The sequence below is a fragment of the Aplidium turbinatum genome, chromosome 16, assembly GCF_918807975.1.
Source record: "Aplidium turbinatum chromosome 16, kaAplTurb1.1, whole genome shotgun sequence".
Classification (NCBI taxonomy): domain Eukaryota; kingdom Metazoa; phylum Chordata; class Ascidiacea; order Aplousobranchia; family Polyclinidae; genus Aplidium; species Aplidium turbinatum.
Window position 1 is genome coordinate 22,061,838 of NC_137487.1, and position 116,622 is coordinate 22,178,459.

General features: G+C 39.7%; 5 protein-coding genes across 9 annotated transcripts; 2 read left to right on the forward strand and 3 right to left on the reverse strand.

Annotated features, from left to right (window-relative positions):
• The first annotated feature begins 11,661 nt into the window (after window positions 1-11,661).
• LOC145785444 (zinc finger SWIM domain-containing protein 3-like) lies at window positions 11,662-16,329 on the forward strand. 3 transcript variants are annotated; one of them, XR_014291170.1, is made up of 5 exons: window positions 11,662-13,025; window positions 13,292-13,462; window positions 13,617-13,769; window positions 13,928-15,981; window positions 16,107-16,329. XR_014291170.1 is itself a non-coding variant. In XM_082597100.1 (4 exons), the coding sequence occupies exons 1-4, from the start codon at window positions 11,726-11,728 to the stop codon at window positions 14,302-14,304; spliced, it is 2,001 nt and encodes a 666-aa protein (XP_082453226.1). In that variant the 5' UTR covers window positions 11,662-11,725; the 3' UTR covers window positions 14,305-16,329. The 3 variants fall into 3 exon arrangements, 1 of the variants encoding a protein (XP_082453226.1); XR_014291171.1 differs by having other exon boundaries at window positions 13,928-14,578; window positions 15,039-16,329; XM_082597100.1 differs by having other exon boundaries at window positions 13,928-16,329.
• A 3,072-nt stretch (window positions 16,330-19,401) lies between these two features.
• LOC145785329 (poly(A) RNA polymerase GLD2-like) lies at window positions 19,402-43,800 on the forward strand. Its single transcript, XM_082596988.1, has 12 exons — window positions 19,402-19,633; window positions 24,629-24,896; window positions 26,410-26,467; window positions 27,022-27,113; window positions 27,765-27,845; window positions 28,701-28,841; window positions 31,183-31,272; window positions 31,370-31,488; window positions 32,510-32,627; window positions 38,181-38,396; window positions 42,354-42,478; window positions 43,609-43,800. The coding sequence occupies exons 1-12, from the start codon at window positions 19,503-19,505 to the stop codon at window positions 43,664-43,666; spliced, it is 1,497 nt and encodes a 498-aa protein (XP_082453114.1). The 5' UTR covers window positions 19,402-19,502; the 3' UTR covers window positions 43,667-43,800.
• On the reverse strand, window positions 43,757-46,538 carry LOC145785331 (YY1-associated factor 2-like). Its single transcript, XM_082596992.1, has 3 exons — window positions 45,696-46,538; window positions 44,506-44,711; window positions 43,757-44,324 (listed from the first exon to the last, which is right to left on the reverse strand). Exons 2-3 carry the CDS (start codon window positions 44,703-44,705, stop codon window positions 44,102-44,104), a joined length of 423 nt encoding a protein of 140 aa, XP_082453118.1. The 5' UTR covers window positions 44,706-44,711; window positions 45,696-46,538; the 3' UTR covers window positions 43,757-44,101.
• On the reverse strand, window positions 45,904-76,716 carry LOC145785330 (protein aveugle-like). 3 transcript variants are annotated; one of them, XM_082596990.1, is made up of 6 exons: window positions 62,248-63,889; window positions 58,081-58,187; window positions 57,681-57,744; window positions 50,989-51,120; window positions 46,728-46,868; window positions 45,904-46,588 (listed from the first exon to the last, which is right to left on the reverse strand). In XM_082596990.1, the coding sequence occupies exons 1-6, from the start codon at window positions 62,321-62,323 to the stop codon at window positions 46,566-46,568; spliced, it is 543 nt and encodes a 180-aa protein (XP_082453116.1). In that variant the 5' UTR covers window positions 62,324-63,889; the 3' UTR covers window positions 45,904-46,565. The 3 variants fall into 3 exon arrangements, with proteins under 3 accessions (XP_082453116.1, XP_082453117.1, XP_082453115.1); XM_082596991.1 differs by lacking the exon at window positions 62,248-63,889 and adding an exon at window positions 76,634-76,716 and having other exon boundaries at window positions 45,904-46,868; XM_082596989.1 differs by having other exon boundaries at window positions 45,904-46,868; window positions 62,248-63,896.
• Window positions 76,717-99,384: 22,668 nt separating this feature from the next.
• On the reverse strand, window positions 99,385-100,278 carry LOC145785326 (uncharacterized). Its single transcript, XM_082596986.1, has one exon. The coding sequence runs from the start codon at window positions 100,276-100,278 to the stop codon at window positions 99,385-99,387; it is 894 nt and encodes a 297-aa protein (XP_082453112.1).
• Between the last annotated feature and the right edge of the window lie 16,344 nt (window positions 100,279-116,622).

Sequence of the window (116,622 nt, forward strand, 5' to 3'; positions counted from 1 at the left end):
TGTGCATTTCGTTTTTCAATATTCATTGTGTAGATCAGTTATTTTCAATGTAAATGTTATTGTAAAATCATCAGAGCAGTTGTGAACTTCAACTTCGGATTGTCTCAGAAGGGTAGAAACAAACTTGATGAATTCAGCCTTGGTTTCGATGCAGCTGAGGTAGCGATCTTGAGTAAAAGGAAGTGAATTGCTCGGATCAATTTTTACAAACGTGCTCTGTGGAACGGAATTTCGGCGCAAGTGCTCGTGACTTTTAGTACTTTCGTCATGATAGACATCAAACACAACAACAGCACGGTTTTGGATATATTTCACATACGAATTTCAAACTTCCGAAAACTTCATTCCTTTTTTCCAGCAAACTTTATGTAGTAGGCCTAATGCACCACCGTCGATAATAGATGTTGCTTGTTGATTTCCTCTAAGGCATGCGACAAGGAACCGGGCAAAAGAATTTTTCGAAGAGAGGGTTTGTCAGGCTTTCTCATCATGCCTTCCTTGAACATCGACATTGGCTCTGAAGTCAACTCGAATTCGAAAAATTGCTTAAGGCTTTCCTCGCTTTCAGCAACAGCAAACATCCTATTGAACATGACTTTCGAACCAATACCACTTGCACTACTTTTTGTTTTGTTTACTTCCATTAAGGATTCTAATGGTTTGATCAATTGATTGATGCAATAGTAATTGCTACCCCATCTAAACCTTTTTAGATATTTTGACCAATTTGCTCCGCCTGTTCACAATTGACGTCATCTTTTCCAGCGATGGACACTAGACCGTTTGAAAGAGAAGATAGGTTTACATCTGGTACCAAGAATGGGTTTTTTGTTGTTAACCAGGCCAGAAACTTTTACAATCTTCGTAATCCCTGTTTTTTTTGTAGCACCCATCTCTTCATGCTGGTTAGTCTACTTCATGGAAACTGAGCCTTGTTTAGTTGCGTCATTGCTTCATGAATACTTGCCGAGTGACTCAAACTAAAAACCCAAAGATGTCGAACACTTTCTGCATACTTTTCCTTCCGTCAATCCTCCACACGACTTAATTGAGCGCATAAGAGCTTGCTCGATCGCAAGATCTTTCCAAATTCCGGTGAAGCTTTTTGCTGTCCTGTTTACTGTGTGCTGCTCGGTTAGGAGTTGATTGTAGGCCTACAACCATAGATGAAAAGAGAATTCTGTAATTATCAGCAATATCTAGAGTCATGGTGTTGAATGTAATAGTATAGTAGCCTATTCGGTATGCTTCAAATACAAAGATAGTTTCACATCTTTTTCGTATCTAAGTATAATTAGTATGAACGACATACTCCAGAGACTAGACGGAAAACTTAAGAATGAAAGGTTTTTTTCACTTTTGCATAACGTCGATGTTGGTACCGAAGAGGAGTGCTCTTACAATGAAGATGAAACGGGACAAGACGAGGAGGAAAGCAACATCTTTGACGTTTTTAATGATGATGATAACTTCAATTTTTGTATCGCTTACTTTGTTTAATTTTTGTGAAGAAAGGGGCATTCTTCCCGGCTATCAGCACAAGGCTGAGCACTCACTAGTACAGCGAGCAGTTGCGATTCGCTAACCATAACGGTATAGCTTCCACGTTAGCCATTCAGACCATCCAATCAACAATATGTTTCTCGGAAGCCGATTTGTAGCAAGAATTGACAGCGATAGACACGTGTTTCGCCCATGAGGCTGGGCTCATCAGTATCGCACCGTATTCTAGCCACAAATTTATTCGACCACCGCTTTACCAGTCAGTTTCACTCTTATCTTTGTGGAAAGAAACGAGCCAACAAAACCAGCAGGCGCCAGGGCAGAGGACATTGTGAAGAAAGGGGCGTTCTTCCCGGCTATCAGCACAAGGCTGAGCACTCACTAGTACAGCGAGCAGTTGCGATTCGCTAACCATAACGGTATAGCTTCCACGCTTAACACGTTTCTATCGCTGTCAATTTTTGCTACAAATCGGCTGCCGAGAAACATATTGTTTAATTCTTGTTAACGAATGTAGAAGAATAATTCCAACAGTGACAAATAATTTCAAATTTGCCAGGAATTCATAAATTTATCCTTTTGCTTAATCGGTAATAACTCTTTTTCTGTACATTTTCAGGATTCTTGTTAATAGAAAAAGTTATTCTCCTTGAAAAAAGCTAAAAAATGATGTATAATATGTCCTATTTTGAAAAACTTGGAATTTTCATAAAGGGATTGTGACGTCATTTGTAAAAAGGACCCAAAAGGGGGTTTCCCATCATCCGATTGATGGAGATTTTTTCTGAGCCATTTGCATAGTATGAGGAAGGTCTGAGAAAAGTATCAGCTTGATAAAAAAATTTTCCCACAAAAAATCTCCCACTACTGCACTACTAAGGTGAAACGCAGGGCGCTACAGACACCCCCGCAAGACGGTAAACGGGGGACCGTTTGACTTCTGATGAGGATGTGAGGCGGAAGAAACGTACAAGTACAAGACACAGTATACGGTATATATATATAACTCGGTATACACTGAAAACAAGAACGGGGTCGGATCCCCTCCGCACGGCGCAAGAGCTAACAGTTCCTCTGATTCCAGGGAGCGGCTGGTCGGCTCTTGATTGGTAGAAGCAGAGGTCTCGTGCGGCGGACATCCGGCTACGATGATGAGACTATTCTGTGCAGCAAAAAACGCGGTTAGTGAGGGTGATAACAATCATACACAAGATATGTGGAAGGTTACAATTACAACGCTTACAATTACAATTAAATGTATATACAGTGCTACAACTACAGGGACTGAATGATAGATAAACTGAAAGCATGATAGCTATGCGAAGCGTCTGCACAGGGAACCGGCCCGACAGGGCAGGAAGCGGTGGACAGATGAATGCGAGTAGCTGTGACAAAACAAGGCCAGTAGGGCAGAAAGCGACGGGCAAGCTAGTCGCAAGCAACATGTCGGCTTATATCTATGACAGCTGGGCAACGAAAGCAGGACAATGCCTATAGGGCAGAAAGCGACGGGCAAGCTAGTCGCAAGCAGCACGTCGGCTTATGTCTATGCAGTGGCGTAACTACCCATTGGATCTTGTGGATAAATCCAGGGGCGGCACGTTGCTGGAGGGCGGCAAAATGTGATAACGTTTTAAACGAACAAAGACAGTCACATTAGTTTATTCTCAAACAACTGACAAAGAAATTCAAATTCTTATGAATAAGGAAAAAAATAGATCGAGAGAAATCTTGCAGAGCGTAATCGCAGTCATCAAGTTTCTCAGTAAACAAAATCTTCCATTTCGTGGTCATCGGAAGTATTTTAATTCAAGGAACCAGGAAAATTTTCTTGAAATTTTAAAACTCCTTGCAAATTACAGTAGGCTACAGTCATTTACGAGCACATTTTAGTACCAAACTCGCCAAAAAGAGCATGACAACATACCTTTCAGCAGCTATCCAAAACGAATTAATTGAACCTTTTGGTAAAAAAGTAAAAGATCTCATGCTGGAGGAGATAGACAGCACAGTATTTCTCAATTTTACTTGACAATAGGCCTACTCCTGACAACTCTCGTATCGATGAAGTGGCTTTTATTGTTAGATAGTCTACCTCAAAATCGACAGCAACAACGAGGTAGGCTACAAATAAAGGAATCCTTTATGAATTTTTTTCCACTGCACGGAAAAAATGCAGACGAAATTACTAAGTCTATTTTCAATGAGCTTCAGCAAATGGCTTAGACATAGGCCTAATGATGTGTAGAGGCCAAGCATACGACAATGCTTCCACCATGGCAGGAGTCCGTACTGGAGTACAATGCAGAATAAAAAAAAAATAGTTCTGAGGCCTTGTTTATCCCAGGTGGAAACCATTCACTTAACCTTGCAGGAGTTCACGCAGTGGGATCGTCGGAAGTTTCTGAACCATTTTTTGCTGTTGTGATAAGAATTTATGTCTTCTTTTCTGTTTCTACTCACAAGTGGGAGGTGTTACTTAAGTACTGTATGTGCCAAATGTGGTGAAACGAGTGACGGACACACGATGGAGTGAGCACTATGAAGCTGCGAAAGCGCTTGTGATATTTCATTGATGTGGTGAGTGCGTTAAACAAGCGGGTGGAATCTTTGATGCGATCTTTTACAATTTTGGTTGGAAGTCCCAAGAGGATCTTATGACACTCAAAAATAATTACAGCGAAAAGGTCTGTCTTTGGGAAAATGTACCCACAGGATGAAAGCATTTATAGTTTTTTTTGAACAATGAGCACAGTGCCCTGGTAAAGCAATGCATTGAAAGAGCCATCAAGATCTGCAGAAAGCAAGAAATACCGATCGAAGATAGTCGGATCAGAAGGAAGAAAAGGATGCCTGGGAAATATGCAGACGTAATCTCTCGGCTGTTGAAGAAATCAAGAGATGCATGCATGTTAGAAGCTATGGACCGGTTTCGGAGTGAAGCGGAAAAGCGTTTCAGTGATATGTGTTTGCTAAATGAAGTAGGCTATTCGGCTTTTTAAATCTCCACTCCTTGTTGCGAAGTGACAGTATCGAAATAGATATGGACAAATTTGAGAAAATGTATGCTGATGACGTAACTTTTACCGAGTTAAGACTAGAAATCTCTAAATTTAATCGACAGGTAGGCTAGCCTACAATCTACCGGTTTTACATTTAAAAATGACGCAGTGGTTTAGCAAACATCGTTTATGTGAATCAACATCTTATTTATTTATGAGTCTTGTGCTTTACCTCACCGTTGCCGTTTTTATCGCAAGCTGTGAAAGAAGTTTTTTTCAAAACTTTAAGTTGATAAAATCTTACTTGAGATCGACTATGGGAGAAAGCAGGCTGTCTGCGCTAGCAATAGCCTACTGTTCATTGAAAGTGATTTAGTCGAGACATTATCTTTTGATGATTTAATTGCTGAATTTGCTTCAATGAAAGCTGGACGTATTGCATTTTGAACTTTTAATAAAAACTAAACAAACACTGCTTTAATTCTTCTGTTATGTGGAATTTTAATCAGCTTTTACGACGGTGTTAATTGGGGGCGGCATTTCGTGGAAATCCAAGGGCGGCATATTGCGTTGCTACGCCACTGTGTCTATGATAACTAGATAACGATAGCAGTGGCAGGACAAGGCCAAAAAGGCAGAAGTGAGGGGCAAGCTAGTCGCAAGCAGCATGTCGGCTTATAGGCCTATCTATGATACCACCTTAACAAGCAAGATCCTAGCAACAGTGGCTACAAAGATAAACAACAAGGCGCTACGTGAACATCAGACAAGGATTCTAACAAGTACTATATACAGGAAGTGTGCTGCGTCGCACGCCTATGTGAGGGAAGCGCAGCTCCTAAAGACAACTACAGAGCAGGGAACTGATAAACAAGGGAGTGATTAACTGAGGAAATGCATGCAGTTTCAAGTCTTACGCAAGACTAAGGAATGATTGCAGTTTTCCGTCATGCCCAGGACGGAGAGCTACTGTAGGCTACATAGTCGCTGAAGAATGAAGCATCTGTAAGCTAAAACGTTGAAAAGACGAAAAATTACGCATATGTGATTGAAAGGTGCAGGTTGCAAGAACGAATATGCAAAAGAACGACAATTTCATGACGATAACAAACCTAAGGAAAGTTGAAGACCTAAGGTGAAAATCCCGAAACACAATTGTAAATTTCACGACGGTAACAAATCTAAGGAAAGTTGAAAAGACCTAAGGTGAAACGCAGAGCGCTACAAGAGGTGTCAATTATGCAAAAATCGTATTATTTTCTTGCATATTGTAAAAGTATACTCCATCTTTGAACCGTTCTGCTGGAAGTTTCTCCCAAATTCCCACCTATTGATGCACATTTTTGGAAAGGTAATTTAATACTGAATCCGATGCATGCAAAATATAAGTGGCACGTATTGCAGATTATAGTTGTAGCCTTTTCGAAGATGTTTGGAGAGTTGTTTTTTATGCAAAAATTGTATAATTTTCTTGAAAACATCCTGAAAATATCCTCCAGCATCTTTGAACCGTTCTTCTGGGAGTTCCTCTCAAATGCCCACCTATTGGTGCACATGCCTGGAAATGTAATTTAATACTCGATCTGATGCATGTAAAATTTAAGTGGCACGTGTTGCGGATTATAGTTCTAGTCGAAGATGTTTGGAGAGGTGTCAATTATGCAAAAATCGTATTATCTTCTTGAATCTCGTAAAAATATCCTCCAGCATCTTCGAACTGTTCTGCTGGAAGTTCCTCCCAAATGCCCACCTATTGTTGCACATCCTTAATTTTTCAAACTGATGCAAGGTCGCATTTTATGCCTCGCACTTATTCACGGACAACTTTTTTATGCGGAAAGAGGAAAAATTATTCAGCCAGAATGTCCAATGATGGTGGTAGATTTTAAGCCTAGGCTGGAACTGGAAGACACTGCTTCCACTTTGAAGGATTTTATCCCGAAATCGGGATTTTTCAACGCTTTGAAGGATAAAAAAAGGAAATGAAGATGGGAAGGATTTTTTAAGGATTTTTAACAATTTTACAAGGAAATTTTATCTTAAAAAGGGAATTGTTGTTTTGAGCAATTTTAAAGAAAACTTTATTAATATTTCCTTTCAAAAGTTCTAAAAACGGCTGGAATAACGATGATCAGCTGGTTTCCGTCGTCACTCGCCATCCGGAACCCCCTCTCACTCTCTTTCCCATTCTCGCCTTTCTGTCTCTTGATTTCTATTCTCGCCATTTTCTTACAGTTGAACTTGAGTAGCAATGACAAAGTTTACTGAGCTTCGACCTACAGTTAGGTATGATAAGCTTTAGGTTAGTGGTATCCTTCTGGTTTAGAAGAGTTAGTTATAGCCTAGGCCCTGTGCTAACCTATTATGGTGTCATAATAATAGAGCTAGCTAGGCTGTGCATACTCATCTGGGAGCTGGTATACAAGTCCCCCCCCCTTGGCAACTCATGACAAAGAGGAATTGACCAAAACATGTGGATTGAAGCATGTGAACAGTAAAGCAAAGGTAAAGTAGTTTCACCCTATATGTTTGGTTGAGTCCTGTCTTTGTCATGAGTTACCAAGGGGGGGGGGGGGGGACTTGTATACCAGCTCCCTCATCTGTACTGTACGTGTACATCATCATACAACATAGTGTACACAGTCAGACTGAGTCAGTATCATGAATTTAATAGGCCTATCCTGAAGTTTTTCATCAGTCTCAGATGATTGTGAAGACGTTACTGACAAAGAGAAAAAGAGATAGCCTAGCCTATAGTGTTAAGTTAGCGCATCAAGGAAAACTGAACTAAACACAAAAATAAATTTGTTAATGGATGGATAATTCTTTACTGGACATTTACCACCTGTACATTTTCGGTGTTAGGGATAGGTTAGGAGTCCAGGTGGGAAAGATGAGAGTGGTACGGTACCGTAATTGGTAAAATGATGTCCAGGACTCCAGGTGGTAAATGTCCCAGAACCAAGTAACTGATAAGCAGTTTTTTGGCTGGACAGTGAACAAAGGAAGTAAACCATGTTATTGTACCGTAAAATATGTGCTGCTTTTGTGCAGCATTCTGTTCTAATCAAACAACGTTGCTTCGACATATCGGTGCTACTGAAAAAAATCGAGATTAAAATAGCTTTAACTGAGATTATAATAGCTTTAAAGTTGTATTAGCACCTTTTTTAACTTAAATAATCTCAAAAATAACTTCGCCTATGAAGGAAATTTTGAAAGATTTCCGACTGAGAAAAAAGGGATTTTTCAGGACAAAAAAGGAAACTGAAGAGGATTTATCAATTGTCAGAAGTGGAAGCACTGCTGGAAGAGTCCAAACGATAGACATCTTACTATATGTCTATGGTCCAAACTGCATAGCTGTTTTGTCGAATAATAACAACCCACTTCTTTGTTCAATAGCATGTATATTATGTGAGAGGAAATTTGAGAGAAATTTAATTTCCACAATGAGAAAATTAGAGAAGATAACTATGGTACTGTACTTGGTGATGAGGAAAGAGAATAAACTTGTGAAAGCCCTGAACTGGTTTTGGTGACCTTTTGGTCGTTTGCTGCCATCCTTGTGGGAATTATATGTGTTTTGTATATTCGCCAACAGAACAAATAGGCTGTGGCTATTCTTACAACATATTGTAAAAATAGCCTCAGAGGCTATTCTTACAAGGCTATTCTTAAATTGACAGAACTAATGGGTAATTCAATGCAACTTAGGAATAATTCTGGGCATGACATGCACTTATGCAAAACTCAATCTATTAGCAAAACTTATTACAATAGACAGCATGCGGGAATGGTTCAGTAGAATATATGCATTTTGCTAAGTTCTTAGCATTCATAAGGAATGTAGGCAATTTGCACTTATGCAAAACTCAATCTATTAGCAAAACTTATGCATATAGGCTACATGAGTAGCTCAACCTATGGGCACCAAGGACAAAACCATCATTACTTACCTTTGATTTGGTCTTTTTCCTTGACTACATGATTTGGGTGTTCTTCCTCCATGCACACAAGCATACTGTATTGTTTAATAGCCGAAGAAAGTGTCTCAAAACTGTAATATAATGCTCCCTTCGTAATCATGATGACAATGGATTCATTGACGTGTAGTTTCGATCAGCAAAATCAGCAACTACCGCGGTTCACTCTACGATCAAGTGTGCAGCACAAGCCAATACGCATGCGCGCGAAATTACGTATGAGCGTCGTCGGATGAAACGCCTGAGCGCATTAAGGTCTTGCTCGAGTAAACAACGTCTTGCTTGAGTGGTGCTTGTAAGAATAGCTTCAGAGGCTAGTTTTACAATATGTTGTAAGAATAGCCACTTCGCCAAATCAAAGGTAAGTAATGATGGTTTTGTCCTTGGTGCCCATAGGTTGAGCTACTCATGTAGCCTATATGCATAAGTTTTGCTAATAGATTGAGTTTTGCATAAGTGCAAATTGCCTACATTCCTTATGAATGCTAAGAACTTAGCAAAATGCATATATTCTACTGAACCATTCCCGCATGCTGTCTATTGTAATAAGTTTTGCTAATAGATTGAGTTTTGCATAAGTGCATGTCATGCCCAGAATTATTCCTAAGTTGCATTGAATTACCCATTAGTTTTGTCAATTTACCCATATGTTACGTCGAATTGCTCATCAGCACAATTCGTCGAATTACCCGTAAGTCTCATGAAATTATCCATAAAGACATGCCTTATGGGTACTTCAACGCAGCTTTTTGGCAATTTGACGTCACTTATGGGTAAATCGACTAGATTTATGAGAATGCTCGGCTGAACTTGTGGTAATTCAACGTGACTTTATGGGTAATTCAGGTGGGCTTATCGGTAATTGGATGCAACTTATGGGCAATTTGACATGACTTGCTGTATGGCTACTTTAACGTGAGTTATGGCTAATTCAGGTGTACTTATGGGTGATTCAACACGGCCTATGTCACCTCATCTTTGTTGTTTTTCAGTACTTTTATCAAAGGTTGTCCATTTGGAATCAAAGTAAATGCAACGTCAGATGGAAAAGCGCTATGCATCACTGAGATTAGTAATGTCAATGATCATAATCATGATTTCAATGAAGTAAGTGGAAATAACCCTTTGTAGTAGTCATAGCCTTTGAGCTATGGTCACACTAGCCCTGTATATGATAAGGAGGCTTTCATCAGAAATTATGTGAAGGATAAAAAAGAGCAATAACATTAGGGGGGGGGGGGGGGGGTTAATCGGCTTTTTTTTCAAATTCAATTTTAACCCAGGTTTTAGGATACAACAGTACATTCTAAGACCACTAGTAAAAAAAATTGAAATTTCCGTCCAAAACCCCCTCTATCCAAAAAATTACTTTTCGTGTATAATTGCATTTTGATTATGACACTTGAAGTTCAAATATTGTTTGCTACTGTACTAAAACACGTTAAGAATGTTGCAAGACAGTTTTTCTGATCTTGACTTCATCGTAAGACACGGTAAAGTGGTCATTTCACTTTGCGCGCATGACTACGCACATGCTGAATATGACCAGTTTGTGCGAAACTGGTCATATTCAAGCCGCCGATTCACCAAACCTGGTGATCTTGCCCATCTCTGTGGGTTGGACACCTGTCAAAAGATATGTCGTTTTCTTGATTATGTGCATATAAATTATTTTTCAGAATGCATTTAATTTGATGCCTAAACAACGAAGATTAAATGAAACAGAAAGCAGTGTGATCGGAGAAATGCTTGCCACCAAAGCAAATAAAAAGTTGGTACAAAAGCACATTCCAGCTTCTACAGGAAAAACAGTTATTCTTAAAGATCTGCATAATATTGCCGCAAAACAGAGACCTTTGTATGAAAACACCTATGATGAACTTATTAATGAAATGAACAAAGAAAAAGGTTAGTCGACAGACAAAACTTTTTTGTCTGTTATACAGTACAAGATATGTTCATGCTAAATAGTAGAGATGACTTTCTAATTTCTATGTGCAGTATGATAAGTAGTGATAGAATGAGCTCCGGTTCCGGTCAAATTCTGGCTCCGTACTGGAGGTGATGTGACTCCGGCCTAGAGCCGGATGTGTGTGTGCAAGCTGTGGTCAGGGTCATGACCTTGGAAAAATCTAATTTTTTGCATCATTGTAGTACTGCAGCAATGCAAGAATAGGCTACCAGGTTGCCTGTAACATTGGTCAACACCGTAGGCGTATTTGCAATCTACAGGTCGCTGCTGCAGATTGAGTGTCACATGATATTGTGAGCATTCTTCTTGAACCATTTCAGATATAATGTCAATTAAGCAATTCGCGATTGACCTCTTGCCGTAATGGTTTAGACTGCAGATGAATTATTTCGATGACGTGGGTTCAATCTCACCATTGCCAGTTCAATTTAAAGTGTTGACCGCCTGGTTTACCGGTCAATAGACTCCGTCTACTGCAGCAAACTGCGGATTACCAGTACGCACATCATAGTAGGCTACACAAGAAAAATATCTAATTTTCAGACGTTTTTCTATTCAGAAAACGTTTGTCTAGTATAACCAACACAGAACATTAGCAGTACCCTACAACGTGTGGAAAATTTGCAACATTGAGCTATAAAGGGTCAATTGAGAGTATTTTTTGCTTCATTTTCTTCACAAGAATTCATTCTACTTTCCCAAACTCATGCTCCAAAGATTTTTGTTGCAACATAAGGCGCTATGGGGATTGTAAGATTGAAAGCGGGATCAAGGAATTCAATCAAAGGTCTTCAATATCTTGAAACAATTCTACTTTGAGTGGATAGAAATAGAAAACATTGCTAAATTTGAAATCTACGTAAAAGTTTACTCCTAATGGATCCTTTTAACGGACCCTAAGCATTGCAATGTGGCATCTTTTAGAGAATGGGGTGAGAGTGGTATACAACCGCTCAGTTGGAACATTGATTATATGATGTAAATATTACCAAAGGCCTAAACATCCTTCCTCTGGCCAATAATTAAAATAACATAGAATAGAAAACAAATTTCACTAAAAGTTGATGTTTTTGCTTTTAAATCTGATGGAGTGCCTAATAGGCCTAATTGTTTTGCGCTATTTTAGTCTGGCCCAGGATTGTCAAGATTCTTGCTTTGTAGGGTATACTAATCCTCAGTTTATTTTCATTTTAGGTGCTGCAGTAGATGTGTTTGCAGATGATGACAAACAATTGCAGGCGATATACTTTCAAACGAAAGACATGCGGGAAACCTTTGCGGCATATCCCGAAATGCTGCTGATTGATGCAACCTACAAACTTAATGACTTGAGAATGCCATTATATGTGATGCTGAATGTTGATGGCTTAGGTCAGAGTGAAATTGTGTGTCTGTGGCTTGTAGCCACTGAAGACAAACTGACCATCAGCAAGCTGTTAACTCAGTTTAAACTCCACAATCCAGCTTGGGATAAAGTGGAGGTTGTAATGGCTGACAAAGACATGGCAGAGCGGGATGCCATGATGAAAATGCTGCCTACTGCAGAAATTTTAATTTGCTATTTTCATACCCTTCGCACTTTTCGTAGAGAAGTTTCCATGGAAAAATTAGGCATTTCTTCAGCCCAAAGGCAGGTATCACTGGAAATTTTAGGAAAACTGGCAAATGCCAAAAATGAGTCAGCTTATAATTTACTGTATAACCAATTCGTTGACACAGTCCCAATTGCTGTCACAACATATTATAACGATAACTGGCATGCTATTCGACATCAATGGGTGGATGGACTGAGCAACTTGAAAGCTAATTTTTTGAACAGAACTAATAATCGACTGGAATCCATCAATGGAAAGTTGAAAAGTGTCATAACAAGATACTCAGGAATGACCATGTTTTTTAAAGATCTGATGGCATGTATCCAATCTCTTTCCACCGAACGTGACCACAAAGCGTCAAATGCTTTCCTTAAGGTTCCAATTGATGCGATTTCAAGTGTGGCGGAGAGACAATACCAACAGCTACTGACACCATTTGCATATATTCATGTGCAACAACAATTCAAGTTAGCGGAAAAGGTTGCCATGTCAGAGATTTTGAATGATTCTGCCATAGTAAAATCTCGTGTCCATGGGGAATTGGCAGTCACAACAACAGCATGTCCTTGTGGATTCACATCATCAATGCTGCTACCTTGTAGGCATGTCTTGGCAGTTAGAAGGCAGCTCCATATGTCAGAGTACAATCCCAATCTTTGTTCAGAACGGTGGACAATGCAATATTTTCTTAAATCCCATCGCCTGACAAGAAACTCACTGGACAACGGTCCTGCATCCACATTACCAGCTGTTGAGATTCTTAACAAGCCTCAAAGAAGATGTGTTTTATCAGAACAGCAAAAGTATCGCCGTGTTCAAGATATTTCCCAGAAGATTGCGTTAATGATATCTGAACAAGGAATGGATGAATTCCAATACAACCTGGATAATTTACGACAAATTGCAGAGTTCTTGCAGGAAGGAAAGAAATTCCAAGTTGTGAACTTTTTGGGTCAAACTCAGAAAGGTAGGCCTATATGCTAGCACTATTTACTAAATCAGAAAAACTAGCCTACTTTTTCAAATATCTGAAGAGATATGGGTTAGTTACTGCAACTTGCGTCGTGATTTTGCAGTCAATTTTTTTTTGAGCAATGATTTTTATGGCGTTGAGCTATCCAATATGTGGGCTAATATGTACTGCATGCGCAGTTGCGCACTAATTTACGATTATACAAGGTTGCAGATGCTCAGTAATTCTGCTTTTGTGAACAACTGCATGATCCTTTTCAGGCACTGATACTGGAAGTGCTGCTGCAACATCTTCCAGCAATGATCCTGGAATTGTATTTCCTACGGTCTCAAACAGTACTTTACAGCACACACCCGGTGACGTCTTGTCGACCGTTGATACCAGTGCGATTATGATGCAGACACCGTCCAGTTCTATTCAGTCTTTTACAAGTATGTGCTGTTTCTGAAACATTCATTTCTGATTAGTTGTTTTTTCTTGCATTGCATAATGCATTATGTTTATTAATTTTTTAATAAAAACGTTGAAATAGTGATGTTTTCTACGTTGTAGCCTATATTCGATTCTCGTTGTGTTTATTAACAGATGATGCAGGATCAATTAAATTTCCACCGAAGATGATGAAACGTGGCAGGCCAAAAGGAGCTGGATTGACAGTCATTGGGTTACCACGCAAGAGACAAAAAAAGAGCGGACCAATTTCATTCAGACTGAAGTCGTCTTTTCAGAAAGAAGCAGGTTTGTTGCATTTATGTTTGTGTGACTTCATTTTTGTTATAGCCTACGTTAGTTTAAAAAACTACACTTTGACTTCTGTGGGTCTGCCTAGCCGATAGGCTACGTCAAAGCGTACGTAGGCTACATCAAACAAAGTCACCCATGGTCATATTTTTCAGCAATACTCAGTTGGTTTGTCGATTCTGAGGTAGTAGAAGAGGTCTTGCGTCCATTCAGCGATCGACTGATCGAAGAAAATGAAATTGAAACGTTGCCCGAAAGAATTCCAATGAAGTGTTTAGATGAAAACATTGCCATTGCTTCTGTGCGAAGACATTTTTCTTTTGACGGTTGGACGTTGATGGAGAACCTACTGACCACTTTGCGAAATAAAGGCCGCTGGTTGTGCATCTCCTGTTATTTAGATCTTGATGCAGGCGACAGCATCATGTGCGACTCGTGTCTGGATTGGCACCATCTGAGATGTCTTGGTAGAACAATGCCGCCAAAAACGAAGTCTTGGTTCTGCAGGAAATGCAACCTTATGGAGAAGTGACATTGAATGTTCAGGTGATACTGCAATCTCGCTTTGTCAATTAAACCAAGGTTATGTAAACCGTGAACTACGAAAAGACTTATTGGCCTTGACGCGTTATGCTTGAAACTTGTAACATTTGATAAAAATCGTTTCTTCAATGGTCCTCACATAAAACGCTAACGATGTGTTCTTGAATGACTAATGAGTCCAATCCTGGCATTAAAAGTTCTGATGCATTTAGGACATTTAACATTCTTTGGGAGAGTTGGCTGAAAGTCATGGACTAGTACAGGTTTGTAATGTAGTTGCTGCAATATACTACGGTCCAACAAGACCTTCAACAGTTCATCAATATTCAACTATTTTACTGTTTCCAACTTAACACAATTAGTATACGTATGTTGAACTCTTTCATAGCAAATGGTGGTACAGAACTTGAAAATAGCAAGTAAAAGGTAGCTCGAAGCTGCAGTTTTTTTTTTGACTGACTCATCAGGAGCTGTCATCAGAATAAAACAAACCTAAATGTGGTGAAGTACTTATAGTAGAAGGAAAGAAGAAAAACTGGAGCTTCAAACTATCAGCTACCTTATACTCGCTAAATCCAGATTTGTTGCATGTGTGTAGTATTTACATTTCTTCACTGTAATCTTAGGCTATGGCATAAATGCTTTGATTTCTTATGGCAAAAAATGGGTGATGAAGATCCATAAGTTTATAACAGTAAAAAATCAATTGTTTATTGTTGAAAGTGGTTGGCTTCAGTTGAAGATGCCATGAGATCCATTGAAGAGTACGAAGCAAAAGCAGGAACGAAGCTTGTTGTTGTTCAGAAACGAGCATACGGTGCCATGTTAATGTTGATTTTTAACATCCTGTCATTGTAATTCACTAGTGTACTAAGTGTTGATATTCATACTACAATAATAAGCCTTTTCTTTGTTGACAAAGATTCTGAAAAGGTTTCTGCAAAGCACAGTGTTTTCACCAAAGTGGAGGTTAGGCATCATAAAAGAGGAAACGGTTTACTAACTGCAAAAAATGCTATAAACATATGTAAATGTGTTCTGTTTCATCAACTTTGCATCTCGTTTCTTAAAGACACTCAGTTTTCAGGTGTAAAAGCTTTGTTGATTCAGAGTAGCCTAGCCTACTTCACTGACCTCTTTTGTATTTTTTCCATCTAGTGTGCCAAATCCATACGCCTATGTGGTGTTATTGATTGGACCAAGTGACATGTCCAGCGGTAACCAAAGGCAGGGTTTGGGTCACAACCAATCTTTTTGAGACAATTTATTTTTTACCATATTCACGTAGTAGGCTTGGTGGTTTTCAATGTTACGTACAGTACCGTATATTATTTCTGTAGGCTACTATCATAAGATGAAAATTTAGTTGATTGTAACTCATCTTAGATGAAGATAATACGATTGTTGCATCGTTGCGGCCAAGGCATTTGCCTCTTGGATGCAACTTACAAGACGTCCAAGTATTCCCTTCCTCTATTTTTTCTTTGCGTCAGAACGAATGTTGGTTACCAGGTTGTTGCTACGTTTATTATCCAAAATGAACAAGCTTCGGACATAGCAGAAGCACTTTCTGTTGTAAAAGGGTGGTCAGAAAACTGGAACCCTTCGTTTTTCATGACCGATAAATGTGAGGCGGAAATCAAGGCCATCGAAAGCGTTTTTTCAAGTTAGTGAATTGCATTAACATTTTCGTTGCTTGTGTGCTGTCTCCATTGCTCATGCATTTGTGTCGTCACTGTTAAGTTGCTACTGTACTTTACCACTCAGTGCCCACGACTTCTTGTTCCGCAGATTGCTACGTGTTACTCTGTGCCTTTCATCGCGAACAAGCCTGGGAAAGGTGGATGAGGAAAAGTGACAATGGCGTTCGCGATGATAAAGCAATTGTGCTGACATACTGGACGCAATGAGGAAAGCAACTACATAGAACAGACTTGTTTGCAATCAAACCAGGCGACAATGAGCGAATGGCAAACGCGATACCCCCCTATTCAGGGATAATATGCGTGTCTGTGACCGCAGGGGACCTGGAGCCGAGTTGTTTTGCACGTTGATAGCACCATGCAGTTGCAAGCACAGTAATAGGCTACTGAGCTCACATTTTGAACAATTCTGTGATCTTCACACCAAGGCTTTTTTTCAGTTGCTAACACGGCCACAAATCGCAGCGCATATGCGTGCTTAGTGTTAAGTAACAGCCTAGTGGAAAGTGTTGTGGATTGAATTTGCTAGTTCAAATAAGTATATTAATTCCGGTACCCAAAGCCTCAAATGAATTCACGAATATCGCAATTGTTAACAATGGCATATAAATTAGGATGTTAGTGCACACAAAGTAGGGAAAGTATTGCTTGAAGAGTTGATTCCTGGGACAAAAATTGAACACTGTAGGCTATGTCGAGCAGAAACTGGTTTAGTGTTTTAAGGTGGTCAAAAATGTAAGCATGCGTCTATTTGCATCCAACAAATAACGAAACTCTAAACTTCTCAGTTTGGTCGGGAAACAAAAAGGGTTGCGAGGACAAATAGCAGGTCTCATCTAGGCAAGGAGAGGAGGGACACATGGGTGATGATCTGGCCTAACAGTTACTGTGCTGTGCTCAAAATATGTACAGTTTTTGTTTAACATGTGCGGTATTCACTTTTTGTAAATAGCCTAGCTTTTCGGAAATGCAACGAGTCATCTGGCGCTATTTGCTTGTGTTTGAAGCCCGGTTGCTCGCTTTGTGAAAAAGCTATCAACCTCAACTTTTGCTTGTCAATAGACAGAGATATGTTGTTTAGATTAGCGTTTATTAAATGCTGTTATCTTTAAAAATATTTGTGGGATAAATGGTTAAAGTCGGTCAAGTTCAACTCTTTACCTAAGAAATATTTTTAACTTTTAGAGTCTGGCTGACCTTAATTTGGATAGATGATAGCTTGTGCTTTCCAGCAATGGTTCAATTGTTAAAATCGAAGCAGAAACAAGCAACTTACAACTAATTTAATAAAGACATATAATGATCGCAGACCGGGGAGACTTGTATACTTGCTTCGATTCGGAAATGCAACGAGTCATCGGGCGCTATTTGCTTGTGTTTGAAGCCCGGTTGCTCGCTTTGTGAAAAAGCTATCAACCTCAACTTTTGCTTGTCAATAGACAGAGATATGTTCTTTAGATTAGCGTTTATTAAATGCTGGTATCTTTACAAGTATTTTTGGGATAAATGGTTAAAGTCGGTCAAGTTCAACTCTTTACCTAAGAAATATTTTTAACTTTTAGAGTCTGGCTGACCTTCATTTGGATAAACGATAGCTTGCGCTTTCCAGCAATGGTTTAATTGTAAAAATCGAAGCAGAAACGACAAAGATATATTATTGATTAAATGCTGGTATCTTTAGAAGTATTCTTCGGATAAATAGTTAAACTTGGTCAAGTTTAACTCTTTTCTAAGGAGATATGTGGTGTTTTTCGGGCCTGTGTTACATAGCTATTAGGTAAAAGCGGACACTTGCATGCTTTTTTTTGTCATGGTTGACTATTTTCACCCCACTTTTCCACCATTTTATGGTGGATTCCTCCTGTGTGACGTCATCGCCTTTTTAACCAGGGTGGCGACTTGTATACCAGTTCCAGATCACGCATGAGCGCATATTGATGTCAAACGTAATGCTTGAGTGGTGCTTGTAAGAATAGCCTCTGAGGCTATTTTTACAATATGTTGTAAGAATAGCCACAGCCTTGATTTGGTCTTTTTCCTTGACTACATGATTTGGGTGTTCTTCCTCCATGCACACAAGCATACTGTATTGTTTAATAGCCGAAGAAAGTGTCTCAAAACTGTAATATAATGCTCCCTTCGTAATCATGATGACAATGGATTCATTGACGTGTAGTTTCGATCAGCAAAATCAGCAACTACCGCGGTTCACTCTACGATCAAGTGTGCAGCACAAGCCAATACGCATGCGCGCGAAATTACGTATGAGCGTCGTCGGATGAAACGCCTGAGCGCATTAAGGTCTTGCTCGAGTAAACAACGTCTTGCTTGAGTGGTGCTTGTAAGAATAGCTTCAGAGGCTAGTTTTACAATATGTTGTAAGAATAGCCACTTCGGAACAAATAAACTGAAAGTTGAAGTGATAAATTGTTTCTGTGATAAAATTTGAAAAGAACAATATAATAGGGCAGTGGCTATTTGACCGGCTCCGGTCTTTGAATCTGAAACACTATTTGACCGGTCATGACGTCACTACATAAGCACTTTTTTCTTTCAAAGCAAAAGACGATAAGCGCGTTAAGTTTTAAATTCAACACGTTTTCTTCAACTGAGTCCGCGGCGCACACGTAACGTCTCGGGCTGCCATTTTAGAGGGAATGAGTTCGATACTATCCGGAAGCGTTCTTTTTTTTTCTTTTTTTTTAACTACAAAAGGATACAAACTGATATGAATGAATCAACAAGTGAATAAAAAAGCTTCAAAACGAATTAAAAAAGTTTTTTCTAGTTTTTATTTTTAACAAATTCCTTTCATTTCTTAGCACAAATTCTCTGAAAAAATCACACCTTCTAATAGGATGTAAGATTACGTTTCGCTGAAGTCCGAAGTTAAAAATTAAATCCAGTCTCGTTGTCGCACAACAATCAGTCAAGTTTCAAATCATCATCTCAACCAACCCTTCAAGACAACTTTCCACTTTTAAAAATTTAGTTAAAAAAAAAAACGCTTCCGAATAGAATCGAACTCATTCCCTCTAGAATGGCACCCCGAGACGTTACGTATGCGCCACGGATTCAGTTGAAAAAAACGTGTTGAATTTAAAACTTAAGGCGCTTATCGTCTTTTGCTTTGAAAGAGAAAAAGAAAAAAGTGCTTATGAAGTGACGTCATGACCGGTCAAATAGTGTTTCAGATTCAAAGACCGGAGCCGGTCAAATAGCCACTGCCATATAATAGCCTGCTTTTTGAGTTTTTTTTCAAAAAAGTTAATATATACGAAAGTGGTTTGTGAAAAAGGCAGCGTTCTTCTGGCTATCAGCACAAAGCTGAGCAATGAACCTGGTGTTTATCACTGTTAATTGTTGCTACAATTGGTTGCCCAGAAGCACTAAAGTGTTTTGGTCACTCATAACGTAAATAATTTTTTGTATATACATTTTCATTATGTAGATATTATATAGCAACTTAGCCTGTGTAGCAGGAATGGACGAAGAAAACCCTCAATCACATCGGTACTTTGATTTGAAAGAAATTCATGCAGGTAGATTTAAACTGGATTCTCCTGTAACCCCATCACCTTCTGCCAGTTCAAAAGTTGCTGGAGAAGCAAAAAGGTTGGTGATAAATAATTTGCACGAATAAATTAATGAAACTGACTAATATTTTAGTGATATTTTTGTAGAAAATAATACTGTACATTTCTATCCAGAGGTTGTAGTTGCCATGTACGTTAATCATATAAAGCCTCCAGAGCTAAGGCCACCTTCCACTTTACCGATTCTTTACAGTTTGCAACTTTACAGCAACTTCAGGAAAATTGATATTGCTAAACTGTTTGACTTTACAGAAAACTATAAAATTTTAGTTGGAAATATTGGTTGGTGAACTAAATTTTAGTTGGTTTAAACTGGGTTTGCTTCTAAAAATGGTAAATCAGAACTTTCAGGAGAATCGCAAGTAAAACAAGTAATATTAGCCAACATATGCCGAGAATTTGGCCTACTGGAAGAAGCTCTGGTAGGCCATGCTTGGTCGCCGGAAAAATAAAGGAGCTTAGAGGCCTGCTGTATTGTATCAATGGAAGACAATAAACTATTGTCAGTGGATGTCATGCCGTTGATCGCAGGGGTATTGGAACAGCGACTGTAATCTGTGAGTCTCCACATTATTAGTTTCCACTGCAGAACTAACCACCATCAAATTGAGACGTCAGAAAAGTGCTTGGAAGGCTAATAACACTGCACAGCTATTATTTTACGTTGTAATCGACATAATTTATGCCCCAAACAAAACCTTGACTAAGTGGCATTTGATTCATTTCCTCAAGAACTTAAATTCTCACATTATTTAAAAAACATAGGAAAAATAATCTTGATCCAGAAACATTCTGTTGAAACTGGTGATTTTAGTTGATGTCCATCATGCAAACATAAATTACCAGTACAATTAAAACTGTGATGCTGCTATCAGCAATAAAAAATACAGTCATTAAGAGCTGCTTCCATTTTGAATTATCAACTGATTTGCCAAGAAACACTTTTGGGCAATGAGGTTTGTAGCGGACGCTACAAGGTTCTATGATGAAACTTCACATTGTTCTATTGAAAAAAGGATGAAGTAATTTACAATGCTGTAAACTCAGCTTTTATTCGTTATCGGCCAACCGGCAATTCACTTACCTAAAGAAGAAAGCAATTAGACAAGATTAATGCATGAGTGTACACTGTACTGTACATTCTGTATAGAAGTAAAAATACTTGCACTTTTCTAATATGTTTTAGGCTACGTTTACATGAGGTTTCATTGTGCCCGAAATGAAAGATTTCTATTTCGGTTCGTTTGGGGGACGCGTAATCTGTTTACACGCGGCGACCGAAGTGAGATTCATGGCGGTCTGGATTTCACATCGGTAGTTTTGACAGAAATGAAACCGATGTCAAGTTGTTGCGGCTATGTAAACACGCCGCAATGAAATCCTAGCAATGAGATTAGCCCTAGTAGTTTGATTATAGTCAGTTATCTAGTAGGCTACTGGTAGCCTACTGTATTTGTAGTGTAGCACGTAAAAAGAACTTGAACATAACATAAATAAAATAGTTTTGTTTTTGAAGTCATAATAATAGAACTTTTCCACTGGTCTAGAATGTGCTTTAGCCAGTAATTAGCAATTATGAACCAGCCATCTGCAATCCTCCCAATTTCTGGAAGATATGCTGCAAAGTGTATTAGGAAAGGAGAACTTGAGCAATGAGCATTACGTTAGTGCAATAGCTTTATATTTGTTAAGTCATGATGATTTACATTTTCAACTGGGACTAGTCTAGAATGTTGGCTGTTTTTTAGACTGAGCACAATGACTAATTGTCAATGTCATCTGTACGGTAGCCTAATCATTTGAGACATGCATTGGACTGGTGCACTAGTAAAGAGCAAATAATTAGTCAATAAATTATGCTAGTCCATTCTTGAAGAACACAAGTAAATTGGCTCTGAGCTTGTGGTGTCAGTCTATTGACCCAAAAAAATTTTGAAAATACTTCTGCTATTTCAGTACTGGTTACTGTACTCTTTGGAATTGCATGTTTTATTGTAGAATTTATGTTTTTTGGGTGAAAAACTACAGTGCCGTGTTACCAGAGATACAATTTCAAGAGATTATTAACTTTCAATTAAATACCATCATTTGTGTGTGCAATTAATTAATTTATCATGCAACACTCTACACCAGAGAGAAATGAAGGTATACAATAGGTTAGTGGGTGTTGTTGGGCTGTAGGCTATATATATTTTTTCGACTTACAGTAACCTAGTAACAGGCGTGAAAATCACTCATGCGTAGAGACAGAATTCCTTTCGCCCGAAACCAACAGCTGTCGCAACGAGATTCCATGTGAACAAAAAGTTTTTCACGCCGCTTTGAGATTTCATTCATAGGCGCCGGGTTTTGAAAATTGCCGGGGGCAAACTTTCTAGCCGACCGATTGCTTACATTCAAAATGCTGATGTTTGTTTGTCAGCATTGATGTTTGTTTGCGTCTATCTGCCATTGTATGTCGGTATCGCCAAGCTTTATAATGTAGGCTCAGGCCTAGAAATTCACGGCGGACATGTCCGCCGTCACAGCATGTGATGACCGCGGGAAGTACCATCTAGATCAGTCATATTTGTCCGCCGAGAAATAACACAGGAACTAGCGATACCATGGCGAGTTGGCGACCTTTATACACAGGCCATGGCAACGTGCAGCTTAAAATTTGACTGAAGGCCGATCTGTTAGTAGCCAAAATCGCGAGTATAAGTTGATAGTTTGAGTATTAGTTGATAAATAGAGTCTGTGTATATTTTGTTAAAGTTTGAGTTACTTTTATGCTGTTTTTACCATTCAAATAACGGAATAGATTTTGGCACTTGTACTGGAAAACCAAAAAGCGTCTGGCAACACCGGTATTTCGGAAAATATTGTCGTTTAGTCAACATAATTTTAGGAGTTTTGCAGTGATTTGGGATTCAGTGATCACACTTTTGCAATTTAAATTGTTTAAATTATCATTTAAAAGGAATATAAAGTGAATTTAGCTTAAACTTCGAAATTGAAAATACATCGGCCTTCAGTCAGGTCTCCAGTTCGTACGTTGTCAAGGCCTGTGTATACAGATCGCCATGAGCGATACAAATCATCATGGTATAGCACGAACAATTGTTGCGATAATATATTTTCCAGCGCATTCTAGCACGCATCTAGAAAATGTGAATACTGTATCGGTGTATCCCTTAGCTGCCATTCAAGGAGGAAAACTTTCGATTTTTGCTTCAACGATTGATGACATTGAATCAGCGTAACAAAGGTGAATTCTTCGCTAAGAATCGATAGGAGTACAGGTACTTCTACACTAATCACGCGCAATTTAGTTCAAGTTTTACGTCACTATGTCTGGCTTTGATCTCCGAGTAATAATGATACGGCAAGGTTGGTTACAAGATTAGATTATACGAGTAGGCTATTACAGCAAGATGCAACAAAATTTGATAAGTTTGGTATTACAGTTAAGAAAGAAAAAACCCAAGGAAAATTCACTTTCGCTCACATGACACGCAAAAATAAACTTAAAGAAAAAAGCCTGTGAAACTTTGCACAGCAGAAAATAGTAGCGTTGGTGTAGAAATTTTCCGACTCCTGCCCAGAGCACTGTGACGTAATAAGCCACACGACCTCGTTCGGTGGAAGTTAATCAGATATGTGACGTATTGACCAGCCACACGGCGCTTTGACTCTTCAAGCGCAAGTCGTTGGTCTGATGAAAGCCTTTCAGAGTGACTTTACTGATTTTTTAAAAAGCCTTCCAAAACCGTGCGAGGAATTATTATCAAGATAAAGTGATTAAGCATGACGATCGACGGCTAAAACTGGTGTGTCCGCCGAGGTAGCTGCTCAGACTGGACAAGTTTGTCCGCCGTCAACAAAAACGAATTTCGAGGCCTGTAGGCTACTTCGAATTATATGCTGGTCACTTTGAACTTTAGCTCTTAATACGCGTAGATACTAAACTGAGCAAACAGCACTTCGTTATTGACACTCCCAAGAAAAACGTTTTTCAATCATTGTTACTATGCTTCAACGCGGAATAGCTCGTTTCGGCGAGTCCGATTCGGCGAGTTCAATTCGGCTAGTCCGATTTGGCAACTGCCCTATTCGGCGAGTGCCCTATTCGGCCAGAGCCCTTTTCGGCGAGTTTCCTATTCGGCGATTTTTGAATTTTTTTTTTAAATATTGGGTACCGTAGCCTAATTATCATTGCCGTTTTAGGAGTTGGGGTTAGAGGTTAGGGGTTAGGGTTAGAGGTTAGGGTTGGGGTTAGGGTCTTATTTCAACGTTTAGTGACGTTAAAACGATGTAAAAGCGGCAATGATAATTAGGCTACGGTACCCGATAATATAAAAAAAAATTCAAAAAATCACCGAATAGGAAACTCGCCGAAAAGGGCTCTCGCCGAATAGGGCACTTGCCGAATCAGACTAGCCGAATTGGACTCGCCGAATAGGACTCGCCGAATAGTAGCAGACCCGCTTCAACGGCACCATGCTGGCGTATCAGCTACCGTACTTCTGTTTCTTTTGTTATCTTAGGAGCAGCGCTCTTGTTGCAACAAGTAGATCTTTTAATTGAGATCGATCCGCAATGAAAGTCAAACTAACGCAAATCTGAACTTGGAAACATTTGATTTAGGATTTTTTTTAAATAATTTGAGGGGGGGCAACCACCCCGAGCTAAATTCACGGGGGGCACCGCCCCCCCCCGGAGTCGGCTCCTATGATTTCATTTCGGTCATTTTCATTTCACCTCTCATGTAAACGTAGCCTTAGCCATGTTTGCTTACTAAGAACAAAAGACCTTCTCTACAGACTTTTAATAGACTTTATTTGGATAAGAACCTTAGCATTCCAGCAAGGGTAACACAGGCTGAAGGTTTTTAGGAGAGTAGCAACTGTTTGTTTAATTTAGTCGGCTTGGCTTTTTTCTTGGCACTGAGTATTCTTTTTATAGTTTTGATCATGTTTATTTCTTTCTTTAAAGCTATAAAGTAGCCATTTAATGTATTTGCTTATCTCAGGGAAAGACCATGCGTCTTAAATAAAAGGTCTCATCAGACAAGAAATATCAATCCAGCTTTGAAATGGAATAAACTTTCCTCCCATCAACCATTGACCAAGAAAATCAAGCCGCTTGATATTATCACAGTCAGCAGCGATGACGAAGATAAAACAACTAACCATTTTCTGTCCTCAAAAGATGACCCAACAATTGTGATAAGCAGTGAAGATGATTCCTTCTCTCAAATAATCTCACCCAGTGCCCATAAACAACCGCGCAATACAAAGGTATCATCATTATTAGGGTGGAGTGATTACGAGTGCAAAAAAACTTTTTATAAAATTTTTATTAGCTTGGGGTTAGAAAACTTGCCAATTACTACTAAAACTAGTTGTGCAAAATTAGAATGTAATCTGACGAGAGCTTGACCTGCCACCAGACACTTGAAAATTTACCATTGGGCCAGTCCGTGTCAATTCACACAGTCAAGAAATTCAACCTCTTCAATTTTTCTTAAATTTTACACACCTTTTCACTATCTTATATGATGAACACCTGCAAAATTTGAGTGAAATTTATTGAGAAACACGAGATTTATAAAGCATTTAGTTTGGGGGTCTGCAGAGGGGGCACAATTTTTTTATTTTTGGCCATGTTTGAAGTCCTATTACTGCTTAAGTAAATTAGGTAAGAACCTAATTTTCTTACAGGTGATAGTACTGCTGACAAGTATTGAAAACACAACACCGTTCACATTGTCACTCTAAAAGGTCAAAGACATCCAAATGTGGCCGTTTCCAGCTCTCGGTTAAAATTTTCCAAAATTTTAAAACCTTGCTAAGACCCTATTTTTGATTGGTTTTGGCTGACATTTAGTAAAAATGTTGTTTACAGGATTCTCTATGAACTGAGAAAATTTCAGCACAAAATATTAAAGGGGTTGGGAGGTATTTAACGTGAAACATGGGTCGAAATGACGAAAAGCAAAAAAGAGGTCCTTTTAATATCCCGGTTACTCATGACCCCAGTGAAAATTTTCACTGAAATTTCATAGAGAATCCTGTAAACAACATTTCTACTAAATTTCAGCCAAAACCAATCAAATAGGGTCTTAGCAAGGTTTTAAAATTTTGGAAAATTTTAACCGAGAGCTGGAAACGGCCACATTTGTATGTCTATGACCTTTGACCTTTTAAAGTGACAAAATGAACGATGTTGTTTTTTCAATATTTGGCAGAAGTACTATCATCTGTAAAAAAATTAGGTTCTTACCTAATTTACTTAAGCAGTAATAGGACCTCAAACATGGCCAAAAATAAAAAAATTGTGCCCCCTCTGCAGACCCCCAAACTAAATGCTTTATAACTTTCGTGTTTCTCAATAAATTTCGCTCAAATTTTGCAGGTGTTCATCATATAAGATAGTGAAAAGGTGTGTAAAATTTAAGAAAAATTGAAGAGGTTGAATTTCTTGACTGTGTGAATTGACACGGACTGGCCCAATGGTAAATTTTCAAGTGGCTGGTGGCAGATCAAGCTCTCGTCAGATTACATTCTAATTTTGCACAATTAGTTTTAGTAGTAATTGGCAAGTTTTCCAACCCCAAGCTAATAAAAATTTTATAAACAGTTTTTTTCACTCCACCCTGATCATCATGTGCTAGCTGAAGATGCTATTACTGTAGCGAAATCGATTCTTAATAAATTACACTAAGAGGTTAGATTGTTGTGCAAATGCCAGCATTTGATGAATGCAAAATAGCAGCACCATGTGAAATTGCAGAACTATTTTTATCTTCAGATTTTAAAGAGGAAGATCGACTTGCCACCAGATGAAACTTGCCATGATGATGTCGGTGGTGAGTTGGAGCTAGTCTTGCCAACTTATGGTTTTTTATTCATTTGCCTTTTTGTAAACATTCAATTTGTTTTGTGTACACTGGATGAATATAATAGATGTTGGATGAATATGATAGATGTTGGATGAATATAATAGATGTTGGATGAATATAATGGATGTTGGATGAATATAATAGATGTTGGATGAATATGATAGATGTTGGATGAATATGATAGATGTTGGATGAATATAATAGATGTTGGATGAATATGATAGATGTTGGATGAATATAATAGATGTTGGATGAATATAATAGATGTTGGATGATTGAATAATGGATATGATAGATGTTGGATGAATATGATAGATGTTGGATGAATATAATAGATGTTGGATGAATATAATAGATGTTGGATGAATATAATAGATGTTGGATGAATATAATAGATGTTGGATGAATATAATAGATGTTGGATGAATATAATATATGTTGGATGAATATATAGATGTTGGATGAATATAATAGATGTTGATGTGCATCTGACAAGGTCGTTAACACTTTAAACGTTTTAGGATCAACAAAGCGTCAACGCAACGATGTCAGTGTTGTTAGGCACAGAAGAATGACGACACCAGAAGTTCGTTCCTTGTTTGAAGCAGATAAGGTGAGGATTCCATGATCCATATTTGAGGTGGATGAAGTGAAGTGGAAACATGTTCTCTTGTTGAAGCCGGTGAGCGGTGACCAAACATGGCCCACCTACGCGGTAGTTTCGGAACCCATGGCCCACTTACGCGTTAGTTTCGGAACCCATGGCCTACCAGTACCTACGCTGTAGTTTCGGAGGCCATTTAACGACTTCTCGGCGACCATGGCCGCCAGGAGCTCAGAGGCCTGATGAACCTTGTTTGAGGTAGATAAGGTTGTTAGTATTATGGAGTAATTTTATCCTCTTCTACTATGAAGCGTGTTATTACTGCCAAGAAAACAACTTATAGTTAATAATTATGTTGGGTGGCTAACCCCTGGGCCAACTGCAATGTTTTTTGTTTGAAAAATAGCAGTTGCATTGCAGTTCAATGTGACGTATACTATTGTGGGCAGCGGGCAGGAAATTGCCGCGATACGACTGTCCACTGCTATGAACGTCATAAGTTCAATTGCCGCTGATCTCACAAAACCGAGTCATTAACTGGCATATGCTGTATATAATGGAATTGTTCAGTGTTTGAAACGTTTGCTTCATAATAAGCCCAGCCACCGATGCTCATTGCTCTCTAACTACATTTGTTTCTGAATGGATTTGTTTTCGCAGCTTTCACAACAAATACGAAGGTTTTTGGTGGAGAACGAACAACGCAGTTCATTTCTCCAAAAGAAGATTGAGCTCGCTCAGGTTGGTTCAGTAGCGACCAGAGTTGTAAAAAACGTTTTTCACCCAGCCCGCACACGTGTTTGTGGGCAAAACGGGATTTTTGGTAAAAAAAGGGTTTTATGCGCAACAATACGTTTTATCTCGTAAAAATAGCCAAAAAACACGCATTTAATAATTATTTTTTGGCAATGGTTGCAACAAAAAACTAATTAAGTTAACATTCTCATTGAACACCCATATTTTGCAGTATTTATTCGATTAGTTGTTTAAAATAATAACTTTTGAAAGTTTTGAAAAAATAGCTCTCTTCAGTCACAGGTGTAGTAGCCATAAGTTTTTTTCTTTAACAGCTTTGAAGTTTTCTTAAATTGGAGCAAAATTCTTCTTCTGGCAACACTAGGTTTGTAGATCTAACCACGTCCTTTTTAAAAAGCCTGTCGTTTTTTATATAAAATACCCGGGTACCCGGGCAGCTACCCACTACTACCCTGGTAGCGACCGCTTGTTATGTTGATTTGTCGTTGTGAGCTCTCCAATTCTAGATAGTGATGCCATTACTCAAAATTTGTATTGGTCATCCTCATAATTCATCCTCAAGCTTATGCGATGTAGGTTAGTTCTGGGCCACAATCGTCCACCAAACAATACTGAACTTGACAATAAAAGCTCAATAAAAACAACGGTTCAACTTTTTAGGGTGTGGAGTTAGCATTAAACTCTTAGACCCTAGTCCTAGACAGCTCTGACGGGCGTCTAGTGCATAAGCTCAATTGCAGACAACGCTTCAACAGCGTAACAACTTGTTTAACCTCAGCAAACGCCAATCAGGCATGTGTTGGAAGATCCAATATTTCACCACTTGACTTGGGTTTGTAGGGACTTGAAAATATTCTAAGTCGTTCAATGGTTCGGGATTGCCAGGTCCACATCGTCGGGTCGTCCGTGAATGGATTTGGAAGGAAGACAAGCGATTGCGACTTGTGTCTTGTTGTGGACGAAAATGCGACAACTATCAAGGTATGTGGCACTGATAGATGGCCTTGCTGTCAAAGTATTTGACATAAACGACCCTACTATCAATGTGCGTGCCACACACACGATCTTACTATTCAGGTGCACGACATAGTTTTTCTTACTGCAGGTGCGCGTCATATGGTTTAAGTTTTGACGCTCCCATTTAGTGGGGGAAGGATTGACGCTCCCATTTAGTGGGGGAAGGATTGATGCTCCCATTTAGTGGGGAAGGATTGATGCTCCCATTTAGTGGGGGAAGGATTGACGCTCCCATTTAGTGGGGGAAGGATTAACGCTCCCATTTAGTGGGGGAAGGATTGACGCTCCCATTTAGTGGGGGAAGGATTAACGCTCCCATTTAGTGGGGGAAGGATTAACGCTCCCATTTAGTGGGGGAAGGATTGATGCTCCCATTTAGTGGGGGAAGGATTGACGCTCCCATTTAGTGGGGGAAGGATTGACGCTCCCATTTAGTGGGGGAAGGATTGACGCTCCCATTTAGTGGGGGAAGGATTGACGCTCCCATTTAGTGGGGGAAGGATTGCTGCTCCCATTTAGTGGGGAAAGGATTGACGCTCCCATTTAGTGGGGGAAGGATTGACGCTCCCATTTAGTGGGGGAAGCATTGACGCTCCCATTTAGTGGGGGAAGGATTGACGCTCCCATTTAGTGGGGGAAGGATTGATTATAATTTCAATTTTCGCCCTGATTTTGTGATTTTTTTGAAGTTTTCATCCAAGTTTGTGAGTTGCGACGTGATGGTTTCACATATTTGTTTGGTGGAAATATTAAAAAAAATCATACCAGAGGCCTTGAAGAAAATGAAATATCTTCTGACAGGTGTCAAACCCACAACAATGCTTTATATCAGGGATGGCGAACCACTGACCCGCGGGTCACGAAGTGACCCATCACAGATTTTCAGTGACCCACTTGTCTTTTTTAAAATAATGAAATTTAAACAAATATTTCAACAAAGAATGAATGTTTCACTAAATATTTGTAATAAGGCCCCACCATATTTTAATCTAGTACCGTACCGAATTGCTATATAGCAGTCTGACACAACTTAATTTGTGGTAATGTTTTACAGCGATTTGTTGAATTGTTGGAAGAAGTACAACTTTTTTTAACTGAAAAAAATCAAAAATATCCAGAGTTAAGCGAAAGTACGTGGTTGAATGATTTAGATTTTTTCGCTGATTTCACAATGCATTACAATAAGTTAATACTAAATTGCAAGGCTGCGGAAATATTGTATTATCCATGTTTGGGCACATTAAAGCATTTGAGAAGAAACTTGCTACTTTTTCTGTAGACCTTGAACAAGGTTAGCTGAAATATTTTCCTCAGTTGTTGAAGCACTTTACCAGCACCAATTTAACTTATGAACAAAAGCAAACTGCACTCAACAAGTATGTTTTACTGACGAAAGAGGCCAAAAACGTAATGTCAGAAAGGTTTACCCAGTTCGAAAGCTAGATACTACATTGCAGTTCATTCTTTTCCCGCATGCAATTCAGTTTGAAAATCTTGAACTATCAAACTTCAAATGGCTTCGTCTTTACAACTTGGAAATGGAAATGATAGACTTTTCAGAAAGTGCAGTTTGGAGAACAAAATTTGTAGACTTAAATCATCTCCTACAAAAAATTGAAATGAAAACGGATATGGATGGTTGTGACTTTCCTGCTGTTGAAAACCATGCTGAAAATATAATTCTTACAGAGTGGAACTCCCTGCCAAATTCGTTTGAAACTATGAAAAGATTTGCGGTAGCTTTGTTAACGTTGTTTGGTTCTTCATATTCGTGTGAATTTTTATTTTCGCACATGAAATTTATACAATCAAGCACACGGAATCGTCTCAGCTCAGATATGAGTGCTGCATGTGTGAAGCTAAAAACTACGGATTACTAACCAAGGATAATAAGACTTGCAGAGATGATGCAGCAGCAAGTTTCGCATTAACATGTAATTAAATGTATGACCCACTTTTGCTTTTTCAAGGATTAAGGTCTCTTTTGTGACCCATGCACTAAAAAAGGTTCGCCATCCCTGCTTTATATGAACGACTCGGTTACATGTCTTGCAATACAAACGAATTTATTTTCACACGAGTCAGTTCAATCATAAACAGCTGAATATCAAACAAAGTTCAATTTTATTTTCGTGCTACTTTTTGTTTTGTTTGTTCGTCGTTTCCATGAATTATATTGACGTAGCAAGATTGAAACTCTTTGCACCTTTATCATTTTGATTATTTGTGTCGTTTGCTTTCAGCTTAAGTAGTAGGTTGTCCATTCATCCAGTCAATGCTTGTAATTCGCAAACAAACATTTCAGAACAGCAGAGTGAACGGAATTTTGCATCAAGTCAAACAGCTTTTACATCGCGCGCATTTTGTTAGAAGATTAAAGTTCATCCCAGCCAAGGTGAGCCATTCGAACGGTTATAATCTTAAATTGAGCATTAATCATTAATTTTGTCCGCACCGCATCGCCCGGTTGATGGCCGACTTTCTTTTCTTAGGTGCGAATCTTAAAATTTGAAGACAAGAACACAGGAATGGAAGTCGACCTGAATGTGAACAACATCACGGGACTGAGGAATACGCAACTGTTGTTTGCATATTCCCAACTCGACCCAAGGTACAACCCATGGTGCGGCTTAAGTGTTGCCAGATCAACCGTTTTGTAGCCACAGATTACGTTCAAACAATTGATCCACCGCAAATCTTAGCAAGCTTCTGATTGCCTTGTTAAAATTTCGTACATTGCTGAAATTTTGATGCTTTTTCCTCAGGTCATTCATTGAATTACTGAGCTAAATAGATCGTATCCCTGAGTGAACGCTTCGTAAAGTTTATAGTACGTTTAGTGCCTTTTTTAAAATCTATGCGTTTGCAAAGGGTACCTCTAAAGACCCAATGTCAGTGTTGCAAGATGTTTTGAAGTAAAACCAATATTTTTTCCATTGAAGTCGGTTCGAAATAATAGCAAACCGATACCCCAAACTGTAAAACTAGTATGATTGGAACTGGCAACCCTGACAATGGCTATTTAGACTCTAAATTTTAGAGGAACCTCTGCAGACACCTTGCAACTTTCAAGAGACGAAAATTCCCGTGTAACTTTTCACTGAAACTGTGAAAATCGTTTGTTAGGATTATTTCTTGAAACTTTTCCAACTGACCGCCAGCTGTAAGTTGAACTGTGTTGCATATTTTGAATAATCAGTGAACCCAAAGCTTGAAGTTATTTCTGTCATGAACTGTGTTATCACTTTAACAGTTTTGTCATTTTTTTTTTGGTCTGGCAACCCTTAGTTGACTGAAGTTTTTTGCGCATCAGCAAACTGAGGAAAAGCCTCATATTTTTTCCTCAGGATTCAAGTATCAAATTTGTGTTCCCAACTACATAGCGGTTTGTGGTATTGAATACTGAAAAGTTTGGGTGTTCATCAGGACAATTATCGTTTCTAGCACTAGTTGCTACGTTCATCTGATGAAATTGAAAGTAAAATTAACAACAAACAAGATGGTTTATTGCTTCACTGTATTAGTGACCGTGTGGTCTCAGATTGCTTTCTAGCTTTCCATGGCTTACTTGGCTGGAGTGGATAGTGTCAGTTAAAAACTACAATTGAAGAAAAAGTCTCACGTTTATTCAGGGTACGCCCTCTGGTGCTGTGTGTGAAAGAATGGGCCCATCAGAACGATATAAATGACGCAAGCAGAGGAACCCTCAGTAGTTACGCTCTGTCGTTGATGGTTATCAATTATCTGCAGGTGAGACCACTCAACACCGTGTTTCATGTTCTCATGGCTGTGCGACAAGCAACGTCGATATTTGCTTGACAGCTGCCAGAGTCTGTGTTGAGATGTTGTGCTATGACGTTGTTTGAAATTAACATTCTGGATGTGCATGTCTCAGGATCGCAAGTGATCCCACAATTGTTACCATGGTCGCAAGTGATCTAGAGGTGTGCAGAGTCAAGTTTTCTGGACTCCTGGTCCACTCTGACACCGAAGTCTGTGACTCCAAACGCAAACCTGGTATTTTATGCCAAAGCTTTTACCTTGCCTATCATCTATCATGAAAAGAACAAATTTTTAAATGAAAAAAAATTACTGTTTAAAAAATAAAACTATAGTTAGTACACAAAAATAACAACTAAACCAAGTAAGTTATAGCCAGGGATATCTAAAGAAGGGGATACGAAGGCTTTTCTTGCGTCTGACAATAGAAGGGCTTTTGTTTATCGTAAATAATCTGTGTTTATCGCAAAATGACAATTGGCACCGATAGTAGTTTAATAAATCTTGTTATGACAACTTGCATTGCGCTATTAGCATCAGGCCTGGATAATCACAGCATGCTCATGGTTACTTGTTAATTCAACTACCCATATACTTGCTTTACATCTAGCATACCGCATCAGGCTTTGTTTAAAAAACAGCTTACTGGTAACTTTTCAACTGTCTTTGTAAACAAGTATTCTTTAACTACTCGACGTAACATTTGCTAACTGTCTTATGTAGCTCATTGTACCAGCTGCACCACAAAACTTTCTATGATTTTAAAAAGAAACACATGTTTAAAGCACTACAAACTACCGCCCTGGTAGTGTCATGAGAATAAGGCAATCACTTCGAGCCTTCATATCCCCTTCTCTAGATATCCCTGGTTATAGCGTAAATATTTGTACGCCAAAAGTACCAACTGGCGTAAAAATGAGACCTCGGCTGTTTTTGCCAAGAATTTCCGGTTTGACGCCGTCTCCTGTATACTCTAAAACTTCGGTTCCTGTACATCTCCTCAGCAGAGATGTACGGAGTCAGGTTTTGTGGACTCCTGCTCCACTTCGGCGTCAGTAACTCCAAATCCACTCCTGCTCCAAATATTTTGGAAATATTGAATAACACTTATACAGTACCTTCCCTATTAGTCCAGTCGTTGAAGCGAAAAAAAGGGCCGAACCTTGACTTAATTGGTGTAAAGCTGAAACTTTGCACATTGTTTCTGTTGATTATGTACATTGACCAAAAAAAAATCCCCATGAAAATCTTTTGGTGAAAAAAAGTTATCCGCCTTTTTTGAAAATCCGCCATTTTTTTTTTTCAAATTGGCGGATAAACAAAATTTGAATATTTTTTTGAAGTATTGTCATACTATGGCTTCTTTAAAATATGATATTATCATTGTCACAATTAATAAGCAAGTAGGTACTCAATAACATTTATATTTGACTTTAAACGAAGTGACATTAACAAAATATTATATAATAGCCTGCCGGTACGATAATGTATAATTGTTCCAAAAACGATTATTTTGTTCACTTACAGTCAGGTAAATATATAGTTTGACCCCAAAAAATTGCTACAAAAGGTTTTCCAAAGTTTTTTTCTAGTATATTTCATCAAGAATAATATATTAAAAATCTAGGAGCATCAGAGCACCGGAAAGTTGTCATTTTCAAGATGGCCGCCAAAACAGTATAATGACAATAATTCACTTAATATTCATCCTAGAGCTCTAATTCTGGCGTCTATCCCTAGATTTAAGATTTTGAATTCAATTCAATAAGAATTCAATAAGGAATTCAATAAGGCAATTCAATAAGGCAATTCAATAAGGAATTCAATAAGGCAATTCAATAAGGAATTCAATAAGACAATTCAAAATGAAATTAACTAATTAGTTTAATGGAAAGACTTATATGAAACAAAACCAATAGTGAAACACTGGCAGTACAAGAATCGCAGACCACTTATTAAGTTATTTACATTCAGTTGCTTAATAAGTCCTGGTCATCATCTTCATCCAGTAATGACTCATTGTACGTATTGTCACAGGCATCAAGTTGCACTGTCTACATGCTGAGGTACAGGGTAGATTATTCTGCCTACAGCTACACCTGGCAGTGCTACAGGCAGTTGCAGTGGATAATCTATAAGAGGGAATCTTTATGTCCGACTCTGTTGTCACAAACTGACTGCCTTTCAGTTTCCAACCCCACCCGTAAGTTTCCATATCACTCTTCTGTCCTGGCCAGACCATTATTTGGTAGTAAACCCTTAGACGGTGAAATTTTGTCGATGACTCAGCAGGTGGTAGGCGTTCTGGTGTCACAAATGATTGGGAAGAGACTACTTTTTTTCTTAGTACTCTGTAGTGCTGACGAGAGAGAATTCGTCCGCGTGCCCCCAAAAATCACAGCCATCGCTTGACAATCTTTGTTCACAATGGATGCTGCTGCCTGCTTTGGAAGAAGGAAGTAATTGGCACAGTCTTTCAGAGTAGCATCCCCCTTTACCAGCTTGTGAAACACAGATTTTCTTACCCACACCAAAGATTCTTGATGTTGTGTCACATCCAGTGTAGGCATATAGAAAAAGTAATTGGGAACATAATTCTTCACCCATCACCATTTTTGATACACTTTGTCAGCATTTTCCTTGTCGAAACGGAAATATAGATCTTTGTTTGCTTGTTGCGCATAATGAAGAAGCAGGACCAACAGAACTGTGTCTTCTCCAATCAACGTTGTCGAGTGTGACACTGCATTAAGAACAGTAGCCTTCACAATCGGCACATCAGCATCCCCTGGGGCATTGATCACTTTGCAGCCTTTAGACTACCCCGAAATGTTTTACTGATCAAGTCGATCATTTTTTCGTTTGTTTATGTTCATGCACATTAAAGTCATCCTCGGCCACACCATTCACAATATTGCTCAGGGTTTGATCCTGAGAAAAAGGTAGGCTACATAACCAGCCAGTGATGTCTTCTGCGCTTCATTGGCAAAGCGGAGTTGCATGATTTCAATCCTAGTCTTCTTTGTGATGTTGAGTTGTGATATGTTGTGCCTTGGAATCACACGGTTTGCTTTCTGATCCAGTGTCAAGGCAGCAATCATTCCCATCCCGTGGAAAGTTCCCTTCCCATCCAGGGTGATATTATGATCAACATTATCAGCTGCAAATAACATTGTACTTTCGAGTAGGTCTATGTTCTCTAGAACAATGGATTCTGACGCTACACAATCAGCTGCATTCTTTTCAAACCTCAAGACTTCTGCGTAAGAAGAACAATATCCCATACTGTGTAAACTGTAAAGTATCAACAAGAAATCTCGACCTGTACAAATGATGTTAATACAAATGATATATCTTGAACAGCAAGACCAATTTGCAATGGTGCAATCACCGCTCGTGGTCTGACAACTTGACCAATAGGCCTACTTGCAACATTTTGCTTTGTGTCTTTTCCTACTAATAAGGAACTCAACAGTGTTTGTAAAGTTTCAGGCAAGTGGGCTACATTAGAGCAGGACCGAGATTGAGTGTCGGTTGCGTAGCCGAGTGGTGAAAACGTCTGCGCGACGTTCGAAAGGACGTGGGTTCGACACTGCTCTAGAGCACGCGGCTGTGTCTCGGCACAGACACTTAGGCCTAATGGCAAGCCAAAATAAGGGGAGCAGCTGACTCGAAGACTAGGCCTATATGTCACTTCGCTGCTTCCTGTCGTCTGTTGTAGGCTATCGCATCTGTGATCGCAGTGTTACTGTATGTTATGTATCGCAATGGGGGCAAATAAAACACGATTATTATTATTGAGTGCGTCTGTGCTTGGATAGTGATCATTTACAGATGGAACACCATTTTTGATGAGCTTTGCCGCAGTTTTAATTATTTCCCTCCTTTGTGACTCTTCATCATCCTCATGCCTTGTTTTTAGGAAATGAGATCGGAAGATTTCGGATGTCTTCTCTCTCATAGTGACAATGCAATGAAGGCCCTGACCTTCATTTACATAAATAGATTCACCGCACTATTTCTATAATTGGGTCTTCAGATATTTTGATCCATAAGGAAGGCAATCATCATTTGCTAAAAACTCCTTCATTTTAGATCTGAGGTCTGATATCGTTAACTGTTCTTCTTCATTCGGTTCAACATGGGAACACATCTTTAGAGATGCCTGGTCCTGTTCCTCATCCTTCGGTCGCCCAAATTTTCGACGTTTTGCCTCGGGTACTCCGCCGCATTGCAAGGGTACGTTAAATCCGTATATAAAAGTAACACTACAAAAATGATGGTATAAACAGTCTGCAGCATGCAAATCGCTACCGTAGTATTCAATACGACCTTTCACGGCGCATGACCAATCGTCAGAACGTCTCTCACAACACTCTAATATAGTCCTTGCAAAAACATCTGTTTTAACAAAACTAAAGCCAGGTCTATCCGTGAGAACTCGAGTCCCACAAAACAAACAATGAGTCTTACTGTGGAAATTGCCATCAAGAATTCGAACACTTCGTTTCCTCGTGACGCAGGACCCACTTTCCTATCTGTTCTTCTTAAGCTGTACATCGATTGGCTTAGTAGGCCTATAACGTTTACGACAGTCTATGTGTACTTTTCGACCAGCTGTCGCAACAGTGTTGTCCCTTCTATTAGTATTGGCAGCATTAATCCCATCAGCACCCTTTTGACGCAGTATACTGGAGGCTTCAGAAGCTTGAATTTCCTTGTCACAGATCGTAATTTCTTTGCAGGCATTTTCCCTGAACTCTTTTTCCGTGTATCCGTAAACTTCCTCCGGCAATCACGGCGGACCACAACTTTGCAAATGTGAAATACTTGCAGTATGAAATTTACTTTTAAATGAGCACCAACACTAACAATAATTTCACAAAAATTGAATAATTCAGTATTTGGACATCCGCCATTTTGAAAAAAATGGCGGAATTTCGAAAAAAGCGGATAACTTTTTTTCACCAAAAAATTTTCACGGGGATTTTTTTTTGGTCATTGTACACAATGAAAAGAACCAATGTACAAAATTTCAGCTTTACACCAATTAAGTCAAGGTAAAACCCTTCAACGACTGGACTATATCCCCTGTCATGAAAGGAAATCATATTTTCAAATGAAAATAATACTTCTAAATTAGCCTTCCTTCGCAAACATAACAACTACGTCAAGTAAGATGTAAACAATAAACATTTGTATATTAAGTATCTGGGCTAACAGGTAAAAAATTAGACTTCGGCTCCTGTTTTTGCCAAGGATTTCTGACTCTGGCTCCGGCAAAAAACCGAGACTCATGCTCCTGTACACCTCTGCTCTGAAGGGATCCCACAATTGTTACCATTATCGCAAGTGATCTCACAATTGTTACCATTATCGTAAGTGATCCTACAATTGTTACCATGGGCGCAAGTGATCTCACAATTATTACCATGATGAAAAGTGATCCCACAATTGTTACCATGGGCGCAAGTGATCCCACAATTGTTACCATGGTTGTCAGTGATACATTTTGTTTTGCAGTGTGGTGTTTCCCCGAGTGTGCTCCCAAGTCTTCAGGTCTTGCATCCTCATCACTTTTATCCTTCCCTCCCTATTTGTATGGTACGGCAAAGAGCAAATGAGATTCCGATCCATCAATCCCCAAACCAGCAATCCCTGTCCGATCTTCTACTTGGTTTTTTTCGCTACTTTTCCAATTTCGATTTCGACCTTGTGATGTCCGTGCGCCAAGGTCAGGTGGGTTAGTGATGTCTGTGCACCCAGGTTATCTAAGTTTAGTTGATACACCACAGATCGACACATTCTTCCACGATGGATTTGTACATTCGATTCGATGACGTGAGTTCGATTCCCACAGCTTCCATTATTCCTTTTTATTTGCCAAACAAAGTCCAAAGCAAGAATCAATCAAAAGGGCCAGACGGAAAGCAGATTTGATCATGGCATAAAAAGTTCGAACAAGAAGGTTGCTTGCGCAGAGTAAAAGGATCTGGGCCTTTTCTACCAAAACATTGCGCAAATGCACGCTGCACAGTCTTATTCGACTGTGTTCTAGGATACTCCAGTACACAAAATGCTTTTTCTATGCTATTGTATGGCATTTCTACATCTGAAAAGAAAAACGCCTTAAAATTAAAAGATAAAATTTTATGTTGTATCTGTGCAATGTGCATACTGTTAAAATTTGAGATCGTATAAACGATAATTGACAAAGTTATAATACTGTACATTGTACAAAGTGTACAGTGTAGACCAGCGTTTCTCAAAGTGGGCGAAATCGCCCCCCTGGGGGCGATTTCGAGCGCCAGGGGGGCAAAAAAATCAAAAGGGGCGATCGGGGGGCGAAAACACTCAAAGGGGGCGAATTTATTAAACCACCAATAACAGTCCAACGCGCAAACCATTTACTGCAAATAGATGAATCTACCTTGACCGACAGCAATGTATCGTTGCTGCTGCTGCTTGGATATGTGCGTTTTGTTCATAATATGAGAACAAAAAGAAATGATTTTTGCTCTCAGTCTTCCTACACATATTCGGGCATCAAGCATCTTTAATGCAGTGAAAAACTTCTACGAAGAGAAGGGGATTCCACTGAAGAATATTTTACATGCACAACTGATGATGCTCCGGCAATGGTTGGATAGCATCGAGGGTTCATTGCACTGATGAAAAGATAAATTCCTGACATTGTGTAATTCACCGTCAGCATTTTGGTTGCCCGTAATCTCAGTTCTCAACTGCATGAATCACTGAATATTGTGATAAAATGCGTCAGCAAGATAAAAGCGCATGCTCTCAAAGACAGATTATTTCGTTCACTTTGTTGCCAAAATGATGAACAATTGGAATGTCTTTTATTGCATACCACGGTAAGATGGCTTCAAAAGATGCTTGTTTGAACCGTTTTATGCCCTTTTTGTTTCAGTTATCAAATTCCTATCAAGCAGTTCAGTTCAGTTTATTTTTTGTTTTGTTGGCGAAAAAAAAAGACACAAAAAGCAAAAAGACAATAAACACAAATAATTCGCACAACAAGGATGGCAGCGAAAGACCAAAAGGTCACCAAAGTCAGCTGCCACCCAAACATTTAAACAAAAGACCCAAAATTAAGAACATTAACACATACGGTATATAATATATAGCACAATACCAGCACTTTAATTTGTAAAAATTAACAATATTATACATTAACAATGGAATAACACAGGGCAACATAAAAAAAACGTTGTGTAGAGAAATAAGCGGATGATACGTTTCAGGAGTGATCATTGTACAAATTCTTGCACTGCACTGACGCGACATTAGCTGAAGATACGATACCCTCAAAGAATGACATCGCATGTTTGGCGGATATTTTCAATGCCATAAACGAAGTAAACAAAAGGCTTCAGGGAGCATTGATAACTCTCAAGTGCAAAAGCGTGATTAGGCCTACCTCATTTATTGCAAAGCCATCTTTATTTAAACAAAGTTTAGGTCAAAATGTCTTAAATCAGTTTCCCAATTTGAGCGAGAATGTTATTACAGAAGAACAACGGCAAAAATACTGCTCACATTTAGACATGCTTCATAAAGACATGAAACTTCGCTTTGCAGATCTCGTGGACCTCCATGTTTCAAACTGGGTGGTAGCCTACAACCATTTTTTACCGAACCCACAGACATAGAAGTGGAACTTCAAGAGCAGTTCATTGATATGCAAACTGATGATGAGTCAAGATTGAAATTCAGAAATGATCGATACGATTTGTTTTGGTGCCAGGTTGCAGGCAAATATTAGCTTCTCTGGAAAAAAGCTGGAATGTGGATTTTGTCGTTTCCTACTTCATATATGGTTGAAAGGGGGTTTTCGGCTGTGACATTGATGCTTTCAAAGCAAAAAATCACTTGCTAGTTCATAAACGGGGTGATCTTCGACTCTATCTTACGAAGATGTCGCCAAACATTTCAAAACTTTGTAAAAGTCGCCAAGCTCATCCATCCCATTGAACATTATCATGTTATTGTCAATTTCATTGATTGAATTCCCAAAACTAAATTTGTCTATCACTCTATTATCAATGCTTATTTTACTTGACAGAATTAGGGGGGCGAAATTTTATTTCAATAACGAAAAGGGGGCGATGGACTAAAAAAGTTTGAGAAACACTGGTGTAGACCTACAATGACTGATGTCAAATTTTTTGAAACACCCTGTATTTGTTTTACAGGCTTGAAAAGGGCTATGTGCCTAGCCGAAAACGTTCGCTTATTGTTTTTTATAATGTTAGGCTAAATGCAATGTTGAAAATTGAATGAGGCTGTTCACCAGGCATTTAATTAAATAATATGAGGCGTTCTATTGGTGCAAATTAAGCTAAACATCACAAGATGTATACAGTGACAATCTGCTTGTTGATCGTTAAGATTTAAACCCCCTTCTTTTAAGTTATTTCAACCTCTGCACGCGATAATTTTTTGTCTAGAAGTTGAATTTTCATGTTGCATGTTTAGTTGATTTCAGCAACATGGTCCTGTGTTTCGCCATGCTAGATAGCCCTCTGAAGAAGTCAGTCGTGTCTGATTGACGAAACGTCGGGATAAAAGCAGATTGTCACTTTATACATCTTGTGATGTTTAGCTTAATTTGCACCAATAGAACGCCTCATATTATTTGAATGTAATGTTGTTGCTAAGTGATATCTGTTTATAATTCTTTTGTATGCGAGAGTGGGACCTTCCGATGTTTGGCGAGTCGGCAGTTACGTTTTGTCAGAAACAACTTAGGTTTGTGCTACCGAAAATGCAAATTCCCGAAATCAGATTTTCTGTTTCGTGTCACTGCAGAAGTGTTAAGGTGCGTCTACACGAGAAAGTGTTCTTGCTTAGAAATTCTTGCTTAAGCTAGTGATTAAGCTCGTTTCGTCTACACTGGCAACCTCAACGAAGATTTTGCTCGCTTGAATCGCGGTCACGTGAGTATCTAACCTCCAATGACGTCACGTTTTAAAAAGTTCGCGCCAAAGCATAGCAGTTCGCGCAGCAGAGTAGACCAAGCAACTGACTGTTCTTTAACCATTTGAAGTTGTTGCAGTCTTTCAGTCATGGCTTCCTAGAAGTTGTGTAAAAAATGCTGCAAAAAGCGAAGGATGCAAACCCGCAATTACTGCTTATTGAAGCATTCAGACACCTCAGTGAGGTTGAAATGTTGGAAACAGAATTTCGTGTCAGTGTGGGTGACTGGTAACAACCAGCAAGATCATTCCTCCGCTATTTTTATTACCCAGTGTACAATGGCAATGGTTTTCTGCTGAGATCCTGTTTTGGATTTGAAATTGGAAAATATTGTGCTTTCTATGCGCTATTTCGAGTACGGTCACCGCCAGTTCAGCCCGCAACATTAATAAGAACGGCTTGGGATCAAAACTTAACGAAATCCTTTAACGATACCGCCCTGCCCTGTCTGGATACTGAGCTGAGAGGAGACCTGAGATTTTGGCGGGAAAAACATTTCTAAGCAAGAGAACTCACTTAAGCGCCCAGTTTTTCGCTCTGGAGCGTATTTTTTCTCGACGGCTCGCTTACTCGCCCGTTTTCTTAAAAGTAAGCGGCACAAACTGCGATTAACTTAAAGAAACAAGAAGTTTGGCTAGCTTAAGCAAGAAAACAGTCGTCGTGTAGACGCACCTTTAACGCGACGTTTTGTTTCAGTGTTTCAGCGGCGACTCAGATTCTTGGCAAGACAGGAAAGTCCGTATCGAGGAACCCTTCGATAGAACGAACGTGGCAAGAGCTTTCAGGAGCGATAACTTGCATATAATTGTGGGACTGTTCAGGTGAGGATATATTTTAACAGTAAATTTCCAACTGAAATATCATTTCGAGAGAAGTTTCGCCAAGAATTGTCTTGTATGCGTTTGAATGAACCTTACTCGGTCAAGACACATTTACGTTGGATTTTTTCACTGCTTGAATTCTGATGTGGGCTTTGATCTGTTCTCGGCTTTGATATTGCAGATCTGGTAAAAAAAAACTTTTCAGTAGCTTCAACAATTTTGGGCAGTTGAGCATTTTGTTTTGAAATTTAAAGTAAAAAGTTAATAAAACTACAAACATATTTTGAATGAATACAAAATTCCCAAAGTCTAGCCTGGATCAATGATCTTGAAGCAAGACTATCAAGTAAAGTAAATATCAAACTTCACAGTTGGTACCGCCTATGCAGGTACATTCGCTTTTAAGACGGATCGATAAAAACAGTAAATAAAACAAAGTTAATGGGTAAATTTTATTGATTTCTTTATGGAAATGGGCTTCATCACTAAAGATGATTTTTTGTGAAAAATCCTCATCGACTTGTCTTTGCTCGTGCGCCCAATCGGCGAACGTAGGACGCTTCAAATGGTCAGCAGGCTTGAGTTCTTGTGTCAATTGAATTTTGTAAGCGTGTAGAGATAAATCTTTCGTCAAAATTCGATGCAACGTGGTTGCGGAGAGGGTCAATTTCTGCGCGCGATGGCGAATAGAGGTGCCTGGACTCTCGGCCACATTCTTGCGCACTGCAGCAATGTTTTCAGCTGAACAGCATAAACGAGCACGCTGTTTCGAGAGATGATGCGACCTGGGAACCGAGAGTAACAAACACCATTGCCTGCTGACCATTTGAAGCGTCGTACGTTCGCCGATTGGACGCACGAGCAAAGACAAGTCGATGAGGATTTTTCACAAAAAATCATCTTTAGTGATGAAGCCCATTTCCATAAAGAAATCAATAAAATTTACCCATTAACTTTGTTTTATTTACTGTTTTTATCGATCCGTCTCAATGAAACACCCTATACGTCAAATTTTAAACCCTGTCAGTAAGACTTATGATGTGATCAATGATAACAACGGGAGATGGTCAAATTTGAAAATCACAAATAATGGAGTTTGATCGTTATGTACCTGGACTCTTCTATTGCAGACTCGCCGCTAAAATCCTGCAGACTGGAAACGACCTGAACCGACTGATCGCTTTATGAAGTCACGAGTGGAATTCTTATCGATAACGACGCAACAAAATATTTCTGCATGAAATGTCGCATTTTATTTTATACATTTCTTTATAAAATGTCACTTCGGTTATTTATGTATTTCCATCAATGATGCAACAATGTTTGGACTTGTGCAATCACAAATACATGGAAGAGTTAGTTGCCAGGGCGACCAGAGGCGCATTCCAGGTATCGAACAAAACTAGCAGGGCTCATTGGTGAAGGCTGGCCTCGGTAGTTGAGACAGAATCGGGTTGTATCTTGCGTCACCGCGGACGACTATGACGTCATAAATTTCGTTTTGAAGTCATACTAAAATGTTGATGACGCTTGAGGAATCAGCGCTCTTTAGTTTCTCCATCGATCGGGGGCGCGGAGTGATGGCGCCAGTTGTATTCAGTGACGCCTCGAAGACGAATGTCTTCACGACCTGTCGCGGCTTCTCGATCTCTCCTCGGTTTCCATCTTCTTCGGTTTGAATTCCGTGAACATGATCGTGACGTCATCAACAGTGACTGCCATTGTGACGGGGGAGCTTCTATCGATGCCTTTCAACTTGGGTCGCTTGGTTTCATCGTGCCTCACTTTCTGACCTTCCTCCTTCTGCAGAGCGGCTATGGGGGATTGGGGCATTTGGGCAACAAGTCTAAACAACAATTAATTTGACAATGCTAACAAACGAGTCGATGACTTTGGTTTCAGCTCTGACGAACCAATTAGAAAAGCGATGGACATCGCCGTGGCAGTACGACTTTAATTAGATTGAAATCAAGGGCAACAATTGACTCAAGAACTAGGACAGGCGATCTCACAACCTTCACCCCTACCTGGTGGCTTCTTGCTGGGCCACAATATGTTGGTTCAACCGAGGCTTCCGAGTGGAGGTTCCTTTTCTTACGTCACATATCGAACACTTGAAAGCTTCCGGCGAATTTGTAAAAGTGCATACGCTGCAATCCCAGTATTCATCCGCCACTACCTTTGAAAGTCTCTTTCTTGATGGCGTTCCGCATTTTCTGTCGTTCATTGTTTCCTGAAACATATTTGTTGCTTAAAAAAACAAGCTTTCGATTGGTAGCCACTTCAACATGAAGAAATTCTGCCAGGCCCCAATAGCACCTCCAATCAGAACATTTTATAAGAGGCTACCGTCCGATTGTGACCATCTAGCACTCAGCCAGAGAGTTGGTAATTGCAGAAGAAGAGTACGGTAGTGATAGTTGGGGGAATCAAATCCAGGTCATCGAAATGGCAACTTCCTAGCCCTAACCACTAAGCCAAGCAGCTGACGGCGAAACCACCACTTTATTTGCTTTGTATCATCTGCTTTTCACGCTTTTTTAAGTCACGGAAAGCGTAGCTTATGAATGGTTTGAGGTTTCAGTGGTTGTGGCAGAATTATAACATGTTTTAAAGTGGCTACTCCATCGGTTGGTTGGCACTTACATAAATAAAAAAATGGTAAGACAAATAAATGATTGGACTAATCAGAAGTTGTAGAAATATCGTTTCAACCAATCAGAAAGTTACAGATAAAAACGCAAACATTTCTGACAGAATGTAAAATCAGTGAACGCAGCCAGCGTGATCTAGTGGGTTGAGGTTAAAGAATACATTTCCACTACGTGGGTTCGATTCCCACCCATGTCACAACTCTTTTTTCTTCTGTAATTACCAAACAAAGTTTAAAGTAGGATCAACTCTCTGGCTGAATGCTAGAGGGGTCACAATTAAACAGTAGTCACTTAAACATATGTTCTGATTGGTTGGCGGTGTCTTACAGGGAATTGTCATGTTTAAGTGGCCAACCTATTGGTTATTGTAGCTACGTATTTCCAAATACTTTTTAGACATGAACTCGCCTTAAGTTAGAAAACTTTTCTGGGTTTTAGGCTTTGTTTAAAATTTGCGCGTGAATCGTGACTTTGAGTCTTATTCTCATATAAAAGTATAATAATGTGAAGCTGGATAATACAAAAACATCAAACATACTGCAATCGCGTAACCTCAGACCTACCAAGGGACCTTAGGCTTGGTTGCTGCGCCACAAACTCTCCAGGCCTTTTGCAGGGAATATTCTTCGTTATATTTTGTTAGATTCTTGAAGTTATGCGATGGACACTGGAAGATCGTTCCACTACTTGCTGATAACGTCACAAAGCAACAACATTTAGCAACGCGATTTCAGAGATTAGAAAACCTCCTTCACATCAAGGCCTACCAACCTAAACACAACAACTAGAGATGACGTAAAGCAGTTAAGTGGATCGCATGAAGCCACAACGTACTGGCCATATGTTCCAATCGAAAAGAAAATCACAACAATTGAAAAGGAAACACGTAAGTACTGAGTTGCCAGTCATATTGTGACGTCATATTTCGGCAGTGCCTTGCAAGGGGGTTACCCTCAACACAGGTCCAACTCATAACAAAATTGCTCTAACGAGTTTGGGGGTAAAGCGGTCACAGAACCCTCCAACTAAGTAGAATAACCCTTGTGAAGTTCAAGGATTGCACTTTGAAAACGACAAAACACATTTCTCGCTTCACAAATTCCCATCAAGCAAACCATGAAAGTGCAACCATGATAAAGCAATTCTATTCAACCAAGTGTGTACGTCAATGCATTGCCTGTCAAGTTTATCTGGAAAGATCATAGAAAATAAATCGTTTTGTTTATTATTCGCAAATATCTTCGTGCGACAGACAGGGGGGTGTACAGTACAGCGACAGGGGAGAACACATCTACAGCGGAGTGCACATCCACGGATGATTCCTGTCATATGGGCAATACTCCAGCACCGAGTTAATAAGTGATTTCGTAGAGCGTCCATGAAGCAGAGCGATGATGTCACAGTCGCTGGAACCATTGTTCTTATGCATCAAGTCATTGAATGTCGAACATTCCATCTGATGAAATAAATTATAATTGTTTAAGAATAAAAAAAGCTTGAAAATAGAATCGCAACAATCAACATGTCAGAATGATGGACTATGATGTCAGAACACGAGCGACGGAAGGAAATGCAACGGAATGCAAAACTATTACAAGTTTGAAGGCCTTTGAAGCACTGCATGTAATTCTTCATCCGTAGCTTAAGGATCTCGTTGAGGATGCTCTTCCTGTGTCCTCCTTCTCTGATCCCAATGCGGAGGAGCTTGGAGTCGTTCAACATCATCAGACTCTTACCTGGAAGACAAGATAACAACTTCGAGAAGGCGCCACAGAGCACAACGCCGTAGCCGTAGGCTACAATTGTACATAAGGCGCACAAGGGGGACACTCACAACGTGGTTCACGCCCAAAGCGCAACAGTAAACATGGAAAGAGTAGACTGCTGTGTTTAAACAGCGATAAGTGCAGCTAGCCGCGCTGCGTGCGCGGTAATGCCGCAGGCACCTCTTAGATGAACATTGACGTTAACAATACAACGAAATAAAATTACTAAAGCCTGGTTGATTGTTTTTACAGCACGTCATCATTTCAATACTTTTTAGTTTTTGATTAGCAAATGTGTAATTTTTACAACAAACCGACCAAGCTGTAGCAAACTTATAGTCAGGGACATTCCATAAAAGACGCCCGCAATCAAGGGGTGTTGTAAAGGGTTATAGGCAAATTGTTCGTAAAACAATTGTTCGTAAACTGTTTTTTGTAAACTGAAATCCGTAAAACAATTCTTCTTAAAGCATTTCTTCGTATACATCAAATTTTAACTGCATGCACGAAAAAATGCTTTAGGAAGAATTGTTTTACGAAGAATTAATTTTACGAACAATTGTTTTACGAACAATTGCTTACGAACAATTGCTTACGAACAATTGCTTTACGAACAATTGCTTTACGAACAATTGCTTACGAACAATTTGTCGGACACCGTTGTGAAGTGGGGTTCCTGGGATGAGAACATCCTTTTAATAGTACCGGTACAAACAACAAAATTATTTTACCAATCATCTGATCCCACGTTCCCAGTGACATAACCAGATCAATTTTACAGGGGGAGCAAGTTTTTTTCCATGAGGGGAACATTTTCAGTGCCGTCATAAACGAAAGGCGGTATAAATTGCTTTAAAATTAAAGTTGACGTGAAATTCTAATTGACGATAAAAGATTAACTTTCCTGCCTTAAGAAGACTTTTTTCGAGTAGTTAAGCGCAGGGTAACCAGCAGAAGATTGCGGGAGGAGCAAATGAGCAGCTCCGAGGGGGTCTGAGGAGCTTCTCCAAAATTTTTGAAAAAAAAACGCCATGAAATTGCGCATTCTAAGAGGAATTTCAGTTTAAATCGATAGAAAAACTCTTTCAAATAATGCTGAAAGAGTGAGTGAAAAGTTTATTTAAGTTACATAAAAGAAAACGGATGTTTCACCTAATCTGGTTAAATTAAGCGAGCTACTGCACTGCATTATGAGATGCGGAATTTTAATTAAAAACTGCTTTCCTTGATTAACGTTTTATTAGTTGCATTTTTACAGGAGGGAGAATTGCCCTTCTCACTGGTTACGCCATTGCACGTTCCACTGCACCCAGTAGCGTAGCCAGGAATTTTGAAAGGGGGGGTTTTGAGGACCCAGCGGCGGGGGGTCTGGGGGCCCCCCCAGAAAATTTTGAGAAATTACTTTGAATTTGGTGCATTCTGAGAGCATTTTTAACAAAAATGTGGGTATAAATATTCCTGTAAAATGGTGCTGTCCGGTGGCATAGCAAAAGGATAAGATCATGTTTTCTTCGGCATTTTTCAGAAATAAAGCTAAGTCTCTATGTTTTCTTGTTGCTAATTCCTGGCTGAGATATTTGGTATTGGCAAAACTCGCTCTTTTAATGCAATTTTGTTTAAAATTAGGCAATTTTTTTTTACTGAAAGCATCATTCTGAAGCATAAAGAGACTGAAAGCATCATTCTCAATATCGTGACGTCACACGCGTGCCAAAGGGGGGGTGTAACCCCCAACCCCCCCTTGGCTACGCCACTGACTGCACCTGTTTTACGTCTACAGTAATTATGAAACCTGGAGCGATTCGGACACTCACAAAATCAACAATATAGTAGAGATGTCCGTTTTAGAATAGTGGACCCCGAAGAACCGGTTTAAAATTATGGAATCGAAATTAGATACTCGCCAAATGTTTGCCGCTGCTGTGCCAAGTTTGCTCTCACGATGATCTACAGAAGCAATTTTGATGCCTCGCAGTGCCCTTGGATTAAAGATGACTAGATTAAGCCTACATGTTTTGCAAGCAAGGTTCTGTGTACTGTAGGCTACTTGAATATTGTGGCATTGCAACGCAATTTTGCATAAGATCTTTTAAGCTTGAATACACTTCACGGGGATCTGAAAGAGTTAGCGTTAACTATATAGAGTTTCTAACCCTAACGCAAGTAGAAGTAGTATATTTGTAGTTTCACGCGAGCAATACAACTTTATAGAACGGTTATGGCCAGAACATCGGCAATGTCATCTAAAGGGTGTTTCATTGAGACGGATCGATAAAAACAGTAAATAAAACAATGTTAATCTCATCCTTCAGCTGTTCAGTTGTTGGCTTGTTGGCATAGACGTCACTCTTAAGGTAACCCCCAAGGAAGAAATCCAGAGGCGTCAAATCGCACGATCTTGCTGGCCAATTCACTTCGCTGTTTCGAGACATGATGCGACCTGGGAACCGCGAGTAACACCATTGCGTGCTCGTTTATGCTGTTCAGCTGAAAACATTGCTGCAGTGCGCGAGAATGTGGCCGAGAGTCCAGGCACCTCTATTCGCCATCGCGCGCAGGAATTGACCCTCTCCGCAACCACGTTGCATCGAATTTTGACGAAAGATTTATCTCTACACGCTTACAAAATTCAATTGACACAAGAACTCAAGCCTGCTGACGATTTGAAGCGTCCTACGTTCGCCGATTGGGCGCACGAGCAAAGACAAGTCGATGAGGATTTTTCACAAAAAATCATCTTTAGTGATGAAGCTCATTTCCATAAATTCCATAAAGAAATCAATAAAATTTACCCATTAACTTTGTTTTATTTACTGTTTTTATCGATCCGTCTTAATGAAACACCCTTTACAAGGAGAAGGGAGTTGACACTGCTGACATTTTGCGGAAACGGGAGGAGATTTTTCTTTTGTAATTCTATGAGAACATCTTTTATGACCAGCTCCTAAAACAAATTTTGCCAGATAGGGAATTCTGCTTCTATTTTTGCGGAGATTTTAAGGTTGCTGGGAAAAATTGATACTCTAGGCCAGTGGTTTTCAACCTTTTTTTGTACCACGATCCCTTCAGAACAATCAATGTAGCCTCGCTATTGTAATAATCCCATATTATCAGCCACATCACAATTTGATGGATTGTTGTTTGGCAAAGACTATAGCCTACGTGATTCATTATATCAAAGTATTTTCGTGTAATTTCATGAAAAAAACGAGCCTATTGATAAATTGGAAATGCGTGCGAAGCGTGGTCAGAAAACTGCACAAATAATTATTGTTTTATCCCCAGATCACTTACCGGAGTTTCGCAATTAAGGATATTGTGTGTGAATTTTTAGGTCATTTTTTATATGTCGAAACTTTTGTAAAGATATCGGACTCACTCATAAATCACTCGAAGGATGTCACATCTGCGTCAGATTAAATTACTTAAGTGCAGAGTGATAAATTATATAAATTTTCGTACAGTACTTGCAATTATTTCATTGGTCAACAAAACGCATATGTGGCCCTATTTGATTATTTCATTGGCTAGACCAGACATATAAGCAGGTGTTTGCTTGCCAGAGTTCAGTTGGATTTTTATCTTGACCAACTCAGATGCGCGGCAAGCATCGGCACATGTTTATATGGCTGGTCCTAACTCCTATTGTGTTAGGCTGTTTCAGAGCATTAATATAATCAATGTAACTTATAATATAACATGTGTTGTGGTCTTGTCCAGAAAAGTTAAGCCAGGGCATTGAGGGCAATAATCAGGACTCACAAACAATTTGAATAAAAACTCAAACCCCGAATAAGTCAACTTAAGTAAATTACGCTAATCGGTACTATACAATTCTCATATGTGCACTCTAGGCGACATGTGGGATTGTGGGTGTCATACTATCCCCCATAAAAGTATTCAATAAATGCATATATTCAATTCAAAATTTAACTAAATTGATTTATGCCGACACCCAGTTTATGTCTCGTTTTGCTGTTCCAATGTAAACTTCTGAAATCAAAAACGATTTTTCAAACTGATGACGATGTCAAGTGATGTTGCTGGAGATTATTTTGTCCTCAATAGCTCTATGACGTCACAAACGTACCAGTGATGTCATGCTGAGCAAAGAGGTCGCCATACTTCGCTTGTGCTTCGGGTACGTGCTTCTTCAGCCATTTGCTAACCTCCACTTGGCTCCACACATAGACCGGCTTTGTCTGGCGGAGTGGGGCGTTGGCTGCAATGAAAACTCAACTTATCAATATGACCGGACGGAGCAAATATCTTTCAACAAATTTCAAAGAAATTATTTCGCAGGCATCTCTCAAGCCCCTACACTGTGGCAGCATCGTGCGTTTAATTTATTCGTTAACACAGATAAGTTTTTGATGGAAAACCATGCACTGCTAGACTTCTGTACTGGTGGCACATTCGTTGAGCGCTGTACCTGATTAGACCGAAACGAATTGCGCGGTTTCAAATTAGTTGTTTCATTAACCCTGCAGAACGTCAGCTAATTGAGTTTTCTTATTAAAAACAAAATTAACTCAATTTTAAAACTTGAAGGAAATAATAAACTTTTAAGGAAATTTTGTACTTTGTATTGAGATAGGCTACTTTGTTTTGTAGAAAGGTAGCCTTCCACTTTATAAAACCTTTGAATAGTTTTGTTGATGAAGTTTTGTGTTTGTTGACATTCTTCTATCGAGTCTTCTAAAGTTCGTTCATACACCACAGATTGACACATTCTTCCGCAACGGAGTTATACACTGACAGGTCCCACCTACTGCACCGGGTGGTAAGCCGAGGGCAAACAAGAAGGTGGTCCGCTGTTTGGGGCTCGGTGCCACAGATACATGCAACTGGGCCCGTGTTATAGCCCCACTCCACCATTGCAGACTTAGTACGTCCAACACCGGTTCGGAGTCGATTTAATGTTTTCCACTTTGCCCAAGGAGCGTTTGCTCCTGGGGGGAGGGACTCTGATGGTGGGACCTTCATTTCAGTGCATGATGGGTCATTTTCGAATTGTTGTTTCCATTGCTTAAGTCATGTTTCTTCTTTTGTTGAGGTTAGTAGCTGGACGTGTGTTAAGAAGCTTTTTCTTGATTTCAACCGGGTTTGTGCAGCATTTTTTCCCATATAGAGCAGTGGTTCCCAACCAGGGGTTCGCGGACCCTTTGGGGATCCGTGAGAAAGCATATGGGGGTCCGTGATTACCTTGATGAAAAAAATGTTCTATATGCACGAATAGAGCACCAGCTACGCTCGGGAACAAATCCGGATTTTCTGCTTCAGTAAAAAACGAAGCTCCTCGCGTGGTTGTTACCCATTGCTTCTTGCACAGGTAGGCTACGCCTTAGCAGCTAAAACTTTACCAGCAAGTCTCAAAGAATTTCTGACGAATTGCGTGAAAGTTGTTAATTTCATCAAAAGCAGAGCTGTAAACCACCGTACTTTTAAAGCGCTCTGTTAAGAAGTAGGATCAGATTAGGAAGTACTATTGTATCATTCTGAGGTAGCCTACGTTGGTTATTTAGAGGAGAAGGTAACGACTGCAGCAGCTAAAAAATGAGGTATCAACTCTTTTGAAAGCAAAAGGAAGCTCCTCTCAAAATTGTTTTAGAGTAAAAGTTTTCTATACGGCATGGCCTACTTAGCCAATATTTTCGGTCATATTAACAATGTTGATCGTGGCATTCAAGGACCAGGTGTGGCAATAATTGATGCAGCTGAAAAACTGAAAGCGTTTTTAGCCAAGTTGCCGGTTTGAAAACGTAGATTGGAAGCAGGTAATTACGCTAACTTTCCAATGTTAGAAGATCTTATTATGATGGATGAAACTCAAAGAGAATGTACTCTTTTGATCTCTATGAGAGAAAAATTTTGCGCACACTTGAAACCCCGCAAATCTCATTTGAACCTTATTTTAATTTAGAAAACCTGTCGCACGAAGTTGAAACATGGATTCGAAATCCTTTACTTTTTGACTTGAACAACATTAGCGATGACGATCTCAGTAAAGATGACCTAATTGAATTGAGATCAAAAGAGTTATTACGCATTGAATTTCATTCAAAAACCTTGGAAGAATTTTGGTGCTCACAACTGCAAACCTACCCATTCTTGGCAAAGCAAGCGATTATTGTTTTGTTACTATTCATAACCACTTACCTTTGCGAGGCAGGATTCTCAGTTCTTGTTACCATAACAACTAAACATCGAAATCGCCTGGACGTTGAAGATGACATGGGTGTTGCATTGTCAAAAATTCAAGCACAGTTTAGTCGTTTAGTTCAGGAAAGGCAACAACAGCCCTCTCATTAAATTTGCTTACGTTGAAAATGTTTCGGCATGGCACTTTGGGTCACCTTAATATTCAAATACTGCTGACATTTCTTGAACAATTCATTCATTTTTATATTTGAGCAACTGTTTAACCTGATATTTGCAACAGAAGTCATAGCGGCAATGCAATATGACACAGTACAGTAGTTGGGTAGCATAATTATTACAATAGTCTATAGTATGTTAATCGAGTTTTAGGAAAAATTTAGATAGGGGTCCGCAGAATTAATTATTTGTCTAAAGGGGTCCGTGACAACAAAAAGGTTGGGAACCACTGATATAGAGGATGTTTTTCATCACATGTTTGTTTTAGCCTTTCAGCTTGACTGTTAACGTCTCTTCTTATGTGTGGTGGTGCAATACCAGCAAGCAGATAAAGTTTGTTGGTATATGTGGGCTTCAGACACCCAGTAATAAGACAAGAATGGTTGAGTACCGAGTTAAGCTTCTATGCGTGACAGGACCTGTTCCAAACAGGGCATGCATATTCTGCTGTGGAGTAGCACAAAGCCAATGCGGTCATTCTGAGGGTTTGTGGATTAGTGCCCCACCCAGAGTTGGTAAGCTTCCTCAGGATATTGTTTCTGGTGTTAACCTTAGCCTTTGTGTTTTCAATGTGCTTTTTGTAGCTGAGAGTACGGTCTAGTGTCACTCCAAGGTAGACGGGGTTAGGGTAATGCTCCAGCTTTGTTCCCGACCAGGAGATTTTGAGGGTCCTTGTAGCTTCTCTGTTTTTTTAGGTGGAAAGAACATACTTGTGTCTTTGAAGGGTTAGCTTTGAGGTGATTGTTGGTGTGGTATTGTGTTAACTCCTCGAGCGACTTTGTGAGGTTTTGTTCTATAGCAACAAAGGTCATTTCTTGTGATGTTATGCAAAGATCATCGGCGTATATAAACCGCTTAGTGTGTGGATCTATCGGCTGATCGTTGGTGTATAACTGTATATGTTATACAGTAACGGTGCTAGAACACTTCCTTGGGGAAGTCCATTCCGTTGATGATGCCATCGACTTGTTTTGAAATTCAGGATAACTTGGAATCGTCTGTTGTGGAGTAACGTTGCTATAAGCTTTGTTACTGCAGCAGCTTTGGACATCTGCAAGATCTTTTTCAGCAGGAGACGATGGTTAACTGTGTCATAAGCCGAAGATAGGTCAACAAATGCGAGTCTGCTACTATTCGGTGAGTCCGATTCGGTGAGTTCCTAACCTCTAACCCTTACCCCTAACCCTAAAACGGCAATCAAGCCTTAAAGCAGCCGGCGGCCATGGCCGCTAAGTAGTGTTTGAATGACCGCCGGTGTTGCCTTCTCAGTCGGCCAAGTTTGGCCGCTGGTTTCTTCTAGCCAATTATTTAATTTCGCAACAGCATGAGCGTGGATTAACTGTCGAAAATATGTAGTATCAAAGAGTGACACAGAATTAGGTCAGCGCGTCATCATCACCACTGTTGTATTGTGCGGGAACATTTGCTATTGTATATATGGAATATATCCAGTTGCGATCATCAGCTGCAACCGCGCATTCGCAAATGCGTGAGCGCATTAGGCCAACGCGCGACTCGCATTCACATCCATTGTGCGCAAATGCTCCAGTAATAGCGTTAATTACCGTGACGTGAAACCACAAGTCGCAGGTTTGCCATTTCTTTGCATGATTGTAGAGCAGTAGGCCTACTAGACGAATATAATTGAACAAAAACAAGACGAATTTTCCGCTTATTAAATGACCTAGATCTAGAGTAAAAATTTTAAAAAAACCTTCCCGCATGTGCCTGTTTGACCAAGTCTTGTTTGTAATTCCCGACGTTTATTTTAACAAAGTGTTAATACAAAGTGCTAATTTACATCGGCTGGCAAATTGTCGTTTTTAAATCGATGCAATGTTGGCGGACTTTGAATCCTTGTTACCAAGGAGAACTAGACTAGTTGACATCCGAGGGAAAAACACACGTCTTCATAGTTGAGAAATGTTCCCGCTATGGGCTAGTGACTTCACACCTTCAATTGTGACATCACAACGGTACAATTGGTCAGATTTTATGAAAGGCGGTATTCTGTAATGCAGTTGAAACAATTTACTGAGCAGCTGAAACAATTTAGTGTCGTTAGGTGGTCCCGCAATACCGGATTAATCCCGATAAAGCAGTTATAGCATGGTACAAGTCAACGATTCTATTGTAGAACGTCGCCCACTAGCAACAACGCTAAGTGATCATTTTAGCATTGTAGCAAGTTTAATTCTATTTACTTGTGCTGTCGTTATTTGTATTTTGGCCTCCAAGCGCGCAGATTTGGCCGCCGAGAAGGAGCTCTTGGTAGGCCACGATGGCTGCCGAAAAAAATTACGAGTTTTAAGGCCTGGGCAATGATAATTAGGCTATGGTGCCCAATAATATAAAAAAAAATTGAAAAAATCACCGAATAGGAATCGGACTCACCGAAACGGGCCATTCCGAACAAATGCAGCACATGTAATCACCAGCTGTTGACATTGAACACCTAGGCTTACAATGAGTTACACTGTTAGCAAAGCATTAAGTCTGCAAGAAGTCCCAAGTTAGAAATACTGTAATAGAAAGCTATCACTGTTGTGTATAATTTCAACAAAAACAAAGCATGCAGAGTTGAAAAGCAAGTCTTCCAATTGAGCTCTCTGGGCTTTATTGCATGCTAGGCCAATTAAGTCGTACAATTTTCAAATAGACGGGCAGTCGGGCACATGATGAATTGTTGCAGATTGTGTAGCCTAATAGGTCTACAAATTTTGAAATATGAGATGTTGCTCTGCTAATGGTTTTAAAAGTGGATATGATGAACATAAAACACCAAAAAGTGTGTCAGTGCTAAGTTTTCTTTTGAAAAATCATAAGCTGCTAGAAAAATAGATTTGCAAACTTTCTCGAAAAAACTTTCTTCCAGACAAAAGCTCAAAAGTGAAATCTTTGCACTTCACTGATGATTTCTTTATAAGACTCTAATGCAAGTTGGCTTAAGAAAAAAAACTGCAGATCTCAAAAAAAGTTAAGTCTCAGTTTGTACATACGAAAGCTTAAAAACCTGTGATTTAAAAAATTTTCAAGTCTTGGACAGAGAGCAATACTCGAACCGTAACTCTAACCCTGAGAATACTTGCACTGCAAACAAGCTCTTTGAGCACAACCAGTGCGGAAGATATAGTCATTTCGATCATTGAATGTTTTGACTCATAAACTATAATTTGTTTATGATAAAAAATCTAACCTTAAAAAAGATGTACAGTTTTGTGTATTTTTATTTTGACAAAAAGCTAAGAAATGATACAATGCCCAACATCATTTCCCAACTGTCCGAGTGACATGTTCATTGATTCACCACCCAAACAGTCCTAAATTACTTTTACCACTGTCAGATGCAAGAAAGATGCTGAAAGTGTGAAGAAAATGAGCCAACTATTTTTAGAAAAAGACAAGGTGAGATCAATTCAAGAGATGTGTGAGCGAATAGACAGAACAAGTCATACCATACGCAATTTATGCAATTACAGTGCTGCATTATTACAAGATAATAGGTTATTTCTTTGTATTGTTGAAATGCATTTGTTAAGTGTTTGTCTTTACACTGATCTGTTTTAGCTCTGTGATACAGTATATCTTTTAATATGTTTTTTTTTATTTCAATGAAAACCTTTCGTTTCTGATGCAGACAAGAATTTATTACTTGGTAACATACCAGTTTCGCTTATTTATTTCTTATTGATAATGTTTGTGTCATGTGTGTCCAAAAGTCAATTTATATATTTCTGCTTTTCTTTAAATCAAATATAGTTATTATATACTATCTGAATCCTTAACAGCCTGTTTCACCTTTAACGGGTCATCAGAAGGGTCTGAAAAACATGCAAAAACACTTTTAAACCTGTAATTTCTGAAAAGATATTAAATATTATAACCATAATCCAATCTGCAAAAAACCCTCAGAATTACAAAGGGCTACCTCCAATCCTCCATCCGTTACCAGAAAGCCTCAAATAGCATGTTCAGCTTGAAACTAAGCAAATTGATGCCAACACTGTGAAGACTCGATAGAAGAAGAAGAACCTGTGACATCACAATGAAGCAAAATCTTTTCTTTTGCTTTTTTTGAATATGCTTTTCTTTATATATATATGGGCTGTTCAGTAGTCGTCCACCTGGCATGCGGAATGGCCCGTTTCGGTGAGTCCGATTCGGTGAGTCTGATCCCTTAACGGGGGATTTTTTCAATTTTTTTTTTTAAATTATCGGGTACCGTAGCCTAATTATCATTGCCGTTTTAGGGTTAGGGGTTTGGGGTTAGAGGTTAGGAACTCACCGAATCGGACTCACCGAATAGTAGCAGACCCCCTGGCATGTGCGATTGTGCGTGTCTGAACCTAAACTTACCCTTGCAGTCAAGAAATATATGACGTCAACACAGATAGATGCACTCACCGGTTGCCGAGGTGTGTCCAGCCACAACTGCAGGTCGTTGGTGGTATGCAAGCATGAGGGAGTCCTAAACAGAAAAAAACGCTGAATCATAACATATTATGTTTCAAACACTTACAGCAAAACTAGTTTGAAAATGTAAAATCAAGCAAGATGGTGATTGGGGATATATTAAGGGGCTATCCATAAAAGATGTCCTCATAAAATTGCAAAAAATGACCTTTCCATGTCCGCAAAGTATCCACAATATGTTAATAAACAGTCCGCAATTTGCAACCCCCCTGACTGCAAATATTTTTTATGGACAACCCCTAACCTCAGCGATCACAGATTGCACAGTTAAGCTCCAGTCATGTCAACAAAACAGTCACAAATTAAAGCAGAATTCACAAATTAGTTCGACCTGATGGTGCAGCGACACTTCCTCAGCTTTCACATCAATTACATCTGACTCCGAGCCGGGTCGTCTCCGCCCAGTTGAAGGTGACACACTCACTGAATAACTGTTTTCTAAAAGAAGAATTAACAGTTTCTTAAAATGCATTCCTCTGACTTTGTAAACATCAAATGCATTGCAGCAACAGGAAGAGGTAACTGGGAAAAATTTCAAAATTTGATAAACCTGCAATGATCACCAACCAAAATGCCTTGGTTTGTTATCAGCATCCAAGTATGACAATCATAGCCATCATTGCCAATACTCAAATATACTGGTGAAATCGGTTAATTGCATACTCGTTAAACCTATCAATCGTTTGATTGCATCAAAATCAGAAAGCCCAACCTATCTAATGTTAAGTAAAACCATCGGTCAGTCAATAGCCATATACGGTACCACAAAAGAATAAACCAGATAATTGTATCAGGATTTGCTGCTTGCTTTCATACTTCATTCATCTAATCGCATAAATGTCTTCAGCCAGATGTTTAGAAGCAAAGAAAATAAATCACATGAGAAATATTTACCAGTGAGCGAAAAGAGGTTGTCTGTTTTTTTCTACAACATTCAAAAGCAAAGCGCAGAAATTAAGGTAACCAGACAGATGTGAGCTGTCAAAAAAAAAACAAGCAACTGAAGTCCATGCTGTACTTGTCTGCAAAACATCACGCCACAAAGATCCGATCTTTGCACAGCTAAGCTTCGTGAAGGTGAAAGAAGGGACAGAAAGAATGAATACACACACCAACATGGATACCCATCCAGCAGGTGAAAAGCTAAAAATAGCACCCTTGAAACAAAAGCGCCGGTGGTTTGAGTTCACGTTGTGATGTAACAGAAATGATGAAGATTTATGATTGCCACAGTTTGCGGAAAATTAATGTAATCATACAGCATGCTCTAGGATAATTGCCGATAATGCACCGTGTAGTGCAGGGGTTCCCAAACTTTCTGTTCATCGGTTCCCTTTGGTCAATTTATAGATTTGCTCATGTACCCCCAAAATTTTCTCATATTTTTGGCTTTAGAAAGTTTAGATATTGCAACAAATTAACAGTAGACCTGCATAAGAAGACTGCATACATGATATTTTGTACCAATCAAAGCACACAAAGTTATTCATAACAATGTAATCCAAGGTTAAACATTTAAACAAACACTACAACTTTAAGTAGGTTTCTGAATATTTTCTTTTTCTGGCACTCATTGTTTAGCTTTTTAGAAAGTCCGAAAATAGACAAAGATTTCAAGTAAAACAATAAAAGTTTTTGAACTCAGCAGCGTCGGCTGCATAGCCGAGTGGTGAGAGCCCTGGAACGGCAATCGAAAGGTCGCCGGTTCGACACCGCTCAAGAGCATGTGGCTGTATCTTTGGCAGGACACTTAAAGGCATGCCTGAAGGTGGACACGAAGATTGGCTTCCTTGCCTTCCCGTCCACTTAATCTAAATCTTCAACCACCCGGTGTAAGCCTGGATACCACAAACAAAACAAAAAAAACTCAGCAGCGCGATTAGCTAATCGTTAAGCGAATTTATATTGCACACTGAACCTAAAAACAAATGAAGACCTGAATTAAAGAACTGGCTACATTAAAGTTTTTGAAAAAAAGAAAATTGAAGTTTTGAAAAACATTGCAAATTATTTCAATCTCATGTTCAATTTTTTCAGTCTTATCCTATGGTAGGCTTAGGCTACACCTGAAACTCATGCATTCTAGTCTGCTGACTTAGTTCTTAACTGTTTCATCACAGATCATTGATTTGTGCCGTAACCGATTGGCAAGACAACTGGTGCTTGAATGTTGTTTAAAAAGTGGGGACGACTGGTCAACTGTATTTGCTTTCTAGGCTAGCCTTCGTAATTACTAACACTACTACACTGTAGTGCAACACCAGCAGTCCAACACTAATGAACTCTCTCAAATTTAACCTTAATTGTAAACAGTTGTAGGATTTGTAGGATTATCACACATTTGTAATGCTTGTTGCAACTGAGTTAGCACATACCGGGACTCATTCCTAACAATTGATAGGCATGCTTGAAGACGAACACGATAATTGGCTTCTTTGCCTTCCCATCCACTTAATCTAAATCTTCAACTACCTGCGTAAGCTTGGATATGTCATGACAACAATTTCCAACAATAACACCCATTTAAAGCATTAATCACACAATCGTATCAAAATGTCAGGTAAATTGGGTATATAATACTATATATGCGACAGAGGTGTATAGAGTCAGGTTCTCTGGACTCCTGTTCCACACCGACTCCGAAGTCTGTGATTCCAAACTCTTTTCTTATGGCGTTCATTGACCTCTCTAAGGCCTCCGACCGCATCTCAAGAGAGCTTCAGTGGGATGTAATTTCTAAATGCGGATGTCCAGGCAAATTTCTTCGTATCCTGCATCTTCTTCATTATCATGACGTATGCTTGCCAGAGTCCAGACCAGCAACAACAGTTCTGAACCTTTCCTGGTTAACTTTGGAGTGAAACAGGGCTGCGTAGTGCGTAGTAGCACCAACTCTTTTTTTTAATTTTTATTGCATCATCTTAGAAATAGTCCACCTGACCTTTCATCTAGCATTGACATATCTTACCACATGAATGAAAAGATTTTTAACCTTGCCCGCCTTAAAAGTAAATCAAAAACTACAACACCGAGTGTCATGGAATTTCAATATGCCGATGATAACTGTGTAGCAGCACTGAGTGAAAACCACCTACAGCAGATTCTGAATGCTTTTCATCAAGCATACAAGAGGCTTGGACTTAGTGTCAGTACAAGACTCAAGCTCTCTTTCAACTACTTCTCAGAGATTGTATCAGTGCTCTGCCAGAAATCCTTCACGATGATACACCTTTAAAGAATGTGAAACACTTTTGCTACTTAGGAAGTGAAATTTCAGACAGCGTTGACCTTCAGAATAAAATACAGTTCATCGTTTAAAGTGTGCTAGCACTGCTTTTGGAAAACTTTGCTCATGAATATTTGACAATCATGATATACAAAAACTACAAAGCTCATCGTCTGCGATGCAGTAGTTGTCACAACACTACTGTAGTAGTAGTAGTAGTACTGTATGCTTGCGAAACCTGGACCACCTACCGAAACCATATTACAACTCTTGAAAGATTTCAACAATGCTGCCTGAGCAAAATTCTAAATATCAGCCGAAAAAAAAGAACCAATTTGAGCGTGCTAGAAGAAGCTGAAAAAACAAGCATTGAGTCCCGCATTATTTAAAACCAACTCAGGTGGTGCAGGTATGTACTGCAAATGTCAGATCAGCATCTTCCTAAGCAAATGTTTACTCAGAATTGTCTAAATGTAAGCGACTAAGCGTTTGGTAGATGGACAAAAGAAGTCGTACAAAGACTCACTGAAGAGGAATCTTAAAAAGTGCAATTTATCAATTACACAAACCGGAAGGAAACCGCAGAGAGGATAAGCTGCTTTGGAGATCTACCAGACTGCCAGTTATGAAAGTGTTGTCACGTTTGAGAACAGCAGATCTCAAAGGTTAAAGGGAAAAAAATACAATGAAAAGAACAGCAATTACACCCACAACCAATTCTCCCAAAGGATTTTAAATGTCCCAAACGTAACCAAACTTTTCAAGGCAGGACAGGACTCATTAGCCATTTAAGAACTCATCGTTAGCTTTTTATTTTTTTGTTGCAAAGACCATCAATCTCGTAGACGATGACGAGAGATAGCCATCAGTCCAGAAGTGACTGCCAAACCAGAAGCTACAAGGGTTGCCAAGCACATCGACAAAGGATACAAAAGCGAAAGTTTGGGAACTAAGTTAAAATAACTTGTTCTCTTCTAACTGATGAATAATCTTTTAGTTGCAATTAATCAATGCTTAAAACTGTCTTCGACTTTTTGAGGGGTTATAAATTCATGTGAATTTGCATCTCAAGGTTTCTTTACAACTGATTGATTGATTGTAAGAAAATTTCATGTTGCTGCATTATTATTAGGCATCATTGTTATGTGCAATTGTTACCTGCCCACAAAACATTTTGTGTTTTGGACACCATCAACGATAATCACACACTTTTTTTAAAGCTTTTGCCATCTACAAATAATTTCAGGAAAGACAAGCTTTCTGGCAACTGACCAGTTTGATGAAGAGATCTTATGTTACGTCCACTGCTGGTGCTATGATGGCGACGATGAATTGGGTAAGAATTCATGTTATATCACATTGAGACAGAGTTTTCAACACTAAACCTGAAATTAATTGATAGCACAAGATGAGTCATTAATAGAGAACAGATAATTTATAAAGACTAGGCCCTTATTACAAGTTGCACTTTAAAAAGAAAACAAGGTAGGCTATTAGTCTGTGGCAAAATGGCTCATTTCGGTGAGTCTGATCCCTTAACGGGGGATTTTTTCAATTTTTTTTTTAAAATTATTGGGTACCGTAGCCTAATTATCATCGCCATTTTAGGGTTAGGGGTTAAAAGTTAGGGGTTAGAGGTTAGGAACTCACCGAACCGGACTCACCGAATAGTAACAGACCCAGTCTGTGGCACCGATCTAGGACGTTGCATTACCAGTAACTACTAATTAAATTACCCTCAATATGTTTTAATTATTTTACGTTGGCTTTTCACATAAGGTACCCTTCCCTAATAAGGCCCGCCTTTTTGATTTTGTCGCAGATTGATCATGAAATGAAATAATCGGGTACCAATGTGTGTTTTATTGTGTTTTAGCATCATTAAAGCACTTCTTTAGAATGATTTTAATAACATATTGACCACAGTTTTATAATTACAGTTGATTTGCTAATTACTTCTGAGTGGACCTTAAAATGGCACCATTGCCTTAATAAGGCCAGCCTACTAAACTCAATTTTTGAATCATAAATAGCGGGGAAAAAACAATACACAACATCAAAACAGTGAAAAATCCCAAAAACAATTTAGTTACCATAGTTTATCACAGAAAGAAATGTTAGACTTCACGTAGTGAGTTCATGTAAGTTCTTTTTCAATCAATCGTAAGTTCGTGCAAACAAGTTTTTTTTCTATCATAAGTTCAAATAAATTTCTTCAAAGAAATTCTTTTTCAACAGTAAAACATTTACATATCACAATCAGGGCATATAAATTCATCATCATCTTTTGTTAAACCAACACAGTCTTCACGGTTGCCTACCATATTTTACAACTTTTACGTTGCCTCATGTCGGAGACTGTGTTTTCTAAACATACCGAGCAACACCAATCTCCTACACTTGGACGTCTTTGCATATTTACTGTTTTCCCCTTTCGTTTTGCCTTTTCTCTCCCTTTTCCATACGTGTCAAACAGAGACTTCGATACAGTTGTTGCTCGATAATTAATGCTCTTTTTTCTTTGCCCCCGCCTCTTGCTTAGGGTATTTGCTGACGGTGTAGCCATAATGCTATGACATGGTGTTGATATGGGGGGCTGTGTTGAAACCCCATGACTTGTTGATGGTTGAGGAGAGATCCCATGACTTGTTTATATTTGTGGAGACATCTCATGACTTGTTAACGATTGTTGAGACATCTTATAACTTGTTGATATTTGTGGAGACATCTCATGACTTGTTAACGATTGTGGAGACATCCCATAACTTGTTGATATTTGTGGAGACAATCATGACTTGTTGACGGTTGTGGAGACATCCCACAACTTGTTGGTGGCTGTGAAAACATGTCATGACTCGGTGATGGCAGCTGAGATTGGTCACCAACTGTATGGTCAATGTTGGTGACGTCACTTGGAGCAAAGACATGGTCAGCAGTAGCCTTGTTACCAAACAGAAAAATTCCAAATCCTAATAAAAGCGAAACCCAATTTTCGCGAAACAGGTAAGTTGTTTTGTCCCCTAACCACATGGTGGTGGTGTTTTGATCTGAGGTTGTGCTTGTTAGCTGCCAGTAAGGGAGTATCAACTGCACTGCCTTTCTCCTAACAGCCCTTACAAGCCCACAATTGAATGCCAGGGGTACCTGCCCTAATAAGGCCCATGGCTGATTTTGTTGGGCCTTGTTAGGGCAACTCTTCACAATCAGTTTAACGTAAACTACCTAAATACACTGTCCAAGAAAGGTCAATATGTCAATACATGTCGAAACTTTAGACCCTTTAGCATCCTGAAACTCTAACAAAGGTAGAAAACAAACACCACTTACGAAAACACGCCGATAGATTAAGTACTGAACAAAATTTTACTCCTGCAAGATTGCTTTCAGAAATTTACAACTAACTCTGCTGGCATGTGGTTTCTTCTAGGAAACCAAATACTTTTCTGTTCATTCACATGACTATCGCAGCCAATTAGATTACCACAGCTGTTCCTTGCTTGCTTTGGTTTTCCAGATATGAAAGGGTGGGCCTTATTTAGGCACGGGCCTTATTTGGGAAGAGTACCTTATGTGAGATCTATGCTTCTTTCTTAGAAAAGAGAAAATCAAATTACTTTATAATGCAAGTGATACAGTAGTGTCAAAGATTTAATGTAAACTGTTCCTATTAATAAACCTGCAGGTATTGTTTATTTTACCTTAGATTTCATGTTTGTTCCATTGTTTTTACGATGTTTTGACTAGTGTGTTTCAACCATGGGTTATGATGTCCTGAATGTATTTTCAGGAAGTCGCTTTATCAAACACTCAACTACAAATTTGGAAGTTAGCCATGCACATTTTTTCCATCTTTCATCCTGAGATTTTCTTTTAATTCATCATAGAAATCTTTCATTCTACTTTTAAAATTTTTTCCATCTACAATTTTTGTGATTTCTGCATTGTACATGCCACAAGCTCCGACAGTTGTATTATTTAAATCAACATGGTCCAACTTCTTTTCATCACGGGTCAGAAACTTTTTTATTATCTTGCTGGCCAATGTTTTTAAATAGCGATTCATAAGCTTATTGCTGGAAAATTATACATAGCCTATGGCAGGGCTACTCAACTGGCGGACCGCGGTCCGAATCCGGACCTTCTGAGTGTTGATAGTGGACCTCGGGCTTTTGGAAAAATAACCTCATTGCCACGTTTCTGGGCCTCTTTCAACACATTTCTACTGGGAGAAAGCATTTTCTTCTGTGATTATCCTAGTGGGCGGGGCCCCCAACACTTTTTCAAAAATCCTAGAGGAGTTACATTTTACCTAACAAATGGTTTGTTACTATCATTGATACTTTAACTTTTGTAGTTGCGTATTAAATAATTTATTCACTGGACCACTAAAAGCATTCAATTTGTCACACTGGACCTTTATTAACATTATTTGAGTAACCCTGGTCTATGGCATATAGAACTTACTATACCGTACTCTCTAAAACCTCTACAGCTTGTTTCACCCTAAAAAAGGGATCATCACTTTATCAACTTTAGATTTTAATTTTTAGACAATAGTGTTGGTATCCACGAGAATCGTAGTTGTGGCAATGCAAACGCAAGCATAAAGAGCCTCGTTTCCAAGTTGATTTCGATTCTTGGTTTTAATATTGTTTATTGCTGAAAACGTACATAATGTATGTACTTCCAAACATCGAGTGGCCTACAGGTTCAGAACGGCATCTTTTAAAAGGGGAAACTTCTCCTTTGACACTAACTTCCAACAGCTTGCAGAATTTTCTATTTTCTTTGACAGCAAAAACAGATCGTTCTTCATCATCATCATCATAATCCATCGTCGATTTGTTCCCCACTAGTGGGGGTGGCCGATTGTTTCCGCGCAGCAATTGTTTTAATCCCTTTTCTCCATTTCACCCTGTCCCTTGCATCTTCCTCCTTCAGTCCGGTTTTTTTAAATTCATCCTTCACTTGTTGTTTCCACGTTCTTCTTGGACGACCGCGTTTCCTCTTCCCATCCACCTTTAGATCTAGTGCCTTTCTAAGAAAACTTCCTTCCTCCCTCCTTATCACATGTCCATACCATCTTACTCCATTTGCCCTTGCCAGTTGGTCTATGGTCTCTCTCATCTCTAGCATATCCAACAATTCTTCAGTCCTTTTTTCCTTTCTCGTTTTCACTCCACACATTGCTCTCACCATTGACCTTTCCGTTCTTCTCAGGATTGCCAGTTCACTCTCTCTCAATACCCATGTCTCGCTACCATATAGCATTGCAGGCCACACACAGCTCCGATATACTTTTCCTTTCTTAAGTTCACATAATTATAGTTGCTCTGGGGGCTCTTGAAGCTCTGGGGGCTGTGTACTAATTCTCACGCCAATGGGAAAATTTTTTGCACAAAATGGTATTGTTATGCATCACAAAGGATCATTCACAAAGTTTTCTTGTCAATTACAATAACAAAGGAACAAAAATTGAAGTGATGTTGCTAGATAAAAGCAAAGCTGACTATCAGTTCGAGTGCCAAAAAAAACTGAGCTTGCGGGCCACGTTTGGCCAGCAGGCCTGCAGTTGGACCACGCTGATTTAAATTATCAAGCTTTTGCGGCACACAGGGTGGGGATGGGAACCTTTGCTGTTTGGGCAACTGATCTAGGCCACCCTTCCTGTGGAGAAAGCAGTGCTTTCCCAGAGAGGACAGCCTGACCATTCAGAGTGCTGTCAGCTGATGCTGTTGTCTTCTAATTCAACATCAGACAACTCATACTTCTGTCTGCACTCTGCATGCTAGATTGAGACTGCACTTCCAGTGACCTTTCACCTGCCTACTTCATCCCTTTCCCATCGCTACAGGATTTTTAGGGTTAAGGCAAAGACGTGAAGTTGAGCCTGTACATAGGAGTTTTAAGGTAAAGTACAGTGTGCGCAATCCTGACCGCACCCTTTAAACACAAGGATCATCTGCCCTGGCTCAACGGGTTTGCTACTATTCGGCGAGTCCGATTCGACTAGTCCGATTCGGCGAGTTCCCTATTCGGCGAGTGCCCTATTCGGCGAGTTTTTGAAATTTTTGAAAGGAAATTATCGGGTACCGTAGCCTAATTATAATTGCCGTTTTTACATCGTTTTAACGTCGCTAAACGTTGAAATCGTGCAGAAAGGAATAAAAATAAAATGTTTGAACTATTAAATTAAAATTCGTCATGTCAGTTCAGTTGTTTTTATTTCTGACCATCATATCAAAAACAATACACGTCAACATAGCAAAGGTAGAAGCGACAAAACGCGAACGTTAAAACGTGCTTGAATTCGTCATGTCAGTTCAGTTGTTTTTATTTCTGATCATGATATCAAAAACAATGCACGTCAACATAGCAAAGGTGTAGAAAAAGGTAGAAGCGACAAAATGCGAACGTTAAAACGTGCTTGTGACCGAAGTAAGTTATTGAGTTGAAAGAAATTTGGCACGGTCGCAACACTTTCAGAAAAATTTAAGATATGAAGGAAAATAAAACAAAGAAAATGTTACAAAAAAAAAAAAAATAGATCATGTTTATGTCTATAAGTTAGTACTTTTGAATAGTTAAAATGATTAGTTTGGACCAACAAATGTGTGGCCTACAGCTTGGAAGGAAAGGAAATTATCTCGTACCGTAGCCTAGTTATCCCGACCAGCAAAAATTTGTTCCAAGAACACAGTTCATTTTTACATTGAGAGTAACAGAATGAAAAGGTTAAACAAATGTGTGGCCTATCGTTTTAACATCGCTAAACGTTGAAATCGTGTAGAAAAGGGAGCTTTTGCTGACTAGGATACTTTGAAACTGAGAAACATTCACAGAAGCCCTACGATTTGTTCCAAGAACCCATTTAGCATAACATTTCATTTGTACATTGATTCAACGTCTGAATACATTATCTTAAAAATGCAACGTATCGTAGGGCTTCTGTGAATGTTTCTCAGTTTCAACGTATCCTAGTCAGCAAAAGCACCCTTTTCTACACGATTTCAACGTTTAGCGACGTTAAAACGATAGGCCACACACTTGGTTAGCCTTTTCATTCTGTTACTACAATGTAAAAATGAACTGTTAGCTAACTGGGTTCTTGGAACAAATTTTTGCTGGTCGGGTTAACTAGGCTACGGTAGCCTATCCGATAATTTCCTTTCAATCTAAGCTGTAGGAGTGTAGGTCACACATTTGTTGATCCAAACTAATCATTTTAACCATAGGCGCCTAAGCCGTGGGGACCAGGCCCCCACGCATATTTCCGCGTGGGAGCAACTTTTTATGCGGCATTGATACATAAAACAATAGATGAACTAGCGATCGGCAGCAGGAAAACATTTTTAAATGCAAACCGCAACAGCTTCGCAGTAAATAATCACTAGAACGAGTAGCGATGCTACAATCCCACCCCAGACAAAAAAAATCTGTCATTTTTACGTTGATTTAACGTCTGCAGACGTTGAAACAATGTAAAAATGACTGATTTTGCTGCCTGTGACATAGCAAAAATCTACCATTTTGCGTCGATTCAATGTCATCAGATGTTAAATGCACCCAAAAACAACATAATTTGCTACGTTGACGCAGCGTGCGTTTAACTTAATGCGCTTGCAAACAGCCTCGCTGTCGCTTTCGAAAGTCGAAACCTCTGCAGAGAATTGTCGCGGCAGTGAATCGGTTGCTGTGAAAATCAACTTGAAGTCTCGGCCCGAGGTTACCACTAACCAACGTAACAAGGGCTGGTACAAACCGCACTGCCCACAGTCGCACAAGCGGCATAATCAATGCAACAACGGACTCGCGCAAACTGCATGGCGCACACACGTCCGTTGCCATAGAAACCCGATCAAAGGTGGGGAATATGCGCATCTTTTGTTTCATCTGCAACACGAAAACAGGCGTATTACAGCGAGTTGAAACTTGAAAGCTGGTCAGCCATAAGTTGCGATATTGTAGTGAAAAGGGAGCAATGTCAAGTCGAAAACTTAATCAAACGTCTCTCTGTAACTATTTTTCAAGGGCTGTTTACGGATGTCAGCAACTTTTAAATTTATTAAAGGTGACGTGCTGTTGAATTGATGTAAACATGAATGATTTTGCTTTCAACAGGTATATTTTCAAGCATATGATCAAGTTAGTATTTTCATTCCATTTACAGTATACCTTTTAGTAAACCTGTTCGTCTCTTGTTTCATGCTAATAAATCTAGTTTGTTGCTAAACTTTATGTTGTGCTTAGCTTAAAGAGTCGCAGTCCATCAACCGCTAGCCAACGCAGACGCATAGCATGTGTTTTGGTCGAGCTTTGTTTATAATAATTAACGGCAGGTCGAACGTAGCGATAACTCCGAGTGTGGCAATAAAAGCAATCCTAGTGTGACGACATAATTACGTCATCCATCTGCGTGACATTTTGCTGAATTTACGTTGCTGCTGATGAAACACGCTTTCGCCCTCACGGCCAAAAAAATAATTAGGCGGCTATGATTTTAACTATTCAAAAGTACTAACTTATAGACATAAACATTATTTTTTTTGTAACATTTTCTTTGTTTTATTTTTCTTCATATCTTAAATTTTTCTGAAGATGATGCAACCTTGCCAAATTTCTTTCAACTCAATAACTTACTTCGGTCACAAGCACGTTTTAACGTTCGCATTTTGTCGCTTCTACCTTTTTCTACACCTTTGCTATGTTGACGTAAATTGTTTTTGATATCATGATCAGGAATAAAAACAACTGAACTGACATGACGAATTCAAGCACGTTTTAACGTTCGCGTTTTGTCGCTTCTACCTCTGTTATGTTGACGTGTATTATTTTTGATATGATGGTCAAAAATAAAAATAACTGAACTGACATGACGAATTCAAGCACGTTTTGTCGCTTCTACCTTTGCTATGTTGACGTGTATTGTTTTTGATATGATGGTCAGAAATAAAAACAACTGAACTGACATGACGAATTTTAATTTAATAGTTCAAACATTTTATTTTTATTCCTTTCTGCACGATTTCAACGTTTAGCGACGTTAAAACGATGTAAAAACGGCAATTGTAATTAGGCTACGGTACCCGATAATTTCCTTTTAAAAATTTCAAAAACTCGCTGAATAGGGCACTCGCCGAAAAAGGCTCTCGCCGAATCGGACTAGTCAAATCGGACTCGCCGAAACGGGCCATTCCGTGGCTCAACAGGCAGAAACGAGGACAGTAAGGTCCAGTTGTAGATTTTATATCAGACTTTCCTTGTCTTAGTATCTGGTTAAAGAACCTTTCATAAAAGCACGGGGGCAGTTTAACCTAGTGCTGGGGCTTGGTTTGGGTATGTTAGTGAGCCGGCCTTAAAACTCGTGTTTTTTTCTGGCAGCCATCGTGGCCTACCGAGAGCTCCTTCTCGGCGGCCAAATCTGCGTGTTTGGAGGCCAAAATACAATAACGATAGCACAAGTAAATAGCATTAAACTTGCAACAATGTTAAAATGATCACTTAGCGTTGTTGAAGTCTGGGCGACGTCCTGCAATAGAATCGTTGTACCACGTATTAAATGCTTTATCGGGATTGTAATCTGGTATTGCGGACCATCTAATGACTCTAAATTGTTTTAACTGCTCGCAGCTCAGTAAACTGTTTCAACTACATACCGCCTTTCATAAAACCTGACCATTTATTCCGTTATGATGTCACCATTGAGGGTGTGAAGTCACTAACCCACAGCGTTGTCAACTATGAACATGAAGACACGTGTTTTACCCACGGATGTCAACTAACCCAGTTCTCCTTTTTAACAACGATTCAATATCCGACAACATTGAATCGATATAAAAACGACAATATTGCCAGCCGATGTAAATTAACACTTCGTTAAAATAAACATCGGGAATTGCAAACAAAACTTACAACGCTGGTGATCGCAGCTGGATATATTCAATACAACAGCAGTGACTATGATGCGCTGACCTGATTCTGCGTCACTCTTTGATACTACATATTTTCGACATTTAATCCACGATCATTCTATTGTGAAATTAAATAATTGGCTAGAAGAAACCAGCGGCCAAACTTGGCCGACGGAGGAGGTAGCACCGGCGGCCATTCAAGCACTACTTAGCGGCCATGGCCGCGAGCTGCTTTAAGGCTTGAGTGAGTGTACGTACATTGCAGTACACTTACAATTTACAGTACCTCTGCTCTGGGCCCGAGGGATGTCTTTGAATTGCGCAAACTATGCAAAAAAACCCAGAAAAACACAGATATATTAGGTACTGCTAATCTGCTATTTTGCATTTATCAAATGCCGGCATTTGCTCAACAATCTAACCTATTAATGTAATTGATTAAGAATCAATTATCGGATGTCAAAAGTTAACTTATCCAGAAAGGCTATAAAAACTTGGTCTGCCCACTATTGAATACAGAAAATTCTAAGGTGACCTCATTGAAACATTCAAATATATGCATGACTTGTATGACGTCGATGTTCCCATTGGACTTGAAAAACATTTCTACAAGAGGACACAGCCTTAATTTAAAAAAGCCAAGGCCCAAGTCCAGAAAATTTAATAACTTTTTTAGTTGAGATGCAATTATGAATGAAACCACCTCCCTAAGTGTGTGGTTGCTTCACTGAGTGCAAATTCGTTTAAGGCTTTGTTAAATTAATTTTTCAAAAACTGGGATATTGTGTAGGCTACACCCCACAATGTTTCTAATTTTCATGTTAAGTTTTCTGTAAGCTTACCACAACAAGTTTTTTTTCCCAATATTTTTAACATTATTAATTTTATACATATATACCGTTGCCAATATCTAATAGTGTGTATAGTTTATTAAAAATGCATGGAGAATCAGCTGAGCCCTATTTGATGCATAGGCTTACAAATATTGCTTTAGTCTGATGGCATAATTTTTGGTGATATTTTTGTGTGTCTTTTTACCTACCCTCACTGATATTACATGGTGGTTTACTTTTGCGTGTGTATCACTGTTGATACCAACTTCAATATAGTTATTATAATTAGCTTGTTTACGATATGTAATTGAAAAATGAATAAGCACGAGAGCATCTCAGAAAAATAACTTTCACTTACCAGTACGTAGTAAAAGGTCAAGGCAGTTTGAAATTCTTAGGCCTAAAATATGGAATGATTTACCTTCAGAAATAGTTGGGGCTACTAGTATAAAAACTGTCACAAAAAGAAATTATTATATGAATAAACTTTGTCTGTGACTGTTTTTATTGTCACAACATTGACGACTGTTTCGCAAATTGTTTCGAATTGGACATTGTTGGTATAGGCTAGTTAGGCTACCTACGGTACCATATTATATAGGCTGTCACCTTATTAACAATATTCAAGTCAGCCCATAACCGACTGATTGTATTAGAGCAGAGGTCACCAAACTTTTTTCTCTGAGGGCAGGATTGCTGCGAGATTAACAGCTGCGGGCCGAATGCAAATTGCGAAAAGCTATACAACTATTTAGAATCTTCATTCACTTGAATTGTCCAAATCCTTCTGCTTATGATGTCTAGTCTGACTCTGGCTGGTATGATTTTCCTAAAAACAGAGATAGTGCACTGATGAAACATTGGTGTTTTGAACAACAAAGTTTGTGATGTCATAAGAAGAAACAATATGGAAAAATCATTAGCAGGTTGCGTGTAGCTCAACAGCAACGTCAGTCCTTTACAAAAAGTTAGGTAACTTTTTTCCTTAACAGTTGTACTAGTGCAGCTGTTATTTCCGCAGCACGTAGCGGGCCAGATGAAATCAGTTTGCGGGCCATAGTTTGGTGACCACCGTATTAGAGCATGAAGTTATAAACCATCATTAGGTGGTAGGCCTACTTTTAGTCTTTTTGCTTTGTCCTTTGTGCACAGTCTTTTAGTTAACAGTTGTTGTTTTTGCATTGGTGCTTTTTTTCTCATTTCTTTTGTAGGGCATGATATTTTTTTGATATTTGAAGGCAGTGGCTATTTGACCGGCTCAGGTCTTTTAAACTGTTTATGACGTTTTCTTTCAAAGCAAAAGACGAGAGGAGAAAAAAAGTACCTATATAAGTTCTAAATTCAACAATTTTATTTAACTGAGTCTGTGGCGCGTGCGATCCTTCTCGGGCTGGTGTTTGCGAGTGAATGAGTTTGATACTACCCCAAAGCGCTTTTTTTAAACTAAAATTTGACCCAAAGTGAACTCAATCGTTAGGCTGCTGCATTTTTGTGGTCAATTTTTAATTCGAGTAGCTTTTTTATGTCTTTTCAAATATAAGTAGCCTAATAAAGTTAAAGTTTTTTTAATTTGCTGGAATTTGAGAATTTCTCCGGGTAAGTTTCTGTTTGTCATAAGGGGATGTGACCGTGTTTGCTAGGGCTACCAAGCCTACCATACGTCTTCTTTTAAGAGGATTTGTCCTCTTTTTTCAAGAAAAATAAACTGTCCTCCAAGGACACTAAAAAATGCTCAAATGTCCTCCTTTTTGACAGTTTGTTTTTTTTTGCCTATATTTTCCACAGGAATACATTGCTTGCTGACGATTCAGCGACGGCTTGTAGGCTATTTGTTTTCAAAAACATTTTGTATAGCCAGGCTACCAATGTAACACGCTGATTTATAAATTCTACAAGAAATTGACGCATTTTATGGAACTGTTGTTGAATGTTGGGTAATTGCGATCGTGCCATATGTTAGACTGATTATCTTGCTTTGGTATCATGCACGCTATAACGTCCGCGTTTTGTCGCTTCTACCTTTTCTAGACCTCTGCTATGTTTGTCATGTATATATTGTTTTTTCGTTGTGATGGTCAGAAATAAAAACAAACTGAACTGAACGTTCATTGTCTGGTTCACATTAAACGACATTTTAAAGGCCTTGCTCACACTTTCACAAAAATTATTCTTTTACATACATACGTTCTACATTGATACAACGCTTGTAGACATTGTTACCAACTCAGTTTGGTTCGTTTGTTACTTGAAACAAATCAAAACGAATGTCTATAAGTGTCATGTATAGCCTATAACATCTTTGAACTAACCTACAGCAAAAGAAATCATGGCATGGATAAGGCTTACAGCTTTGCAAGGAAAGGGACAGATTTGTAGTTCACGTTTTTATGTGCAGCCTACTGTTTTAATCATATTTCTTGCAAGTAATTTCACAATTTGGAAGGCTGGCCATTCATTCCTTGTTGAAAAAAGTTAAGACTTGGCTACCTGGTGATCGTGCCTGATTTGTCACATTTTGCAAATTTTTGTGATCATGGCTGTCTGACTGAAACTGTCTACAAATTAGGTATTTTTTCACTTCTTGCAGACTCTTAACCACTTTGCTACGGCATTTTCACTTACCATACTTCATGGTGCCATCCAAACGACATTTTTTTCGCAATTTTTTCTGACGTTTTGGCTGTAATATAGGCTTGTTAACTCATTTTAAACTCATCCAAATGGCATATCTTCTTCTTCAAACTGTAAATCAGCTTCTGTTACATAGATTCAACAAATTCAGGCCTTCAATAAATGTAAAATGACTTGTTTGAAAACCTTTGTAACGAAACAAGTGTTTGCCTGGTTTTGAAACTCCTAAAGGCAAGTGAACTTATGAGAAACCTATTCAGCATGGGCAATTCATTCCACGTGAAGTAATCAGCAGTTTTTACATGAATTCAACAAGTCCAGGCCTTGAATCAACGTGAAAAGACTCATTGAATAGCCAGTTTGAACAGACTTTTCTCAAAACTGCTGGCAGACAGACCTACTTTTCACTGTGAAAGCAGAACATAACGATGATTTATTGAAGCCAAACTATTTCTGAGAGATAACAGAAGCTTTAGGGAATTCACCGAAGGGATACAAGCTGTATACGACCGTAAATGTTGTTCCAAAGCTAAGCAACAAAAATTTGCGTGTATACACGCTTGCCGGTGGTGCGAGCAAAACGTGCGCGCGTCTATACATGCTTGCCGAGCGTAAGTGGTTAATAATACAAAATCATTTGTTGTCTTTAAAAATGAGAAAAAATAAGTTAAACGTTTAGTCAATCTGTTTTCTTGTTCTTTTTTTCGGTAACTTTTGCTGCGTAGGCCTATACTATAATGATCTAAAATGATGTAAACGATTCTTCAAGCGTAAAATTCTACTTGCTGGCGAAATGTGTCCTCTTTTTAGGCGATGAAAATATGGTAGGCCTAGTGTTTGCCGAACCACGCATTACGTTTTTGCTTTCAACAACTTAGTTTGATGGCTGCAAAAATTTATAATACTTCTTTAAAAAAACGGTTTGATCAATGTTCAGTTAACTATCATATTGTGTGTATCTGTAGTACGAGATGACACGCCATTCGCCAGGGTGGTACAATACATAATAATTGTTTACTGTCAAAAGTGGAATATTGGATTTGGATGGATTGCGTTTGGTTAGGCCTCTACTGTCAGATCTGTCTGGCTTGTTGGGTCAGCATAACTCTTTAGGTCACGGAGGCACATGCGTTAGACAACTACCCAGCTAACACTAAGCGTTAAGACACTTTGTAGCAATCAGCATTTGATCATAATACCTATATCAACAAAAAGGATGCAACCTAGTTCGTACCATGAACAGTTCGTACCGTCAGTTCGTACCTTAAAAAGATCGAGAGAAAAAATTAAAAAAAGCCAAAGTCGCTGATCGCAGTTTCCGCAATCATTTTAAAATTTTCCCCCTGAAAAGATCGAAAGAAAAAAATAGCTCAAAACCGAAGTCCACTGATCGCAGTTTCCGCAAACATTTTTCCGCAGTTTCCGCTAACCCTAACCATAGATTAATCTATGCTCTAACCCTAACCCTCGCTGATCGCAGTTTCCGCAAAATTTTTTTCGCAGTTTCCGTTATCCCTTACCCTAATTCTAACCATAGAGTAATCTATGCTCTAACCCTAACCCTCGCTGATCGCAGTTTCCGCAAACATTTTTCCGCAGTTTCCGCTAACTTTTTACCCTAACCATAGAGTAATCTATGCTCTAACCCTCGCTGATCGCAGTTTCCGCAAACATTTTTCCGCAGTTTCCGCTAACCGCAGTTTCCGCTTACCCTAACTATAACCATAGAGTAATCTATGCTCTAACCATAACCCTCGCTGATTGCAGTTTCCGCAAACATTTTTCCGCAGTTTCCGCTAACCCTAACCATAGAGTAATCTATGCTCTAACTCTCGCTGATCACAGTTTCCGCAAACATTTTTCCGCAGTTTCCGCTTACCCTAACTATAACCATAGAGTAATCTATGCTCTAACCCTCACTGATCGCAGTTTCCACAAATATTTTTCCGCAGTTTCGCAATTTTCGCTAACCGCAGTTTCCGCTAACCCTAACCCTCGAGTTTGTTTCAAATTGTTTGGGGAAACTCCGATCAGCGACTTCGGCTTTGTGCTATTAAACTGCGATCAGGGACTTCGGCTTTTTTTAATTTTTTCTCTCGATCTTTTCAGGGTACGAACTGACTGTACGAATGGTTCAAGGTACGAACTAGGTTGCACCCAACAAAAAAACGTTAATTTGTTTTGCTAACTGCTGCTTGCTGGGATGCTGGCTTCTCAGTGCTGGCGTGCTCACTACTACCACGTGTTGTCTAGCGAAGTTGCGAGAAAAAAGTAGTCACGTACTCAGTTGACCGACATTGCAGCCTTCTTTGTTTGCAGTATTTCAGAGTGACGTCGCCAATCGCCATTTTGTACACCAAAACTTTTCACCGGCGAATATTTTCACTAGCCAATCGGACTAGTACTGCAACATTTCTACTAGTCCGCGCAAATGTTCACTAGCCAATGGCTAGCAAATTAGCGTTAAGATCGAACCCTGATTACGTATAATTGTATAAACTTGCAAAATGCCCAGTCAGAGAAGACCTAGAAGTCTTGAGAGGTAACTTCCAATTTCCCATAGCACCACATACTTAAACTCTCAAAGTGGTGTCTCTTCACCAGGTGCAGTTTTACATCAGTACCGTACTCAAACCGACCTTTGTTGAAGTGACAGAAGTGTGAACTGTGAACAAAATAAACACAAGTATCAAGTACAACAAAGTCTTTCTTTGTGTGACTGTCAGGTGAAGTGTTGCCAGATGTTTTTAAAATTTTCAGCACAATTGCTACAAAAAAGTAGCCTAAACGTGACAAGATTGATTGATTGATTGAATCTTTATCCTCGGACTGGGAAAGCTTCTTGCAGAGCTTAATCCTGGCAGTTTCGCATACTTGTAGAGGCTTTGAATCACTGACGCAGGTCCGGTCACCGAGATTGACAGAGTGAAGTTTCCGATTGTTGAAGTCTTGTTGCCGGGGAACTATTCCATCCATTAGATGCCGCTGAATGGAGAGCAGCCCTTAACGTGCGTTGCTCAAGCGCACACCCCGAGAGTAGAACCAGCGCCGCTTGATCTTGAAGCTTCTTTGTTCCAGAAGTGACGCGCTAACCAATTGAGCTATCGGGGCGGACTTTATTTGGATTTTATTTTTTTAAGATTTGGGAATTATGTCATCCACTACTTGCCGCTGAATGGAAAGCAGTCCTGAAATGCGTTGCTCAAGCGCACACACCAAAATCCGAAACAGCACCGCGTGATCTTGAGTTTGGCCATCAACCATAAGCTAAGGACATGAGCGGTAATGAAACAAGCCCAAAATGTGACAAATTCGCGCAAATTATGGTCAAAATCGAAAACTTGTAACATTAAATGATATGAGATGTTCTACTGGTGCAAATTAAGCTAAACTATCACAAGATGTATACAGTGACAATCTGCTTTTATTCCGACGTTTCGTCAATCAGACACGACTGACTTCTTCAGGGGGCTAGACCAGGTAGTGACTACCTGTCTAGCATGGCAAAACACAGGACATATTGCTGAAAACAACTAAACATGCAAAATGAAAATTCAACTTCTGGACAAAAACTTATCGCGCGCAAAGTTTGAAATAAGTTAGAAAAAAGGGGGACTTAATTGCGATCAACAAGAAACTAAAATAACAACAAGATAGGAGAGTGAACGGCATGAGTCATGAATCGAGTTTTGTACGCACTACTGCACAGTTTTACAATCAGCATGAAACCAATTTAAAAAAACGTCAAATCAGCACTTACAATAGTTTTTTGTAGATAGCGGGAAAAGAGATGCCATCATTGCGATTCATTACATGAGGCTTTTGATTGATGAACCAACTTTCAGAAAACATTCGCTTTTTATAATCACTTTCAACTTTTAGAATTTTAGAATTGCTCCAAGTTATTTTATGATCTGAAGTTATGGCATGCATGCAAGGAGCGGAATGTTCAGGGCGTTGATATTTGAAAGCTCTTTTGTGTTCATTAATGCGAGATTTGAGATCTCGTTTTGTTTGGCCAACATAAATTAAATTGCAATCATCACAAGAAACTTGGTACACTAAACCTGAGATTTCGCTTTGATTCAAGGGGTCTTTTAAAGATGGCAAAAATTTACTTATTGTCAAGAAAGGTTTTAAAGCGACTTTTACACCAATTTCATTTAAGATACGCCGAATTTTTTCAGAAACTCCCTTAACATAAGGTAAAGAAACAAAAGACTTATACTGGGTAGATGGGGGTACTAAACTTTTAGGTTGTCGTTGGCAAGCATGCTTTCTTGGAAATCCATTGAGGCGCAAAGTATTGTGTAATGCTTTGTTCTGTCGTGAACGTTCATGCGGATCTGCGACATGTGTGTCAATGCGGTCATACAAAGTTTTAGCTACAGTAAGTTTTTGATGTTTGGGATGGTGTGAATTAAAATTTAAATATCTGTCAGTGTGTGTGGGTTTTTTGAAAATTGTAGTGGTCAACGTGTTTGTGGCATTGTGACGAATAACTGAGACGTCTAAAAATGATATGGAGTTGTTTTTTTCATGTTCTGTTGTGAATTGAATTGAAGAAGATATGCTATTCAAATGTTGATGAAATTGGTTGACCGCAGACTTTTTTATAATGCAAAAAGTGTCATCTACATATCTCACCCAAAGTTGCGGTGGTGTATGGAATGAAGTGATGGCAGTGCGCTCAATGTATTCCATGAAAATGTTAGCCACGACCGGGGAAATGCAAGAACCCATCGGCGTACCATAAATTTGACGATAAAGAACGTTATTATAACAAAATACAGTAGACTCAAAACACAATTTCAAAGCTTCTGTGACGTCATTGATAGAAAGTTTAGTGCGTTCGTGTAAAGACTTATCTTGCGAAAGTAGTAGAGAGATAATCTGCAAACATTCTTTGAGAGGAACGGAAGTAAATAAGCTCACAACATCAAAAGAAACAAAGCAATTATTGCAATCAACAGAGGTGTTTTTGATTAATTGTACAAACTCAGATGAATTTTTTACAGTGTATTCTTGGTTCAACAATGGCGATAAAATATCAATTAAAAATTTCGATAAATTATAAGTAGGCGAACCGATAAAGGAAACGATAGGTCGAAGAGGGGTGTGGTTTTTATGAATTTTGGGCAATCCATAGATTTTCGGAGTTACACTCTTATTACACTTAAGACGATGATAAACTGGCATGGTGATTTTTCGTTGAGTTGCAAATTGCCAAACTAGTTTGTTTACAGATTTTTCAATAGATGCAATAGGATTAGGTCTACGTCTTAAAATTTTATATGTAGTATTGTCATTTAAAAGTTCAGAGAGTTTGTTATGATACTCAGAACTGTCCATAATTACCGTTGCGTTCCCTTTATCGGCTTTCATTATTTTGATGGAGCTGTCAGATTTCAGTTCTTTTAAAGCTGTCATTTCTTCTGGAAGAAGGTTAGGTGGTGGGGGTCTTGCCGTATTCAGAATTTGAGTAATCTTTGATCTGGCCATTGCAACACCAGCTGCGTCATTTACTCCTCTGTATCCTTTTTCTGTTGCCGCTACAATATCTAATTTAGGAATTGACTTGGGCGAAATGGCAAAATTGAGACCTTTTTTCAACACTTTGATTTGAGGTTTAGTGAGTTCTTTCTGGCTTAGATTTTTCACCCATCGGTTTGTCAACGATGATGTATCATTTCTTTCTGAGAGCTGTGTTTGTCGTAAAGCAGCTAACTTTTTTTCATGAATTTTCTTTGTTTTATTGTTTGAAGAATGTTGCGTTTTAGTAGAGTAATGCAGTAAATCTTGGACATGGCCTGACTTTAGCTTGCTCTTCAAAAAGTCATAAAGTTGATTATAAAATGATTTTTTCTTCTTAATTTGAAAGTGACATTCCGTTATGCGCAATTTTAAAAATTCAAAACCGTGTTTAGACGCTAATCGAAAACCACGAGATGTGCGAATAGGGGGAGAAAACTGTAGACTTTTAGGAAGAATTCTTTCTCTCAAACAGCAATGATTAAACTTGAGATGCTGATATAATTTGCTAATCTTCAAATTTTCATTCACAAGTTTCCTCGCTTTTCTTAACACGTCCTTGCCATATTCTTTTCTGATAATGCTGAAAATTGAATGAGGCTGTTCACCAGGCATTAAATTAAATGATATGAGATGTTCTACTGGTGCAAATTAAGCTAAACTATCACAAGATGTATACAGTGACAATCTGCTTTTATTCCGACGTTTCGTCAATCAGACACGACTGACTTCTTCAGGGGGCTAGACCAGGTAGTGACTACCTGTCTAGCATGGCAAAACACAGGACATATTGCTGAAAACAACTAAACATGCAAAATGAAAATTCAACTTCTGGACAAAAACTTATCGCGCGCAAAGTTTGAAATAAGTTAGAAAAAAGGGGGACTTAATTGCGATCAACAAGAAACTAAAATAACAACAAGATAGGAGAGTGAACGGCATGAGTCATGAATCGAGTTTTGTACGCACTACTGCACAGTTTTACAATCAGCATGAAACCAATTTAAAAAAACGTCAAATCAGCACTTACAATAGTTTTTTGTAGATAGCGGGAAAAGAGATGCCATCATTGCGATTCATTACATGAGGCTTTTGATTGATGAACCAACTTTCAGAAAACATTCGCTTTTTATAATCACTTTCAACTTTTAGAATTTTAGAATTGCTCCAAGTTATTTTATGATCTGAAGTTATGGCATGCATGCAAGGAGCGGAATGTTCAGGGCGTTGATATTTGAAAGCTCTTTTGTGTTCATTAATGCGAGATTTGAGATCTCGTTTTGTTTGGCCAACATAAATTAAATTGCAATCATCACAAGAAACTTGGTACACTAAACCTGAGATTTCGCTTTGATTCAAGGGGTCTTTTAAAGATGGCAAAAATTTACTTATTGTCAAGAAAGGTTTTAAAGCGACTTTTACACCAATTTCATTTAAGATACGCCGAATTTTTTCAGAAACTCCCTTAACATAAGGTAAAGAAACAAAAGACTTATACTGGGTAGATGGGGGTACTAAACTTTTAGGTTGTCGTTGGCAAGCATGCTTTCTTGGAAATCCATTGAGGCGCAAAGTATTGTGTAATGCTTTGTTCTGTCGTGAACGTTCATGCGGATCTGCGACATGTGTGTCAATGCGGTCATACAAAGTTTTAGCTACAGTAAGTTTTTGATGTTTGGGATGGTGTGAATTAAAATTTAAATATCTGTCAGTGTGTGTGGGTTTTTTGAAAATTGTAGTGGTCAACGTGTTTGTGGCATTGTGACGAATAACTGAGACGTCTAAAAATGATATGGAGTTGTTTTTTTCATGTTCTGTTGTGAATTGAATTGAAGAAGATATGCTATTCAAATGTTGATGAAATTGGTTGACCGCAGACTTTTTTATAATGCAAAAAGTGTCATCTACATATCTCACCCAAAGTTGCGGTGGTGTATGGAATGAAGTGATGGCAGTGCGCTCAATGTATTCCATGAAAATGTTAGCCACGACCGGGGAAATGCAAGAACCCATCGGCGTACCATAAATTTGACGATAAAGAACGTTATTATAACAAAATACAGTAGACTCAAAACACAATTTCAAAGCTTCTGTGACGTCATTGATAGAAAGTTTAGTGCGTTCGTGTAAAGACTTATCTTGCGAAAGTAGTAGAGAGATAATCTGCAAACATTCTTTGAGAGGAACGGAAGTAAATAAGCTCACAACATCAAAAGAAACAAAGCAATTATTGCAATCAACAGAGGTGTTTTTGATTAATTGTACAAACTCAGATGAATTTTTTACAGTGTATTCTTGGTTCAACAATGGCGATAAAATATCAATTAAAAATTTCGATAAATTATAAGTAGGCGAACCGATAAAGGAAACGATAGGTCGAAGAGGGGTGTGGTTTTTATGAATTTTGGGCAATCCATAGATTTTCGGAGTTACACTCTTATTACACTTAAGACGATGATAAACTGGCATGGTGATTTTTCGTTGAGTTGCAAATTGCCAAACTAGTTTGTTTACAGATTTTTCAATAGATGCAATAGGATTAGGTCTACGTCTTAAAATTTTATATGTAGTATTGTCATTTAAAAGTTCAGAGAGTTTGTTATGATACTCAGAACTGTCCATAATTACCGTTGCGTTCCCTTTATCGGCTTTCATTATTTTGATGGAGCTGTCAGATTTCAGTTCTTTTAAAGCTGTCATTTCTTCTGGAAGAAGGTTAGGTGGTGGGGGTCTTGCCGTATTCAGAATTTGAGTAATCTTTGATCTGGCCATTGCAACACCAGCTGCGTCATTTACTCCTCTGTATCCTTTTTCTGTTGCCGCTACAATATCTAATTTAGGAATTGACTTGGGCGAAATGGCAAAATTGAGACCTTTTTTCAACACTTTGATTTGAGGTTTAGTGAGTTCTTTCTGGCTTAGATTTTTCACCCATCGGTTTGTCAACGATGATGTATCATTTCTTTCTGAGAGCTGTGTTTGTCGTAAAGCAGCTAACTTTTTTTCATGAATTTTCTTTGTTTTATTGTTTGAAGAATGTTGCGTTTTAGTAGAGTAATGCAGTAAATCTTGGACATGGCCTGACTTTAGCTTGCTCTTCAAAAAGTCATAAAGTTGATTATAAAATGATTTTTTCTTCTTAATTTGAAAGTGACATTCCGTTATGCGCAATTTTAAAAATTCAAAACCGTGTTTAGACGCTAATCGAAAACCACGAGATGTGCGAATAGGGGGAGAAAACTGTAGACTTTTAGGAAGAATTCTTTCTCTCAAACAGCAATGATTAAACTTGAGATGCTGATATAATTTGCTAATCTTCAAATTTTCATTCACAAGTTTCCTCGCTTTTCTTAACACGTCCTTGCCATATTCTTTTCTGATAATGCTGAAAATTGAATGAGGCTGTTCACCAGGCATTAAATTAAATGATATGAGATGTTCTACTGGTGCAAATTAAGCTAAACTATCACAAGATGTATACAGTGACAATCTGCTTTTATTCCGACGTTTCGTCAATCAGACACGACTGACTTCTTCAGGGGGCTAGACCAGGTAGTGACTACCTGTCTAGCATGGCAAAACACAGGACATATTGCTGAAAACAACTAAACATGCAAAATGAAAATTCAACTTCTGGACAAAAACTTATCGCGCGCAAAGTTTGAAATAAGTTAGAAAAAAGGGGGACTTAATTGCGATCAACAAGAAACTAAAATAACAACAAGATAGGAGAGTGAACGGCATGAGTCATGAATCGAGTTTTGTACGCACTACTGCACAGTTTTACAATCAGCATGAAACCAATTTAAAAAAACGTCAAATCAGCACTTACAATAGTTTTTTGTAGATAGCGGGAAAAGAGATGCCATCATTGCGATTCATTACATGAGGCTTTTGATTGATGAACCAACTTTCAGAAAACATTCGCTTTTTATAATCACTTTCAACTTTTAGAATTTTAGAATTGCTCCAAGTTATTTTATGATCTGAAGTTATGGCATGCATGCAAGGAGCGGAATGTTCAGGGCGTTGATATTTGAAAGCTCTTTTGTGTTCATTAATGCGAGATTTGAGATCTCGTTTTGTTTGGCCAACATAAATTAAATTGCAATCATCACAAGAAACTTGGTACACTAAACCTGAGATTTCGCTTTGATTCAAGGGGTCTTTTAAAGATGGCAAAAATTTACTTATTGTCAAGAAAGGTTTTAAAGCGACTTTTACACCAATTTCATTTAAGATACGCCGAATTTTTTCAGAAACTCCCTTAACATAAGGTAAAGAAACAAAAGACTTATACTGGGTAGATGGGGGTACTAAACTTTTAGGTTGTCGTTGGCAAGCATGCTTTCTTGGAAATCCATTGAGGCGCAAAGTATTGTGTAATGCTTTGTTCTGTCGTGAACGTTCATGCGGATCTGCGACATGTGTGTCAATGCGGTCATACAAAGTTTTAGCTACAGTAAGTTTTTGATGTTTGGGATGGTGTGAATTAAAATTTAAATATCTGTCAGTGTGTGTGGGTTTTTTGAAAATTGTAGTGGTCAACGTGTTTGTGGCATTGTGACGAATAACTGAGACGTCTAAAAATGATATGGAGTTGTTTTTTTCATGTTCTGTTGTGAATTGAATTGAAGAAGATATGCTATTCAAATGTTGATGAAATTGGTTGACCGCAGACTTTTTTATAATGCAAAAAGTGTCATCTACATATCTCACCCAAAGTTGCGGTGGTGTATGGAATGAAGTGATGGCAGTGCGCTCAATGTATTCCATGAAAATGTTAGCCACGACCGGGGAAATGCAAGAACCCATCGGCGTACCATAAATTTGACGATAAAGAACGTTATTATAACAAAATACAGTAGACTCAAAACACAATTTCAAAGCTTCTGTGACGTCATTGATAGAAAGTTTAGTGCGTTCGTGTAAAGACTTATCTTGCGAAAGTAGTAGAGCAGGGGTCACCAACTGGCGGCCCGCGGGCCGCATGCGGCCCGCCACGCTGTATCGCTGCGGCCCGCGGAAGGTATCAGCGTACAAGTATAACCAAAAATATTTTTCTTGAGGAGTTGAGCACGAAGGCAAAAAATACTTTCCGGGAAGCATATTTTCGCTTTGCATACGATTCCACCGACCGACCAATCTGATTATTATAGTTCTAGGTGGGGGTTGCTTAAAGTTATTCCAATGCGATGTCCAGCCACACTGTCCCAGTGGTTGATTAAAACGTCTGTTTTCGAATTTTGAAATTGTCTGTGAGCATAGGGTTGCTTATTTTAAGTTTGCAAATGTCATGTAAATTGTAAACACTAGTGTGCGTTTCACCGTTATTGTGTTTTACGAGCAGCGTTCTCTTTATGCAAGTTTTTGTTGGCAAAATAGGTCGGTGTGCCAACTCAATTTATAATAAATTGGCAAAATATTAGGCTATATATAAATTTAAAGACTTTTTCTGAATGTATTATGAAAATATTTAGCTTAGTAGCCTACTGCAAAATGTTTTTTTAAAGAAATATGGAAGACGGTTTTATAGACTTTCACAAAAAGAATGAAAAACCAACTCATTTCTTTTTTAGAGGGAAGACTGTTCATGAATGACGATAGAATTACGATTTTTCGGTGATTTTCACAAGCGTTTGTTTCATGGTGCCTGGTTTCTTTTTCCTTGTTATTGGAGCCTATTTTTTGCTGATATGTTTGCAGGTCACTATTGTTTGCTGTATTACGATGTGTCAAACATTTCCATGTTTACTGAAATTGTTAATTGCAAGATATCTTTTGTGAAGCGAAGTGGCAACACCACTCTTGCTTGGCGATGAATATTCTGATGAAACCGCTCGCCTCGCTATAAGCGCGCAAAACAAGCGGCCTCGTTTATTAGGCATTGTTAAAAAAGTCAAAAGTGTTGTAAAAGGAGCTTGGCCTGGCAGTAGCGCTGTTCGATTAAATTTGTTGCTGCGGTATTCTAACATAAATATGAACAACATGTAACGCTGAATACTGGGTACGAAATGCGTTCTTTTCTAGCATAAGAGTCAACCTACCTAACATTTTATTAGTGCGGCCCGCCACAGCTCTCCTTAGTGCCAAAGTGGCCCGCATGCAAAAAAGGTTGGTGACCCCTGTAGTAGAGAGATAATCTGCAAACATTCTTTGAGAGGAACGGAAGTAAATAAGCTCACAACATCAAAAGAAACAAAGCAATTATTGCAATCAACAGAGGTGTTTTTGATTAATTGTACAAACTCAGATGAATTTTTTACAGTGTATTCTTGGTTCAACAATGGCGATAAAATATCAATTAAAAATTTCGATAAATTATAAGTAGGCGAACCGATAAAGGAAACGATAGGTCGAAGAGGGGTGTGGTTTTTATGAATTTTGGGCAATCCATAGATTTTCGGAGTTACACTCTTATTACACTTAAGACGATGATAAACTGGCATGGTGATTTTTCGTTGAGTTGCAAATTGCCAAACTAGTTTGTTTACAGATTTTTCAATAGATGCAATAGGATTAGGTCTACGTCTTAAAATTTTATATGTAGTATTGTCATTTAAAAGTTCAGAGAGTTTGTTATGATACTCAGAACTGTCCATAATTACCGTTGCGTTCCCTTTATCGGCTTTCATTATTTTGATGGAGCTGTCAGATTTCAGTTCTTTTAAAGCTGTCATTTCTTCTGGAAGAAGGTTAGGTGGTGGGGGTCTTGCCGTATTCAGAATTTGAGTAATCTTTGATCTGGCCATTGCAACACCAGCTGCGTCATTTACTCCTCTGTATCCTTTTTCTGTTGCCGCTACAATATCTAATTTAGGAATTGACTTGGGCGAAATGGCAAAATTGAGACCTTTTTTCAACACTTTGATTTGAGGTTTAGTGAGTTCTTTCTGGCTTAGATTTTTCACCCATCGGTTTGTCAACGATGATGTATCATTTCTTTCTGAGAGCTGTGTTTGTCGTAAAGCAGCTAACTTTTTTTCATGAATTTTCTTTGTTTTATTGTTTGAAGAATGTTGCGTTTTAGTAGAGTAATGCAGTAAATCTTGGACATGGCCTGACTTTAGCTTGCTCTTCAAAAAGTCATAAAGTTGATTATAAAATGATTTTTTCTTCTTAATTTGAAAGTGACATTCCGTTATGCGCAATTTTAAAAATTCAAAACCGTGTTTAGACGCTAATCGAAAACCACGAGATGTGCGAATAGGGGGAGAAAACTGTAGACTTTTAGGAAGAATTCTTTCTCTCAAACAGCAATGATTAAACTTGAGATGCTGATATAATTTGCTAATCTTCAAATTTTCATTCACAAGTTTCCTCGCTTTTCTTAACACGTCCTTGCCATATTCTTTTCTGATAATGCTGAAAATTGAATGAGGCTGTTCACCAGGCATTAAATTAAATGATATGAGATGTTCTACTGGTGCAAATTAAGCTAAACTATCACAAGATGTATACAGTGACAATCTGCTTTTATTCCGACGTTTCGTCAATCAGACACGACTGACTTCTTCAGGGGGCTAGACCAGGTAGTGACTACCTGTCTAGCATGGCAAAACACAGGACATATTGCTGAAAACAACTAAACATGCAAAATGAAAATTCAACTTCTGGACAAAAACTTATCGCGCGCAAAGTTTGAAATAAGTTAGAAAAAAGGGGGACTTAATTGCGATCAACAAGAAACTAAAATAACAACAAGATAGGAGAGTGAACGGCATGAGTCATGAATCGAGTTTTGTACGCACTACTGCACAGTTTTACAATCAGCATGAAACCAATTTAAAAAAACGTCAAATCAGCACTTACAATAGTTTTTTGTAGATAGCGGGAAAAGAGATGCCATCATTGCGATTCATTACATGAGGCTTTTGATTGATGAACCAACTTTCAGAAAACATTCGCTTTTTATAATCACTTTCAACTTTTAGAATTTTAGAATTGCTCCAAGTTATTTTATGATCTGAAGTTATGGCATGCATGCAAGGAGCGGAATGTTCAGGGCGTTGATATTTGAAAGCTCTTTTGTGTTCATTAATGCGAGATTTGAGATCTCGTTTTGTTTGGCCAACATAAATTAAATTGCAATCATCACAAGAAACTTGGTACACTAAACCTGAGATTTCGCTTTGATTCAAGGGGTCTTTTAAAGATGGCAAAAATTTACTTATTGTCAAGAAAGGTTTTAAAGCGACTTTTACACCAATTTCATTTAAGATACGCCGAATTTTTTCAGAAACTCCCTTAACATAAGGTAAAGAAACAAAAGACTTATACTGGGTAGATGGGGGTACTAAACTTTTAGGTTGTCGTTGGCAAGCATGCTTTCTTGGAAATCCATTGAGGCGCAAAGTATTGTGTAATGCTTTGTTCTGTCGTGAACGTTCATGCGGATCTGCGACATGTGTGTCAATGCGGTCATACAAAGTTTTAGCTACAGTAAGTTTTTGATGTTTGGGATGGTGTGAATTAAAATTTAAATATCTGTCAGTGTGTGTGGGTTTTTTGAAAATTGTAGTGGTCAACGTGTTTGTGGCATTGTGACGAATAACTGAGACGTCTAAAAATGATATGGAGTTGTTTTTTTCATGTTCTGTTGTGAATTGAATTGAAGAAGATATGCTATTCAAATGTTGATGAAATTGGTTGACCGCAGACTTTTTTATAATGCAAAAAGTGTCATCTACATATCTCACCCAAAGTTGCGGTGGTGTATGGAATGAAGTGATGGCAGTGCGCTCAATGTATTCCATGAAAATGTTAGCCACGACCGGGGAAATGCAAGAACCCATCGGCGTACCATAAATTTGACGATAAAGAACGTTATTATAACAAAATACAGTAGACTCAAAACACAATTTCAAAGCTTCTGTGACGTCATTGATAGAAAGTTTAGTGCGTTCGTGTAAAGACTTATCTTGCGAAAGTAGTAGAGAGATAATCTGCAAACATTCTTTGAGAGGAACGGAAGTAAATAAGCTCACAACATCAAAAGAAACAAAGCAATTATTGCAATCAACAGAGGTGTTTTTGATTAATTGTACAAACTCAGATGAATTTTTTACAGTGTATTCTTGGTTCAACAATGGCGATAAAATATCAATTAAAAATTTCGATAAATTATAAGTAGGCGAACCGATAAAGGAAACGATAGGTCGAAGAGGGGTGTGGTTTTTATGAATTTTGGGCAATCCATAGATTTTCGGAGTTACACTCTTATTACACTTAAGACGATGATAAACTGGCATGGTGATTTTTCGTTGAGTTGCAAATTGCCAAACTAGTTTGTTTACAGATTTTTCAATAGATGCAATAGGATTAGGTCTACGTCTTAAAATTTTATATGTAGTATTGTCATTTAAAAGTTCAGAGAGTTTGTTATGATACTCAGAACTGTCCATAATTACCGTTGCGTTCCCTTTATCGGCTTTCATTATTTTGATGGAGCTGTCAGATTTCAGTTCTTTTAAAGCTGTCATTTCTTCTGGAAGAAGGTTAGGTGGTGGGGGTCTTGCCGTATTCAGAATTTGAGTAATCTTTGATCTGGCCATTGCAACACCAGCTGCGTCATTTACTCCTCTGTATCCTTTTTCTGTTGCCGCTACAATATCTAATTTAGGAATTGACTTGGGCGAAATGGCAAAATTGAGACCTTTTTTCAACACTTTGATTTGAGGTTTAGTGAGTTCTTTCTGGCTTAGATTTTTCACCCATCGGTTTGTCAACGATGATGTATCATTTCTTTCTGAGAGCTGTGTTTGTCGTAAAGCAGCTAACTTTTTTTCATGAATTTTCTTTGTTTTATTGTTTGAAGAATGTTGCGTTTTAGTAGAGTAATGCAGTAAATCTTGGACATGGCCTGACTTTAGCTTGCTCTTCAAAAAGTCATAAAGTTGATTATAAAATGATTTTTTCTTCTTAATTTGAAAGTGACATTCCGTTATGCGCAATTTTAAAAATTCAAAACCGTGTTTAGACGCTAATCGAAAACCACGAGATGTGCGAATAGGGGGAGAAAACTGTAGACTTTTAGGAAGAATTCTTTCTCTCAAACAGCAATGATTAAACTTGAGATGCTGATATAATTTGCTAATCTTCAAATTTTCATTCACAAGTTTCCTCGCTTTTCTTAACACGTCCTTGCCATATTCTTTTCTGATAATGCTGAAAATTGAATGAGGCTGTTCACCAGGCATTAAATTAAATGATATGAGATGTTCTACTGGTGCAAATTAAGCTAAACTATCACAAGATGTATACAGTGACAATCTGCTTTTATTCCGACGTTTCGTCAATCAGACACGACTGACTTCTTCAGGGGGCTAGACCAGGTAGTGACTACCTGTCTAGCATGGCAAAACACAGGACATATTGCTGAAAACAACTAAACATGCAAAATGAAAATTCAACTTCTGGACAAAAACTTATCGCGCGCAAAGTTTGAAATAAGTTAGAAAAAAGGGGGACTTAATTGCGATCAACAAGAAACTAAAATAACAACAAGATAGGAGAGTGAACGGCATGAGTCATGAATCGAGTTTTGTACGCACTACTGCACAGTTTTACAATCAGCATGAAACCAATTTAAAAAAACGTCAAATCAGCACTTACAATAGTTTTTTGTAGATAGCGGGAAAAGAGATGCCATCATTGCGATTCATTACATGAGGCTTTTGATTGATGAACCAACTTTCAGAAAACATTCGCTTTTTATAATCACTTTCAACTTTTAGAATTTTAGAATTGCTCCAAGTTATTTTATGATCTGAAGTTATGGCATGCATGCAAGGAGCGGAATGTTCAGGGCGTTGATATTTGAAAGCTTTGTTTTCAGCAATATGTCCTGTGTTTTGCCATGCTAGACAGGTAGTCACTACCTGGTCTAGCCCCCTGAAGAAGTCAGTCGTGTCTGATTGACGAAACGTCGGAATAAAAGCAGATTGTCACTGTATACATCTTGTGATAGTTTAGCTTAATTTGCACCAGTAGAACATCTCATATCATTTAATTTAATGCCTGGTGAACAGCCTCATTCAATTTTCAACTTGTAACATATTTAGAAATATACTTAGTTGAGGTGGTGTCCAATAATCTGTTAACACGAGGCACTCTTGATAACGCACCATGGCCGATCTTCATAGCAACTGTCCATACAAATCTTAAATATATCAGCTAAAGCTATTTTGGCTAATAAAGCTATAGCTTGAATATAAGTTGTTCATTTTATTTTTATTTTTTGTAGCATTTTCTTTTTTTTTTTCTTTTTCCTTTATATCTTAAATTTTTCTGAAGATGTTGCGACCTTGCCAAATTTCTCAATTCAATAACTTACTTCGGTCACAAGCACGTTTTAACGTTCGCGTTTTGTCGCTTCTACCTTTTTCTCGACCTTTGCTATGTTGACGTGTATTGTTTTTGATATGATGGTCAGAAATAAAAAACAACTGAACTGAACTGAACTTGCGTCAACACGTGTTTAAGCGCCATAGGCAGCAGTGGCCGAGTGGTTAGCGCGTTGGGCTCGCAGTCGAGAGCCTGCATGTTCGACTCCAGTCACCCACACTTGCTGTTGTTTCTCTGGGCAAGAAACTTTACGATAATTGACTCTACCCAGTGATCGATTTCGAGTAATGGGTAGTACCAAGTTTAAGTCATAAGTAGAGTAATCAACGTGCAAGGTGCAAGGCCTCGCGTCGGGCTGCTGTGCGTCTTGACAGAATGTGCTGTTTTCATTATGGAATTTTGAGCGATGTGTTATTATCGGGTATTGACCTGAAGTAACCTTTGAATGAGAAATCTGTATTATGTAACGCATTTCTAGAATCGTCTGTAAGCATGCAAATCTGGAATGTTCTGTTGTTTTTCATAATTTCTGAGCGTCGTTTGACATGACGTCATAAGGATGTTTACCAATGGAACTCTGATTGCGAAATATTTATTATGTAAGAATTTTCTACTCCTACGTGACATTCTTTAAACTTCTTTGGGCTTCTGCTTGTTTACATTAATGCAACTTGACAGAACAATGTGACATTACGTAACCTTCTCGAAGTTACTAGACCGAAACAACCTTCTATAAATAGTGGTATAATTTGTGTAATCAATTTTTATTGAGTTGATTATGTGATTATGGGAGTTGTATTATGACGAGTTGATTATGAGAGTTGTGTTATGAGTTGTGGATTGGTAGTTGGTGCAGAAACTATTGTTGATTAAGAGTTGAAGAAATTGAATACAAGTAGATGATAATTGGTGCTGATATAAATTGTGTTCGAAATTAGAGTTATTTGAGAAGCCGTTCGTTAAAGTCCTTCAAGAAGTTAGATTTTCATTTTACTAGTGGAACCATTCGACATTTAATTGACTGCTTTTCGGTTATAACCCATTAAACTACGTCATTGAATCTTTCCAAGTCTTTTTCCTGGTAAGAGGTAGAAAGAAATCGTGACAGTAGACAACCGGAAACAGACATTGCAGTCGGCTGCAGCTTGGGTCAGCAGGTGTACGTCGGAAGGCGTACACCGATGCATAGCGCTCAAGTCCGCTTTCCCGCAATGCAGGATAAAGATATGAAAAACAAACAAACAAATAATGAAGATTCCTAGCTGTCTGACCATTGTGGAATGCGAGTGGCCTTTTTGATTAAACTGGAGAAGTGGTTGAGATTAAAAATCCACTTTGTATTGTTGTGGCGTGTTGAAACAGGCAAAGAAGAAATAGCGCAGTCTCCGTCAAAAATACAATTGAACGAAAAGAGTACCGTAGCCTAATTTAGAGTAACAAACAATTGTTCACGAAATTATGGCCAAGCTATCTGTCTCCATATTGTGACATAGATTGTGGCGTAATCGTGACGTCTTCATTGCGATGCACTGTCACGCTTGAGCGACAAGTTTATCAGCTAAAGTTATGTAGGCTAATAAAGTTATAGCCTATAGGCTATATGTTTATTTGTTTTGTAACATTTTTTATTTTTTTAATTTTCCCTTTATATCTTAAATTTTTCTGAAGGTGTTGCGACCGTGCCAAATTTTTTTCAACTCAATAACTTACTTCGATCACAAGCACGTTTTAACGTTCGCGTTTTGTCGCTTCTACCTTTTTCTTGACCTTTGCTATGTTGATGTGTATTGTGTTGATATGATGGTCAGAAATAAAAAAACAACTGAACTGAACTGAACTGACAATCTCTCGTTATTTTTTCTCGATTTTTCTAACTTTTGTTTTCCAAACGTGTTTCGTCTTTCTTTTTACGATGTATGAATCTAACGGACGAACGTAACAAGAGTGTGAAGTGACTATTCCACATCACAATTGAACCCGCTTCTTGTTAACAATATACAATCAATCTTCACTCAACACATGTGGAACTTGGGTCGAAAGTTAGGAAGAAGGCAGGTTGGATAGCAGTTCATACATAGGCCTAGCTGTTATTAGAAAGAAAGAAAGAACAACGATAACACCCAGTAGTAGCCTATATCGTAGACGCATAAAAATAGCAAGACAGTCCGACCCCGTGAATCGTTATCTTCTATAGTTGATCACGGTCTTTCTGTAAACGACCAGACCTTGGCTACGGTACTAGCATGAAATAATTGCGCATAGAATTACCATGTATCTTCTTCTCTCGTGTTGTCGCTATATGTCAGGGCATCCGTTGGTTAGCCACTGCCTGGTGTCGTCATCGATGGAAACTAGGCCTTCCATACCATGAGGTGGTCTGTATAGCCGGCAATCCTTGATAATGTGGGCTGCCGTCTGCATTTCACCACACTCACAAGCAGCGCTCTCTGCCAAGCCCCAGTGCAACATGTCTGCACCATAGCGTCCAATACCAGTGAACAAACGGTTACGCCTTGATGAGGCAAGTCTAGAGAGGCCATGGCCCAGCTGGTTCTCGGGCGGGGATCTGAATACTTGGCGAAGTGGGGATGTGCTGCTTGACCATTGTTCACACCATGCCGCGTGGCACCACTGTTTGCTAGGGCTTCCACCAGAGGCTGCCAGAAAGGTCTTGTGCAGCGCGTACAAATGGCTTTCTTGATTTTAACCGCTGGTTTGGTGGATATCTCACAGTGACGATCGGTGAGGGAAAGCAAGGAAAGCAGTGCTTACCTGAGCAAAAAACTATGCAAAATATAATGACTGAATTCTAGGTTTAACTTCTTATTATTTTTATCACGTCTATTTTAACTTGAAAATTACTGTATTCGTGACTAGAATTATACTCGATAACGCTTGTGAGTAGTCTAAGTCCTCACCAAACCGCATGTCTTGCCTATAAAATGCCAATTAACGCAAACGCTCCTGTCAGAAACAACCACTGAGGCTCCAGGGAAGCAACTATCAAACTTGCTTTCCCCAGATTCAAAAATGTCAAAAAACGCCTTCGTTTTATCCAGTCCTCACTCGTTTTGCAAAACGTCACCAGCTGCTTAGCCAATCAGATGTGTTATGGTTAGAGTTGCTTTCCCAGTGACGTCAATGCGTACATTTGCTAGACTAACTCGTCAGAATGGTCTCTCGTCACGGTACACAGCACAGCATCATAATGCCGAAAAGATTGTTGCTGTGTTTTGATGTCTCCTCGCCATGTAGGCTACTTCAGCCTACTGGCTTTCATAGTACTAGCTTTTCATAGTACTGTACTAGCTTTCATAGTCATGCCTTTGCCCTTTTACAGCGTTGATATAACGTTATTTCGCCAATGAACGTTCAGGTGCGGATGCAATACTTAGTTCGTTAAGCTTCTATACGTAGGAGGCAAACTTATCCAGCTTTTTGTACAAATTGCTTGCGGTTGTAATGTTTAGGCCTAAGTGTTAGTTTTTGTAGTGTAGGCCTAACTGAATATCTGAGAATGAACATTCATGACGAATTAAATATTTAGACAACTATTAACTTATTCCATGTCTAACACTGGATTTTGGTCCTGCAACGTTAAAATTAAGATTGTTCATGACTTCGAAACATTAAATGGATGTATGATCACGACATAGGCGAGGCACAATTTGACAGATTTTTATTTTTGATTTGTTTTGGAAATGCTCTCAGAGCGCACCAAATTGGAAGTGTTTTTCAAAAATTTCTGGGGGAGGCCCCCCAGACCCCCCGCTGAAAGTGTTGCCTTCGGGCTTTTCCCGACGGTTACGCCCTTCGTGCATACTACCTTGCTGCAGCATATTTCCAAGTTGCTTTCCCAACGGTTTAAGCCACCGAACGTCACTGATATCTCAGCGTGGTTGCGTGTAACAGATTACAGATGCCCGCGGGGTTTAGGGCTTTACGGCTCAGGGAAAAACAGCACGTTGACGCCGTAGTGCAGCTGGCTCAATGTTTGCGAGGAAAGGTAAGGGAGCGTTCAAATATTACGTAACGCTGTTTTTCCGATTTTTTGACAGCACCATTTTACAGGAATATTCGTACCCACATTTTTGTGGAAAATGCTCTCAGAATGCACCAAATTCAAAGTAATTTTTCAAAATTTTCTGGGGGAGGCCCCCCAGCCGCTGGGTGGTCAAAACCCCCCCTTTCAAAATTCCTGGCTACGCTACTGCGTAGCCTACCTACTGAAAGCGTTTAGTAGCCCACCTGGTTCAACTCAAAAGAACCACCCTGTCCACAACTAACACATTCTCTACTCTCTATGTCTCTACTTAGTAATTAAAACCGATATAGTTCAGGCTTTAAAGGTGCACTGCAACGAAAATACATGGTTTTTGTATTTGTAGATCTTTCTGAAATAAAACGTTTTTCAACAATTTTTTTATTTTTTGCGTTACCATTAATTAAAAAACCTAAAAAAACCTTTTTTGAATTGAATGATTCTGATTGGTCAAAATTTTTGATGACGTCATTGGCTGGCAAAGCGGCATCCAAAGTCTATTGTTTTGCGTGCAAACACAAGGAACAAATCGCGTAGGCTACCGAAACAACGAACAATTTTGTGCTAAGGGAGTTTTTACGCCCTTAAAATGGTGGCTTCTTGTATGGCTCCCGGTTGTACTAACCGGGGAATCGTCAAAGGGGTATCCTTTCGTCGTTTACCTCTGAATAATGACGACAAGCTGAAGAAATGGATCTCAGCGATAAAACTCAAAAACCCACCTGTAAACAAGCACTGCCGTGTGTGCAGCAATCATTTTCTGGCCAGCGACTACCAACGTGATCTACAGGCAGAGCTACAAGGCACCAAGTCCAGACACCGGCTCAGTGCTCATCCCTGAAGCTGTTTCTTCTGTCTTTGATTTTTCAAGATATGTGAAAGCCACTGTCAATACAGTACCCACAAAACTCGATCGACCTAGGTACAGGTCTGTGAGTACGATCGGGCGTTTGGATCGAATAGCAAAGCGAGAAAACAACAAGACTTTGAAACAGGTCAGTAGGACAGTAAAATATTGGCAGGGTAGGCATATTAGGCAACTCTGAATACATAGGCTACTTTTAGCTGATATAAACCACTTGGTTCAAGCAAATTATTTTCCTGCATTTTTTTCAATGCAAATTTTCCATCCGACTGCTGTCCGAACTGGTGTTGCCAGAGCACGAATCAGAATGATGTTCTTCGCTGTCAAGTCGCCGTCTTTTTGGTTCAAATAGAAATCCTTGTCTTGTTTCAGACATCTTGTTTATGCTCAATATACAATGACCTATGCGACGTTTCTAAGGCAAATGCATCAAGCTGTTTACTTGGTTGCCAGCCGATGACGTCACAAGACACATAGCGCCATCAGGTGGCCGATTTTCATTTGGTTATATCTCCCAAACAAAAAGGCATATCAAAAAATTTTTTCAAAAAATATAATACTTAAACAGTAAAGAATCACCAAAAATTTTTTAATTTTTCATTTCAGGTCCCCTTTAAGTCAATGGTTTTCAACCAGGGTTCCGCGGAACCGCAAGGTTCCGCCAGTAAGTCTAGGGGTTCCGCAAGTTTACATTCAAATCCGAGAGTCTACTATATTATTATTGGTTACGAGCAGAGGTGGGCAGTAGCGCGCTACTTTTTTGGTAAAATTAGCGGTAGCGCCGCTACTTTTTAGTTGGAGTAGCGGCTGCAATAGCGGCGCTATTTTTTTCCAAAGTAGCGGTATCGGGAGAGGCGCTACTTTTTTCAGTCGCACTCCCGCTACCCGCTACTTTTTAATTTAAATTGAAAAAAAATGCTTGTTTTTTTTGCAATACTGGCGTGGTCAAGCAGCTATAGAATCAGCTTGGTTGCAAAGTTTCGGTCTTTTCTTGCTGACGTCAACTTCTTCGGCGAATATTTCCGTGTGATGAAGCCTATCTGCCAGGCTTTAGACATTCTCCAGGGCGAGTCTAAGGCATATTACGGAGTCTTGATTCCAACCATCACAATTTGCGGGAAGAAATTGACCGAGATCAGTGATCTTGTGACCTGTGAGGAGTTGAAAGTGAAAGTCCTTGAAGGGGTGAAGAAACGATTCAACAAGTGCTTCAACAACATGAAATGCGTTATAGCATCATGTCTTCATCCCTCTTTCAAGACGTTGTGACTACAATTTCTGCACTACGTTTCCACGGATGATGCTGACGCACTGCGAGAAAAAGTCAAGACAGATGTAATTAGACTGTTGCGGGAGACATCAAGCCAGGTTGATACCGAGAAGAGTGACACCAACACCAGTCATGACTCCGAGGATGAATTTTTTGGAGTGTTGCGCCATCCCGTTCCTTCCTTCCACATTAAGCTGCAGCAAGGTTATTCCTTCCCTTACGACATTCGTTGATGTCCGCCCTAATAAGGGCGCTTGATCGGGGTCGGAATTAATCGGAGACTGCAACTCTATTTGCATGTTGTTTGCTTCAGATAAGCTTTGCTTTCTCTTTGCTATACTTGTCGGTTTGTTGTCATTAGTCGAATCCGGGGCTCACCACGTGGAGGTTGACAACTTGATCCCGTGAAACGTCGGTGCAGAAGGAAGCAGCAATTGTGGACGCCTTTTTTTCGGACAAGAGCAAGCCTTGAGATTTTCGAATAGCGAGTTAAAACATCTGTTCATTAAATACAACCCCCCCCATTCCTTCCAGTGCTGCAGTGGAGAAACTTTTCTCTGTTGGAAAAGATGTGCTTAAGCGAAAGCGGCAGGACTTAGTGACTCTCATTTTGAAATGCTCGTGTTTTTGAAAGATGCGTAACAATAAATTTCCCTAAGAATGTGTTTTCTATAACGACGTTAAAATGACAGCGTAAACGAATGATAACATTCGTTGTCAAGGTCATTTTTGCGTCACTAGGGACTTGAGTGTTTCCTAGTATCATTTTAGACAAAAGTAGCGGAAGATGTAGCGGTAGCGCGCGCTACTTTGGCCCGAGTAGCGGTAGCGGGTAGCGCGCTACTTTTGTAAATTGGTAGCGGGTAGCGGTAGCGCGCGCTACTTTGGCCCAAGTAGCGGTAGCGGGTAGCGCGCTACTTTAAAAGTAGCGGGTGCCCACCTCTGGTTACGAGAGTAGGGGCTCAATGCGATCCTACAATCCCTCCTCTTTCTGCCTCAACCATGCTTGCAATCGTGTCTGGTATTTTATTTTATTGCGTATGACTTGATTCAGTGAGTTGGGATAAAAGCTGAAATTTTGTACACACTTAATTCTAAACAATTTAACTTAAATCCAAAGTCGCACATTCCTCTAGCTTGCTTTACTATATACTGAACCCAACACAAAGGCAAAATTGTGATCAGAAACAACGGCTCCCGGCACGCAGCAAAAAGCGACAATCAGTTGTGAAATCTCTTGGCAGCCAGGCAAGCCACATCACGCGGGATACAGAAACAAAGCAAATTCAATGTCAACAAATTTCATCACAATTTCAATTCTAATCAAGAGGGCAATTGACCCGCCGGAACATTGCGGCCCCTAATTATGGCACATAATTAAAAACACAAGTTGAAGTGGAAGGGTCGATTCCCGAAATGCAATGCACAGAAAGTATGTACATCAAAGTTACACAGAAACGGTGACTATCCTTTATAGCAGTGCAAGGCACTGGGATACCCTGGCCACAATGGCCTGGCGAATACTTACACGATTAACCATTAATATCTACGTTAGTTTCATGAGACACACATAGTAGCAAACAAATCAAAGGCACTACACAGTAACTAACTAGCTACTTATGATGAGGCCGATCACTGAGATCGCTGGCGAATACTTACACGATTAGTATTTACATCATTTTCATGAAACACACAATAGCAAACAAATCAAATGCATTACACAGTAACTAACTAGCTACTTATAATGAGGCCGATCACTGAGATCGCTGTAGAGTGTAGAGTATACGTTACTAGGACATGTTGTTGAGTTACGCATATTGGGGCCCTGCGGATGACACAGAAATACGCAGGTTAAAAACAGATTTGCGCAGTACATATCTACAATACACTACAAATTTAAATAAAAGGCAAGGGTGGTACAAATGCCTCCACGACACCCGCTAACAACAGACCAGGGCGGGGCCGGGTCCACAACGCAGTCAAGCACCCCCCACAGGAGCAACGCACGAAATATCCCTTAGGACCAGATCCACTTTGACCTCACCCGATACCTCATCCACCACTGAGACTGCCACCCTGACGCGCCTGACAATCGGTTTTCCATTCCTAATTTGGGGGATGATCTCATGGACTCTCCCCAGACGGTACCTCCCTCTCTTAGTTATATCTTCTGGAGAACCAACCACCACTAATTGGCCAGGCTGTAGGTTTTCCCCCAAACTGGCCCACTTTTTTCTACCCTGCAGGGAAGGTAAAGAGAAAGAGATCCATTTCTCCCAGAAACTGTGAGATAGAGCCAGGTTATACCTATAGTCTCTCCGTAACTCATCTCGGTCATGGGGATTTTCTACTGATGAAAATGGGCTCAAGAATGGGTTAAGGAGTGCGGCTGGGGTGATAATAGAATCCTTAGGGTCATCACAGACAGGGACTAAAGGTCTTTCGTTGACTATTCTTGTGGCACTACCCGTAAATGTAAGAAGTTCAACAAAGTTGGGTTTCCGTGATGAGTTCCCAATAACGTGGGAAAAGGCAATTTTAAATTGCTTGACCATTGCTTTCCAGGCCCCTTCCTGGGCCGGGGTATACGGAGGAATGAACTCCCAGTTAATTCCCTTTTTTCGCAAAGTAGTTTGAATTTCAGAAAACTCCAAGATTTCTGGTAGTCTTTTAGCTGCTGCTTGAAATGTGGTCCCGTTATCTGAGTACATGTTACGTATAGATCCATGCAAGTCTACAAATCTGGTAAATGCTAAAACAAATTCACTGTAAGATAGTGACGTCACAAGTTCCACATGGATTGCTCTACTCGCAAGGCAGGTAAATAAGAATCCCCATGCTTTCTTTTGGCTTCTTCCTTCCACAAACGTCATAGGATTAAAATATTCTACGCCACTGTTGAAGAAGGGTTTGTTATAGGCCGTGGTTCGTGGTAATGGTAGATCCGACATAAGCTGCCTGATAGGCTTTGCTTTCTTTAAGGCACATGGAGGGCAGTCATGCAAATAATGTTTCACCGAGGAATTACCATTTGCAATCCAAAAACGTTGACGAGTAGATAACAGTGTCTGTTGCGCACCACAGTGATAGCTATCACAATGAGCGTCAAGGACAACTATATAGCCGTGTCAATGCGTGCCTCGAAGGCAAAATAAGAGGATGCTTCGCATCGACAGTTATTTCGGGAGACTTACTCAAACGACCTTCAATACGAAGTCTCCCCCGTGTGTCCACACAAGGACGATACTTTTTTAGAGAGCGCAACTCCTTCAGGCACTGTTTATCAGCGCCAGCTTCGCTCAAAGCAAGACGTTTTGTTACCACATCGATCGACTCTGGCAGACCGTCACAACTTAACAAATCTCAATACACTACTTTCTGTACGTAGGAAACAACCCTATTTAAAGCGTCCTCTAGATAAGATGCATTTAACTTTGGTTTTACATATCCATGTTTCTTGCATTTGGATACAATGAACTCCGTGAAAGCTACAAGATAGGCGGCTCTCTTTTTCAACACGTACAAAGTAGGTGCGGATTCGATCATCTTGCTAATGGAGCCAGCAGTTGCATTTTCTCTTACCGTCATCTCCGGCGACAGTTCCATTTTACGAATAGCAGCATCTGCTCCATTCACCGTTGGGACCTCGCCTTCATGCACGAGAAAAGATGGACCGCTCAACCACATCTCTCAGGAACCTGTTTTGGTGATGGCGTTCGGTCTGGTTCCCACGTCTGCCGAGTTGAGATGTGTTGGACAGTAATGCCATTCGCTCACCTCTGACAAGAGTAAAATACGATTTAACCTACGAGTAACAAACTTGCATAATCGTAAATCAGGGTTTCTGATCCACTGAAGGACAGTATTCGAGTCACACCAGAAATGTTTTCTAAGATCAGGCAGGTGTAGTGCATTGGCTGCCTGGTATAACAGCTCCGTAGTATTTAGCGCGGCACAAGCTCCTTTCTGGCAATCGGCCATGCACTTTGATGCTTGAGGACAACCCTACTTTTGCCAAAAACGAAGGATACACAAGGGGCTCCGTTACACAGCCTACGTACATACACAACGGAGGAAAAGGAGTGATTGGAGGCATCACTGAATCCATGTAACTGATATGCGATACCAACGTCTGCACAACACGGCTCGGTGTTTACAAAATACCATCTAGGTATGGAAAATTGTTTTAGCAAATCTAAAGAATGAAGCCACGACTTCCATTCTTTTATGTAGTTTGGTGGCACTTCGGTGTCCCAATCAAGACCTTCAATAGCTAAACGCTGCAGAATTAACCTAGCTTTTAGGAAGAATGGAGCGCCGAACCCTAGTGGATCGAAGTTTTGGCCAAGTTGGCTTAACATTGAGCGACGTGTGTAGGCTACTTCTCTAAGGGTCCGAGAGAGCACTTAATGAAGAATGAATCTGATTCGGTTTGCCACACACAACCTAGAGTTTTTGCTACTGGTAAGTCTGTGCCGTCTTTTTCGAGGTCGACATCACGAAAGGAAGAAGCTAACATCTCCTTTTTGAAGTTGGACAAAACATCCAACGCCTCTTTGTTGGCACTCCATTTCACCAAACTAAAGCCTCGGCTATCGAACAAGTCAATGGCTTCTTTCGCAATCTCACTGACCTCATCAAGGCTATTTCCAGAAAATATCAGATCGTCCATATACATATTTTTTCGAATGGTTCTCAGGGTCAGGTTACTGGCTCCAGTGGGGTTTTGTTCAATCATTTTTTGAATGGCTAAGCAGGCGACGTATGGACTGCTTTTAATCCCCCAAGGGTGTACACAAAATCTAAACGGAATTACTTTGCCCTTTTCGATATCATTATTCTCAAACCATAGCAAACGGAACAAGTCGCGTTGTTCCATTGGTAATTGAATCTGGAAGAAGCACTTGGTTAGGTCTGCCATTAGGCCAAACTTTCCCAATCTAAAGCGAGCCAGAACTTGTGTTAAAGGGTTTAATATGTCTGGGCCCGACAAAATCACATCATTAACACACCTACCCTTAAACTCAGATTTGCCGTCATATACCACTCGCTTTTTTGCTTGGGATGTCACAAAATATGGTAAGTACCACACACATGCCGATGAGTCGTCGTCTTTTACCGGCTCAATGTACTCACTGGACTGCATTTTAGTCATCGTGTCTACTAAGAATAATCGAACATCAGATTGCTTTAAAGCCTTTCGTCGTAAGCTCAGAACACGGTCAAGAACCAAAAAGTGGTTATCCGGTAATTCAAAGTCGGTTTTTAACGGTACGGGCATTTCAAATCTCCCATCTTCAACTTTCATTTGCGTCTCAACAAATTTTTGTGCTATGACATCATTGCGGGACAGTTCTATCGTTTCATCCGTTAGGGTTAAATCCTTTATTACATGTTTTAAGCGACTCATTTCAATCTCCTGCGCATCAAAATTGTCAAGACTAAGTGACTCCTCAGCGACGTTACCATTAACCCTTTGACCGCCAGCACTCATATTTGAGTGCAAGTCTAAAAACCACAGCATCTTGCAAACGGTGGCATCGTTGATGCTCGTTGACCTTTTAAATCAAAGATAAAGCAATGGAGAAGTAAAATATATATTAAAAAAATATGGTTTGTATTTAGACTTTTTGAGATTTTTACTGCCAAACTTGGACAAAAATTTTTGCTTGGACTTTCTGCGCTCGCTTCAGACGAGAGAGCGTTACCGTCGCGCTAGAAACTATTTTTTCAGTGTTGCCGATAATATTTCAAACATTTTATTAAATTTCAACACCAAAAGAGCTGAAAATTAGCTTTTATTTGGGGTTGAAGTGAGAAAAGTATGAAAAAAAATGCAGATAACTTTGCGAGGTCAAAAATTAATTAATATAACTGTATAAAATAATCTTTTTACGTTTTTGAAAGGAGAAAGAATTGCTCTTCGACATTCATGTGAAGGTTATTGAGGGGGGATTCATACATGAGGTATTTAAGGCCAACAAACTCGTGATCACTCATGCGTGACGGTAGGTAAATTTTTGGTGGCGGTCAAAGGGTTAATGGCAACACGACGTACTTTAGGATCACCAAAGATCATAGAACCTCGACCTCCACTAGCCAGCCAGCCGTGGGGTTAAAATAGCATGGGGCTCTTCCCGAGTCATGCCAACACGTTCTTCTAATACTCGCATCAAGTAAGCATGGTCATTCCCGATTAGAATATCGACTGACATTTTGTTAGGTAACGAAATCAATTCAACATTATCGAAATGTGAAAACCTATTTAAGTCTTGATGCTGCGGCAATGTTTCGACATGGTCACTCCAAGGTGCATTTACCACTGCTTCCACATCACCATACAGTTCGTCAGTAACTAAGGATTGGATATTAAATTTAACCAGATCAGAGTGTATTTCTTGTTTGCCTGCTAGAGTGTCCATGTGGAAAGAGACATTATCCGCGGCTTTTAGATACAATTCTTTAACCAATCGGCTTGAAACAAATGTGAGCTGCGAGCCTGGGTCGTGTTGACAGTAAACCAGAGTGGTCTCTCCATTAGATGGGTTTATGACCAGCACAACCGTGACACGATTAAACACTGCCCTCTTATGAGCGATGCTTACACTACGATTAGTGACGGCAGGTGCCGTTCTAAGACCATTGCCATTGCCCGATGTTCCTTGAGGACTTACATAGGCGTCGTGCAGTAGATAATAGTGCTTAAATCGGAAATCTTCGCCGCAGCGCCTACAATTACATGATTGGGTGCAGTTTTTTGCTTGGTGTCCTAGACGTAGGCAGTTTAGACAACGACCAGTCGTGGCGATGACATCCCGGCGTCGCGACGGCGTCAAGTTTAGGAACTCGGGACAATTGGGTAGTCTGTGACGCTCTTGCTTATTCCTACTCTCACAATAGATACAAAGTATGTCCTTCCTCGTACCCTCAAAAGAGCGGCTACCAAACGTTTCTTCTCGGCTCCCAGAACTAAAGCCAGACCCGCGACTGCTACCTTGGGTGACATTTCTGACAAGCTGTGCTGAGGTTTGACGAATACGCATAATGTGATTATCACTCGCCGACCGTTTTGTATCTTTTCTAGCAACGACTTCTTCCATTAAGCGTATGGCGAAGTCCGTAGAGCGACACGTCTCTTCGCAATTTACGAAATCCATTAGGCTTTGGAAGCTTGGTTCCTCGGTGCTACCATATTGCTCTTTCAGATAGTACAAAAAGTATTTCTTCGCATATTCAGGTAATCGACCTGCCAAGTCTAGTACAAAACGTCCTTCTAGCTGATGACGCTGGTTATACGCCTTAGCGAAGAGGGTACACTGAGCCAGTTTGTCTTTGATTTCCTTTATTGAGGATAATGACATCCCAGATAATTTATTGCCATGCCGTATCCGCCGAATCTCCGGCTCCGCGACAAATCCGCCTCTAACGCCAAAGCGCTGCGACAAGCGATCCAGCGACATATCGATCCTTTCCTTTTCGCTCCAACCAGAAGTATCCGATGCTAAGTTTGAAATGGTTTGCGCGGTGCTACGTACGCATGCTGCCTGTAGCAAAGTCAGCCGATTTTCCTCAAATGGGCAACTCTCCATTAGTGATTCGATACGGTTTTTAAAAAATATAAATGGCATGTTGTTGCCGTCATAGTTGATCAATGCGGCCCTGTCATAGAAAGTGCGACAATTATGATATTTATAGAACCAGTTTTGTTGATCCTCAGCACCTCTGTTTGCATTAAGTCCTGGCGGGGATGTCATAACATGTCCAGTTTCACGGCCATCATCTTTAACTAGTGGTGAATTACATCTCTCACTTTTAAGATCTTTCCTTATAGTTAAGAGGCATGTTTGTGACGGTTTCACAACCTTCTCTCTATAAAAATCACGTTGATAATCATAATGAGGTTCTCTTTCAGCGGCCCCATGGGTCCCCCCGAGCGGTTTTGCCAAAAAATTATCTTTATTCCACGTTCTATACTTGTTTGTGAGGGCGTTCCCTGGAAAGAGCTTTCTTAGGGGAGTTTCTCTATGTGGCGGTTCCATTAAATTCTCCTGTTTAGCCTTGCTCTGTTTAGGTTGGGCATCTATGCTAGCGGCCCCATGAATGTCATGGGATCTCCCAGGCGGATTGACAATGTCAGCGTCCCACCTCTGGACCTTTTCTATCGCTGTAGGGATGTAGTCCGTGACTCCGAGACTACTGGCCGTAGGCCGTCGTTGCCCGCGCTCCGACCCTTGGTCCGATCCACATTGTGAAAACAACTCAAGCTTACTTTGCCTTGCTCTCAGTTCGGCTGCCTTGATCTGCATTTCAATTTCGGCTCTGGCCTCGGCTTCCTCTGCTTCGGCTTTGGCTTTGGCTCTGGCTTCCTCTGCTTTGGCTTTGTTCACCCGCATCTGTTTTTCCCACCGCAACTTCTCCATTTCGAGCTGGATTTCAATCTCTTCTTCTTTTGAACGGCGCGAGCGACTACTCGAGGCACTGGTGGTTGATTTTCCTTTTATTGTACCTAATTTTGTATCTACCTTGGAGATTTGCTTCTGTTTTATAGTACGTCTCAATTCCTCAATCTCTGACCTGACCTGTTCTGTAGCTTCAGATATCATAGTGCTATCCTTTAGTTTATTCGCAAGTTCTAACAGTTCTCCAAAGTTGCCCTCTAACTCCACCATATCAACCAAGGCCCGCTCTAGCGACGCTTCATCATGTATCATGGGGAGACCTCTCCTTAATTCTCCAACCCCCTGCAGCACCTCTCTTTTTTTATGTCTGACGGCCCTGAGCACAGCTTCTGCAGTGAAATCAGCATGGGTAAGGCTGCCATGAACCCCCTGAGGATACACCTGCCCAACGCCCAGGTGTTCCGCCGCACCACCCCCAGACGCAGCGCCCCCTGTCCCACTGCCAACGGGAAACGCACGAGACACCGGATGGCCACCGTCACCTTCCATTTATCAATTAAAAAAAAATAATTACACTACTGTATACTATAGCCTACACACAGTAATAGCGACACACGTAACGTAATGGACAGCGTAACCAACATTAATTAGGGACTTACCGCTCGCTGAGTTACGGTGACGCAAGCCTCTTGACAAACAATACAGTAGTTGAATGAGTTTCGCTTTTAGCAGCATGATCGTTGCTTACTTCACAGTGTAGATTCAAACGATCTGTTATAGCCTGATGCTGCGGGTTCTTTTTGGCAATATCCAATTACACTAGCTTTCGGAACACAGTTCCCTAGTCACAGGCGCGGATCTAGGAGTTTTTTTCGGGGGGGGCCAGAAAATTTGAAAATCAATTAAAAAGAAAGAAAAAGATAAAATAGATATGAACAATGATACTACGACAGTAGCGTAGCCAGCAATTTTGAAAGGGGGGGAATTGACGGCCGGCGGGCGAAGCCCGACGGCGGTCTGGAGGGCAGCCCCCAGAAAATTTTGAAAAATTACTTTGAATTTGGTGTATTTTGAGAGCATTTTCAACAAAAGTGTGGGCAAAAATATTCCTGTAAAATGGTGCTGTCTGGTGCCATAGCAAAAGGATAAGATCATGTTTTCTTTGGCATTTTTTGGTAATAAAGCTAAGTCTCTATGTTTTCTTGTTGCTAATTCCTGGCTGAGATATTTGAATATTTAGTATTGGCAAAACTCGCTCTTTTAATGCAGTTTCGTTTAAAATTAGGCAAACTTTGTTTTAGAGGCATAGAGACTGAAAGCATCATTCTCAATATCGTGGAGTCACACGCGTGCCAAAGGGAGGGGAGTTGTTACCTCCAACCCCCCCTTGGCTACGCCACTATTAATACTACGACATATACGATATGCCATAAAATAAAATAGACATTAAAAGAAACAGCCATTTTCATCAATTGTGAATGTTTAAAAAATACATTTTGCTTGAATAAAAATTGCTAAGCAAGCAAAGTAAACTTGAAATCTGGTTTAAAACCCTATATGCAGTGTCCATGACCAATTGGATGTTTGCAGGCATATACGGCGATTGATTGAAATTATAATGAAGGCTAAAAACTATAAAACGGCCATTCAAGGTTTCAGATTGTTTCAACTGACGTCTTTGGTTCAGCGTTGGTTTCAGCTGAGTCAGCTCCAACAAATGTTGCTATTAAAATGCATTTGAAATTGTATGAAAGAAAATAACGGAGTCTGATCGATGGATGATTTCAACCATAATAATAACAAAAAATTATTCCCCCCGGATAAGTTAAGTCCGCCGTGGGACTAATATCAGCTGTTTAGACGCATATCAAACGATTTGATGCGGATACATAGAATTTCAACAATAATTCCTCACATTTCGGGGGGGGCCCGGGCCCCCTGGGCCCCCCCCATAAATCCGCGCCTGCCTAGTCATGTGCTATGACGAATGCCGAATGGTGTTGAAGCCAGTGAGTGGTTTTTTAAAATGGCTCTTTGTTTTAGCTTGAGGCTGCCGGCTGTTGAGTTTCTGTGCTGTTAGGCGTTATTGCTGTGAGGTTTTGTTGGATCAGTTGATTAGTAGATTAGGTGACGTAGTTCTTCCCTTTCGGCGCGGTTGTTGATTTTAGGATTTTGTTTGCTAATGAATATGGCCTCTTTGAAGGTGAAGAATATGAAAGTACATTATTTAAGCCGTGCCACCAGCTTTAATCAACACAATGTGACAACATTTTTTAATAACCTCTCCTCTGTAATAGACAGGAATTCTTTCACCCCTGACAAAATATGGAACCTGGATGAAACAGGTTGCACTACTGTGCAAAAGCTCTGTAAGGTGGCTCCATCTGGTGTAAAACAAGTAGGCACTATTGTTTCTGCAGAACGAGGAAAGCTTGTCACATTATGTTGTGCAATTGGAAATTCAATTCCACTTAGCCTATGTTTATCTTTCCAAGAGTAAACTATCTGACATTCAAGAAGGAGAATTTGTTCTTGTCAAATTCAACACTTCGAAGCGTTTACAGCACTTTGTTGGGAAAATTATTGATATTTCTGATGATGGTGATGTAACTATTTGATTCTTGCGACGCTGTGGGCAATCCAAAATGCTTGATTAATGTCCTATATTTGTTCCAAAAATAGTGACAATTCTAATTTCACTCATCACCTTAGTGACATTGTCTTTAAGTTAGGAAACGTTCAAATATTACGTAACGCCTTCGAGGGGGAGGGGGGAGTTATGCAAAACGTTACGTTAGCGTCACATCGGGGGGGAGGGGGTTCAAGCAAAACGTTACGTAACGCTTTCGAGTACGGAATGGTAGTTTTTTGTGCTGAATTCGTAGTGAAAAAGCGTTACATGGGGGAGGGGGGGATTGAAAAAAGCGTTACGTTGGCGTTACATGGGGGAGGGGGGGGGGTCAGAAATTCGGAAAAAAAGCGTTACGTAATATTTGAACGTTCCCTGACCGAAACCTTCCAATCTCAAAGGCACTAAGCGTCGCCAATAAAAATATGTGTTTTCTGTGGATTGAGCTAGATATAGGCCTAATCCCCAATAAATTTGTTAAATTCAATGTTGCTTGTGTACTAATGCTTGTGATATCATTTTGTTACACCATCACCATAACAAGCAATATTAATTTTTTCATTTCAAACAGTTTGGACTAAAACAAATTTTTTGTTTGCAAAAGCCATGGTAATCCATCATTTTACATATACAGTACTATTCTACCTTAAGTGAAACATAATAAACCTTTTCACATTTTTTATTCAAAATACAATAATATACTGCTTTTTGTGAAATATTTGTAAAGAAAAAGTAGTGTTCCAACAAACCCTGTGTTGTGTTCCAACAAACTCCAGCATGGGGGTTTGTTGGAACATTTGACTGCTGTTGGTAAAATTAAATTTATGAGAAATGTTTTAATGTGTGGTGAATTCAAAATACAATAATATACTGCTTTTTGTGAAATATTTGTAAAGAAAAGGTAGTGTTCCAACAAACCCTGTGTTGTGTTCCAACAAACTCCAGCATGGGGGTTTGTTGAAACATTTGACTGCTGTTGGTAAAATTAAATTTATGAGAAATGTTTTAATGTGTGGTGAATTTTTTTTTATTACAATGTTAGACAACAGGCTAGTCAAGGTTATTGCGAAAATTTTACTTTGAATTGCAAAGGGTTCTTTTGTTACGTGGACTTTTCTAGAAAATGTTCCAACAAACCCCAGTCTCCCCTAGGTCAAAATAAAGTAAAAATTGACAAAAAGTCAAAATTTCCAATAAAATCAAAATTAATCTAATTACCGGTTGGCCTATGGCTTTTGACAACGTTTTGTGTATCTTGAGAGTACTTTATGTCAAAATTTGTGAATCAGGAACTGCGACACACTTAAACCATATTAACCCATAAAGGGGAAGAACAAGGGGTGAAGAACAAGCACCTTCTCGTGGTCCCTCCCGTCAGTACCATATCTTTGAGAAAAGATATGCGAAACGAAGCTTGTCACACTCGAGCAAACCAGGCCCAGGTTCAGCCCAGGGTGGATAGGGAAACGCCCTTGTCAGGGCGCGGCAGCTCCTCTGTCGAAAAGTACCGACGACCCACCGTACTGCAGCTGAACACCGAGGGCATCACGGCCAGCAAGCTCAGCATCATCGAGTATCTGGCCACAAAACATCAGGCCCTCGTTATTCTCCTCCAGGAGACCCACTGTACATCTGTGGATAAGTTGGTATTACCCAACTTCACACTCGCAGGCGCAACCATCAGCAGGAAACACGGCCTCGCCACGTTTGTCCATGAGCAACTGAGCTGGACGCCAATAGACCAGTCCAGTGCCCAGTCGGAGATAGAGTGGTTATGCATAGACATATCAGGCTATCACATCATCAATGTCTATAAGCCACCACCCTCACGCTTAACACCAACAGCCATCCCAGTGTTCCCCCAACCCAGCCTCTATGCTGGCGATTTTAATTGCCACCACGTTGATTGGGGCTACAACACCACCAACACCGACGGAGAAAGCCTGGCCTCATGGTCAGCCAATAACAACCTCACCCTACTGCACGATCCCAAGGGTGCAGCGAGCTTCTTCTCCGGACGCTGGAACACTGGTACAAACCCCGATCTGGCTTTCGCAAGTGATGACCCCGATAATTGCCAACCGGACAGACGTGTGCTAGAGAAGTTCCCCAGGTCCCAACATCGACCCTCGATTATCACGGCTCCAACGCTCATAATGCCTGTCCCGAGCAAGCCTGTTAATCGATGGAACTTCAGAATGGCTAACTGGGAGTACTATAGCCTCCTCACCAATGAAGCCACACAGTATCTCCCATCCCCTCACACCAACAACGTGGAAGAAGCCTACCAGGACTTTTGTGATGCAATAACATCAGCGGCAAAACAATCCATCCCCCGCGGCCGACGAAAGACCTACATACCGTGCTGGGATAAGGAGTGCGAAAGCCTCTACTCCAACTTCCTCCACGCCCCTCAGGGCAATGACACCAACAGCTCAGCCACAGCTCTGCTGGCAAGGCTGGACTTAAAGAGGAAGGAGCGCTGGACAGAAGCCGTTGAATCAATCGACTTCACGCACTCCAGCCGCATAGCATGGAGTACACTGAACAACCTAACTGGCAGATCACGTGCCTCTCATCAACAATGTCCCGTTTCAGCAAACTCCATCGCCTCACAACTTGTGGAGAACGGGAAATACAAATCGAGAGACCGTGAATCTGATAGATCCGTCTTGCAAGAAATGACGGACCTCTGGAGGGTAACAACCCCAGACGGGGACAACATCTCGGGTGAGTTCACCCCGGAAGAATTTTCCGCCGCCCTCCAGCACATAAAGCCAGGTAAAGCCCCGGGCCCTGACCACCTATGCCCGGAGTTGATACTCCATGCTGCTGCCTCCTTAAAGTCCTGGTTAAAAGACTTCCTTTCCTGCTGTTTGCGCCACCTGAGAATTCCCAGAATCTGGAGAAGAGCCCTTGTGGTTGCAGTCCCTAAGCCGAAGAAGCCCCCAGGGGACCCGAAGAGTTATCGTCCAATCTCACTGCTCTGCATCCCCTTCAAGATCCTCGAGAGACTCATCTACGCCCGTGTCGAACCAATAATAGATCCGCAGCTCCCCCGTGAACAAGCTGGTTTCCGACACGGACGATCAACCGTAGATCAGGTCACACTTATGACCCAAGACATTGAGGACAGCTTCTCGGCTAAGAAGAAGGCTGGCGCCGTGTTTGTTGATCTCACGGCTGCCTATGACACCGTATGGCATAGCGGCCTTACCTGCAAGTTACTCCGTCTGCTCCCTGACAGACACATGGTCCATATGATGATGGAACTTGTGCAAAACCGCAGTTTTACCCTCACAACCGGTAGCGGTCGTCGAAGCAGACTACGCCGACTTAAAAACGGCGTCCCACAGGGCTCAGTCTTGGCTCCTCTCCTGTTCAACATATACACCTACGACTTGCCCCCCACCACCTCCAGGAAGTATGCTTACGCAGACGACCTGGCACTCCTGCACTCAGCAGGAAACTGGCAGTCAGTGGAGAGGAACCTCAGCCAAGACATGCAAACACTATCAGCATACCTCCAGAAATGGAAGCTACAGCTCAGCAAGCCAAAGACAGTGTCGGCGGCCTTCCACCTTAACAACCGGGAGGCACAGCGTGAGATAAACATCAAGATTGATGGGGAACGCCTGCCCTACTGTGCCGAACCTACATACCTCGGCATAACCTTGGACAGGTCACTCACGTACCGCCGGCACTTGAAGTCACTGCGCAAAAAACTATCTACACGCGTCGCACTTTTGAGGCGATTGGCGGGTTCCGGCTGGGGAGCTGGTGCTAAAACTCTTCGTACAGCTACCCTAGCCCTTGTTCATTCCACCGCTGAGTACTGCGCGCCGGTCTGGTGTCGTAGTTCTCACACCCACCAGATTGATACCGCCATTAACGACGCACTGCGTACTGTGACTGGATGCCTGCGTCCCACTCCAACGGACTGCCTACCCATCCTAGCAGGCATCCAACCCGCTGAGCTACGCCGTAAAGGAGCCACGATTTCTCTCGCTCGCCGCGCTTTGGACCCCGACCATCTCCTCCATGCAACACTCAAGAGACCACCACCTATAAAGCAGCGCTTGAAATCAAGACGCCCCTTTGTGCCTGCCGCACAACAACTCCTTAAGCACGCAGAAGAACTTAGTTTAAGTGCGGCACACTGGACGAACCACATGTGGAACACGGAGTGGAAAAATCACACCTCCACGCTCCGTGACTTCATACCCAACGCCGATCCCCGTCCACCAGGGATGTCCCTCGCAAGGCTTGCGTGGGTCAGGCTTAACCGCCTGCGAACTGGCGTCGGCCGCTTTCGTTCGGACATGCACAAATGGGGCCTGGCTCCTTCATCAGAATGCGAGTGTGGTGCCACGGAACAGACCGCAGACCATGTCATCCACCACTGCCTAACCCACCGGCCTCCACACGGTGCGCATGGTCTGAGAATCCTGGACGACGAGACTGCCGAGTGGCTGAAGATTTCCTGCCCTCCAATCTAGCCTGGAAAGATCGCTCATACGCCATCATCATCAACCCATAAAAGCAGGAAATATGTCACAATGCCCACTTGGATCAACAGTAACTTTTATCGCAAATTGTCCATTTTTTATTCATTGTTACGTACCGTATTTAAATATTCTTATAAAACACTTTCTCTTCACAAACGTGGTCTTTTTCGAAAATCAACAGTTTGGATTTTAGGAATAGTTTACTGACATTGTGTAATAGGCTACAAAAATGCCTAAGCAAGCTAAATCGTCTTCAGCAAAAGTTAGACAGATTTTCTTGGTGAATTTAATGCAACTCTCTGCGTCAACACGTTGTAGGGGAGGTAAGACAAAACGGTCCCACAAAAAAAACAAATTTCTAAAAAAAAACTTTTCAGTTTCAGTACCTGTCTATCACTCGATATAAAAGTTCCTTCCATCCAAAAATTAGTTAGGCTATGTCCACATTTCACATTTCTCTAAATTTTTCTATTTTACTACACAGCTTCAAAACACTTGTTTAAGCCCGCACCCTTAAAGCTCTCCTCTGAATTCACTTTCTTGTACCTAAAGTTCCTTTAAAATCAACATTTTTACAATCAAAAGGAATCTATAGTCTTAACAGGTAACCAAAGGGTAGGATCCCTGAGTTAGATTGCCGGGAAATCTTTTTAAGCAAATTCAGTTTGGGACCGTTCAAATATTACGTAAGGGAACGTTCAAATATTACGTAACGCCTTCGAGGGGGAGGGGGGAGAGTTATGCAAAGCGTTACATTAGCGTCACATCGGGGGGGAGGGGCTTCAAGCAAAACGTTACGTAACGCTTTCGAGTACGGAATGGTAGTTTTTTGTGCTGAATTTGTAGTGAAAAAGCGTTACATGGGGGAGGGGGGAGGGATTGAAAACAGCGTTACGTTGGCGTTACATGGGGGAGGGAGGGGGTCAAAAATTCGGAAAAAAGGCGTTACGTAATATTTGAACGTTCCCTAACGCTATCGAGGGGTTTATGAAAAGCGTTACGTTAGCGTCACATCGGGGGGGTTCAAGCAAAACGTTACGTAACGCTTACGAGTACGGTAGTTTGTTTATTTGTGCTGGCTGGTATCGTCGTTTGGATACTAAATTAAGCTGAAATCATATCCAACAGTAGGGCTACCATATGTCCTCTTTTAAGAGGATTTGTCCTCTTTTTTGAAGAAAAATAAATTGTCCTCCGAGGACACCCAAAACTGCTCAAATGTCCTATTTTTTTACATTTTCAGTTTTCTTGCTCATATTTTCAACCGGATTTCATTGTTATGTAACTTTTTCGAAATTTCCAACCATTTCTGTACCAATACAACATTCTGATTTATAGATTTTCATTGACGTACTATTTGATCTGCTGTTTTAAACAATCTTAGACGTTCATTGAAACATAGCCTACAGCCCTACTACATTGCTTTGCGATTGTCTTAAAAGCCAAATAATCGTCAGCGATGAGTGCGAGTGGAACTGCAAATCCACTTGTGAGGAAATTTCTTCGTTTGAGGAGATCTGATCAACCAATTTATAAAAATGAAAAATTGGACAAATTAAAAAAAAATAAGAAACTTAAAAAATGGAGTAAATCACAAAGAAATGAAACATTAAAAAACGCAAAAACTTGCAAAAGGGTTTGACATATTTACATTTTAAGGTTCTCACATTTTTACAATAAATTGTTATTTTACCCAGATCTATTTTGTATTGATTCAGCGCTTGTAGACGTCTCTGATTACCAACTTAATAGTTTGGCTAATTTGTCAAGTGAAGCAAATCGAAAAAATAATCCAAAGTGCACTATGCATGACATATAGCCTATTTCAAAATAAATCGTGGGATGGATACTTACAACTTATGTGAGTGCAAATGTAGAATGACTTTAATCTATGATGCAGCCACAGTGGTACAAGGAAAGAAACAGCCTTTTAGTTGAGTCTGTCTTTAGCATCTCGTTAACAGATGTATACAAGTTCAATTATATTTCGTGCAAGTAATTTTATGATTTCGTTAAAGCTGATCCTTTTTTTTCTGAAAAAGGTTAATAAGGCATGGATATGATGGCTACCTGCAGATATTGCCTGATTTGTCACTTTATGACATTATCACATCACATTTTGTCACACAAATCGGCTTTCGAGAAACAAACAAACTTGTCTGTTTTTTTTTGCTGTAACTTTTGCTGCATACGTCTATAATTATCCAAAAGGATTTAAAAAATTCTTCATACGTAACATTCTATTAGGGACAGTGGAATACCGGGACGACTCACTTTATTGATTTTTCTTGAGAAATGGACAGCTGGAGGGTCACTAAGAAGTTCAAAAATTAGAAGAACTGCACAACGTTTTCTTTGCTTTTAGGTAAATTCATTCTCATCAAATGAATTGCTATATTTGGTTAAAATTTTGGGTGCTAGGAAATCTTCAAAACCTTACTGCAGCAGTGTGAAGCTATTTACCGTTACCTGTGTTACATGAAGTCTACCCCTGAATTATCACGACTTGAACACTATTAAATAAACATGATATCACATATTTCCTACATTTATTTTGGCGATACACATTTTGTACACATATGGGCAGGTCATATAAACTGCACCTGAGTATGCGACATTGTGGCAGTAGACCTCAAGCTATAGTTGCATCAGATTTTGTCATAACATTATGACCCTCCAGTTGTCCACCTTACTTTTGAGTGAGCAATCCCCTACTTCTACCATCCCTACATTCTATACTTGTATTTTACTCGCTGGCGAAACGTGTCCTCTTTTTAGGCGATGCAAATATGGTAGGCCTATCCAACAGCACCTATTCAGCACCAACAAAATCTCTATCAACAAGTATCAACTACGATACTGTAATTCCATACAGGTTCTAATTCAGGGACGGGCAACATACGGTCCGCGACGGGATTTTGAGCGGCCCGTAGACAGTTTCCGGTCTTTACATAAATGTGGCCCGCGGCCACACTCTGCCGCAATCCACCACTACTTGCTTACTACGTCAAATAATAGTGACTGTTGGTTATTTTTTAGTTCTTTGATTATTTGTTTTCGGTTTTTAGTCAAGTGACAAACATGTTATGTTCTGTCATAAACGGGCCTTCCATTCTTTTTCTTTGTCTCTTGTAAGAATCTCCTTACTTCTCAAGCCGGAAAAATAGATCAAAGTGAAATTTGGCTGATTAGTGTAATAATTAAACCGGGAACGTATACAAATACATGTAATAGTGATTGTTCGTTAAACTTTAGTTCTTTGTGTTTTTAGTTTCTTTGTTTTCAGTTAGAATTAGATTTTGAATTTACACTAAATATTTTCCTATGGATTTTGCCAAGAAACGTAAAGTTGAAAAGGAGTGTCGCGAATTTAACAAATATGCTCAAGCGCTTTTTCACACAAGTCGGCAAGAAAGCAGTAGGCTACCGTATGTTTGCTTTGCAATGAAAGTGACAACTTTGATCGACCACAGATGTCTCATTGACTTCAGCAGCTAGTGAAGTACATTACGTAAATTGTTAATAAATTCATTAAAGACTGTTTTTGGTTTTTATGCTTTAAACTTAAAGGTGCACTGCAACGAAAATACATGGCTTGTATTTGTAGATCTTTCTGAAATAAAACGTTTTTCAACAATGTTTTTTTTGTGTTACCATTAATTAAAAAACCTAAAAAAAACT

Bases quoted from the DNA above. Each gene is read 5' to 3' on its own strand.
- LOC145785444 (XM_082597100.1), top strand. From the start codon at position 11,726: ATGCGGGAAACCTTTGCGGCATATCCCGAAATGCTGCTGATTGATGCA. The intron at 13,463-13,616 runs GTATGTGCTGTT...GTTTATTAACAG, and splicing joins TTCTATTCAGTCTTTTACAA to ATGATGCAGGATCAATTAAA. The intron at 13,770-13,927 runs GTTTGTTGCATT...CATATTTTTCAG, and splicing joins GTCTTTTCAGAAAGAAGCAG to CAATACTCAGTTGGTTTGTC.
- LOC145785329 (XM_082596988.1), top strand. From the start codon at position 19,503: ATGGACGAAGAAAACCCTCAATCACATCGGTACTTTGATTTGAAAGAA. The intron at 31,273-31,369 runs GTGAGCCATTCG...TTCTTTTCTTAG, and splicing joins TAAAGTTCATCCCAGCCAAG to GTGCGAATCTTAAAATTTGA. The intron at 31,489-32,509 runs GTACAACCCATG...ACGTTTATTCAG, and splicing joins TATTCCCAACTCGACCCAAG to GGTACGCCCTCTGGTGCTGT.
- LOC145785331 (XM_082596992.1), bottom strand. From the start codon at position 44,705: ATGAACGACAGAAAATGCGGAACGCCATCAAGAAAGAGACTTTCAAAG. The intron at 44,325-44,505 runs GTAGGGGTGAAG...ATTGTTGTTTAG, and splicing joins GCCCAGCAAGAAGCCACCAG to ACTTGTTGCCCAAATGCCCC.
- LOC145785330 (XM_082596989.1), bottom strand. From the start codon at position 62,323: ATGAATTCTTACCCAATTCATCGTCGCCATCATAGCACCAGCAGTGGA. The intron at 57,745-58,080 runs GTCGAACTAATT...TTTTCTGTTTAG, and splicing joins AAGTGTCGCTGCACCATCAG to GACTCCCTCATGCTTGCATA. The intron at 51,121-57,680 runs GTGAGTGCATCT...TTTTCATTGCAG, and splicing joins TGGACACACCTCGGCAACCG to CCAACGCCCCACTCCGCCAG.
- LOC145785326 (XM_082596986.1), bottom strand. From the start codon at position 100,278: ATGACGTTTGTGGAAGGAAGAAGCCAAAAGAAAGCATGGGGATTCTTA.